The sequence below is a fragment of the Lycorma delicatula genome, chromosome 3 (genome assembly GCF_047948215.1).
Source record: "Lycorma delicatula isolate Av1 chromosome 3, ASM4794821v1, whole genome shotgun sequence".
Taxonomy (NCBI): domain Eukaryota; kingdom Metazoa; phylum Arthropoda; class Insecta; order Hemiptera; family Fulgoridae; genus Lycorma; species Lycorma delicatula.
The window spans coordinates 212,617,009-212,738,904 of NC_134457.1; the positions used below are offsets into that span (position 1 = coordinate 212,617,009).

Here is a 121,896-nt window from a genome sequence, read left to right on the forward strand (position 1 = left end):
TAATCTATCTGATACCTTGCAGTATCGCCTGGCTTTTTCCAAGTATATATTCTTCTATTATGATTTTTAAATTGGGTGTTGGCAATTACTAAATTATACTTCATGCAAAACTCTATAAGTCCGTCCCCTCTTTCATTCCTTTTGCCCAGCCCGTATTCACCCACTATATTTCCTTCCTTGCCTTTTCCAATGCTTGCATTCCAATCTCCAACTATTATTAAATTTTCATCTCCTTTTACGTGTTTAATTGCTTCATCAATCTCTTCGTATACACATTCTACCTCATCATCATCATGGACGCTTGTAGGCATATAGACGTTAACAATCGTTGTCGGTTTATGTTTTGATTTTATCCTTATTACAATGACTATCGATATGCGTCTTGAAATACTCCACTCTCTTCCCTATCTTCTTGTTCATCACGAAACCTACTCCTGCCTGCCCATTATTTGACGCTGAGTTAATTACTCTAAAGTCACCTGCCCACAAGTCGCCTATATTAGTTTATATAATAATAATAATTTAAACTATTACGTTTATGAATACATATTACCTAAAATTTGATTGTAAGAAGTGTATACACACAGATAATTCATGAAGAATGTAACTAACTTTCAGGAAATGTTCTACTGGTGAAAATAAAGAAAGATCAAATAAACAGGTTTGAAAACACTTCATTAGAGTGTCAGCTGATGAAAGATTTCACCCTGGTTCCTGCACCTTTGTTAAACTAGACTTTTGCAATTCTTGGGGCCAAAAATTTGGTGTATTTATATAAAATCTGACCAGAAAAGCTGAAAAAATAAGTCCCAGGACTGAGTTTTTGGTAGTTTTCAATAATCTGGGATAAATAGAAAAGATTTACTTTGACGTAAAATAGCATTGTTAAATGGAAACATGTAAAACTTTTAAATAAATCTTTAGAGAATTTAATTCAGAGTAGAAATGGTATGAGTACAGCACAAAGAAACAAAATATATAAAAAAAGGAATTTTGAAGTTTAGTAAAAATAAAACAAATCAAAATGTGTCAAATTTTATCTATGTATTAAACAAAACAAAATTTTCTCTATTACAAAACAGAAGAATTAAGTATTTTAGAATAAATAGCAAATGCAAACAATAAAACCAACTTGCAAACAATTAAATAAACTGCCACAATTAAATGTCCTCTGCCATAGTGAAACAGCATTCTGTCCCAAAGAAAAATGTCTCTGGTGACTTTCTGTGTAATTCAACAAGATTGTTTTACATAAGTTTTCCACACTGAGAATTCTAATAACTAACACTTTTTGGTATTAATGTAGCAGGCGATCTGCCAATGTAGTTACTTAGTTTTTAATGGCACCACTGAAATTCTACATTGAAATAAGAAAATAAATGGACTAATTTAAGAACCAAATACCATATTATCTACCAAAACTTAACCTATGCTTGCTTTGCTCACTAGTCAAGAAGTCAAGGTTAAGTTTGGCTAGATTATATTTATAATTCATATTTATTTTTTTATATCAATATAGCGGTTCAGTGGTGCCATTTAAGAACTTACTAACTACAGATGTAGATTGCCTACTACATTAATACCTTCTTTTCTTCTATTATGTTTTTATTCATATACTAATGATTTCAAGTGGTTCTACAGGCAGTAATCCAGAGGTGTAAGCCAGGTGACCTTGAAGGCAATTTGATAGGTCTGCCACATCCAATCGACTTATTTAAAAGTTGCATTAAAGTGTTTAAATCCTAGAGAAAAATGTAGAGTTGCTCCATCATGTAAAAAATCATCTGCCTTCTTGTTATCATAGGTACATCTCAATAGACATAGAAAAGTTTTCTGCAAAAAATTAAATTACAAACCACCTGAAACAATCTCATTGAAAATAAATAGTCCCAATATTTTGCTGCCTATAATATTGCAATAAACATTTAAGAGGAACTTGTGTTGGTATCCAATTTCAATGGTACGATGTGGATTTTCTTGAATCCTTATGACTTTTTTTAATTAAAAATCCTTTTTGAGTAAATACAGCTCCATCAATAACAAAATAGAAACTATTGCCCAAAATCCAGCGATAAAAATTTAAACATACAGGAAGATCTCTTAATAGGTGCATTTCATATTTTTTGTACATAAAAAGCTTGGAGTCTTTTAAAAATGTTCACCTTACCTTAGTGTTAAACCAGAACAATAAAAAATTCTTCGGGTACTGTTGCCCAGGTTATGCTCAATGTGCTGAACTATGTTTTCTTTTTCTCAAACAGGATGTTCTACTGTTCAGCATTATATAATATGGAGAGGACTGGTATGTAACCACCGAAATACCAATACAAAGGTTCTATGACCTGGCTCCTATTCAAAAATCTTTTAATTATATTCTTGTTTATAGCTTGTGTGTTTCTAGCAGAACTCAAACAAAAATAATGTCTATGTATTCTTCATTAGAAAATCTATAAGACACTGTTAGATAATGATATGCGCATACGCACATGTACACACACTATTCCATTCACTTATTTAAATATTTATTGATCTTTAAATGCAATAAAAAAAAATAAATTCATAAACAAACATTATTTTTTTTAATTTTATACTTCTTTTGTTTTGCAATATGAAAATTTTGAAATGTGTAATACTTAGTTAAAATCTGCCATGTTTTGATATAATTTTTTTTTTCATCTTTGGAATTCTTACTTTGTGTTTAGTTTCTGTAGACTTTATTCATTCCATTTTACTCAGAATCAATTTTTTTTTAAACTTTTAAATGTTTATTACAAATTTAACAAACACCAAACTGAAAAGTGTTTTTCTATCCCAATCATTTGTTTTTATCTACACTTCTTGAAAACTACTAAACACACAGTACTGGGGACCTACTGTTTCAATTTTTCAGGCCAGATTTCATACAAAACCACTAAATTTATTCCTTAATTTGGGTCCAAAGAATTGCAGTCTGGCTTAATTTTACCAAAGGCACAGAAATCAGACCAAAATCTTTTGCTAGCCGACACTCACTAACAAAGCATTTTCAATCTACATTCATGTAAACTTTCTTCTTCATTTTCACCAGTAGAACAGGTCCTTAAAGTCTGTTACATTCTTTGTGAAATCACCATGTACCTAAAATGCTGATTTTCCCTTTGTTTTCCTACTGTCCACCATTTTGTGTTTGTTAATGAAAAATTTATATCAAAATCAGATTGAGGAATCATATTAATGTTTAATATACACATTTATATGAACATTCTCTAATAAATAAAAGTTACAGTGCAAACACATTCATAAATACTAAAGTGACAGCTATGTCAATTTTTCAATCCTTTTTATCTCTTTAAGCATTTGATTGTGTACAAAATGTCAACTTAAGTTTTGAAAATTGGTTGCTAAATAACTAACACAAGAAAGAACATGTATGACAATTTTCTACAAGATTTCATCTCTTCCTTTATTAAATCAGTACTTTTATTTATTGTGTTATTAATTATTTTGATTTATTAATACTATTTTTTAATGAGTTTCAAAGTAAGCAATAATTTTTTCAAGATACGTATTAAAAAATATTTACCTTGCAACAATCCAACAATCCTTGCAACCACCTTCTTACAATCCAACAATTTTATTTTCAAAACAATAATTAAGATCATTTTAAAATTACTCTTTATTTTTAAAATGACAATAATTATTGATTTTTTTTTAAGTCAATAAAAGGATATGTGCACAGCAACCACCATTAGAAATTACATAAGATTCTACTCTTCTTCCAAGGCTTACACACTCAAAAATTCCTAGAGTATTCTGTATTTTATTAAATCTAGTCAGAATTCTCAGATTTAGGTACTAGAATAAACAATATTTTTTAAATGATGTCAAAGCATAAAGTCAAAAGGATTTAAATCAGGTGATCTGGCAGGCCTGTGACAATATTGACCCACCACAACCTATACACATTTTTCATGTAAAATTTCACACAGAATCTGTTATGTGACTGAAAATTTCACACAGAATCTGTTATGTGACTGAAATGTGCTGGAGAGCACATCATGGTAAAACCACATTTACTCTTACCTTCAGAGACAGGTCTTCCAACAAATCTGGAAGATTTTCTATCATATGGTTGAGGTAATTTTCTCCATTTAGACAGTTTGGTAAAATCACAGGACCCAATAAATAGTCGTTTAAGGTATGCCCATATAGGTAAAATCATTGTTGATGGCTGCTCTGGTAAAAAGTATGAGGATTCTCTTCACTCCAAAAATTCTAGTTGTGAATGTTTACAACACCATTCTACTGAAACAATCTTTATTTGCAAATAGAATGCTAACAGAGAAGAATTCAATAATCTTTCTTCAAAACCAATTCAGAAAGCCAGTCTACAAGGGTAACCATCTACTGTCAACCCTTATTCAAGCTGAAAGTGGCAAGGGTAATGATGGTTACCATTTAAAATTTCTGCTGTTACCAAAGTCATTGTTCTTTCACTGGGTGGGGGGGGGGGGAGATTCTTCAGTACAAATTAGAATACATTCTTCTAAATCAACAGTTTCTGTATTTTTTGGTCTTCCTTGGTCATGATTCACTGGCCTAAATGAACTCCTAAGCTTCTTTAAATTTTAAAGAAGTCGCATTATGAAGTCTTTCAAAGGTTTTTTGTTTACCACATGTCTATGTTAGAGAATCTGTTTTAAGTCTTCTTGCCTCAGTCCTGTTGCAATTAGCTAAACCATGCATTTAATGGTTAATGGTTGCACTTAATGTATGTGCATATCAAATGTTCCCTATAAAGAATACTTTGAATATTTATGTAATAATAAAACTAATTAAAAGCTAAATAATGTTATTTAGATAATGTCAAACAAGCACATACACATAATCTAATCAGTAAGTATGATTTACTTTACAATCATATGACTTTATTTAAAAATACAATACTAGTTTAAAGTTATATTTAAAATACTGTATAGATGAAGTTATCTCGTTTTTAAAAATTTATTTAATTTTTCCATTTTAAGTGCAGCACAGAGGAAAATAAAAAAGTTATTAAAATAATGTAATAATGTAATGAAGATTAATTTTGCAATTTTGTAGAAAAACTGGCCGCATCTTAGTTAATACTGATCATATACTAAACACAGTTATCATTTAGTTTATAATAAAATTGTCTTCAAGAACAGTAATTAATAGTAAATCAAATTTTAGCTTAATAAATCAAGTACCTTTCTTAACAAAGGAGATGAAATCTGGCAGACAATAATTATAAATTTTCTGTCCAGTTGGTTAATTGTCAATTACTGATTTCAAAGTTAAGGTGTTATTTTGTTCATAAAAAAATGCTTAACATTTTTACAAACAAAAATACATGATTAAGATGAGGATTACTGAGAAATAATAGACTGAAAAATTGACATGCATCATTTTTAAATTTGAGCATTTTCAGTAATTTTCTTATTTATTAAAGAAACGTTGTGACGAAAATGTGTTCCAAATATTATTGTAATTCCTCAATCCAATCTTGATATAAAGTTTCCATTAATAAACACAAAATAGTGAACAGGAGGAAACTGACATTTTTCGTAGGATATTTTTGTTCATTTTTTAGACACATAGAATCTGAAATGTATAGTCATCCCACTATTTTAGATATACCTATATACAGAGTGAGCGATATAAAACTGAACCCATAACATAACTGCTGCAGAATCAATATAGGTTGTCGGAATGCCATTTTATGAATGATACGGATAAGTTGGATAAGTTAAATAAGAAAAACAAAAGACGCAATTTAAATGTTGAATTTGCTTACCTTAATGTTACAAAAGATGTTCAAAATGACCACCCTGGACATCGATGCACTTTTACGCTCGACTGAACATATTGAGAGTTGTCTGACGCAAAACATTGTTGTCAATTGCATTGATTTCTCATTGAATGTTCACCTACAGTTCATCAATATTGTGGAGATTAGATTAGATTAGCCCCAAAGGAAAAAATCATAAGTAGACAATTCTATCTGTCCACCAACAATGTTTTCGAGAAGCCAGTTGCAATAATCAAGTCGTTTTGGTTTGTCCGTCTCCTTCAGTTGTTTCACAGTTGTGACACGGCACGGTTTCAATTTCAATTATGAAGAATTTTATGACAAAATGTGTATTTAACACCAGATTTTTGGGATAACTTGCGTAGTGATTTTTTTTAGACTGGCAGTAATTCTTTCAATATCGGCAATGGCCTGTGGAGTCCTAACGGAAGGTTGCCTACTTTGTTTTGCATTTGAAGCTGAACCTGTTGTACGGCCATTTTTTAACTAAATAATGTATGCTACTCTTCGCTGGGATACAGACATTCGGAAATTTTTCTATGACTACTTTACATGATTATTCAAATGATCCAGAATGAATGTAGGCCTCAACTATAGCTATTCTTGTAAGGCATTTTACATAAACACAACTCTGCATTCACAATACTGCACTGCAACAAAACATACACTGCACTGACACATAACCACCTGACAAGCAGCAGCAACAATCCATAGTAACATATACATCCATCCAATAGTCGTGCCAGTTGTACATGTCTTTCATAAATAGTGTTAAGTAGCGGTTTCATTATGGGTTCGGTTTTATGTTGCTCTCCCTGTATATTTCTGCATAAATATATAAATGATGCTGATGGTGAAAGTATTACTGAAATGGAATATCCTAATTAATGGTTGTTGGCATCTCTGGTATTATAATATTAATAAAAATACTTTTTAATATCATTTATTATTTGATAATAGGCTGAAAATGGTCAAAATTTTATTTTTATTCATGTAAAATTTTAGCACATGAATTAGCAGAAAGTGACTAGTACCCATTAAAATAAGACTGAAAAGAAGAAAAAATGTATTACCACATGAAAAAATTAAATTGTCATAAAAAAAAGTTAAAAATGAAAAAAATAAATGAAATAAAAATTGAAATTGAAAGGTAAATTTATCTTTTAAAATAATTTGTTGTAGATAAATGACATCTCATAAGTAAAAATTACATTAAAAAAAAAAAATACTTTAAATATATTTTTATATTATATACATATGAACAATAGTTACAATAAAATAAGGAAATAATTTATAAATTAACAAAATAACAATAACTAAAAGTTCCTGTTTTAATCAATTACAACTAATATGCTCAAAAAAAATAAATAATTATCAGCAACAAGAAAAATAATACAACTGAACTTTTAACTAACAAATTAAATGTGAAATCAAGCAAATAATTTTTCATAAATGACTTGACCAGTAAAAGATAATGAAGCAAATCAAAACAAAATTAAAAAATTTTTTAATTCATGTATTTTTAAATATTTAGTTTTTTAACGAAACTTAAAGCTACATTAATGGAAATTATCAGTATGACAATCCTACACATTATTTTATTTTGAAATGATCTTTTAACTAATTTATTGTTATAAATTTTAATATATAGCTGAAATATAAATATATATATAAAAAAACAATACAAAATTATAACATTTGTTTAGTTACAATAAATAAATATTTTTTTTTTAATTAAAAAATTAGCAGAAAAATTATTAGCAATTTTTATTTTAACAATTACCATTATCATTCATTAAATAAACATTTTCTTACATTAACAGCAATTAGTATTGCTTGCTTTCAGATGAAACTAACAAAAATTAAGAAAACATAAAAATAAACTACAACAGTAAAAAATACATTCAAAAATTAGAAAAACCGTATTTGTTGAAACACACAATTACAAAAAAAAAGTTTACAACAATACAATAGTAACTAATATAAATAAGCACAAAAAATTGCAAATTAAGCTTGTACATAACAATATTACATTTTGTTTCAAATAAAATAATTCATTTAAACATTACAATAATACAGAAGGCTGCCTTCATACATATGCTGATTACTAGAATTACTTTTTTATGGGTCCTATTATTAAAATTTTAAACAAAATAAATGTTTGAAAACAAAGTGTACCATATATTATGCTGCTATAATTTTTTCCATTTTCTTCCGTTTATATAAAACAACTAACTCAAATCTGAAACAAAAGCAATCTGTTAGGTGATGTTAATAATACTTGAATGTTACTCTCTCATGAAGACTTTTAGAATTAAAAATGTTTTAGGAAATCAGTTTTTCCAATCGTAAAAAAACATAAATTGGTTATTCACTAGCTATTACTATTATTTATTCTTCTTCTTATTCTTCTTCAAGACAGAATGCTAATCATATCCTACATTTCATTAATAGTAAATCGCGTCACTTCATAATTACTGTGTGTATACTAAACATGACTTTCCATGGCTTTAATATTTTCACTATTTTATCGACTTATGAAATTACTGGCCGTCCATCAAACCGATAATCCTTTGAAATAAACATTTAGTCACAATGATAAACCGATACACACATTAGATAACTGTCTAATACTCAATAAAATATTCTTCTTTATTTCTTTCTCTTCTACTTAACTTATCCGGTAACTCACACACTTCATAAATGTCTATTATGTTCTAAAAAAAAGAATACATAAGAAAAAATTAACGTTGAAGAAGAGAATAAAACTAAGTAACTCAATTATAAAACTAAGTATTTGACTTACTTGAGTAAAAATTTAAGGGTCAAATCAAGTAAAAAGTTCAATAGTTATGGAATTATTTCTTTATTTAACCATACACTCTTATTTAGAAAATGGGATGCTAAATTATTCAAATACACAAGCGAATAAAATTTTAAAGACTTGTTTTAATGTATTATCTTAAACAGTAATTTTTAAATTACTAAAATTGGTAAAATACTTATTTAACTAGGTACAATTCCAGCTCTTAAAAAATTTATTAATATCAAATTAACATTACCTCCTTACAACCACGCAAAGGTTAATTTATTTTCATAAACAGTCAGCTTATGACTGTTTAATACTGACGACTCCTTAAAGCAAATGATTTCTTTAATAATGCACTAACCTCTGTTTTCTCATGTCAAATTACTAATTCCAAAACAAACAACCATTCTACTCTTAAAAGATCTGAATCAATACCCTCAACAAGACCTGACAAGTTAAGAACATATCCTAACAGATTTAGAAAAAATAATACTTTTAAATTTTCTGTTGAATTTACAAATGGCTATTAATTTCCTCTCTTTATCATTACAGTTGTAGACCATCATCCTGTTCTTTCTTGCACGACACTTATTTCTATTTTTATTTGTAACTGTACATAGATAATATTCCTTGCAATTGCTTAAAACTGTAACATTTGGATTTATCTGATTCAATAAATTTCCTGGAATCTGTTTTAAGCATATTACACCCGGTTTTGTCTTCAACTGTAATACAACCTGACCTCAGTCTATATTAGTCCATTTTTCACTTCAATCTATTCTTTCTTGATGATTGAATGCATCTAATATATTTAAAGATTTATTTCACTTTTAATTTTAAATCAAATTACTGAAAAACAATTGTCCAATTTTTTTTGTGATTTCCACTTATACATTTCAAGATACTTCCCTGAAAATGATAAACAGATATGGCAAATTATGTTACTCCTTTCTCTACCTCATTTCAGAGATAATTGAAAATCATCAATGTTAATTAATCCTTTTACTCCCATCATATTTCTGTCACTGTGGCAATAGAAATATTATGAAGTAAAATGGCTAATTCTTTTTCTTTAATGATAATCTGAATAATATTTATTATTCTCACAACTATGACGATAACGAATGCATCGGGGGTCCAGGGGATGGAGCCACCAGACTAGACAGTCGAACAAGGGAAGCATGTCCTGACCGGTTAGTATACATATAGATAGTATTAATGTTAAAATTATTAGTTTAAGTAGTAAAAAAATAATACATCATGTAAAGAGTATTAAATTAAAAAATTTCAATTAACAGCAAACTCTAATAATAATAATACTTAGCCCTTTGAATAGAGAAATTTAAATGTATTTACTTCTATGATAAAAAGTTTTTTTATTAATTTTTTAAGAGTTACATTAAAATTATTTATAATTTTTAATCTAATATTTCATAATCTTACGAATTCAGTTTCCAAAATGCAAATTTTTATAATTAGAATTTTTCTGTCAGTCTGTGCAAATGGTGAATCGGACACAAATAACTTCTGTACTTTATACATCTTATTTCTAAAATTATTTAGTTTAAGATTGCTAATGAAATCTGTTGAGAATAGATCATAGCATTATTCAGTGTATTAAAATATAAAACAAAAATTGAAATTCTAAGTATAGAGACCGCTTATGCTACTTTATAAATGTGCATAAATTAGTTGAAGAATAATGAGATATTTTCTCATACTGAAACCATTAAACTTTCCTTGCATAAAAACCAATTAACAAAACTGCCTAACTCTGGCCAGATAGTATTTATAAAATTGAGTATAACTTGCCAACAAGAAGTTCATAATATTTTCAAAATAAGTTGATATAATGAAAACAATTTTCTATTACCACATATCTGCTGTAGATAAAAATGATTGTATACAAAGCTCAGTACGATCTGAAACTTACTGCTAAAGTTTACTTAAAATAAAAAATAAATTAAAAATCGTTTAATATGTTATCTTACAGAAGAAAAAATATCACTGATCACAACAATAAACTAATTTAAATAAGATTCCAATATTTCAAATAAAAAAAATTTCCTATTTTATTAAATTGCAATCTATAAAAAACCCTGCTATAATATAACAGAATTTAATTAAAATGTAATACGAACTTACTTAAAAGTTGAAGCCACCCATTGGAACACTCTGATCTGTGTTGAACGCGAACTGATCTCCTTGCTGAGATGGTGCTACCCGTGCGTCTTCATCTTCACTTCCAAAGTAGCGCTCAATTATGTCAAATGCTTTATGATAAATATCCATATTTTCATGAGATTGCAGAAATTCAATTTTATCCAATCCTAATAAATAAAACAAAAACAAATATAAGAAATTAGAGTCAAAACAGGAAATGGAATATCAAAAGTAAAAAAAAAACCCTGATTACAACACAAATGGCTATTTTATTTTGACACATCTTAGGTACTATTACATTACACGCTTAACAGGAAGGATAAACAAAAAGGACACGTTTGAGAAGACCATAGTATGATAAATTACAATGAAATAAATAAAAATTGAGGAAAAACTAATACAAAATTCATACACTGGATCCTGGCCCACATCATTTAAAAAAAATTAAATATAACATTAATGCTCACATATAACATGAGCATTATTACTAGAACTTACCACTTCATTATGAATGTACAACTTAATACAATCATAGTACGTTTAGAAAGATATTTCATGCACTGCAATCTATTACACATTTATCAGCATGTGTAGTGATGAATGAGTCACATGTTCATCATTTTGATAAAGTAATTGTACAGCTTACGTTATGGTGTTAATCTATCATATGCCTTACATTTTCAAATGCTATTGCAGAATAAATTATTGTAGAATTATTAAACAGATTATTTTACCATACTCTAAAGTAAAATTAGATAAACTGAATTCTGCAAATTAATATCTGTCTGCACGCTACATTTTCATATTGTCAACATTCTAGATGTCACATGATGAAACTAGCATATTTTAGGAATGTATTCTAGATCAAAATACATGAAAAATTTAAAAATACATAATCTGCAGCTTTGTGTTTTTCAGTAATAACTTTCAGAAAGTCTCAAATTTAAAAATAGTATCTCAAATCTGTACACAAATATGTCTATGAAATGATACTCAAAAAAGAACTTTTTTTCTGTCCGAAGTAAATATAGTTTATTAAATTACCAATTATCTTAATAAAATCTGAAGAAAATTTAATTTTGAGCAAATTGACAACAATCTAAAATGATCAACAATCAACTTTTATTAAAAGAACCAAAAAATGGCAAAAAAATTATTCAATTGGCTAGTTAGTTATATTCAATTATTGGCAAGTAATGTACTGCTAACAGCTAAACATTTGCCATTTTGTTTGATGTATTAATTTTTTAAATATCAAGAAAATAACAAGATTAAAACATTTAGTTATTTTAGCTGTGGGGCCTAAAATAAATATATTTGGATTATAAAATAATAATTTAGCTTTACGATAATTTAGTGTAACTTATAATTGTCTACGATTGGTAACAAAGAAAAGCTGTTAATTTCATTCTTACCTGTAATCTATTAATTTAACATAACCAACTGTACCCTGAATGCAATATTACACAGGCCATTGAAAAAAGGTGCAGCAATTTAAAAAATTGTATCTCAAACTACTAGAAGTTTTTTTTTAAATTCACCAACTGAAAAAGTTTTTTTGCATACCTTAGACTGTTTCAATAAGAGCTCCTTTGGTTGCTCTACAAACATCCAGCCGATAATAGACTTCTGCCCAAGTTTGCTGGATCATCACATGCGTAACTGCGGCAATAGCAGCGGTCCACTGTCTTATATGTTGTACATCCCTGATTTTTTTTTCAATGTAGTTAATGTTTTTAATGCATCTTCACAGAAAAAAGTTCTATAGGTGTCAAATCTGGGGTACTCAGAGGCCAAAGCACAGGACCGGCCCTACCAATCCAACGATTAGGGAATCTTTCATAAAGAGCATGTAAACACCTAGGTTAAAGTGTGGGGGTGCACCATCTTGTTAAAAAATTACAGCAACATTACTTTCTTGTTCAATATGATCAACTTGTGGGAAAATTTAGTTATAGGGTGTCTAAATAAAAACAATGGACAAATTCATGATTGGACATCAAACTGCACCACAAGTTTATTTTTGGGGAATATCTGACATACTCAATAATTTTATTGGGTTGCTGAGATCCCTATATCCTACAATTATGCTGGTTGACAACCACTGGCATAGAAAAACACTGCATCCAGAAACACAACACGATTTTAAAAATGTTTCGTCATCATCAATGTTATTAATAAGCATTTTACTTGCGAATTCAACACATTTAGAATGATCTGTAGGTTTAAATTGATGTTTAAGCTGAATTTTTTAAGTGTGAAGGTGTAAACGCTTGTATAACACATTTTCAATAGCTGTCTTTGGAATTCTTAACTATAAATTTAGTATAGATTTTTTAGGGCTTCTTAAAGACTTTTAGTGCTAACCTTATTTGTGATTATTTTGCAAAAATTGCCAGGGGTGTTTTTATGTGAAACACATGTTTATATATAATCATATCTTGAGTGAATTTTAAGATTTGGCTTTAAACTTTATATTAATTAATTATATTTTGGTCAGAATAGACCAAAGAACGCAGATATTTTATCAGACATGTAACTTAAAAATCTACAGAAAATGAAAAATACTCTTCTTACAGGAAAATTAGTCATTTATTTCATTTTCAGCCCCTTCAATGGTAGAAAAAAAAACATTTACACAATATCAACTACACCACTAGAAAGAAAAAAAAAATTTTTTTATCTATATATAACATTTCAGTTATAATATGTATTATAAGTAAATTTTTTAAATCATAAATGAAACAATTCTTGCAAAGTACCATCACCTATGGGTGAACAAAATCTAAATTGTCAACTTATTATATAATTCAAAAACATGAACATATTAATTAATGTTAAAATAAAAATCAATAATATGCGTTCAGTTTAAATAAAAAAGAAAAGCAGTTAAAATAAACAGAACACAAATGCAAAAAATTACAGCATGACTGTAAACAAACAAGCAAGGCCAAGACAACTTATGGAACACCCAACATAACACGTTGACCGACATGGGATTTAATTAAATTGCATATATATGCTTTTGAAATTAAACTTATCTTAAAAAAAAAATATTTTTGTACAACATAAGATAATTCTAAACAGTTAGTTTGTAAAGCGCATTTCTGAAACATTCGTACAAGCAGACGCTGGCAACATTCACATAATTTACAGATTTCCGTTGGATGTTGGCACTAAAAGGGTTAAACAGCTTAGGTGTATACGCACAATTGCTTCATCACTTGTTCTGGGCCGTCTGGGGGGGACTTTGCTACTTCCATGTTGCCAGATTCCTTAAACTGCTCGTAACACTACCTAATGCTGTTTGCATGAGAGGGATCATTGTCACAAATACGCCACAAAGTCAGTTGAACAGTTTGTAACGGATTTATACTCTGCTAACCACAAAACACTCTGTGCTTTCTGCTAAACTATCACCATTGCACTGATTTATAGAGGCGCAGTGTGCATCAGCTCAAGGGCACATCTAAAACCACAGCCTTCTCAGCAATGGCTCAAGGTGTTTATAAAAAAAACCTGATATCCCAATTAAAACTTTATCTCAATTACAGAGGGAGGTATGATTTTTTTTATTGCTGCCGCCTTTTGCGATGACCCAGTCTATCTTTTGCACTACATACTTTTAGAATGCCATTCTAATTATCAAATAAAGAGAATGTTATATACATGTATGGTTTGTTTTTATAATGCAAATTCCTGGAATGAACATGGCCAAAGATTTCTGAATAGCAGAGTTCCTAATCACAAGTCCTTACCACTACCTTATTTATGTTCTAGGAAATGATCTCCAATAGTAGCTTGTTCTACTGAAAGCTTTGTAGATCTTATTGCTGAACAGGAATATATTATATTATTCAGATAATCCAATGAAGTAGTCTTCATATCAACGCAAGAAAAATTTCATTTTATATAGGGATAGTGTAATATGGGGAATGCTAAATAATAAAATTGTTTTTCCTTTTCATTTCCAAAACACTGAAAATAGCTTCTTGGTGATTTACTACCATTATACACAAAACATGGTGTTTAACAACCAAACATTATTCTATACGAAACATAATAAAAATGATCAACAAGTTAAAAAGTTACTATTAGGAAAATAAAAAATTTATATGAAATGTATGTATGATTTGTGCTGACATTAAAGGCAAATGTAATACGATTAAAATCATAGAAGCAACTTATTGAGCAAAAAGTTTTATTGCTTATATCAGGATGCTGCTTGATGAAAAACATTGGTCTTGTAAATATATATTTCTACTACTTAAAAATTAAAGTGAATAAAAAAACCACCATATGAATAAATAACAAACAGGCTTAAAATCAGCTCCTTAAGAATTACATACAAATCTGTCCCATCGCATTAAATACTGGAAGAACACCAGTTACAATATCTTTCAAATTACAAGTAACACATTATTATTCACTAAAGTAAGTAATTTAAGCAATAATTGGCTATTAAATTAACTCATTATGAGAAGTGGATGCAACAAGTAATTGATTAGTTTAATGAAAATTCTCAATCAGTCAAGCTTATTTTATGTAAATGTATATTTATTTATTTATTTATTTATTTATTTATTTATTTGTTTGTTTGTTTGTTTGTTTGTTTGTTTGTTTGTTTGTTTGTGTGTGTGTGTGTGTGTGTGTGTGTGTGTGTGTGTGTGTGTGTGTGTGTGTGTGTGTGCATGCACACACATTTTATGTGTATTCTTACACATTTGAGTGTAAGAAGAAAATATATTTGTAAACATTTCTTTTTTGTTTCATTAGCAACTTATTCATTTAGTTTTTAAAAGGTTTTTGTTAACAGATTTTAAATTCTTTTTTATTAATAATTTTCAGACCTCTGCAATGCAAGTCTATTTGGGAGCAGAAAAATCACTTAGAGCACTAATATAAGTTTTTCACAAAAACTACAGCAACTTTTCAAATCTTGAATTCAGATTTTTGTTGTTAAAAGTTCTGCAGTATCTGACCTCATAATTCAATCATTAAGAAAGCTAACAAAAAGATATTTCTCCTAGAAAATAGTAACCGTAAATTTTCTAATATGCCATCAATACTTATTAAAAAAGAATTATCTTCCTTGAAAAAAGACACTGGTCACTTCTGAGAACTCACAAATCTTAAACCTGCCCGTTAATTCTTCATCAGAATAGAACTTGATATTAAAAACAAATCAAGTCCAACATCATAAATTGTGTTATATATTGTAGTATTATCTAATCCACCTGTGTTAAGTGCATTATGTAAAACTCATAAAATGATCATGTACAGCATCAATAGTGTACATTCAACATGTGATTTTATGAACAAATATGAGCCATTTAGATCCTAAGAATCACTCTGAGGTAAATTTAAAAGAAATCTTAAATACTTGTTAGGTAAATTTATCTGGGGATTATATTAAAAATGCTTAACCAATGTTGCATAAAGTTCATAACAGATAAAATCTGGATAGCTGACTGATTTCCTTCCATTCTACATGAAAAGTCAATTTATTATGATACACATGCACATACACATACACATGCCCTTGCACACACACATTCAGATTTTTATTGCAATAAGACCACCAATAATTTTGTTAACATAATATTTTCTCCAACCAGTTTTCCAGCTTCTGCCAGATCAAGGTGATGTGTATGTGATTAGGTAAATGCAATTATTGCTACCAGTAAACATGTAATCTTAAATTCAGATCGATCACTTCTAAGATGAATTGTTAATTGAAACCCAACCAACAAAGAACACTGGTATCCACAGTAGCATTCAAATCCCAATAAAAGAAACTGCCTTTACAAGGACTCAAACCTTAGAACTCTTTTCATAAATCAGCTAAAATTTTGCAACAAGTTTAACCACTACACTAATCAGTCAGGTTAATTCTATTAATATACAACAAAAAAGAAAGAAAGAAACTGACCATAACATTCTTCAATAAGAACAGCATAAGGATTAACAGATCCTTGAGTTTTAGCATCTTGTTCACCTAATCTAAGAATATTTTCCAGTCCATTTAGGGCAACTTGAATAATGTTTGCATCCATTACACTAAGCAAGTCACATAATGGTTGAATACAACCCTGTAAACAGATAATTTCATAAAAATAAACATGAACTTTCTACTAAAAACTAAACTAGCATTTTCCTTACCGTTTAGAAAATTACCAAATTAGAAAAAAATCTGACAAGGTTGATCATTTTGCTTCAAAATTTTAAATTATGAAAAAATATTTTGGTATAATCATGAATTTCAATTAGGATTATGCAAATTATTATTGATATTTTTATTATAATTAATTTATATTATTTATTATTACACTTATTTTGCACACAACTGATAGAAATTCAAGGTTTATAAAAGAAAAAAAAGATTTAGTTTCACCCTTAAGCATACAGAACAACTAAATCACTCATTTCCAAACAAAATACACTGATTTTAAAAATTCTCAAACATCTTATCTGTAAAATCATTCCTCATATATTTAATCAAATTATTATAAATTTTTAACATTCCATTTAACAATATATTCAGAATAGAACATAATAAGAAAATAATTGAGGCCATTGACTTAAATATCTCCACTCAAACTGCTGGAAATCCCTTGGAATAGCTACTCAGTAGTGCAAACGGAGGGGGGGGGGGAGTTTTTTCTTTCAAAAAGTGGTCTTAAATCATCAGTTATACGAGTGTATCATTATGTTACAGGGATGTTTAATAATGAAATACACATTCTGCAATTTTTAACAGATTTGAAAAACAAGTAAACTGAATCCTAAAAATTCCCTTTTTAACCGACAAAAGAGTTTTAAAAAATTACCAAAACCGTATTTTTAATAAATGATTATTTTCTTGCATATTGTGGCTGCAACTCGATCAATGTTACACTGAAATGAAAGAAAAAAAATAGTAGAAAAATATAATTTATGTTTTTTAATATGTTTTCAATTTATTTTTTATTAAATCCTTAGTTTTCAGAATAATTATGTTTTTCAGCATGTTTTTTCAGAAAAGCATGTTTTTCAGAGGGAGGGAAACAAACTTGGAAAATTAAAAACCATCATTTTTTATAGAGTAAAAAAAAATACCAATTTGCAAAGAACTGTTAACGTCTATAACAGCATTAATAAATTTCTTTTATAAAACCAAACACTTGAAAGATATTTGGAAAAAGCCCACTTCTGCTATCCTTTAACTCCCTCACAGTCATTTATTATAAGCCACCCTATTTGGGCAAGCTATTCTGGAATCTTAAAAAAGTGAGCAAGTATAATCAGCAAACAAAACTAAATCAGTGCCACTTATTATTTCCTTCTCCAAATCATTTCTTTTATTATACAGGTGTACAAAAAAGAAAATCAGTGTTTTTTTTAAAGATATTTAATAATTAACTTTGACTTACAGTAATGAATCATAAATAAAATAATAAATAAATCATAAATAAAAAGTGCAACTCTTAAAAGGTTTTCTCTATAAATGTTCAATGTGTGGCACCTTTCATCATACACCATACATCCACCGATAGCTGAGTTTGTCCTATACTATAACCAGCATGTTTAAATCTGGTTATTTTAAATCTGGTTAATTTAAAGCAACAGCTGCTTCAATCCTGTGCTTCAGATTGGTAGAACAGTAGGTAGGTAGCTAGCAAAGGCACAAACACAAGATTTTTTGTGAAACCCTAAATGGAAAAATCACTTGGTCAGATTTGGTAATCTTGGAGGCCACCGCAAACAAGTTCTGTCATAAAGGTCCATGACTACTGATCCAGCATTTGGGAAAACATCATTCAACCAATCCTGGAATTATGCTAGGGAAGAGGTGCAGCATCTTGTTCCCAAATAAAATTCTACAGTCCATCTAGCAACTGAGGAAAATCATGTAGATAGCATATATAAATAAGCATCTCTTTTACTCTCTAGCGAAAAAGAATGATTCGTAAACTTACAGTTGGGATACTGCATAGAAAAAATTTAATTTTGGTTAGTCTCATTCACATTCCCACTTAGAGTTCACAGCAATTTTCTGATTCCTAAATACAGATATTATGCATGTCATTAATTCAAGTTCAATTGGAAGGTTGGCACATACTGCATAGTTTGTAAACTTCAGTCTGTAATAGCAGTACATGGTACAGACATGGTATGTAAGTGATTCTATATAAACACATTCCACAGTCATTACCAGTATTGGTGACTGGCCTTCATAACAGATATTTTTCAACTATGCAGGAAAGACTCCCTGACATGTTCAACATTTTTTCAGACCCCCTTGGTCATCCAACACTCATCCCTTTACACAGATATGTTATTGTCACCCAAGAGGATCATAAATAAACATTCTACAGAACGCATGTTGTACTGCAACTACAGATCCACATTTAGCAAGCTGCAAAACACAGAAGGCTTTTTGTTCAGGTGTGCTAGTGGCACTGTCAAGCAGAAAGATGCAGAATCAATCTACAGTGATACATACAACTATCCCAGGCCACCGTCCCTTTTGCTCTTTGATTCTAGCCTTAAATCAACCCTGTATTCATCATCCAAGAGATATAATAAATTAAAATCCTGATATTATTTTATATGCCTGCAGCACTATATGCATGAAGTGATAATTAAAATCATTTATAATTCAATATTCAATCAAGCACATTTAGATTAGATTAGCAGAATAGTGAAAGTAAAAGAATTTTTATCAGTAACTAATTTTTTTTCAGAAATGCATTACGATATTTCTTTTTTCCCCTTTAATCTTTTTTCTATTCTTTATTACTTATTTATTCACTTCTATCTACATATGTCTATAAACATAAGCATTTAATTTATACAGTACTATTTATCAGTTAATATAAAATTAATATTGTTAGGTATTCAATTATAAACAAACAGTAACTTCGGGTGTATTTTTCCAGATTTCACTGAATTAAGCAATCACAAGTAATTGAATTCCTTAAATAATAACTTCATGCATATTAATGATTTAATTGCCAATAACAACTTTAACAAAAGTCAGATCAAGCCTCCATGAGATGTGCCTGGATATATCCAGAAAAAATTGAGAGATTTGTCTGATGAACTGAATTAAAAAAAAACTTCATCTATAATCAAATCATACCCTATCACCTCACTAGATCACATCCAGAGTTGTAACTTAGGACCTAGTCCCACCACACATAACCACTTGACAGTCAACCATAAAAGTTATTTTAAGGAATATTACATCAACTGAACCAAGCAACACCAGAGCTCAGAGAAGGCAGTTCTCTGATGTGGTGGGCTGCCACTTAGAAACTTACTCATGCAGACTGGTAAATTAAAAATAATACCTGTTCTAATGGACAAACACAGAATTCTCATCATGGGAATACAGGTACTAAACATTAACCAAGACGCCATGGAATCTCAAATATATAGACTCTACAAAGGATACCTGGACACTCTACAAAGTGTCCCACAGTATGGGACAGGATTTTTGGTAACCTCAAAATTCCTATCACAATCTCCAAGAATCTCAACACTCATCCTAAAAGCATCTAATAAAATTTATACCATATTAAATGCCCGCACCCCCACTAATGAAAACGAAACTCCTTAAGATCGTAAAGAAACAGAAAGGTTTTGGGATCTATTCGACCATACCATAAATAATATCACATTAAACTATTCAGAGGGCTCAATGCTCAACCAGACCGAAAAGTTACTGTGACATCATTGGAAAATGGCTACCCAAAAGAAAACAAATGAAAATGAACACAGACTTTTCAATTTTTACAGAAACCACAACCTAAACTCGAAATCTACATATTTCAAGAGGAAGCCTCAAAAATTTAAAACCTGGAACCTGACTATACTAAAATAAAATGGCAGGCAACTATATCATATCTTCATCGACAAACACCACCACAAAGTGATCTACAATGTAAATGTCCTCCAAGGAGTAGGCACAGAATCAGATCACTACATAATCAAAATTGAAATAAGTTCACTCTCCAAAGGAAGCAACAAAACCAAGCCTCTAAAACTAAAACAAAAATAGACCTTACCCAATTAATCAACAATCAAAATTAAAAAAAGCAACTAAAAAAAAAACAGGCATGGAAAAAATGAAAGATCGTCACAGAATTGGCCCTAATAAAACCTCATATAAAATCATCAATTGTGGAAAAGTGAATCCAACAAACTAGCGGAGAAGAGGCATCAAGCATGGCATTCCACAAATCCAAAAAATCAGAACTAAAATCTTGTAAAACAAAGAAAAGAAACCAACTGCACCCCAAGGAACACAAAAAGACAATCCATACATATTGAAATACATTGAAATCAATAGAATTCAACAAAAGTGAGTCGAGAAACTACCACAAAACCTTTGAAAAACCACTCAAAAATATGAACCCCCAACCCTACTAATGAAGGATGATAACCATAATCTGGCCCATAACTATAAGACAAATGTGGAAATCCTAGCTAAATATTTCAACAAACTCATAAATTGTGAAGAATCAACAGAACTCCTAAAGTTCGACACCAGTACCACCACCGGAAAACATCAGTACTCCCACAATAAATGAAATCTACCAAGCACTGGACAAGGTGAAGAATTACATAGCAGCAGGAGAAAATCAGATCTTTGATGAGATCTGGAAACATGCAGGAAGACCAATGCAGCAAAACATCATCCTTCATCTACAGCTTGTCAACATCTGAATCAAAGATCATAAACTACCAGAACACTGGACGACAGCTTTCATTCACCCACTACACAAAAAAGCAGACAAAACAGATCCTAAAAACTGCAGGGAATCTCACTCCTAGACACAACATAAAAAATGCTCTCAAGAATCATTCTCAACAGGATTGGTTTACAACTCTAGAAAGAACTAGGAGAATACTACGTAAAATTGAATTAATATTTAACACCAGTGCCTTTTCTTTTTTTTATATTCACAAAAATCACTTTCTCCCTTTTCCTGAAACTATACAGATTCTTAAAAAATAAATAAAAATAACATTAATACAATTTTCATAGTTACAATACTTTTTATTAAAAAAGAGAAAAAATGTATATATATGTATTATCTATTTTTAAAGCTAAACCATGAATGATCAGAAGCTACAGATATTAAAGCACTTTTTACATTGCTATATCATTTAATTACCTTATTTTAGAAACAAATTATTGCAGTAGGGTCTCGTACACGTGGGGAAAACCTAATTAATTAAAATTATTAACATAAATAATTACATTTTAATAAGTTTTTATCTGTATTTTATTAAAACCTACCTGAGATACAAGATACCTAATTTGCTCAGCCGTTCCTCCAGAAGTTGCATTTGTAATAGCCCAAGCTGCTTCTTTCCTTGTCTTGAATTCAGCACTACCTAAAATTCCCATTAAGGTAGGGAATATGTTTGCTTCTATAACAGACTACAACAAAATATTCAAAATAAATTTGATTTATTATGTGATTAAAAAATGTGTAATAATTAACTATATCGCTGAACGCGCAATCTTGTTAATTCATTTGAATGTTCATTATTTTGAGAAAATGTTCTGTCATGCCTTTCTCTATATCACTGGTTAAAAGAATTAACTTCATAATTCTTTTGAATGTTCATTTTTAGCCATTACTTTGTCATTATTGTTTTTATCATATTTTCATTTACTGTCATTCTCTTCATGTTTTCCTCTTTTGAATATTTTATAAGTCAAATTTTCATCTTCACTTTCATCATCAGATCCTCTTTGCGGCTGTTTATTGAACTAAACATCTACCTTCATTTTCCTCCATAACTGATCCTAATAAAATATTTTTTTTAAATTATAAAACTCTGTCAGAATATATATATATATATATATATATATATATATATACATATACTATAACCTATCATAATATTTTACATGTGCAATTCTACATGAATTAAATATACACAAAGGAAATTTTTATTATATATTCATTTTGTAAATTTAAAAATACGCAGAGTATAAAAGAAAATGTTTGAATCTGATGAATGTTTAAATCTGATGAATTTTAGATTGTACAATATACATAGTGCTGGTCTTTGTTAGTTCTCTTAAAATGCAAGAGATGGCATTGATTGATATGAGATTATTTAATAAGAGTTAAAAATTATTAAGTAGGTATTTATTTAATTAAAATAAATTATTACTGCTAAAAAATAAATATTTTATCAATTCAAATTAAGTTTTAATTGTTAAAAATTATTTCATCTCTAAATTAGCTAAAACCAACAATTTTTAAAAACCCTATATTAAACTATTTTAATGTATGCAGTCTCACATCAATCAGTGCCATCTGTTGTATTTTGTGAGAACTAACCCAATTATATATGCTTAGTGTCTTGCGTTAGGTTACAGATTTTGATTACGAGTCAGCAATTTTTTTCTCATGTTCCCATGTAATTCGTATGTACAAAAAATTCTGTCACAATGTGCCTAAAGACGTTTTCACTTCAAAAACTAAAATAGTACACCAGTTAAATAGTTAATTAGTAAAAAGTTAAGTTAAAGAGCACACACATAAAAAAAAGTTAATGAAATAAACATCAAAACACATAACAGCTGAAAATGAATATGACACTTTCAAAACAAAATATCAAGATAAACCTTACAACCCAATAATAAACAAGATAATACCTTACAACCAATACATATTAAGACACATAAAAGTGAAAAAATAAGTTCTTATACACTAATAATATCATTGAAATCATACTAAAACTTTCAATAAAGAAATATTTAAATCAATTTACTAACCTAATAACCACATAATAAAATATTTAAAAACAAACAATTGTGCGGAATTTATAAAATTAAATGTAATGATTGTTGGTATTTAAATAGGAAAAACATCTTTTAAAACTAAATTTCTTTAATATTATAGAAATTACAGAAATAATAAATTGGGTTTAATATGTCAGGCCATCTAATAAACAATAAACATTCTATTTCTGATATTAAAACAAATTTAGGAATATTAGAATTTAATAAAGATGACAAAAAATTAAATATATTTAAAAAAAACATAAAAAATACAAACAAAATTTCAATTTAACAAACCATCAAAACAGGGCTTGAGGGAGATGGTCTTATAAAAACTGCTTAGCAGCACTCGTGTAAATTAATATGCAATTTTCATTATGCAATATCAAAATTTTTTCAATCATGAGTAAGGACGCAGGATCCTCCAAAAGTACTTTCATGAAATATTAAGGTAAGATATGTCTTATTTCAATATTTTATATATATATATATATATATGTGTGTGTGTGTGTGTGTGTGTGTGTGTGAAATTAAATAGCTGGAATTTTTATATACAAATAAACTAATGTGATCACTGGTTCTAGTACAACTAGAATCGGTGAATGGACTGGGCATCTATTTTATAAACAAGCATAGTTATTTATTTATAAGGAGTAATCTAGTAATATATACTGAAGGTATGATGCAATCCATTCAGAAATTATCTACAATAGAACACAAAAAATAGAATGCATTTATGAGGTCTTTTCAGAAAATAACCGAACATTTTTAATTACGTGCCAACAGAGATATTATTAATGTGTGATTGGCAGCATTGTGTTCTGCATAACCACCTCTGTAACTACATATTCTTGGATTGTTGATATCTCATTCAGTTTTCTTGTAAGTGTTAGTAGCGATTTTTGTAATGAGGAATTTTTTTATGAATGAACTTATATCTCAATGTCGTAACTGTAAACCCAGCTTTCGTCTCCCGTTATGATCCTTTACATGAATGTTTCACCGTCATCGGCTTTTTCAAGAAGTAGTCCGACAAACATTCAATCGATATTTTTTTCTGCTGTTCGGTCATCAAATGAGGAGCAAACTTTGTTGCAACTCTATGCATGTTCCATTTTTCGTCAAAATGTCATGACATGATCCATTTGAGATGCTAACCTCTTTTGCAAATTCTCAGACATTAAATGGCGATTTGCACACACCAGATCATTGATTTTCTGAACGCGGATGAGATCAATTGAAGTCGAAGGCCTTTTGAGGGTCATCTTCAATTGATTGATGACTACTTTTAAATCGTGAAAACCCATTTGTAAAATTGTGTACAAGCCAGAGCATCATCTCTGAAAGCTTGTTTCAAATGTTGGAACATTTCTGCGAATGTCTTCCCCAGTTTCCCGCAAAAATTTATGTTGTATTGTTGCTCCTGAAAATCACTGATTACAAAAACTGCTACTAACACTTAAAACACACTGCACTCAAATAACAACAACACAAAAACTAAATGAGATATCAACAATTCAAGAACATGGGGTTACAGAAGAAGTTATGCAGAACACAAGGCTGCCAATCACACGTCACTAAATATATCCATTGGTGTATAATTAAAAATATTCAGTTATTTTCTGTACAGACGTCTTACATCAAAAAAAGAAAAAAATTATTACTCAATTAAAAAAAGAACTTGCCTGTATCTGTTGCCTGTTGCCTGCAGTTATATTTGAAATAGTCCAACAAGCTTCTTTACGAATTGTTTCTTTAGAAGATAATAGTAAGTCTAATAAACACGGTAATACTGAACAATTAAGCACTACTTGCGTCTGCACATCATCCCCGGTTACAATGTTGCCTACAGCACGTAAAGCTGCTGATACTACATTATTTTGGTTATGCCTAAAAATAAAAGAATGAAGATAATTAATAATACATAAAAAAATATTAAAATAACTGATCACACACACACAAAACTGTAACAAAAAACAATTTGCTCACTAATGCTCACTAATTCATTGTAACAAGACATCCATCATATATTACACAAGAATTTCCAACTATTTACAAGATAAAAGCAACATAAATAATGAGAGTAAGCGCATGGTTTTATATAATTTTAGAAAGAGACAAAAAGAATCCTAAAGCATTCTTGAATAAAAACTGTAATCTGAATTTTTTTGAATAATCATAATTACTTTTAGTGTTAGTAAATATATATATTTATACAATCTTCACTTTATTGCAAATACATTCTTTTTCTAAATGTCAGTTATGACTACATATGTAGAACACAGGAATATACACATGGACAATCTTATTTCAGTGAGTCTTTTCGGCTCAATCTTTGGGCAATGCAAGCTAACATATCAGTTGTTTTGTTGCCTAACCTACCAGGTTAACTTCTTTTTCACTTTTATAATAATAAAATCTTGATCAAAGATTTCAGTCACTAAACATCTGGATTGTGTAGTGTGGTTGTTACACTTTTATATCAACTTTATACCTTCTGTAATTATTAACCCTGGTCAAGTAAATTACAGACATAATTAGGAATCAATTTTTAGTAATATACTGGCAGAAGAAAAGAAAATAAACAAACTCTTCAGAAAATCTAAGTCTTATTGCTTTAATTGCACAGAATTTTAAACAAAGAGAATTACAAATGAAAGAACACAGCTGCAAATTGTAAATTATGACATCAAATTATAATTTTAAAAAAACAAAGGACAATGAGCAAAAAGAAGTACACAACTGCTGTCAAAGATAAGAAGTTTCAAATCTCATGACAGAAAATTTTAAACAATGAATTAATTGTAATTAACAAATGTAATCAGCTCATATTACACCTCTTAGCCAGGCAGTTATTTCTACAATGATCTTCTGATATTTCAAATGTTAGACAAACAGCGAGGTGGAACTAAATAAAAATTTAATTTGTCAAAGTATTAATTAAAAAAAGATGGAGTGAAGGAAAAACTAGTGATAAAACTTTGCATAAGCAACAACCCCAACATCACATGCTGGAAACCCATCAGACACAAACAACATATATACTGTAGAATCAGACATGCCCTTTCAATTTTTCAATCCTCAAAAGAATAAATAGATGATTCAGAAGAAAATTTAAACACCAGTAAGGGATAGTTCATTATTTTAGACAGAGCTGGACTAAATAGCATATAAATGAAACTTTTGGAAGTGCAGATGTTGAAGATGCCAATGATTTTTCTGTTTCAGGGTCATATTTTGCAGAGGATACTGTTACATGCATTCCAATTTTACAGAACAACTTTGCAAATGAGGAAAAATTTGGGCTTTAATTAAAACTAGTAAGAATGCTTTAAAGAAGTTGTTGATTTTTTTCACTTTTGCATTTTCATTTCCACTTTTTATATATAAACAGTATTTTTCATACCCATCAACAACAATTTTTTTTTTTATACTACCTTCTTATGCACACTTACCATTACAATGTCTTGACCAAGATCTAACTATAGATTAAGATGAAGAGTGGCACATTATCTATTGTAAAAAATGTTTACAACAGATAATGTGGTGATAGTTAATACATGGGTAACTAATGGTTACAGCAGCTGAAAGCAGTGACAATAGCTCCAATGAATCTGTCATCAGGCAGTGGCAATACAGATTACATAAAAAGGAATATAGCACCTGGTAAATGAAAAAACCATCATATCCTTCCTTTCTTCCGACAGTTTTTTTTTTTGTTACAGGTGAAAGCATTAACACATAAAAATAATAAATAAAATTACTTAAGCAAATAAAATATAAAAGGGTATTAAAAAAAATAAATATATATATATATATAAATAAAAATAATATTAAGGCAGATTAGAAAAAAAACATACATTTGCCATATAGTGTACACTTGTGTGTACGCATGTTTGTGTTGGATTCCTTATGCTTCCTGTTAGTCCAGGAATACATAATTTACTCCTATCCTGCACATCAGTTGAACTTTCTGCACTTTTATGAGTAATATTTCAAACTTTTCATAAATTAAATACTAACAATTAATAATGTTGCCCAATATAAAGGTTTTAGAAAATTTTAAAAACTTCAGAAAAATGCATTGATGGAAATGAATCAAACAAATATCAAGAGTGGATGAGGAACAAATTTGTTTGCAGTTCTTTTTATATATACGAAATCAATGAAATCTGATCACAAGTGCTATAGAAGTTGTTGGGAGAAATATAAAATCTGCTTTAATTAGCTGTATCCCCTAATGATATGACCAAATTGTAAATAACATGAAGGAACTTTCTAATAAAGACCTTGTCACCTTAAACCAATCAAAACTGAACCTAAAGCTGACCACACAATTTTCAGATATAAAGGCTTTTTAATTTTAAGGGTTTTCTTAATTAATCACTGGCACCTTATATACTTACTATTTATATGACCCAGATTCTGAACACAGTGTAAAGGTAACAGTGGTGTGGCACTGTGCTACAATAAAAATATCACCAAATAAAGACACTAGAATATAGAAGCAAAAGAATTTTTAAGACATCTAAAAAAATGCAGGTAGCAAATAGCACCAAATACAACCCACACCTCCCTACTTCCAAACTAGAATTTTTTCCAATTAAATAGTAGCAACAACCAAAATATACAATTTTTAAGCATTGATATAAGCACTATATATACAATATTAAGAACATTACTTCTTTTTTTTTTCCTTCAGTCATATGACTGGTTTGATGCAGCTCTCAAAGACTCCATATCTACTGCTAGTCATTTCATTTCGGTATACCCCCTACATCCTACATCCCTAACAATTTGTTTTACATATTCCAAATGTGGCCTGCCTACAAATTTTTTCCTTCTACCTGTCCTTCCAATATTAAAGCGATTATTCCAGGATGCCTTAATATGTGGCCTATAAGTCTGTCTCTTCTTTTTACTATATTTTTCCAAATGCTTCTTTCTTCATCTATTTGCCGCAACACCTCTTCATTTGTCACTTTATCCACCCATCTGATTTTTAACATTCTCCTATAGCACCGCATTTCAAACGCTTCTTATCTTTTCTTCTCAGATCGATTGTCCAAGTTTCACTTCCATATAAAGCGACACTCCAAATATATACTTTCAAAAATGTTTTCCTGACATTTAAATTAATTTTTGATGTAACCAAATTATATTTCTGACTGAAGGCTCATTTCGCTTGTGCTATTTGGCATTTTATATCGTTCCTGTTTCGTCCATCTTTAGTAATTCTACTTCCCAAATAACAGAATTCTTCTAACTCTGTAATTTTTTTCTCTTCCAATTTTCACATTCAGTGTTTTCACATTAGTTTTGTTTTGTTCTTGTTTATTTTCATGCAATAGTTCTTGCATAGGACTTCATCTAAGCATAGATGAAGTCCACCCATTAGTTACCCGTGTATTAACTATCACCACATTATCTATTGTAAAGATTCTGTTTAGTCTAAATCCTTTTTACTCTCCGCTAGAATTACTATATCATCAGCAAATCATAGCATCCTTATCTTTTCACCTTCTACTGTTACTCCGAATCTAAATTGTTCTTTAAAATCATTAACTGCTAGTTCCATGTAAAGATTAAAAAGTAACGGAGATAGGGAACATCCTTGTTGGACTCCCTTTCTTATTACGGCTTCTTTCTTATGTTCTTCAATTATTACTGTTGCTGTTTGGTTCCTGTACATGTTAGCAATTTGTTCTTCTATCTCTGTATTTGAACCCTAATTTTTTTTAAAATGCTGAACATTTTATTCCAGTCTACGTTATCGAATGCCTTTTCTAGGTCTATAAATACCAAGTATGTTGGTTTGTTTTTCTTTAATCTTCCTTCTACTATTAATCTGAGGCCTAACATTGCTTCCCTTGTCCCTCTACTTTTCCTGAAACCAAATTGGTCTTCTCCTAACACTTCTTCCATTCTCCTCTCAATTCTTCTGTATAGAATTCTAGGAAAAATTTTTGATGCATGACTAGTTAAAATTGTTCTGTATTCTTCACTTTTATCTGCCCCTGCTTTCTTTGGTATCGTGACTATAACACTTTTTTTGAAGTCTGACGGAATTTCCCCTTTTTCATAAATATTACACACCAGTTTGTATAATCTATCAATCGCTTCCTCACCTGCACTGCACAGGAATTCTACAGGTATTCCGTCTATTCCAGGAGCCTTTCTGCCATTTAAATCTTTTAATGCTCTCTTAAATTCAGATCTCAATATTGCTTCTCCCATTTCATCCTCTTCAACTTCCTCTACAACACAATTTTCTAAGTCATTTCCTCCGTATAACTCTTTAATATATTCCACCCACCTATCGACTTTACCTTTCGTATTATAAATCGGTGTACCATCTTTGTTTAACACATTAGATGTTAATTTATGTACCCTAAAATTTTCCTTAACTTTCCTGTACGCTCCGTCTTATTTTACCAATATTCATTTCTCTTTCCACTTCTGAACACTTTTCTTTAATCCACTCTTCTTTCGCTAGTTTGCACTTCCTGTTTATAGTATTTCTTAATTGTCTATAGTTCCTTTTACATTCTTCATCACTAATTTTTTTTTATATGATAAAAATTTTAATGCAAAAAACCCATATCTAATCTTATTCTACTACCCAATCAATAAACAAATCAAAAATATAAAAACCACTCCCTCATTCCTAAAAATGTTTCTTAATTTTCATAATAAAATATATATATATATATATATATAAAGTAGAAAAATTATTACAGATAATATTTAAGGTGGATAACTCTTTAAATTTTTAAATAAACTTTTACATATCTTATGATAGTACCAGGAACATAAAAATTAATTTGGCAAATATATTCTAAGAGTCTATATAATTCTATATTCTATTCTATATTCTATATAGAATATATATATTCTATATTCTAAGAGTATAATATAAATATTATATCCAAAGAATCATTCAACTCACTAAGCAGCTGAAACCAGATTAGAATCCTTAAACTTAGTAATTCACTGTAATTAAAATTAAAAGCTCTCAAGAGAACTAAAAATTAAGGAAGTTTACTGTAAATAAACACATTGATTGGAGATACAACAGTTTCTAAAATATTACACTGGTGATTCAGATATGATGCCTATACATCTAGAATCATTCTCTACGAAATGGAAAAAAAGAGTTACACAAAGTTTGAAAGATCTTAAATGTTGAATGAAGTCTCTAGTAAAATTAAATTTTTCATATGAGCCTTGATTTTCAAATAGTTTCAAACGAGAACTTAATTCAGAAAAGGTTAACATTATAATTAGAACATAATTGAGAATCAAAATACACTTATTTGTCAAAATATTTTGTTGTGCATGTGTCCCACGAAGAAACTTTCAGGATATGATATACTGGTGAAAATAATGAAAAAAAAAAGGTCTGAAAATGCTTTCACCTCTTCTAATAAAAAGAAGGCCTACTGTAATTTTAGACTGGGAAATAGTATAAAAACATTTCCCAGAACTGTAACAACTCCAGTAGTTTTTAAGATATATGACAAAACAAAAAATTTTATGTCGAAAAAGTTTATTAGGTTTGTAGTGTATAATACCTTTGTTAAATGACTAATAAATGTCGAATATTTAGTAAAAAAAACTTGTAGAGAATTTAATTCTGAAAATGTAAATACAGCCATAAAAAGTAAATAAAAACTTTTAAAAATTGTTTTTTTATTAGACGAGATAAAAAGAAAATCGTATTATTCTGAACTAACATTATTCTTAATATATCCACAACAAAAATTAAATAAAATACATGAAATAATAAATGGTAACATAATAACAAACGTCAGTTACAGTAATAGTTTGAAATTCCCACCTGCCCGACATAAAATATTTCTGGTGGCTTTCTGCATCATCTCAGGATTATTGTTTTGTATAAATTCAATAAAATTTTGTATTTTAAAAAGTAACTCTTCTATAGTATTAACTTTCTGTTGGTATACATATTTTCATAGCCCCATACACTTTTCATATGGCCCCAAATGAAGTAATCTAGTGGCATTAATAAGGCGATCATGGTGGCCAACTGATTGGTCAATCATGTCCAATTAAGAGATACGGTTTTGTAATTAAATTTATGAAATTAGCATTCAAATATTTCTAGCTACTAAAGAAAAATGTCGCATTGCACCATCGTGCTGGAAACCCATTTCCAATCTAGTTTGTAAAGGTCCTCCAAAATAGTAAACAAATTTTTCAAGAAATGAACTTATCCATCTCCTGTAAAATTTTCTTGAAAACAAATGATCCCAGAATGTTGTCATAGATAACGCCACACCAAAAAATCTGAAATCTATGTTGGAAACTAGTTTCCACAGTACCATGTGGATTGTCTTTGCTCCATAATTATTTTTAGAATTGAAGACTTGTCATTCTCGGAAAACTGGCTTCTTCAGTAAACAAAATTGAATTTACCTTATCAGTGTTGTCGAGAAGCCAATGACAGAAGTTTAACTGCTGGGGGTAATCTGTTGGCCATAAATTTTGAACCTTCTGCAGGCAGAAAGGAAAAAGATTTTCTTTCCAAAGGATTCACCGCACTGTTTTTTGACAAACCAGTGCGACATGAAATTTGCCGTACTAGGTGCCTGGGCTACACTGCATTTGCTGAACCACACAATGTTCATTAACACGATTTACTTGGCATTCAACAGAAAACGAACACGTTGGAAATGACCCTTTCATTCATAAAGACTGATACACCGAAGAAAAGGTTTTCATATTTGGAATCTGCCTACCAGGAAATCTCTTTTGTTATTCATTCTGAGCAGCTACACAATTTCCACTACAAGATCCATAAACAAAAATTATATACGCATATTCCTTGTTAAAAATGTGAAACAGCATATTTACACTACGATATGAAAACACTACACTTCCTTTATCTGTATCATAATTTACAACAGACTCAAATGAAGTACACAATTTTCATTGTTGACCAAATGTCTTTATTGTCAACCTGTTCAATCAATTTTTTAAAAATATTTTTAAAGTAACATACATTTCAATACATCATTATTTCGTTTTACCTGTGTAAATTATTGAATATACATAATTAAGATGTTGTTTTATAAATTTTGCATTTATTTTAAATTGTTTTCAGCAATTAGCGATTTTTTTTAAAGACTGTTGCTTAGGCACAGAAAGAATAATATGATTTTCTGACTGTTTTGCTTCAACAAAGAACAGATTTTTCAAAGTAGTAGTTATTTACTTTTTATTGGCAGTATTTACATTAATTTCTCAGAATTAAATACTCTACAAGTTTTGTTACTAAATCTTCCATATTTATAAGTCATGTAACAAAGCTTTTGTATTACAAACCTAAATAAACTTGGGTTTTTTTGAAAAAAAAATTTTGTTTTACATCAAATATCTTAAAAACTAATAATGTTACAGTTCTGGAATGTGTTTCATCCAATTTCCAAACTCAAATTTAAATAAGAAACCGCCAAACTTTACTCCTTAATGTGGGTCACAAAAATTACAGATAGGCTTTTTTTTATTAGAAGAGCTGAAATCCAGGCCAAAATCTTTCGCTAGCCGTGTTTCTAGAGCGATCTTTCGAAAACAAAGTGTTTCCAGACTTACGTTTATATGAACATATGACATGCCTATAGCTAACCCATTCACAGTCACTTCTCAATCTGCCAAAACAATTTTATGCACATTTCTATCATTCCGGCGTAATCACTTCAGAAGGGCGTCCCTATACTATGTGGTTCATCACTAGTGTGTGTTTCACCAATTTTAAACTCTGGGGATCCAGCATTTAACTGTTGTATTTAATGGAGAAGTCCCCCAATATTGTGTTTCAAGCTCTTCTATAATTTCCTTTGTATTTAAGTCTTTAAGAAAAAATTATTTAAGCCCTAATTGTCCACCCTGATGAACTGTAAATATTATATATACTAAGTAATGCAGCAATTTGAAACCCTTCAAACTAATGAAGTATGGAAGAATTATGCCTCACACACCACCTCTGCGTGAGGCCTGGAATTTACATCCCACCTTGTAAACCATTTCAACAAAGAATAAAGAATATCATGACAAATGTGAAAAAGTAAAATTACAAAATAAACTCACTACTCTTTTTAACAAATACTAATTTTTTATTGTCGTGTGACATGTAGAAAATAATATAATAATAAAGACAGTTGATAATGCCTTACTTGGTGAAAATCCATAACCATAAAGAAAAAAAAATTTTTTTTTTTGAAAATATGAATAGTCAACAAACAGGCAGAAATGGCAATAAAAAATACTTTTTTATTAAATTTAAAATAAAATGTTGTACTAAAATATTTAAAGATAAATAAAACACCCTATTAACTATGTTAAAAACAAATTTCAAATTGAGAAATTCAGGACAGTGCTACCTCCCAATCTCCATTGTAAAATGATAGTGCTTCTTGACCTTATGTAAAGGTTGAATCCTGGGCAAGCCTGACATTTTTTACATGCTGTAAAAGACTGCAATTTTTTTAAGTAACTCCTAGTTACTTCTAGAAATAAATACCTATTTTTGTTAAAATGAATATATATCATTTCATTTCTACTATACTACTTCTGGGCTGAAGTATAATGGAAACTGTAAATAATTACGGTGGAAAATTAAACTTAATAAAGTTATTATCAAGAGAGTGCATGTTACTCAACTATTACACTACAGTTTCCAGTTTCTATGTTGTACTAAGTCTATACTAACATTGTTAACAGTGGACAACACAAATGAAAACAATTTCTCTACTGAGAAATCTACACTAGATTCATGTGTGACTCAAGATATATATGTGCATAGATACTTTAAAGATATTAAAATACAAGTGTTAGATGAGAAACTTTCTTTACTCCATCAACTTTCTTTAGTTGATGTTATTTCATTTAAAAAAAAATAAATAACATCAACTAACTAAAGGGTACAAATAAAAAATATTTTCCATTTTTAAAAAAAAAGTACAAACACAAAAATACATAATAGTTCAAACAATATGATCAATCAATACACACCTTTATCTATAGCAATATTACTATACTTATCCAAGAAAGTGGCACTTATACTAACATCAATAGTTCAACTAATCTCCTACAAACACCAGCATCAATCACCGCCTGAATTTTTTCATTAGGACCATCAGAGAGGTATGAAAGCGCCCAACAAGAATCTGCCAATACATCTGGATCCAAGTGAAAGAGAAGTCTAGAAAGAACTGGCAAGCACGGCGCGACTTTTGAAAAATCTGGGGGAGGGTTTTTACCACGACAGATGTTTGATACTGCCCAAACTGCATTTCGAGTCATTGAAAGACGCATCGATTTTGACAAAAGCCTAAAAAAAAATAAAGAACAGTAAATAACTTATAAAACTTAACCGTATCTAAATCAATTATTCTATTGCAATATTTTGGCCAGGAAGATTCAAAGACCAAGCCTATAATAACATTACAGATTTTTATGTCAATAACCTAACAGAAAATGAAAGATGTAAAAAAAGTATAAGAAATACATGATCTAATGAAAAGGAGATAATTTAAATCATATAGGAGACAAGAACAACTATAAAAGAGAAGCATGAGAAAGGGAACCGTAGTTGGAACATGTAAAAAACTACTTATTGAAACACACTTTAAAAAAAGAACACGTGGGTGAAATCAGGAGATATAGGAAGATAAGTAAGGATGTAGGATTAATAAATATGTTGAGGTTAAAGATTAGCACAGAACAAAAGAATGAATATCATCAAACTATATTAGAGACAGAATTACAACCGGAAAATGATCCCCCCCACAGAACTAAATCAATTTACTTTTATAAACAAATATAAAGCAATAAGTCTGCATAAAAAAACAACTATTTTCTTAGATAACTTAAGAACAATTTCTGTTTTGTTATAATGTAGTTCATTTCTACTTTATTTATTTTTATGTAATTTTTCTGAGTTTTAAAATTATCAATGAATAAGTAGCATGATATTTCTCTTAACTTATTCTTGCTAGCAAAATTTTTCTCTGCAAATTTTCTATAAATGTTGTCAATAATGTATATATTTCATAAATATTTACTCATATAAATTATTGAGCAATTAATATGGCATTTACATTTTATAGTTAAAAAATTAAATCTCAAAATCTTAGTAATAATTATTTATTTTACTTTTAGATTCCTCATCTCATCCTTCTCCTCACTCTCTTTTTGTTTACCTTCCAGAATCATTTTAAGGTATTACTTCAGAGGATGATATGTATGAATGATTTTCTTGTACAGTCTCAGGTTGACCATTCCTGAAATGTGTGGTTAATTGAAACCTAATCACCAAAGAACACCGGTATCCATGATCTAGTATTCAAATCCATATAAAAGTAACTGTCAAATCCTGCCTTTACTAGGATTTGAATGTTAGAACTCTTGACTTCAAAATCAGCTGATTTGTAATGAGTGCACCACTACTACACCAGTCCAGTAGGCTATCTCAATCCTTCTAGCCATCCGATTCCTCTATGAAAAATGTACAAACAGGGAGCTGGTAGGGGAAAGCAAGCTACATATAACAAGTGAAGCACGTAAATGATAAACTTCAATATACTGCACTATAACTAAATTTAACTAACATAATCAGTATTTAAAAACAAATCCGCCTCACACAATTTGCAGGCATCATAAACAGTATATGCATAGTACCTAGTATAAATTAAACATAAAATCAAAAAACAAATAAAAGTACTTAGTCTAACCTAATCATAAAATACCTATTTCCTAAAATAAATTATATTATAGAAAATAACTTAAAATAAAAAATTTATTAATTACATTACATAAATTAAATTCTTAAAAATTAAATCATTTTAAATCAATGTAAGCAGAAATTGAAAGACAATTGAGAAAAATTTACCAATCAACAGTCATCACCAAAAAATATGTTTCTTATTTTCCTTTTAGAAGAAATTATATTACACATGTACTCCGCTATAATTATTCAAGTTAAAGCTTTCAATAAAATCTAGTCATTGATTATAAAAGATACTTCAGTTTAAAAATTTACATAACTTGTTCCTCCTATTATTGATGAACAGAATCCTGATCCCAATACTCGATATCAATATCAATAAATCTCAATAAAGATCGCATTATAAATGTATAAAATATCTTGCACTTTCCTCTAACTCCAAGGATGCAAAACACCTAGTCAACTATGACTAACGAAAAAGGTTGATGGGTACTCAGTACTAGCTGCCGTACATTCCAAAATAATTTCCTTTGCATGCATTAATCTTCAAATTAATGCACTCTAATCCTACACTGTGCAAATTAATTGAAACAAGCTATTTTTTTTATCTAAATTGTTATGCAATTGCCAGTTGTTTAAAACCATGTGAAACCACCTTAAACCAGTTTTATTTGCCTTGAGGTGATGTGACTGTTCAGCCTTGACAATAAAAAAGCAGTTTGACTAGTTTTAAGAGGAAGTATTCACCTTAGCTTCAGCTGTGAGCCTTTGAGTGTGCCAGGTGGATGTTAGTTTTTGAGCTCTGTGTAACACGTGTTGCTTTCAGGTGTTTAAAAATGTGTATTACTTAGAGGAAGTAGGTCAAGATTTTTTTCACTTTGATATTATGTTGTCTACATGATACACAAACAAGAGCTTAGATCTGAAGGTAATGCCTGTCACAAATTGTTTCAACAAGAAATATTTCTTGGGTACATTTATAATACATTACTAGTCTTTATACTACAGGTCACAATAACTGTTTTTATCAGGATTCAGAGACACTGCATTATCAATGATCATTTATCAATTTTATTTGCATTCTATAAAGCACAAAAAATCATTATAAGAGATCAAACTTCTGTGGAGTTTGACATTGTTAACGAATTTGGTAACACTGATTTTATATCATACCCAATCATTTATAAAAATAATAAATAGAAGCAGATCCAACACTGATCTTACGGAATGCCAGATATTGCAACAAATTTGCTAGAATTTCACAATTTCACTACAAGAATATTAGTAATGAGATACATATTAACAAACAAATATGAATGGATCCATCTCAGCATAGAACCATCCATCACTGACACGCTGCACTTTTAACTTAAATCAGGAGCTGTGATGAACTATGTCTAAAAGCCTGCCTAAAATCAAAGTAGAAGATCAACTTGTCTTAGATTTTCAACCTTCAGCAAAGTGAAGGGAACATTTAGGTTCGCCACTGTAGATGATCTCTTGACCACAAAACCATGCTGCCACTGATCAATAAATTTAATCAATGAATGATAGAGGTGGTCAACTCCTTCAAAACTAATGAAACATAGATAATGATAGAATATCAAAGTTGTCTCTGTCATATGGGAAGAGGTAATGCCAATGTTGCACATCAACCCTGTGTTTTATAATGAGAAATTATTGGATCAAAATCATTACACTGTGAATGGATTGTTTCAAATTATGTCACTAAAGGGATAAATTCCATCAAAGGAAAAACACTGCGAATTCCTACTATAAGCGAAATTTGTAGACATGAACCTGTTATAAGAAGATTTACTTAAATACACAGAAGTAAAGTGGGCTTTCAAGGAGTATCATGATGAAAAATGTTTTCCAGCTAAATGCTGAAATTTTAAAATCTACAAAATGGAACCGGTATATGTATACCTATTTTCCAACTCTCTAAGGCTTCTTATACTGGCCTCCCTTACTATTATTTTAGAAACCTTTCAAATAGTAGTTTGCAACGCGTAGATGTTAGCGCATAACAGTCAGGCTAATAAACATACATAAACTTAATTTTGGTCAACCATACTTGAAAAAAATTATTCACTTCAGTCTAATGAAAACTTGTTAATAATTTAGTCACATTAAGATGCAGCAAATTTTTATTCTTCTTTTGTAAATACAGCAATAAAATCTGCACAATTTTAAACAAGAGGTTTTAGAATATTTTCCAGAAAAAGCTCAAAACTAAAGTCATTGAAATATGTACTGCTAGAATGTTGAAACTACACATTTTTCTTCTGAGCATAAATGAGTTTTGATAAAAAAAGTACGAGAACATCCTATGCATGCAAACAAAGCTCAGTTTTTTAATATAATTTGCAAATTCATATCATGTAAAATGAGTTCCTCATCTACAACTACCACCAAAACAAATGCAAGAAATCACCTTATTAACTTGAAAATGATATTGTATATGTATTGAATACCAAACTCAAGATTTTAGAACCTAGTTTCTGAATAACAGCTACAATTATTAATAAACAAGCAGACCTGTGTGAAATTTCCCCAACTGCCTAGATTTAATTCATGCAACTTTGAATATGATGGAACAGATGGGTTAAAAATTTTATAAAAATAAAACAAGCAGTAAATAAACGCAGGTGTACAATGATTGAAATCAGTATGTGCCGTACGGTGGCACGTCAGTGGAGACTGAATGCATCAATGGGCCAATGAAACAAATTTGAATTTTAATTAATTTGTTTGCACTTTCAACACTTTTTCACTATCATTTTCATATAAAATCTGATTTGATGCACATCTGGGAGGTATAATTTCCTATCTATCACTACCACATTTATGGAGGGTTTGAGTTGATGGCATATAATAATGGTGCCAGTCGTCTTTCCGTAGCATATTACATACAGGGAGGTTTTTTTCTTTCTTTTGAACTACTGAAATTTTTTTTTATTTTATGTTCAATTATTAATGTTCCTCAGTATATAAATAATTTACTTCACATTCCATTATACAAAATAACTTTAAGTTGATAGGCTTACTATTTTTCATTTTTTTGGAAACCCTCTTATTACCCTCCTCCCTTTGTGGCATCCAATGAATTGTGAACACACAATGCAACCATTAGTATAGAACAACATAAGGCCATGTATAGCAAAACATGACTACATAAATTCATTCTGAAAATTAACAACATATTACTAACAGTAAATAAGAAAACTTAATCCCAATAAAGCGTATTAAACAACAAATATCATTTTATGAACAAGTATTCATAAAACTCACCATAATTAAGCTATAAAAAAATGGTTTTCAACTGAACACAAAAAATTAGATATGCTAAGTGGTTACTGAAATTAAATTTTAAGAGGATATGCACTATTTTCATTGTTAAAATAATCATCAGATATAACATAATTAGTTAAAATAAACAAAAAACTGGTAACCTCATTAAAATTTTCATAATCATAATTTTTATACTAAGTAAACTTATCTATCTTTCTTACCTTTGTCATAACTAAATTGTATATTGGCACGCTTCACATATATTCAATTTTCAAAATTCTATCTACTGGCACTTCTCCTTTGTAAGGCTTTATATCTAAATGCCTTTGTAACGCATTTAAGTCATGCTCCTTACCCCAATCCAATCATACACATTATGTGACTAGTCTTTCTTCCTGTTCTTTGTTATCTATCAGTTACAGTCCATCTATTTATTTTATAATAATTATTTCTATTATGAGCAAATTAAGATTCTTAAATAAAAAATTTGCTTAATTATTAATCTGTTCATTTATAATAGTTTTTCATTATTTTTTTAAATTTTATATTATTCTAAATATTCAATCTTTTTCCTTTTATACAACTGCATGATCTGCTGCTAAAGAAACTAGCATACAAAAAATGATTTAACACTTTTTTTAATATAGCAGAAAATAACGGATATAAAAAGTAATGACTAGAGAAGTATTATCAAAAATACTCGTAAAAGAACCAGAACTAAAAAAAAAAATGAAATAAACGGGTTAAATTAATATTTACAGGAAAAGAGATTTACCCAATCAAACAAATTTTCAATAAGTAAAATATAAAAATGGCTGTAAATAGAAATAATACACTTAAGGGGATCTTAAATAATAACAAAGAGGTCAGTCAGTACATTCAAAATTATCCAGCAAAAAAATTAAAATGACCCATGGTCTCAGAATGTCTGAAAATTTTTTTATTTGTTCTATTTGCCACCATTATTAACCATGTAAAATTTTATTTTGATATCTTAAATAATTTTAAGTTATTCATTTTTTTAATTTGTTAAAAAATACATTAGTGTTGTTTCTGAGGCTTTTAGTGATGTGATTTTAATAAACAAAACTCATAATTTTGTCAATTTTCATCATATCACAATGGTTTTTTTTTCACTAAAATTTTCAGAAAAATATACAGATCAAGGTAAAACTGCATTTAGCAACTATTTAGCAACTTATCTCTTAATTTCTGCAGTAAATTACCTCAAACCTGGATTTAAAATTTTTTTTAAAGAAAAAACATAAAATTTAGAAATGCGATTTAAGATAAAAAGCTCTATAATAACCAAAGAATTTTTTATATAATCCTAAAACTATGAGCAAGTAGGTTCTGGAAGAAAATCTGTGGTTTTTTGACTACCAGTACATTTAATACATTATGAAACAACTGACAAATAATTCACATTAATATGATGCAACTCAAGATAGTATCAAGATCCTATAAATCAATTTGTGGCTCATTACCTACTGTAATTAATTTAGCACATAAATTTGTATACAAAGTACCATTTTTTAAACATTACTTGAAAGTATATAATTTAATTTTGACAAAAATTTGTAAACATACAACAAATTGAATAAAATCAGTGAATGAAAGAAGAACTTGCAAAGTCTTCTAAAAGTCTTGACATAAGTTCATTTGATATTTACACCTGTTATTATGTTAGTGGAATTACAGAAATGTTTGTTGCAATAAAACTGTTTTGAATATAACACCAACACCTAGTTATTAATGGACCTGTGATACATTCTCCTGGATGCTTTTGTTACTGGGGAATTGACCCATGAAATTATGTTGCTCACAGGAATCCAGCAAATATATTCTTTTGAGGAGCGGTTAAAAGACCGGAGCAGACCTGGGGGATGCAGAAATTTAACTTTAATGTCACTTCATCTTCATGTTTTGATAAAACTAATCCAAAAAAGCAATGGTCATCAACAGTGCAGGCAACATAGTTGTGCACACCAACATCAGACATCTTCACTGATGGGTTTTCTCCAGAAAAATTGAAGTCTGTGCAGAAGTTCACATCAAAACTTACATGTTTTGTTGTGATTCAGTCTTCAGATTTGGGTTCAAAGTGGTGAAAACTACGTGTCCCAAGAACTCTTAGCTTTGGAGAAACGAGCCTCTAGTTTCTGGCATGCCTCTATCATTATTTCTTTTTTAATCATTGTGAATTTCATGTTTTCTATTTTTGTCTTGCAAAAATCAAAGAATTTTTGGGCATTATCAATAGCATTACCAGGACTACGTTGGAGACTTGCTTTTGTCATAATGCGCTTGACAGTGCCACCAAACTGATACACAAGGTAAACTTTCCATGGCTGGAAGAAAAAAAAAACCATGTAGCTTTTCATGGAGCATATAAATATGCAAGATATTTATAACAGTAATGGTATATACAAAATAAAATGTTAACGCAAAGTGACTATTATATATTGGGCAAACAGGAAAAAGTAATTTACAAACAAATGTAATTTTTAAATACAGAAAATAAATTCTAACTATGCAAAACATTTCATAAAAGGAAATATCCCATTGAAAATGAAAAACTTTATGAAATTGATCCACAACTGCATAAAAGAAAAAAGATTTAACATTTTAAAAAATTTGTATATTTTTAAATTACAAAATATTGGGAAAACGATTATAAATAAACAGATTAATAATCAAGCATATGTTTTGAGAACTTTAATTTGCTCTGAACAGGAAATAGTTAATTATAGAATAGAGTGCAACCCACAGATAGCGATGAATATAAAAAAAGACTGGCCAGATAATGTATGTGATTTGAGTGAAGTAAGGAGTATGACCTAATGCTATATTAAGCCTTACAAAGCTGAAGTGCCAGTACAGCAAGTTTTGAAAATGGAATATATCCAAAACACATTAACTTGTGGATAAATATAAATGTACTCATTACAAAAATACAAAAACACAAAAAGGATTATTAAATAAGTATTAATAAAATAAAAATATACTTATAAATAAAATAAATAGCTGATATGTCTTTTTAAAATGTTTAAAAAATAATTTTCTAGTTCATATACATAATTCCTAATTCCTTTACATATAGTAATGCTACAACAATAAATAATAATCAATTTACAATGGTGATTTGATTAGGTATCATTTGGTAACAATGATGAACACTTTAAATTAAAGCCTTTTAATGTTTGTTAATGGTTCTTAAGAAGTTCTTTATATTAATTAAAGTACAAGGAAAATTAATCTGCAGAAAAAATATTTTAGCACAGGATTAACAAAACCACTTTTCTTTATCCATATCATGTCACTTCCAAAAACCATGCAAAAATTAAATAATTTTCACAATTTTTGTATTTAGTACAAAATGTTTAGTAGGCAAGCAATAAAACATGAAATGCAACAACTCACTGAAGAAGAGGAACCAAAATCCCAGAATCAAGAACATGATCTCTACATTCTGGTGAATCTCCAGCAATATTTCCTAAAGCCCAAACGGCCTGTTCCTGGACATCCTGAAACAACGAAAATTTAAAAATGAGTTTTGCAACTTCAAATTTAAGAAAACAAAATATTAATAATGTACAATCTGATATTGCTAACATCTAAAAAAAAAACAATTGATATTTAGAAAAACTAACAATAATTACAATTTAAACTAAACAATACATATGTCACAAATAGACAGCAAAATTATAACTTAAAAATGTATCATATTTTTATTAAATGAAAGATAAAATACTTTGCTATAATGTTGTAATTTGATAAAACATTTATACAGAATTCACAACACCACAGTCAGTGCAATTACATTAGACACTGGTAATTATAAAAGACATGTTATGACCACCAATTATATTTTCTACTTCTATATAAATTCTTATTATTCCTTTATGTTTTTACACATTTATCACATTTTTTATTTTTTTTTTTAATAAAAAAAAAGTAAGTACTTCAAACTAATAAGAGGTAATCAGTAAGTAAGCTGAGTTAAACTATGTAGATAAATTATTGAGAAATCTCAAATTCTGAAGTGGAGGCAAATAACAATATGATACACAATGCACAACCAATAAGAAAGAGCTTTCTCTTAGTGTGCCAAACTCAATTCCAACTTAATCTAAAAGACGTTCCCATATTGAACTCAGTAACCAAATGGAAAGCCGGATAATCAATTCCAGCAGGAAATTTGAGGACTGTGAACAAATTTATATCAGAAGCCTAGGGAGAATTAATCTTTAATTAATTTTTTGTAACCTGAAGCTCATATATTTCTGTTGTAAAAAAAAAAGGCAATATTTTCTTTATTTTACCATCATCTATATTATTTTTCTTGTAAATACAGATTTACCAATTAATAACAACCTACCACAATCTGAATAATAGATATAACAAAAAAATGCCAAAAGCTTGTGGCTCCTAACAGAAATATTAGAAAATTTCTTAAAATGAATGACATTTATACATGTAATATGCTTAAATTCTTGATATAAAAATGAAAATGTTGAAATTTTACATTAAATATTATGTATCTAACAAAATCACAATCTGCAATTCATGTAGTATATTAATTAAATATACTTAGATAAAAATATACATTTAATTCACATAAATCAGATATACATTTCCAAGTTACAGGCATTTCAATAAGAAGTTATGTTATAAAATCGCTTAAGTTTAATATTTTAATGTAATTAAGATATATAAAAATATTCTAATACTGGTACTTCATTTTATTCACATTCTATAATGGTAACATTTCTCTGTCACATCCAACTAAGGTTGTAAACCTTAGTTGGATGTGACAGAGAAATGACCAGAAGAAAACAATAGAAAACAGAGGAATCAAAAATACAACATAATTTTTTTTTTTTTAAATGCCAAGAGTTTAAATTAAAGGATAATAATTTTCTAGTTTAATATATTAATACATAAATTATAATATAAAAAATTTATAATTTTATTATTTTAGATATAAATTTATTTTTCACTATTACTAGAAAATAATTTGTTTCTTAATATCACTAAGTTTTCTGACTCTAGAGGATTATTTCTAACCCATTTTACTGAATAAAGATGAATAGCAAAAATATGTAATACATGCATGTACGTTAGTTTTTATGAATTCAATAAATACCAAAAGATAAATATATAAATCAATCAATTACAAAATGCCACTATGAACACAAATTATTTACTTCACACAGTAAATAAGATTGTGATTCAATATAATACTATAAAAACAGCTTTACCTTTTATTTACAATAATATTAATTTACTTTTCTCAACAATATTAAATTCAATAAAGAAATAATTTTTATATTTTTATTTATATGAGCAGCCCGTCTACTAATTTTTGCTAATGATTTTTTTCCCCTTAATATTAACCATTATTTTATTTGTGTTTAATATTTAGATAAATGGTGCGTAAATGAGATCTATAATACATTCAGAAAAATTTGAATTGTACTCACAGCAAAGTGTAAAAAAAAAAAATAATACTTTTTTAATTTTTTACATTTTGACTTTTAGAAGGAAAGAAGGTACTTATGTATTAACGCCACCGCAGCTACAGCTGCTGTTTAGGTTATGTTGACTTCGTACGTATATGTTAACTAAATATAAACTACGCTCGCTTCGCTCGCTAACTTCTTATAATTAACATTAAATATGCATAATATATACAACTTATTAATAATATAACCTTAATGTTATAGCACCAAAATCCAATTAATGTTAATCAACCGAAATCCGATTGACTACTTTGTTTTTAAATAAAGCTGTAGATACGGTGGCGTTAATATGTAAGTACTGGAAAGAATTTTTTCTAGTCTGATTTTGTTAAATTAAAAAAAAAACCATTAAAAATGTTAAAACACTAAGAATTCAGCACAGACTTCAGAATTTTAGTATTATTTTTAGTTTTTAAGTACATTTTTTATGTCAGTTTCATTCTTTTATTAATTTGTTAATAAAAATTATAATTTATTTAATTCACCAATCAATATACATCAGTTAATACACATCAGAGTACACTTGCAGAAGTAATAGTGATTACCTGTTTACAGGATTGGAATTTACATACTAAAACAAAATGAACTTAATAATTAAAACACAACAGATGCATAAATATTAACAAAAGTAATAACCATACACCATCCTTTTAACCATAGATTCAAAAAATTCAACTAGGGCACTCTTAACAAGTTAAAGCATCCTGTTGAGTATTTAAACAAAATATAAAATTTATATTTTCATTCTAATCCATCCTTAAGTTTTCTGCTTATGGTACACTTATTTCCTACTAATCTTTTGGGATCATTTGGCAGTAGATTTAAACATCTTTATAGCTTTGATATAACTGCTTTTGAAACTAATACTCTTATTCATTCATTGGAATATATTTATTCTTGTTGTGCTATTGGAATGGATGATTTTATTTTATAATTCAATGTAGTTGTAATTTAATGATTGGTAAGAAAATATCTGTTCAATGTTCATAGGTAATTTCTCACTAAAAGTATTTTTTTATTTACTATTCTCAAATTCTTTTCTGGAGGAACTGTATCAAGTTTGTGCATGTTTTGTATGCACCACTCCATGCAATAATTCCGTAATTAATTATTAATTTCAATTAAAATTTAGGATATTAATTTGTAGGATACACCTACAAAAAATGTTTGTATGAAAAAATTCCTCAGAAATAACATAAGCCAAGAGATTCAAGTCTTAATAAAAATAAGAAAAAATACAGAGAAATTATATCAAAAGGTTATTTACCACTCATGAACAAAGTTCTAAGTTCTCAGGGTTGTGGAAATATGCTTTACTACACTTCGATAAAAAAAAAAAAAAAGAGAACAAAAAAATAACTAACAGCATGAGCCACGGTTCTACAATACGTGTTATGCGAATGAACGCTGCACGAATATATATATATATATATTACTCTTTAGTATAGGTTGCAAAACTAATTTTCTTTAAGGAAACTTAACTCGCACTCTAAACTTAAGTAACCTTAGATAACTAAGGTGATTTAGATTTAATTAATAAACTTAACCAAATTATTTAGTCTAAAAATAATGTACGTTGCACTTTTAAAGTGCTGAACTATGAAATTTTAGGTGACTGTAGTGTGTAACTTATGAGCAATATAACTCAAAAGAATGGAGTTTCCAACAAAGAATTTCAATGAATAACTTAGGACATAAGTAAGGTATATTCCAAATTTCATCATAATCAGAAGCAAGTCCCTAATTGTACATATAGTAATTACCACGATGGCCAAATGCTGATGGACACAATACTAACAAAAGCATGAGCTACTTTTGGAATTATTTAATTAAGGCAGAATTAAAAGGATTCATTAATTATGTTCATATGCGTACATTAGATATTTTACTTTCTTTTTTGAAATGTGAGAAAAGCTATATGGCCAAACATTAAAAAAATTCACAAGTTAATTTTTAAGCAAATATAAATAGTGGTATTATTGTTATTAATGAAACTATTAATATGAGTGCAATGAAGGGTTAAGCCGCCGGCTTACCTACTAGTAGATTAGTATTACTTTAAAAAAATTAATATCATATTAAACGTAAGTTTGAGGTAATGACAAGGAAAGCTATTCTAAAACAGAGTTACTGTCCAAATCTACTATAGACTATTAAACTTGCTATCTAACAGGAGTACCTTCTAGATATAATGTTACCTTCATCTACTGTTTCTTATATTAAAAAATGGTCAAATGAAACTACCTATATCCACCTTCTTATTTATTGATTTGTAAATGAATTCACTTGTCTGTATCCCTCTGTACTTCTCTCCATGAAACACGAAACTTTTTAAAAATAAACAGATAACATACATACACAAAAAACTATGTAAAAAAACTTAATGTGCAACAACTTAGTAAGTAAGTCATTTCATTAATTATAAAATAAAATTTTTATAACTGCATACCTCATATTCTGAACTTAGAAGGTGTACAAATACAGGAACAGCTCCAGCTTCAATCACCATACGAGTCTGTTGAGATGTTCCGGAAGCAATATTTGTCAAAGCCCATGCAGCTTCAAACTGAAAACAAATTAAAAAATAATTTCAGTAAAAATGAATGAAAATTACGTTTAAGTTTGCCCAACAATCAACCTAATTCATGAGGGGATGCATTTTTATTTTCTTTGATTTTTGTAAAAATGTATCCTTTCATAACTTCTTTATAAAACTTATAAATATTTTTGATAATTCAGAGCTATAGTTTTTAATTCTACAACAATCACTGATGTAATTTTAGATAACTTTTAACATCCACAACTTCTTGTGAAACTATCTCACTAACATTCTCATCTTTGTGAGATAAAAAAAAATCCTCATCATGATTTGTAAAAACTGCATTATGCACTGAATTTTTTCTTTTTTTTTTAAAGAAAAGAATGTTCCCCAATTTAATTTCACTTAGCTACGTAAGGTGATATTCAATTTTTTTTTAAATTTGTATCCTCAATTTATCAGAACCAAGATTTAATAGCTTTGCTATTCCTAATTCAGAGATAGGATCATGGTTCTAATGAAAATACCACATCCACATCTTCCTAATCAGAACCAATTGGATTTGTTTGTACATTTATCAAACTGCCAATTTTTAATAAAATTTCTTCCAAAACTCACTTTTTTAAATAGTTACATTTTATTCAATAAATCCACGTAGCATTAAGCCTAAAACCACCTTGGCATTACTGTTTACTAAAAACTCATACACTCCACTACAACAATATTGCTCTAATATTCAATATACATTGTTTTGTTGCTAACCTAACATTAATATATATATATGTTTTGCTATTAACTTGCATATTTTAGTTTTTAACATCTTATAATCAAAAATCATTCTTTAGTTAGGCTGAATTAAGTTAAAAACTTAACTTATTAAAATAAGATTTAAAATTGTTAAAAAAAACACCACCAATACAAGATAAATACTTCTAGCAATAACAGATATAACCACAAATAAGTTTTATAGAAATAACTAAAAGAAAGTTAGTTCATTTTATTTAGTTTATACACAAGGGTGGGGTGAAAAGTTCCAGGCCTCAACCAGAGATGGTCTTAGTATGCTTAATTTCTCGACAATGTAACTTGATTCCATTCATTAGCTAACTATAAGAGTTTAAGTTGCTGCACTCAATTAGTGTAGCACTTAGTCTGTCGAAGTAGAGACTAGGATTTTTTTTTTTTTTTAATGGAAAAACTGGAAATTCTGATAGCAATTAAATACATCTTTCTAAAAGGCTTACATTCAAAGGAAATTAATGAACTTTATATAACATCGGGATAATCTTTTCCATCAAATACAACAGTTAAACACTGGGTTGCAGAGTTTAAAGCGGATTGAACACGCATTATCGATGAATCATGGAGTAGATGCCTTTTTGAACTGACTACGCCAGAAATTATAGAAAAAAAAGCATAATGTTTTGGCAAATTGACAAGTGACAGTGAACGAGTTACCAAAGTCTGTAGGCGTGTCAACGGAACACGTGTACAACATTTTGCACAAACATTTAGGCATGAACAAGCTGTGCACTAGATGGGTACCACATTTTCTCACGCCTGACCCAAAATAATGCCAAAAAAAACATTTCAAATTATTGTCTTTGAGCCCTTTATGCACAATCCAGAGGAATTTTAACATCGTTTTGTGACAGCTGATGAGACTGATCTGGCTTCCCTAACTATCACTTGTCCTAATCTTAAAAATGCCTTGGAGGGAAGTTACTGGCCAACTGTAACCCAATAATGAAGTTACTGCCACCAAAGATGATTATATTAAGGAACTGGATAAATTGACATACTGGTGTAAGTGCTCTTGTGGAATACTGGGCTAAGTGTAGACCTTAATGGTAACTATATTGAAAAATAATTCAAGATATACCCAGAAAGATGTTTTCCTGTCCAGGCCTATAACTTTTCACCCCAGTCTTGTGTATGTGTTTTTGTTTTTTCCACACATTTTCAGTGCAAAAACACTTTAAGAGCTAATTGGTTTAATGAAATTCCTGGTTTTATTTTGTTCATCACAGTACAATATTAAAAAAAAATTGTTTGGTATTTTTGGTCTTAATTATTTTAAATGAACAACCAACCACTTACAAAGAAGATAAAAATGATTTATTTACACCTTCTAAATTTAGACTCGAAGAAAGACTAGTTAGGGAAAGGTCCATTAATTCAGCCCAGAAAGCGGCCAATACAAGAATATATCAGGCTGATCCTGACAGACAAAGGAAATAATGAAAAATGTCTAACAAGGAAGTACAGAAAATTTATTAGAAAAAAAATCTAATTTAAATAAATTACTTATAATTTGTAACACATTATACAATGCTTTCTGACAATATTTCTTAAAAATTAAATTTGGATTTATCAGTGATGAAAAAATAATGAAAAAACATACTATTTTATGACATTTACTTTGAGATCTGAGTAAACCATGCAACCACAGAAGCACAAGAAAATTTATTTTTATTTTTTTTATAAATTTAATTTTAATGTAAAAAAAATCTTATACCATGAAAATAAAACTTTGTCATATTCTCATGATATTTTTTGCAACAATATAAAATTAAAACAAAAATTTGTTTTAATAATTTTTTTTTGTCACTTTATGCAGCTTCTAACATGATAAAAAGCATAAATTGGTGTGTGTTTCTAAAATGGTAGGCTGGCTATACTTTTAAAACTAAACAAAAAATATCCTTAGGAAAAATGGCAATTTCGCCTTCATTATCCCCTTATCCGCCATTTTGTTATTATATAAAAATTTATATCTCAAGTTCGAATAGAGGAATCACATTAATATCTATCTGGTAAGCATCTTGATAATAAAGTTTTAAAATTAACATCAAAATCAGGAGACTTAAATACCTTCGCAAATTACAAAATGGTAGCTATGTTTATTTTTCAATCCATAAATAGTTGTCTCCATAAATATAAGTTTTATTAAAATGTATGTTATTTTGTGAAATATTAAAGCCTTTAATTTTAAACAAAATGATATTTTATTTTTTAAATAACAAATAGCCGAGTTACAGCAGAAAATTGATTTTTGTGTCTGTTTTCATGTCCTCCAATTTACGTTTAATTCGATTAAATATTAACTGCTTTTATTTTTGTTAATTCTAGTATTGTATTATCTCCTGTCTTTTTCTTAGAGATTGTCTTAACCATTCAAAAATTCCAGGAGTATTCTTAATTTCTTGAAATCCATTTTGGATTCTTTGTTGAAGATCCTCAATGTTGAGTATTGGAGTTGAATAAACAGTATGTTTCAAATGGCCCCACAGGAAGAAGTCAAGAGGGAACAGGTGATCGGACATGCCAGGAGACTAGCCCTCTGCAACTTATCCATTTTTCACAGAAAGTTTGATGCAGGAAATCTGATAACTGGCTGAAATTTGCTAGTGCTCCATCATGGGGAAACCACATATTTCCTCTTATGTAGAGGACATCTAAAAAATAGGTAGTCTTCTAAAAAATAGGTAGATTTTCGGTCAAATGAGGAAGATAGTTTTCTCCATTTAAATGATTTGGTAGAATGACAGTATCCAAAAGATAGCCATTAAAAATACCTGCCCATGTTCAGGAAAAATCTTTGTTGACGACTACTTTCTAAGGTACCAGGAGGATTCTCATCATTTCAGATATGCTGGTTATGATAGTTTTGAACACAATTCCTGTTGAAAGAAGCTTCATTTTTATTTAATTGAATCGACCATAAAGTGGAGGACATGAAAACAGACATAATTACATCAACTTTCTACTCTTTTTTTGTTAATTTTAAAACTTTATTACAAACATGCTTACCAGATATTAATGTGATTCCTCTATCTGAACTTGAGATATAAAAATAACAACATGGTGGACAGGGGGAGAATGAAGGAGAAATTGTCACTTTTCTTAAGGATATTTTTTGTTTAGTTTTACAAGCAAAATTTGAAAAAGTATAGCCAGCCCACCATTTTACAAACACCTGTATATATATTATATACATTTTACAAGTTTAAAGGCATGCAATGATCAGTCTAACGTGATATATGATACATTCACTTCCACACTATTACTACTATCCAATTCTATCACTAATAGTTCTTGAGTAAAAAAATTTTACGACATAAAATCAAGCATAGTGACTGACATGCAACTCTACAGCAAGTTAAAAATTTCTACCTTGAAAATAAATTGCATGTAGTGGTAATCAGTAAGACTGTTTATAAATTGTAAAAATTACTGAAAATGAGAAAAATTAAAATAAATCATTCCACAATCTCAAACTCTTAGAAATCTTGTTGCAACACAGACATGATTCTTTCAGAAAGCTCCACTAAATGAGGTATTATTTGACCCTTATTTTCACTGGAAAATTCTACGAAATAATAATCCCTTCACACTTTTAGGAACTACCTGTCCAAATTTCTAATATGATAGAAAATAATTTCATTGGACTCTTTAAACATTTGATTCTAAGTGAAAGTATTATATAACATAATTCTATGATAACCCTTTTGCCACATATAGATAGGTATCATGAATTATAATATACAAATGATAAACTATTATTAGACTAATAGAATGCCTAAGGATTCTTGTAAGACAAGATAAGAAAACATAACACTGTGTGATACACAATGCAATAAATAAGTAAATAACTCATTGCAGATATTCAGTAATCCTGAAGAAAAAACAGACCCCATCTAAATTACAAAAACAATTTAATCACCGATATGCGCTGTACAACATTTATAACTGACAAATTAATAAAAACCAATATAAACTAATTAATAAAAATCATTTACAAAAACTGGGAAAATGTTTATCAAAATTCTTCTTACACTGAATATTATAAAACATACTTCATATTCTTTTATGTAATAAGCCCACATGACAAAATAAATAAGAAATCATTACCTGCAATGTGGAATTTGAATTGTTCTGAAGAAATTCAACAAATTTTGGCACAATTCCCGTCTGTATAACTTCATCAATCGGTGGATTTGGTTCTCTTGAAAGAAGTTTACGAAACAATTGTGTTGCTTCCAGCTGTTTATCTTCATTGCTGCTATAAAGACCCTTCACCATGTCAGGTGTAATCGCAGTACTACTATAAGATAAAATCTCCTCCTGCAAAAAATTAATATTGAATTATTATCCACTTCTTCATGGTATTCTGAAATGAGCCATATAAAACTGATACAATAAATCTAACAACTAAAACAGCAAGCAATTCAAAGACACGTGGATCTTAGTCAGTTACTTCTTTTCGATCTAATAAGTTGTTAAATTTTCTTTCAATTTAATAATTATACTTATTTTTTGTTACTTATCAACTCAAATGCATTTAAAGATTTTGAAGCAATTTCTTCATTAATAAACTTCGACAGTTGTGTATAGGAAGAAAAATACAAATTTCAAGGGGATTGTTTTAAATTTTCTATAATTGAAAATGTATTAATGAAAATATCAAAACAAATATTTTACCACTGTATGGCCTTTTCAATTTACACAGCAGTCTTCAGTAGTTTTTTAAATTACAATTCAAGCGGTACACACTCACTATCTTGTAAAGAAATCTCCTCAGTCAAAACAAATTCTTATGATAAGACAACCAGAATTGTGCTCAATTTCAAACTTTGAATGGTTTCAATGGAAGTTGTACCATTTATTTTCCTAGTGAAATAAGAAACAGCCAAACATCATGGCACACCACAATATGTCACCGCACACTTAGACTGACTTGTAATATTAGTACGAATAGAAAGTTATGAGAAAAGTATACTGCAATCTTCAAAACAGACCATCTAATCTGTTATTTTTAATACTTTTTTGCTTTTTATTTAAAAAAATCTGATTTACTAACCAGATTCAAATTTGAGCATACTGTAATTCATATAATATTACCTTTGCTGGTCCTCCCTCATTAGAAGAACTCCTAGCTGGGATTGTTACATTTCTACGTTTAAAAAGCTGCTGTTCTCGTTTCTGTTTTCTAAGCTGGACACCTTCTTCTTCACGGCGTCTTCGCAGCTCTGTAGAATCTAACCCAGCATTTTTATACCGGTATTTATGAGTAGCACCAGACATCTGTAAAAAAATAAACACATGCTGTAAAATTTCCATAGCTAGTATTCTTAAAAGACACAATATTATTATTATTATTATTATTATCATTAATCGGAAGAGGAACAAGATCCTGGCAGATCTAAATTCAGCTACAGGTTATGAAAGTTGAAAAAAAATAAACAAAATGGAGAATGGAATGGCCTTATATGTTTGAAGCATGTACAATCAACAGTAGTCAGTCAGTCTGAATAGAATGTAATAAAATACTAAATGGTCTCCATCCATCATTCTACACAAACATTTAGGAAATGAAGTAATCAGTGTCTGGATTAACCTGTGAATGGGGATCTAATTCTCCTCCCAAAATATCATAAGCACAGATCATAGATTTCTGCATTGACACATAGTATTAAACATGTTTTAACCCTTCCCACACACTATATCAGATAATAAGCATTTCCCAGTTTGTCAAGTTAATCAAACATAAAGTTAGTCAATTTTTTTTATAGTTACTTGCACCCATCAAAGAATGGGTTGATCTTATCAGAAAGTCATGAAATATTACATTAACATTAATTATTTTATAGTTATGAAAAATTTTTAAGAAGTAGTAGTTTCTACTCTAAACATGAGCATTTTATTTATTCCGCCAAACACAATTTCTGTTGCAATACTAAATTACACCTTTCAAAGAATATCTGTGTTGGGCTACAGAAGATAAAAAAGGAAAAAATGTAATCGTTATTCAACGCTGAAAAAATTACAATATAACAATTTGCATTAGTCAACATAAATAGCTTTTAAAGAAATAACATCATTCTACACAAAAAGCTTGCTGTAAAAACTTTTGGAACCACCAATTCACATCTATATAATAGTGGAACCGATAGCTAAAGTTACGACAATAAAAATTATCACGCAAACACACAAGAATTAAGACCCTCTGATATTATTCAAGCTCTCTTTCTCTTTTTCTGTTTAGCCCCTGGAACCACTGTAAGGTATTACTTCAGAGAATGATATACGAATGTGAATGTAGTCTTGTACAGTCTCAGGTTGACCACTCCTGAGAAGTGTGGTTAATTGAAACCAACCACAAATGACACCAGTATCTACAAGCTAGATAAACCTGCATTATTACAAAAAAAAAAATTTATTACACAGGCCAGATTCGGTCCGCAGGCCATATGCCTCTTCTAGGGGAAAATACATCCATTTACATTAGCAGTTAAATTTTATACCTTCATACATATGGTATAAAATTAGACATTATCAACATAAAGATAACTTATTATTCTTCATGCAACAATTAAATAGTTAAATAAAATAATACATATTACGAATTTTAAAAATACATATTCTTTAATCAATTCGTAATATAAAAAATAAACAATTGGCAACAATCAGAAGACCAAATTGCTTTTTCCATACTTTCATAGCCCAATTATTCGCAATAATAAATCAGCCTGATTTTCAGAGAACAAATAGCAAAGATACTATGTTTATTAACAGAATTATAATGCTAAAAATTTCAAAATACCTATTTTATTGTTTTTACCAGCTTTTTAAAATATATTTTATTTAATATATTTACATTCTTAGATTGCTAAGGAACATATAACTCATTCAAGCATTTTTTACTAATTGCAAAAACTTACATGATGTATAATTTTGCAAAAAAAGACAACTTGCAACATTCAACACAAATTAAAACCCAACATTAACACTATACTAAAAACAAAATATAAAATTAAAATTAGACAACAGTAACACAATACACATAGCCAATTAGAATAGAAAATGGATGATTTAAGCATTTAGTTTTTTATATAATACAAAAAAGAAATTGTGACCATAGAAATTACCCCAAAAAACACAATAAATCACAATTACAATGCATAGTTAAAAAATCCTAATACAGAAAAAGTGTCCTTAAATCCACCTCAAATCTAAACCTGCCAACACATACCTACAAACATAATAAAATCATCACGCATTCTATAACCTACTAAAAGTCACCACAATGCTGCTCCTCATAAATTGGCCAAATTTGTGAACAAGATTATAAGAAAACACAACCTTCAACATATCTTCTAACTCAGAATTACTATTTGACATATAATTCTTTAATATATGTAACACATATAATAATTCTTTCAATATATGCATATTAAACAACCTGTTCACTTTTAAAAAAATTATACAAATTCCTTCCCCTCCTCTTTTTTCTTACAGGCTTTTATTTTTGGCATACTATCAGATTTTTTACAAGACAGAATATAAGTGTGTAAACTCACAAGCAAACCTGTTGGTTAAAATTAACTGCAAAAAGACTATCATGAACACACCCACAAGTAATTTCTACAAAAAGCACTTTTTGAATATTTTTTAGATTCAGCAATGGGTTATTAAAATATTACATTCAGCAATATGTTACCTTCAATCTGATGGCTGTCATGATCAACTGAATTAATATAGCTTACAATTATCTATAATATATAATAAAAATACAATAAAAAAAGAATTCATGACTATAGTAGTGAAAACAAAATATATATATAGATATATATATATATATCGTTTAACAGTTAATTTAACTAATACTTGGTTAATAATTATAGTTAATAATTTAACATTAACTAATATTTAAATCATAGTAAAATTACATCAGAAGATTATCACCAATGACAATAAGATTAATTGTAATAATTGTAGAGAAATATAGATTGATAAAAATTATAGGGCCTTTAAACAGAGATTTTTAGAACATTTATTAAGAGCATAGAGATAACAGTAAGAATTTTTCAAATGTTGCTGATAATCAATAAATAAAAATAAAAAAAATAGTTAAAACATTAGAAATAAATAATAAGCCTGAATATTTAAAAATATATATTTACAAACGTAACATGAATACACACAAATGAACAAGAAAATTCTGAAATGATTATTTAAATTGAAACACCTGACTTGATTGGCTAACAATTAGTTGTAACTAGTATTTAATTAATCTGATCATGACAACTGTTAGTTATAACACGTAACAAAGATAATGCTTTCATGGATAATGAATTCATAGATTCAAAAAGCAATCCATCCCAATTTATATAAAAAGTAAGTTTTTACATTTAGCTTTCAATTAATCTGCGGTGTATTTGTAGACGGTTTTGTTTATAGTTATCTAGAAAATAATTCACTGGTTCATACAAAAACATCAATGACAACCTCATTGAACAAAGTTAACAACATTTTGTGTTAACTTTGTTCAATGAAGTTGGAATATCCTAAATATACATAAATGGAATACATCATAAATTAAACGGCACACTTGAATTTAAGCACAATAAACAAATTAATTTCTTGATTTAACACAAAAGCAACAGAAATTAACTTTCATAATTTCAAATGTTCTGTTATGTCAGGTTTTGACAATTTTCTACCTACTATTATCAGCTTCTCCACCTTTTACAACCATCATTAATCTATCATATTATTATCTACAAATATGTCACCACTATATCTGTAGAGCATTATGATTTAAGTGTCCCAATCTAATATTTCATCTCCTAGTTTCCATTTTTTGATACCCTGTTCTCAATCTTAATGATCTTTATTATAATAATACAGTTCTTCCTTTCTTCATGGTATTTCAAATAACAGTGGCACTTTTAAGCGGTTAGGAAACCCATTTAACCAATGATTTAATATATGATCTGTACAGTATTGTGGGAATCACTATTTTTTTGTTAAATTTTGGCAAAAGTTTATAATTAGATTTGATAAATATAAAAAACTAAATGAACAAGACGAAAGAAACACATAACATATACTGTTCCAATTACCTACTAAACAAAATTTGTTACCGTTTTTGTTACAAACCAAATCACCATGAAGGGAAGAATTACATTAAAAAGACGTTTGAAAAGACCTATTACCAAACAGGTATTTAGATGGAAAATCATAATTTCTTATTTTATACAAAAATATAACATTTTTAATCATGCTGATCTACATAGGCACTGAACTTAATACTTTTTTAATAAATTTTCATTTTGTCCTAAATTATTACAAATAAAACAGAAACATGAATAAAAAATATAAACTACTTAACAGAGATCACTAGTGAGACAAAAAAGCAACCTTAAGCAAGCTAGATCCAGTTTCAATTATCATAAATGTGAACAAGCATCAACTTTACGCTAATAATCCATACCATGTAAAACAGAAGCTTACAAAAAAAAAGGCATAAAATATTAATTCCATAAAAATTAAGTGAAGAATTCTTTCAATACTAGTAAATAATTTATCAGCTTGCACATCAACAGATATCATTACATATTACAACATAAAATGTTCTCATTTTTACAGGCTTAGCTAATGACTAAAAAATGATAAAATTTTCCTTCTTATGAATTTATATGGTTTAAGCCAATAAAAATTTAGTGACTGCTATTATAAAAATTTAGTGACTGCTAAGCCAATAAAGTGACTGCTATTTCTGTATAACATTTATCACTGAATTTTAAAAATAAAAAATCTGCAATTCCTAACTGGCCACTAACATTTAAACTAGAGCAAAAATGCAATAAATCCAGATGTACAATAATTGATTTACCATTTTCAGATCAGTGACTCAAGTACATTTAAATCAGCATTTGTCATCTTGCTACAAAAAAAGAAAAAAATACATATTTATTGAGTAAAAAATCCAAAGATTTCAGCCCCGACAATACTCTTCACTTACTCATAATTTTTTAACTTCATAAAGAATAACATTAAACCTTACGTATACAGTCATTCATAAATTTCAACCCTTCAGAATATTTGAATGCAAAAAGGATCAACTAATCCCTGTTCGCTCTCACATGTAGCAGTTAAGTAGCACACACTGCTGTATTGTATTTTCGGTTTTAATAAACAACATAATTAATAAACACTAGAAACATGCCAAATAATACAATAGAAGCAACTTGTCTTATCAATCAAGCATAGAACTTTGTGTTTTCAGTCACCACATACAACTGTTTTATTAAAAAAAAAAAAGCTCAGGTCATCTTGACATGGGTCAAAACATTTTATTATGTTAGTGGTTAGTAGGTAGAAGTATTAATGCTATTGATAAATAAACTAACTGTAGTCACAGTTGTTTTATAAATGCACAGAGAATTTAAGGTAACTTGGTACAAAACAGTAATTCAGAGAATGAAATACTGCTTATTTACTGGTGATACAAAAAACCAGTTTGATATAAGATAAAGCAGGAAAGCAATGAACTGCTTACCACATTTTTAATCACAAGAGAAGATGGTGACATATTTTAATTGCTCAATGAATTGAAAAACTTTTATATGCATTAATTTTAAATTGATTAATTTAATATGCATTAAATAAAAAAGATTATTAACAGTGATGACTAAGTATGTGGCAATTAATATATGCAACTTAACTGTTACCAATACTTCAGTCAAGTTATTCTGAACGCTTAATAAAATAAGATAATATTACATTGAATTTTTTTATAAAACTATAATTTATGTATTTTAGTAATACAGGTAACAAAAGGCTACACCTAAATTAGTAAAATTAATTACACAGTTTGAATTTAGAATGGACACTCATTACAATGAACAGATTTATCTAGTTCTACGTACTTTGTTAAAAACAATTTCATTACAACAGGCAAGAAAAGGATAGCATGTGGCATAATGGTTGTACTGTTAAAATAATTATTTGCACTAAATTTAAACATCTATAATACAACTTTGATTTTAAGGGCATTAAATTTTATATAGCATTTTAATAGATTACACAAAGGAAATTAATTTGAAATTTAGTAAATTGTTTCATCAGCAAGAGAATTGTGTCTACCAGTTAACTATGAAAATACTAATACCACTGAAATGTATTAACAATCATTTTCCACCATTCATAAGTGGTGGCATATGTAAAAAAAAAAAAAAAAAACATGTATAATATATACATACAAAAATATATTCAGATATGGCATCAAAACATTTGTTTCACTAACTAATCAGAATTGCTCAGTTTATTACAACGACAGAGATAATGACATGTCAATGAAAGATAATAACTGTTATACTGACAATGACTGGCATGCATCTTTAAATTTTAATATTTTTCTTTTTAAATAAAAACTTCTATCTGAAGCACCATCTCTATGCAAGTATTAAATGGAAATGACAATTTTGAATATGTTAAATTTAGGTTTGAATATATTAGATTTCACAAGCAACTGTAAAATTTATTTTTTAACAATATTTTCATAATTCTTAAAAATGAGAAAGTGAATTGATAACTTGAATATTTTTTTTTAAATTTCTTTTCATTTGAAATCAAAATTGTGACATATTTATACTTTGTATTTTGACATATTTTATTTATAAATTTTCTTCATACCTGTACTCAGCTGTGTTTATCTTTTATATTAACTTGTTTTCATCATTTCTATATCTGTGATCTCTACATAATATAATATGCAATATGTTAATTTTAGGAGAACATTGGTGGTTTAAATTATTTAATACAATATTACTTTTATTTACAAGTAAGTTTATTTTATTTATATTTTTAATTATTTGAATATCTAAAAAATTAATAGTTCAATAGTTGTTTTTTGGATTCACAGGTGAACAGTAATTTGTTATGAGATAATTAATATTTGAACGTATCATGTTCATTACATTACAGAGTCAGAGGTAATTCTGAGCAATTACATGATCAACTTCAATTTTTTTCATATTTTAACACACTACACTAACCATGAAACCACAAGATCTAAATGTTGGATAGCAAGGTGTGACCCACGCAAGGTCAAAGTCTATGCTGCATTATTAGCACTCTAGTCAAATAGCTATCAGTTGTGCGAATTATCAAAACCAGTTCAGATGCTAATCCATTCTGCTGATAGAGGTTTGAGTTAAGGTTAGATTTTTGTGGAAAGGTAAAGGATAAATAACAAAAAAATTTTTTTTGAAGAGGTGGAGGAACCCTATTTACAGGGCCGAAGCAGTATCAGACTCGCTAACAGGTTCCGCAAGATGTTGCATATGTATTCCTGCACACCACCGACTAAACTTCCACCCCTTACGGAAAGTGCTAATATAGCATTATTTCAGGAGAGGGATAAAAACACCCACACACACAATTGGTCATCACAAGCAAACATCAAAATCCAACCACCATGCATGCATCACACAAAACACATCAGAATATCAACACAATACCATTCCAAGAACAAACATATGGGATATTCCATTTTAATTCAACAAATTTTCAAAAATTTTATTGCCTCACTATTTTTGATTTTGATGATATTTGATATATACCCACCCTTGTACTAGCCAGAAAATATTTTCTTAGTAACTTCAAATTTACTCAATATGACAATGGTTGCATGTGAAAAAACGTTTTACCTGTTTAGCATATGACAGGCCCCATCTTCTTACAATTCCAACATGTTGAATCATCCCTTGCCATAAAAATTGTTTCAGACAAAAGTTTTAAGTAATGTTTAGAGGACTAATGCAACCACTTTAAACAGTTTCAATTTTTTGCCTATTAAGGAATTTTTATTTTTGTCTTTGAACCCCAATTTTTTCCACCCCCTAGGCCAACGGTTGATGATATCAAAAAACTTACTCAGATTTAAAAGCTTTAAACAAATTCAATATTTTACTTAATAAGAAAGTTATGTGACATTTTGTTTTTTCAAAAAGCCCTCCCTTTCTAACCCCACAGTCCGATTTTGCCCATTAACAAACTCAACCTAGATTTTAGATAGTTATATTTTATGTATCAATTTGAAAGTGACTGGTGCAAAATTACAGCAGTTATTGTGTGTGTGTGTACACGTGTGAGTATATATAAATATATATATATATATATAAACTTTTGAACTGATGGTGGTTTTAGTGTCTGGGGGGGGATGTGAAACGCGAAGATATGTTGAAATTTTCCAGAAGTCGAATCATGGTACCAGTTACAATGAAATTTACCTAATACTGATGTTACATATTTTTCAGATTATAAAAATTACAACTAAACTCATTAGAATGAATAAAATGATAATTAATAAATAGTCAGTTAAAAAATGATAAATTATCAATTAAAGAATGCTAAACAATAATTACAAAATGATAAACAATTCAAATACATTAACATGTTGTTCAATCCACTTTTACCTTATTTTACTCCTGCTAACAAACTTAACATAAATTAGTGCTCCTGCTATTTTTTTATTGAATAGAATCAATAAGTTCTCATTTATATTTGGTGTAATGTGCCCTCTTCCAATAATTGATAGATAAAGCAATGAAGGCGTAAGAATCTTTAAAATATTTTCTGGTTGAACCCATGTTTGATTATCCCTCAATGATTTCTTGAATGAAGTACCTGGACCCTGCAGATAAAAAAAGTGTATTTGATATTCCTGTTCATTTTCATGTATTTTGACTTCAATGATTTCGCCTACCCACCACTTGCCATAGTATATGCAGCAGACGTAATTTTTACATTTTGGATTTGGTAAACCCATAAAGCAATCAGAAACACTAATGTCCTTGTGTACCAACACTAACATAAATGTTTCTGATTCCGAGGTGGCCCGAACTTTCAGAATACATTTCTGACTTGTTGGATCACAGTTCTTGGTTTCTGGGACTGTTGTGATTACCTGATAACGAGAACTGAGGTATTCTTCAGTCTCTTTAACATCTTTATTAGAGCAGAAAATAAATGTTATATTTTTAACATTGTCTCGCAATAATTGTACATTTCAGAAGGTGTAACAATGTGATTGTTAACTGTCCTTCGAAGGCTTGCTTTAGTCGCAATCCTTTTTACAGTTCCAACAATACCATCACATAGTCCTTTTCCATGGTACGAGGCAAAAAAATTCCATTCCAGCTGTGATTTCAAAATCTTCTTGATGGTAGCACAAATTTATGCATTTTAATTTGTTTTTTTACTGGTTTTTTCTGAGGAGCCATCAGAAAAATAAAAAAATTGTTTAAATTGTGGTAACAGTGTTTTTATTTTACTTATAACTTGCTTTTGGAAGCAGAACAATGTAGTATTGTGCTCCAAGTACTCATTAATCAACAGCAGCTTTGGCTTTGTAATTTTTCTTCTTTTTTAAAATATATGAGAAATGGATTTACTGTGGCATAAGTTTTTGACCAGTGATATGACTGAACTTCATCCTGTACCATAAAAGGAAAATTTTCAGAAGTCTCCCACTACAACACAACAAAAATTTTCCTTTTTTATGTTAAGGAAATGTTTCTTTGCAACAAAATGATGCCTTTTTAGATATTTAAATTTTCAGTACGTAAGTACTCTTGAAATGAAAGAATTTGAATAGTTAGTTCACAACAGTCACAGAAACCCACTGTTTGAAGATAATTTTAGAATCAAAATCATCCCAGTTCTCCTGGACATTTTTCACACTGTGGCAGCATGCACATTCATTTTCTATATAACAACCACAGTTGAAAGGAGAATTTCATAATCAAATTTCATTTTTAGAGCAGATAACATGAGTTTTACATTTTGGTGGATGACACGCACGCGCGCACACACAGACACAGACACAGACAGACACACACACACACACACACAGTGAGTACCTGACCCACCAGCTGAACACAAAATTTAGGTCTTAAATCAGCAAATTAAAAAAAAACAATTTGTATGTTTTTCTTTAAAGGCTGTGTACAATTCTTTAAAGTTACATTAAGATAAGCTTTTTTTTGAAAACTAATTTTCTTCCATAATCTTGTCTTACAGAGACACAATCCTTCTTGCCTGGAATCATTAATCTGTACTCATCATTCTGGTAAAAATCTTGGACACATTTAATAACATTTTCATCAATTACATGACTGGGTTTCTTTTTGCTGATTTGTGGCAAAATTCCACTTGTTTTAAATAATTGTTTGGATTGACAGGCTAAATACTGACTAACACTAAACTCACTTTGAATTTTTTGAATCCTCTAGCTGCTTGGTAATAATTTAAAATATTAATTTTTTCCTGGGTTGATGTAACTGTTTATTTTACCCACCTAAATCAGCATAATTTTGTGGTACTAAACTGGTTTCTTCTGTATAAATATTTAAATCAAAGGAATTGTTTAATTTACTGGTAACTGATTCAGCTATTTTTGTAACTTGTTTTTAAAACTGGTTTCTTTGCACAGATTGATAATTTTTCAACCGTAACAGGGGAAATGCCAAGAGCTGAACAAGCTTTATTCACAGACTCGACTATAACACACTGAGGCTCAAACAAATGTTGATGTTGACATTCAAGTTCGCTTTCAGTTATCATCTTGTGGCCTCTGGACGCTAACGCCAAGTCTTCCGCCTGGGGTTCACCACTCACTGACTCCAGAGGCACTGGTCTTACACAGTTCATTGAAGCCAGGAACCTCTACTTGCTTAACAAGGCAGAACAACCGCAGACTTTCTCTTCCGAACTGGGGGAAAGTTACATCAACATCACTTTGGTGACAGACGATTTGCTTAGGTGTACAAGTAGTTGGAACTGTCTGGCCTGAAGCCAGTGTGAGTAATCATAGGGTTATAAACTATGAGATCGCTTACGGTGGCGGTCCAAGAGCTCCAGATTCAGGTTGCTATAACCAAAGGGGCCTGGATCAGCACAGGCTGCGGCGCATGGAGCACAGAGAGAAGGTGGAATTGACGAACAATTCAGCTGGTCTATCAAGACTGGCTGCGATAGGGTCCTACAGCGGCCTCGGCCAATGGACGAACCCTTAGGTAGTGGCTAGTCTGCTGATCAGAGAGTGCCTGGATCCATCATAACCGCTGCTTCCAGGGAGCCGTCTCGGAAACCCGGGAAAAGTGGTGGTCCTCTGACCTTAGAGTGCTGCGAACCTTGCTGTGGAACCTGGTATTCGACGGATTTTTGGAACTGACATTCCCGGAAGGGGTCAGGCCCACGCTTTCGCTGATGACTGTCTCCTGTTAGTTCGTGGTAATTCACGACCGCAAGTAGAAGATCGAGCGCAGGCGGCTTTGTCAACCGCAGAGGGCTGGATGGACATTCAAAATTTAAGGATTTCTGTGCCCAAGACGAAGTTTATGCTTCTCAAGGGTGCAGACAAATGATCATAGAGTCGTAACCCCCGTATTAAGTGTAAAGGCTGTGTAATTAGTCGAGTTCGAGTTCAGAAGTTCATAGGTGTTTTGTTTGATGAGAAGCTGCTGTTTTGCAACCACATTAGGCAAGTAACTGCGGATGCCGTCTCTGTGATGCACAAGCTTAGAATTGCTCGAAAGGATTACGGACCGTCGGGCCTTCATTTGTACATGATGTACCAAGGTGTCTTCGAAATTATTACCTCTTACGCGGCGTCCGTATGGGCGCATAGGTTGGAAAGGAATCGAGCACTTATTCAAAATTTAAGGAGTGCTCACCGCAGGGCCTTAATTGTATGCACTGGTGGTTTTAAAATATCCTCCTACGAGGCTGTATTGGGAAAGACTTTCCCAATCGATTCAGTGCTGAAAGTTCGGGAGGCCATGTGGAAATTGCGAAAAGGCTGGGAGGGCGAGGTATTTGTGATGCGGTTTCGAGCCGGGCCAGTAACGGAGCGGAACGGTGATCCCAATGCACCGGTTCTAAATTTCGAACAGTTCCCCATCTCCCGCCTTCGAAGAAGGCTTTACAGCGTCGCGATGGAAGCATGGCGGCAAGAATGGCACGCCACGACTAAGGGAAGGTCCTTGTATAGATTTATAAAGGATCTGGGGGGAAGGTATGCTTTGTTTTTAAGTGCAACGGGAACCCTAGTGCTATCCAACCATGTAAATTTAAAACAATATTTGTTTCGGTTCCGCCTGGCAGCTCATGAGCTGTGCGTCGGAGGTCCAGTCAAATGAGCATATGATGTTTGACTGCCCTGCTCTTGGGGGACCAGAGACCGGGCCACCCTGGAACTTAGAGGTCAAGGGGAAAATTGGACGCTCATAAACGGCGAGTTAGAATGGCGAGAGCCGCATTGTCGGACCGTGTGGGAGTTCCTCGATGAGGTTGCATTGTTTAACCGACATCGGTAGATTAGTTAAGGGTAAAGTATAATGACTCCTACAATGCTGCTGTGGGAAGCTAATCCAGAGATAATGGCTGGCCACTAGCCAGATACGGTTCCAAGCGCTTTAAATGGTGGACAGGTACTAGCTGCCATTCAGCGATCGAGGCGTGACAGGAAATTACTGTCTTTTTAATAATAACAAGGGGTGTTCCTTCACCGTTTTAGTTTTATTGTAGAAACAAGTAAGCAGTTGGGACACATAAACAGGTGGTGTATGGCACTTCGCTTAGTCCGCTCACACTGTTAGGTAAGCTCACTAGGAGCTATTAGATTATTGGTCGCTAAACTGTTTTTGAGGCACAGTAGCCGTTTTTGGTACAGATATTTTGTCAAATGCTTTAGGACGAACGAATGAAGTGGTGGCGGGAGAAATGCCAGTTAACCAATACAGTAAATCATCTTGTGGTTTTTGTATTTTGTTTAAGCATTTTGTACACAGTGCTCTATCTGGAATTAATTTTAAATTTGGATTGCTTGTTGAAAGTGTCAAAGAGATTTCTTAACTGGTTTAGTGCGACAGCTTAATGGGTCAGAGCAACTTTTCCCATTAATATGAAAATATTTGGTTTTATGAAAAGTAAGGATATTTTTTGTTTCAGTACATCCACTTCTTAAAAGATACCAATATTATTTGCTGTTCAGTAAACCTAAAATATCATGTAATACTAAAGATCTATTGTAAGTCAATTTGTTACACTCTTTCAGTGTGAATGCCAATCGAATACTCCATAATCCATTTTTATAAAATAAAAGGGTTCTTACAATAATAATACAGTTAGTATAAATTATAAAACTACAAACTGCACCTCACTTTGTCTTATCCCAGTTTCTCTGCAGCTAAAATAAAAATTTCTCTAATTAATCAAATTAAAAGATATTGCATAAAAGAGAAATTCACTGCTAATAAAATTATTTTATAAACCAGTGTACATTACCTAACCACAATATTAGCAATAGCAACGGTACAACATATCACATTAAACATATCACATCTCATTATAGACATATCAAAATATTTTGTACAGTAAGCCTACATTATTATCTGAAAAATACATGCTGTGAATTTTTTGGAAACATTGTTCATGGTTAGAAGGAACGATGTTTTTAGAGGTTTTGATGGCTTCATTACTCGTCAACCCCTTTGAGTAACAAAATAAATTTTATATTGTTTTAAGTACATAAAAAGTACTTACTGCTGTAAACATTTAAGATTTTTGCCACCTGTCCCACATGTGGTCTTTGGGCCCCAAAATTGAGACATTTTCAAAATCTTACCATTTGGCGGCCATTTTTTTTAATGAAGGACACTCAATAACAACCCAATTTTTTGGAGCCCTTCATTATTTATTTTGGGCCCAAAATTTGAAAAACAATTTGTAAATGTAACTTCAGTAAACAAGATTTCATTATGTAACAAAATTTTTAGTACTAAGATGAAGTTGCACCTTTACTCTTTCCAAAAAGCCCTTTTTGACTTCTGTACAATGCAAAATAAGAAACAGCTCATAGAAAAAGTAACAAAAACCTGTTAGTGAGTTAGAAAACAGTCCATTACTCAAGAAAAATTCTTTTAAAAAATATAAAGATATTTTTTGGCCGCTACAAGGTGGGTAGTTATCATATACCAAATATCATCAAAATCATAAATAGTGAAGTAATAAAATTTTTGACAATTTGTTGAATTAAAATGGAATACCCCATGCCAGAGAAGCACATAGATACCTCACACACACACATACCACATGCACTTACACACTCAAGAACAAACCATGCCAACACACAGACACAGCAGCACATCGCATAAACACCAAAAGAGATAACAGACCAAGCCCAAAAGGCACTCTCAGGCATACTTAATAACCACAGACACACACACACACACACACACACCTCACGTACTCACCCAGCAGACATGCACACAACCCAAATACTTATCCAAAGCAGCCATCCGTTGTTGCTTCAAAGAAGAAAGAACACCCTCAGACACCGGGAACTCATAGGAACCCTGGCCAAATTTATATTTTAACAAAAATATAGTCACCACAGAGAGAAACTACACATGTTCCATGCTATTAGTCATATATACAATGAACAATCACCTTACAAAGGGTGCCATCAGTCATTTTCAATGGCCGACTCTGAGTCAGGCTCAGACAATTATTCCTCTCTCTACAAAATTGTAATCTTAACCTTAACAATACCTTCTCTCCACAGAACAAATTACATCTGAACAGATTGCCATAACTCACAAAACTGACTGCTAATTAACTAGAGTAACAATATGGACTCTTGACCTTGCACAGGTCACCCGCTTTGCAACACTCCAACACCTGTTTTCCACCATTTAAATCTTGTGTTTTCCTGATCCTACACATATTTATGATATATTAAAGTATGAAAAAATTAAGTAGATCAAACAACCGCTCAGAATTACAATGTCAGAAATCACCAATATATATTAACATACCAAAGCCACTATAATAGTTTACAGCAATATTTTTTATTAAAAAAAGAAAATATCCTTAAAATCACCTTATAGGTATTCTAAATATTCTGGCTGATAAGACTTTTATTAAATTTGTGAGTAAATATTTTCACAAATTTCTTATAAAACTAGCATTATCAATATTCTGTAGCAACTTTCTTATTGTCTTAATGATAGAATCTTAAAATTGTATTTTATAATAAATACAATATCTTAAAATTTTCATCTAATGGTAATCTATACATTTGTAGATATGTTCAAAACTTTTATTCTTTTACAGACTCCATTTTTTATAATATTGTACCTTTAGATTTAATTAATTTCTGTAATAAGATTTTTTTCCTGGATGCACAAAAAGGCATCATTATCGGCCCTGAACACAATATTTATACAGTAAACAAATAAATATTAAAAAAAGTACAATTAAAAATTAATTTAAAACTAAACAATAGCAATATAAAAACACATCATACATGGAAAAAGCCTGTAACATATGTTAAAAGTGAAATAAACCTGCAATGAGAACATTAAAAATCTAAATTCAAAGAATAAAATCACCATCTGGCATACACCAAATGTATAAAAAGACTTATAAAAATTATATGAATAATCAGGTTTATGAATCCACCTGCATGACCTTAAGAAATCATTAGATATTTAACAATATTGTTACATTGTTTCCTAACGTATTTAGGATATTAGCACCTAGTTTAAACTTCCGATGCAATGCTGCATAATAGAGACAGTCCATAAGGATGCAGTGCAAAGTTAGCTGGCAGTCGCAACGAACACAAACAGGTGCATCGGTTTGATTCATTAAGTATCCATGAGTAAATTTAGCATGACCTACTTACAACTCAACAACCTTCTCATGATGATTACTCCTGCAGGAGGAGCTCCACGGAGACACACTCTTCTTAAATGTAAGAAGTTTATTGTTGATGGTAGCATTCCATTCACTTTGCCACTCATCATGGACCACTCTCTTAAGAAACAATGCAATTAGTGAAAGAGGACTGCAAACAAGCCGCTTTTGCCGCACATCTGAATGCTCTTTGCCTGAAATTGCAATATGACAGGGGTCCAGCGGAAGCTCTCACTTGTGTATGCAGTCATTTCAAAAATGATTGTCTGCGAGAGAATCTCACAGAGTGTCTGTAGTGCATGTCACTAATCGCCTGCAAAGCACTCATGGAATCTGAACAGACAAGTTGTATATAACAATATGTTGGGCTAATTTTATTTAAAGCTTTATTAATAGTTAAGCACACAATTCTGTGAGGAAAACACTTAGCATGTTGGAAAGGCCAAAATGTACATTCTATTGCCAACCACAAAAGTATAACCAACAGAATTATCATGGTTAGACCAATCTGTATAAACTATAGCAATCTGTCTGAACTATAGATTCATGCTAATAATAATATTAAAACATTTTTCTTGCAAGATAACCGGATTCGTGCAGTTTTTGATATCTACAAAGACTAAAGTAATCATGTACTAGAGAAGGAAGCCACGGGGTTAATAACATTAAGTAACAGTAAGAACTGGAAGTGATTGTATACTTAGAGCTAAGAAAAGGCAATGAGCTCTGATACCACAGCAGTAGATCTCGACTGTTTCTGACATGGATTAAGATGTGGGTTAGAGAATACCAGATCAAAGGTCGGATCATTTGGTTGCTCTTTAAAGCAAACTACATTAAGAGCAGATCATTTGGTTTCATCTATTCTAAAGGGATGGTTCACCACTGTCCATCAGTAGACTTACAAAGGAGCTTAAACAAAACCCACCCGTAGCAGGACCAGATGAACGGATGATGGATTGCATTGAGCATTCTAAGAGGTGATCCATGCAAGATCAAAGTTTGCGCTGTGTTATCAGTACTCTAGTCAATTAGCAGTTTTATGAGTTATGGTAATCTGTTCAGATCCTAATCCATCATGTGGAGAGAGGTTAGGGTAAAAGAATTACAACTGAATTAGAGTAAAATTTGAGTTTTGTGGAATGAGGTTGGAACCAAGTACAAAGATATGATAATACTAACAATTATCTTATAAGACACTTGGTTGAATTTATATTTAAATGGAACTTTACTAACTCCAAGGCCTACACACATGTTCCATGCAATTAAGTCATGTATATGAAAGAAAATCACCTAATGAAGAGAGCCATCAGTCATCTTCAACAGCAGACTCAGAATTCAACTGCTGATTATTTCAGTTGGTTTATGGTTTATTTTGAATTTCCAACACTAATTTATATTTATCTTAACTTTTTCTGTCATTAATATAACCACACATCAGTATGAAAAAATTTACTCAGTGTTACTGTTTTTCTTGTATCGTTTAATAACCATAAAACTACAACAAAAAATGAAAATTCTAAACAAAAGTAAGTAACAAAGAAAACATAATTTAAGGATAGAATTACTAAACCACCAAACAATACTAGATTAGGTACTTATGTATTAACGCCACCGCAGCTACAGCTGCTGTTTAGGTTATGTTGACTTCGTACGTATATGTCGACTTCGTGTGCTGACAAATCATACGTATATCAAAATAACCTAACTAAATATAACCTACGCTCGCTAACCTCTTATAATTAACATTAAATATGCATAATATATACAACTTATTAATAATATAACCTTCTTAATGTTATAGCACCGAAATCGGTGCTTAATGTTAATCCACCGAAATCCGATTGACTACTTTGTTTTTAAATAAAGCTGTAGCTGTAGGTGGCGTTAATACGCAAGAGGTTAGCGAGCGAAGCGAGCGTAGGTTATATTTAGTTAAGTTATTTTGATACGTACGATTTGTCAGCACAAATGTATACAAAGTCAACATAACCTAAACAGCAGCTGTAGCTGTGGTGGCGTTAATACGCAAGTACCCTAGATTACATTCTGTATCAGCTAGCTGAGAAAATACATGAGGGGAGAAATAATAAAAGTGGATCTCAAAGCTTTAATTTTTCATGTTTTCACAAATAACAGTTGCTCAAGATGTGCTAGCACATAAGCAGATCAGCTCAGCAGTGCTAGTTTTGAAAGTGAACAGTGAGCAACAGTGCGAGTAATCTTTTGAAAATGTTACGACAAAGCTCATACTACAGAGGAATACTATTTTCTTCTACTTTAATACTATTTTCTATTTGACTTTGCATGGAAAATTCTTAGTAAATGTATAAAAGATGTTTCAACAGTAAAACAATACTGAGATTTCTTGAAAAGTACATACATTGTTAAACTATAATCACTCAATTTACAGCTCTCTAACAAACTTTATAAAGCAGATCTAGAACTGACATTCAGCACAACATAGAGTTAAAGTAAATCAACAGCAAAAAAAACTTCACAAATTTCTATTAATCTTAGCTTAAAAGAAATATCAAAGAAACAGAGAAAGTTGAAAAATTTGTTAACTTAGAGCATAAACATGCTCCAAGCAGTATAAGCATGCTCTAAGCAGCATGCTCTGGAGCAGTAATTTAAGAAAATGGCCGAGGGTTTATATCCAGATCCGATGGAAGGATATTGAGGAAACAGTAAGTTCTGGTTTGAACATTTGGTTTATAAATGACCATGCTTTCCTTAACATAAAACTGTCTAGCAAAGTAGCAACTGCAGACCACACTTCTGCTGATGAGCTTAAATCATTTTAAAAATGTTACTGCAGAAAGGGTGTTAACAAAACAAGTTGTTTTGGAAGTAAATAGTAGAATGTTTACTTTCATTTAAGAAAAAATAGCTTTGAAGGCAACTAAGGTCAATGCACACTTGAATTAAAAATAATTCTGCTACAGAAAACAGAATCACTTATGATCTACCACAGAAAATTCAAGAACATTAGCAGATTATGTTAAAACCCAACTTCCTGTTATCTATAAATCCAGAAAGACATCCACAATTTTCAGAGTACGTCGGAGGGTTGCAAAGTTAGCTAAAGACTTAGAATGAGAATGAAAATGTTCCTTTTCAGATATTATCATTGAAAATGTCTAAATTTCTTTTTACTATAATCCTTAAATGTTTACACCAAATGAGAGAAGTCCTCTAAATTTCTGCTAAATTAAAAACATTTACTTTATTTTTTCCTACTGAGTTTTTTGCTGGACGAAAAATGATCTAGCCTTATAATCGCCCAAACATGAAATATAAAAACAAAAACAATGACAAAAAATATTTTCATGTTACCATCATCCGAAAAAAAATATGGAATATTAAAATAAAATGTTAAATCTAATAAGACAACAACAAAATTAAAATAAAATAAAAATGTAAAGTAGAAATCTAAAAACAAAATAACTCCTAAAATACTAAAAATAAATAACTTAAACTAAAATATTAAACACAAAAACATAAATTTTTTGCTAATGTACAAAAACATTTAAGAACACTACTAAAAAGGTGTGCAAAATACTAACGGCTCGAAGAAATAAAAATTGTCCAAAACTGCTTTATTATTGCCCAGGATTTGAAAAAAATTACTGGGCAATTTAAATTTACGACAAGGCCGCATAACGTATGCAATTTACAAGGATGTGGCGCAGTCAAGCAGCACTTGCACCATACACATATTAGTGCATTTTCTGCTGACATCAGGTACCCATGAGTAGTTCTCGTATGTCTTATCCGCAATCGGCAGAGGACCACTTCCTCTTGCTGAAATTTCCTGTGGGAGAAATCCCATGGCAACACAGTATCTTTGACATGTCAAAGTTTGTTATCTACCGTGGCAATCTAGTCATCTTGCCACCTCGCACGAAGTGCACATTTGACATGGTTAATAAAGTCAGATGTAGTAACACGGATAGTGAAGGATGGCTGACTACTTGCATCTTTTGCAGTGGAATCTGCACATTCAGTTCCTACGGATCCAGCAGAAACTCATTCATGTGTTGCAATGGTTCAACTCTGCGATTACATTGTAAATGTTGGTGATGACAGGATGCCTGAAATAAAAATTTTCTAAAGCTTTGAGAGCACTACACGAGTCGCTACAAATAAGGATATGACGATACTTATCTATAGCCTATAGTTCAGCAGTAAACAAACTCAAAAGACTGGGTAGACCATACATTTTCCTACTAATACCAATTAGTCAATGGACTCTATCAATGACTAAGAAACTACGGTTATAGTTATGTTAATTTGACAATTTATGTTGTTTTAACTTTTTCCTATTATTATGAGCATGGCAAAAAACAACAACCATCACAAAGTTTCAGCACAAATTCAATATTAAGGTGGCAATCAAGATCATTTACAAAACCTAGAACAGAAAACACCTCGGTACATGAATGTACATAAAATATGTTGAGGCTAGTGGCCATAGCAACTTATTCTAATAATTCCATTAAAATGATAATGGGATTAAATCCCATTTTTAATCTGGGATTAGATAAAATGATGTCAACGTGAATTTTTTTTAATAATCAGGTTATGTGAAAAATACAAGAAAATAGAATTGCACTTCATTAAACTATAAACCTATCAATTACATTTTGAAGAAAAACTATGAGACACATATAAGAAAAATATCCAAAATATAATATATAAAATAACATAAATTTGAAATATATAAATAATAATGATTCAGGTACAACAATGTTCATATTTTTTACAAGTTACGTACCCATAACATTATATATAATTAAGATGGGAATTGAAAAACCCATGAAAAAATTTTGAAAGCTAAGCAAACATGAAATCCACCTCTAAGAACATTACATATCATAGTGCTAAGCAAACATGAAATCCACCTCTAAGAACATTACATATCATAGTCATAACACACATCTATAAAGATATATATTTATACATACATTTCATATATATTAACTGCCAATGAGTATAAACATTTCTATAAAAAATGAAACAAAAAATAAATCTTAACTCAAAAAAGTGTTAATTTATGTTAATTTAAAGAACTAGAGTTTATTAATTCTGGTCATGATATAAACTAAAACAATACGAATTACAAGAACTAGAATAAACAACCTATTTAATGCCATGTAATCTACAATACATAGAACTGATTTGGGCTCATAAGCCGAAAATACAGATTACAAAAGATAACTTGACTTGATGACTACCTCGCATAAGAACTGTCAAAGGCAGAGCAGTAGATTTAATGCTGCTAGCTGTCTGGAATGGTGTTCTACCTTTCTCTGCGAAACTGCCTTTAGTCAACATTTGACAAAGTATATAAACATTTTTCATAAAAACTGACTAAGTACTACATTCTTCAGCAGCTCATCTACAAATTCACTGACTGGAATTTGGCTATAATTACTAGCAAAGACATGCAAATGTTCACAATTATTGAATATGTAATGATGATCGATGAACACTAACAGAAAGTGAACAAAGATAGGAGGGATGAACATAGATTGGATTCACTTAGTTAACAATAAAAAAAGACAAAAGAACTTCTATCCCCTCTCACAAGGAGGATTTATTGGGGGTTTTGAAGTAAAAAATGTTAAACAAAACGCAAGACTGGACATCAGAAAAACTGAGCTTTGATATCAACATCATATGTAAACTTACTTACGAGGCTTTCAAAATGATGCTATGAGCTTCTTTTAAGAACACAACTCAGATTTAACAAAAGGTTTTATAAATGATAGAACAGTATAAGGGCCTCCAGTCAAAATTTAACAGACTCAAACTTGTTCATTAAAACATCTTTTATTACTTTTTTTTGTCTTCAGTCATTTGACTGGTCTGATGCAGTTCTCCAAGAATCCCTATGGAGTGCCATTTGCTTCATTTCGGAATACCCCCTACGTCCTACATCCCTAAAAATTTTACATACTCCAAACATTGCCTGCCTGCACAATTTTTTCCATCTACATGTCCCTCCAATATTAAGGTGACTTCCAGGATGCCTTAATATATGGGCCTACTTTTTACTATATTTTTCCAAATGCTTCTTTCTTCATTAATTTGCCGCAAAAAAGAACCTCTTTGTTACTTTATCCACCCACCTGATTTTTAACATTTTCCTATAGCACCACGTTTCAAAAGCTTCTAATCTTTCCTTCTCAGGTACTCCGATCATCAAAGTTTCACTTCCACATAAAGCTACACTCCAAATATATACTTTCAAAAATATTTTCCTGACATTTAAATTAATTTTTGATGTAAGCAAATTATACTTCTGACTGAAAGCTAGTTTTCGCTGGTGGTATTTGATATTTTATATCGCTCCTGCTTTATCCATCTTTAGTAATTCTACTTCCCAAATAACAAAATTCTTCTACTTCCATAATCTTTTCTCTTCCTATTTTTGTATTCAATGGTCCACCTACATTATTTCTACTACATTTCATTACTTTTGTTTTATTATTGTTTATTTTCATGCAGTAGTTTTTGTGTAGGACTTCATCCATGGCATTCATTGTTTCTTCTAAATCTTTTTTACTCTCAGCTAGAATTATTTTATCATCAGCAAATCGTAGCACATCATTTCACCTTGTACTGTTACTCCAGATCTAAATTGTTCTTTAACATCATTAACTGCTTGTTCTATGTAAAGATTAAAAAGTAATGGGGATAGGAAAGATCCTTATTGGACTCCCTGTTTTATTAAGACTTCTTTCTTATGTTCTTCAATTATTACTGTTGCAGTTTGGTTCCTATAAATGTTACCAATTTTTTTTAAAATGCTGAACATTTTATTCCAGACTACATTATCAAACGCCTTTTCTAAGCCTATAAATTCCAGGTATGTTGATTTGTTTTTATTTAACCTTCCTTCTACTATTAATCTGAGCACTAAAATTGTTTACCTTGTCCCTATACTTTTCCTGAAACCAAATTGTTCCACTTTCCTCTAAATTCTTCTGTAAAGAATAAGAGTTAAGATTTTTGATGCACGAGTAGTTAAGCTAATTGTTCAGTATTCTTCACATTTATTTGTTCCTGCTTTCTTTGGTATCATGACGATAACATTCTTTTTGAAGTCTGACTGAACTTCCCCTATTTTGTAAATATTACACACCACTTTGTATAATCTATCGCTTCCTCACCTGAACTGCACAGTAATTATGAAGGTATCCCATCTATTCCAGGAGCCTTTCTACCATTAAAATCTTTTAATGCTCTCTTAAATTCAGATCTCAGTATTGTATTTTCCTTTTCATCCTCTTACACTTCCTCTTCTTCCTCTATAACACCATTTTCTAATTCATTTCCTCCATATAACTCTTCAATATATTCCACCCACCTATCCTTTTCTTTCGTATTATAAATCGGATACAATCATTTGTTTAACACATTATTAGATTTTAATTTATGTAGCACAAAATTCTCAATAACTTTCCAGTATCCTCAGTCTATTTTACCAATGATCATTTCTCTCTTCTACTTCTGAACACTTTTTTTTAATTCACTCTTCTTTCACTAATTTGCACTTCCTGTTTATAGTATTCTTAATTGTTGATAGTTCCTTTTACCTTTTTCATCACTATCATTCTTATACTTTCTACGTTCATCCATCAGCTGCAATATATCCTATGATATCCAAAGTTTTCTATCAGTTTTCTTTGTTCTGCCTAAGTTTGCTTCCGTTGATTTAAGAATTTCCTTTTTAAATTCTCCCATTCTCTTGCATACCTTCTACCTTATCTTTTTTTACTCAGACCTTTTGCAATGTCCTCCACCAAAATCTTCTTTCCTCCTCTTTTCTTTTTTTTTCACCTTTTCTTCAGGTTTTTAAACCCCAATCTACATTCCATTATCACTAAATTATGGTCACTATCAATGTCTGCTTTGCAGTCAATGAGTTGATTTCTAAAGCTTTGCTTAACCTCGACCAGCAAGTGCAAGTATGTACTCGGCATCTTTTTGGACATATCCAGGGCCTTCAATAACTTGTGGTGGCCTTCTGCCTTGTTTCAGTTGCAGCTGTATGGCTACACGCAAAATGAGATTACGACTTTCTCAAATTACTTCAGTGACAGAACAGTCTTCCTTTGGTTCGGAAGTAGGAAAGACCCTCTTAAACGGTTGTCCACAGGGTAGTGTTCTATGTCCACTCATGTGGATCATTGAGTTCAACTCTCTAATGCGGTTGCAGATACGCAGTGGCTGCGGCATCGTGGCTTATGCCAACGATGGGTTGCTGCTGATCGAGGGTAACTCACATGCTGAGATAGAACTCAGAGTGACAAAGGCATGTAAGGTACTAAGGTTGTGGAGTCTTCAGCACAAGATTGTTTTCAGTGCAAAGAAAACCACTATGATGCTTCTTAAAGGTTGTCTAGCCGCAACCAGTTACCCGCAGGTCATGATGGACGGCCTTCCGATTAGGTATGTCACCATTTAGAAATATCTGGGCATCATCCTTAATAAGGGCCTTTAATTCAGGGGGCACCTTCAGTTTGTCATAAGGAAAGCCTAGATGCCTTCTTTGGTGTTCGTAGTCATCCATCCCGATTGGGGGTTGAATTACTGTACCATGCATATTCTTTACAAAGGTGTCTGTGAGGCCATAATGCTATATGCTGCACCCATCTGGGCTCATCATTTAAAATTCCAATGTTATAGGGGCATTTTATTGCGAGCCCAGCATCTTCTATTGCTAGCTGTTGTCAAAGGCTACAGAACTGTTTTGAGAGAGGCATTCTCTGTGAATGCCTGCATAAAATCCATTGACATTTTAGCACGTTATATATCAAGCAGTATGTTTCTAAGAAGGGAGGCCTTCTTACTTCTGGGTGTATGTGAGAAATTGAAGACCAAGGTTTTGACTCTTGGCAAGTTAGGTAGAACTATTCTTCTACTGGTCGATATACACATGGTATATTTCCAAATGTCAGGGAGCTGCAAGCTATTAGGTGGGTTTCCCCTAATCCATACAAAACTCAATTCCTTTCAGGACATGGTGCTTCCAAGAATAGTTTGGCTAGGTTTGGTTTGACAGATTCGGGCTTGTGCCCGGACTGCAGGGTTGATGACACTGTGGACCATGTCCTTTATGTTTGTCCATGGTATGAGGCTGAATGTACCAGAGTTGTTAGGGGGCTCAAGAGAGTAAATTCCTTTCTTGATCTGCAAGTCACTGGAAAACTCACAGAGAATGGACTATTCATGACTGGCTTCCTCAGTTTCCTCACCCAGAGGAAACTCATCCAAACTTCAAAACATAGAACTTTTAAATAGAATTTTTTTTTTTTAAATCATTAGAAACTGTAAAACAAGTTATATATTTTAATTTTTATCTCAGATATTGAATAAAAGTATTATTTTTAAACTCAATAACAGAATACTTAATGTTATTTTTATATAAAAGAGATAATTTCAAAGAAGCAAGTTCTTGCAAAGACACTAAACATAAATAAAAGCAACAAATAACAATTAAAAAATGATCTTAGAACTACATTACTTTAGACTCAAAAGAGCATACACCTTGTGTACTGTATACATCACACATGTATATGCGCACCTTTTCAGTCAACTGATTGAAAAAATAAAAACATTTGTTATTTATTTTATTTTCCTAATGTATCATTGCAATAAATTTAACTAGTTAACAATAAGCAACCCCCCGTCAGCCCAATGAGATGATGTTATGTATTACAATTAAATGCAATGTAATCTTGTACAAACTCACCAGGGTAATCCATTGATGAAGTGTCCCAAAAAACATATGCTGGTTGCTTGGCAAATTAAAAAAAATATAAACTTATCCACTTGTTTTCTACATGTTTCAGGACCTTAAAACTACTTTTTTTTATTTAAGCAGTTTACCTGTGACAGCCATTTTTGTTACAGTGCGCACACCTACTTTTGAGATAAGGATTTACAGAAAAAATCAACTAAAAAACTATTGGTCCTGGAAGGATGAAACAAAGACCAATTAAATCACATTTTCTCAAGGTAAAAGATTGGTCCAGTGGTTTATTTACCTATCTCTCTTCTTTCTATGAGAAAATTACCAATAAAGTTCAACATGAAAAATAGTGAAATTTCACTTTTGTAATTTTTTTTAAGAGGCAGGGGATGGCATACACAGTTTGAATTATTTTTTTACATGTAGATGTAGAAGTTAGTAGTTTCACCATAAATAATATTAATGGTGATATACTTACCCCTAAATTTATGAATTTTTGAAAACCAATTTTTTTTTTAAATTCTAATTTTGGCTTCAAATAACTCTGATGGGGCTGGAAATAAAAATCTCAAATTTGCATAACTTGCAGTATTTTTGTGGATGTTTATAGCAAATAAAAAAGTTTCTTGTGTATTGTACTAATAAAAAAGTAACAACCTCTCAAAAATCATGAAAAACCTATTAAAAATCAAACCATTTTTACTCCAAGTGGTCCAACGGGGTTTCTTGTTTTCTTTGTACATTACATTTTTTATATTTAGCCTCTATGTTGAAGTTTTCATATTTTCAAAATAGTTTTTTTTTTAATTATTAATACCAGTAAACTAATATAAATTTGGTTCAAAAATCCTTGTAAACTTACCCAAATTGAGATTTCAATGAGTAACCTGGATATTTTCTCAAGAATTAATTTTTATATTGGTTTACTTTTGTAAAAACTATCAAAGAAAAAACTAATTGTAGCAAAAGTTTAGTTATTCTTCAATGAAATGGCCTGTGTTTGTAGCAATAAAAGTTTATTATTTACTGTGGTTAACGAACAACTGTGATATTTCTTCTGATAATTCTCTTGAAATTGTGCGAGAACGACCAGTCATAATATTTAGTTCAAGTGATGTCAAGTTTCTCAGGACTTTGCAGATCAGTTCTCGCACTTGGTCTTGTTGAGACTTTTAAAATTCGTATTGTGTACATTATGACCAGTGTACATGATCCAACAGGGTGGAGAAATGAACCTGCACATCATCATTTTCAAGGCTAATATACCACTTCTCCTACCCACCACTGATTTGTCATACACACAAGCAACATCTTTTTCCTTAAATGATGGTAGTGGTACAATACTTGACACAGGATGGTCTTCACAGACCTAGAGTCTGAAGTAAAGTAACGTCTTACAATGCTTTCTGATATAAGAACATACTTGTGGTAGTTTCTAGTACCAATAACTTTCTCAGCAGTCAAAATGTTTTTTTAGAGTTTCAGAAATCTTAGCTATCTCATCTGATTTAATCAAAAAATACTTGATATTTTTCAGCTTGGGATAACAAAATGAACACATTTCATCAACATTTAGTATCCGATTGTTTAATGGCCTTTGCTACCTCACATTTTGATGTTCCTCCCAAACCATCACAGGCATTTTTCCTCATGGGATGATCCAGAGAAGTGCCACTCAGCTTCAAGGACAAAGTATTTTTTGTGACTGCACAAATTAGCAAAATTCTTTTCATTTTTATACTGACTTGAAGCATCATCAGTAAAATAAATGACTTTTTTAATGTTCTGATGTATTTTCTTGAAGTCTGTTAAAAAAGTTTTTGAAAGCAATAAAATGTTGCTGTATTGTGCTTCAAGAGATCACTTAAAATACAGACACTTTTGTGTTATAATACATCATTTTCCTTGAAATAGAACAGAAAAGGGTGAACTGTGGCTTGGCTGCTGACCCAATAGAAGCTTTGTATCTCATCTTGAACAAGAAATGAAAAGTTTTCTGCAAAGTCTTTCAACACTAAACATTCTTCTTCACCTAATTCTGATTTTTTCTTCTTGTAAAACTGAGCTTGAGATTTTGACATGAAATGGTGAGTTTTCAGCTTTTCAAATTTTTCCACTAATGATTCTAAAAACTCATCTTTGGTCTGAAGAACAGTAATCATCTCTGCCCTATCAGCTGTTACCCACTATTTGTACATCTATTGTATCTGGCAACACATCATAATCATCAGAAAAGTTGAGCATGTAAAACAATGCCTGCTTACCTAGACATCTAGTAAACACATACTACTAGTTCCTTATAATCAACATTAAGTATGGGACCATCAATCATGAGTTTGATGTTCTGCTGGTAGGGACAGCCACAAATGCACGAGTCCCAGATGCATCAGTCAAGATACACCATTTTGGATGGAGTTTGCAGAACTTTTCATCTTCCAATTTTTTCCTAAAGGTTTTCACTTTTAAAGGAAACATACAATTCATTTAAGTCTATCAGAACAAGGCACTTCAGCTTATGCACTTTGACACAAACACCCGTGCTGACACAATCCTTTTTACATTGAACCAGTCTTTTACCTTGAGAAAATATGAATAAATTGCTTTTTGTTTCATCCTTCCAGGACTAATAGTTTTTTAGTTATGATTTTTTCCATACACTTACAATCACAAAAATAGGTGTGCACACTGCAACAAAAATGGCCGCTACAAATAAACTGCTTAAATAAAGAAATTAAAAATATAGTTTTAAGGTCCTGAGACATGTAGGTAGGAAACAAGTGGGCAAGTTTCAATTGTTTTTGAATTTCCTGGATCACTTCAAATGGATTGACCCACCAACAATTCCTGAGACGTATGGTTAATTAAACCCCAACCTCCAAATTACACCAGTATCCACTGTCTAGTATACAGATCCATACAAAAGTAATTAACTTTAACTAGGATTTGAACTTCACAACTTTACACTTCAAAAATCAGTTGTTGAAACAACTGATATGTGACAAATAAGCCACTAGATCAGCCAGGGTTATTTGCATTATTGTATTAATTAATTTCATCTATATAGTTATAATAAAATATTATAAGTCTGATAAATAAAAATAACACTAACATATTGACTTAAGTGGTACAATAAAAATCACGTGTAACAGTCATTCCCTACCAACTAAAAAGATAACTAAAGATAAACTGTACATAATACAATTACAAATAACTACTTATGTACAATTTGTAATAAAATTTTTCAAATATTTTCTTCCATTATAAAGCGAATTTTCACACATACTATATTTATCCTGTTATATGCACTTAAAAATGATTGTCATTTGCAAGTAAAAAAAAAAAAAAAAACATTTCTGTCTCTAGAAGTTCTGTTCATGGAAAATGTTGTCAAACCCATTAATACAACTACTATCTACAGCAGGAAATACAAATATCAAAAATAGATTTAAAAAAAAAGGTTGTGTAAGAAATAAACAGAACATGCTTTACAGTAAGATGCAGCTGAAATCCAGGTAACACATACTGACTATTGATGAAATTAATGTTATCACAAAGGGCAAAAATATTTTGATATCTGGAAAGAATCTTAGTACTACTTCAATTAAAAATAAAACAAGTTGTTTAACTGTTAGTATTAACTCTCGATTCCTTCACTAAAGATGTATTGTTAAGTTTAAAGATTCTCAACAGAACTTGAGATCAGAAAGTTTATTTGGATGACACAATACAAACTTTAAATACTAATGTTAAAAACTCTTAAATAAGCTATTAATTAATACAGAGTTTCGAAACATCTTTATTTCAACCGAACACACAAGTATAACACAATCTAAAACTCTAGCAAAACTGAACTATTTCAAATATTTAAAATCAACAGATCAGTTATTTTAAAATAATAGTATTCTCAAAACAATTTTTCTCTTATCTAGTCATTACATTTACGAAATGGCGTACAATTTGTGCAATAGTGTAACCCGGCTACCACAAATACTGCCGACAACTAAAGAATCTGTCATTTTCTAAAAATTTACAACTGGATACCGAACGCTCCTACAAATATTCGTAGTATTTATCTGTAATGCTAATATACCAAAACTAGAGAAAATAAAGATCTAATACCAAGGAAGCACAATTATTGATAAACTTCATCATTTAGTTAAAAAAAAAACTCAACAAAATCATACGCATTTTATGAAAAAGATATTCATTCAGCAATTTCTTAACGAAGTGAAAGGGTCAGGTGAATGAAAAGTTGTATAATTTAAGCACCAAACTTTACAAATAAAATAAACCATTATGCAAAGTTATTAATATAAGGAAAGAATCTTTAAATATTACCTTAATTCAGTAACGACGCCAACTACAGATTACAAAAAAATCAAACTCATGCGAAATGGACTAACGTAAGACTACAAAAATCACAATACATTGCAGGAAGCCACAGCCTCCGTAAGGCTAGGAAATTCTTACGTCATTTTCTGAAAAGTGAAATTAAAGAGCCGAAGTAGTAAGCTTCTGCAAATAATGATGTCTAAAAATATAGTAGCTTGATTCACAATCATTTTACATCTTTTGAGGATTTATTACATAAGTATATTGTGTAACATAAGATGCCATCTAAAAATTAATATGCATCAAATAGATCCACCTGGAAATTTTATGAATTAATAAAAAAAATCATTATTTTAAATTAAAATATTTAGATTTTACAATAAAAAAATAGTTTAATATTAATTAATATAAATGTACTTAGTTTTATAATGCTCCTAGACACTTAAATTAAATTGTCCAAGACACTTAAATAGCAACTAGTAATGTTGGCATATTGCTACCATTAATACGCTGCTGTTTCAAATCGAGAATTTTGTTACTTATACGAACAAAAATTGTTAACATACTTTGCTAGAAATGCAACTGGTGTACAATGCGTTTGCCATTCTTTCTGTGTATGAAATAATGTTCTCATATCTTTTATTCCATAGAACAGTAAATGGATTTTGATAAGTTTTCAAATTGTTTCCCATAATTTTAAGAGTATATAGCAACTAATTCACAATCATAATGCCCCATCTAAACAAAGTTAAAACTAGCTCATGTTTAAAACAGATTTTTTACTATAAACATACAGGATTTCACACTTACAAGAACTAACTAATTGAAAAGTAGTTATTGATTTGTTCAGAGTCTAACTAATTATTCATTTTATTTGTTTTCATTTTATGTTCCTATCACCAAACCCTGCTTCTTTATTTTATTCTCGTACCTATTTTTGTATCCTGTTAATCGCCTGAGACCTTGATCCATTTTTTGAGCCTAGGTTATTTTGTTGTAGTGATTACTAATTTTATCTTTTTCCTTTACTTTTACTAAATAAACAATTTTAAGTACTTAATATACAACTTACATAGTTCTTCTAATAAAAAATTTGGCAAGACTTAATTTTTCTCCAACTTCTACAAATGAAAAGTTGAATCTCTTTATAATTTTGTCAACTCAATTTTCAAAATTCTTCTGTAACAGTATGCTTCAAATTCTCTAATCTACAGTGAACTCCTAAATTTATATTTGAAAGATTTATTTGTTTTATTTATTAATTTGACAACATTATATAAAATTGATCATTAATATACAACTTATAAAGAAAAAAAAAAAAGAAAAAATAAAGGAACAAAATTTAAAGGATTAATAAAAATTAGACAGCTCAAAAACCAAAAATCAAAGAAATTATGCTAGTTTGCAGGAGTTACATTCCAGTAGATCAACAAAACAATTCATATCCACTTACATAAATTCAAAATATAAAAAAAATATAAAGCAAAATAAATTACAATATGTAGAAATAATATAATTAAAAATTTGAAGTTAAAAATTAGTCAAATAAATATCATTCAATTTACTTATTACTTAAGCAATGAAAAGAAACTTAATCTGTAGGTCTCAATACTAATTAATATGTGTGAAAACAAAAATAAATTACAGCACAATATTTATTTATAAGATCTGTATAAAAATTGCCAAGATTTGTATATAAACAGGACATATCAATTAATTTTTCTTAGAAGAATACAATAAATTTAAAATAAAATATTTAATTATTATTATTAATTATTGATGACTTTCCATTATCATCATCAAATAACATTATTCCTTATTAATCAATCTTAAGTTAAAAACAGGTAACCCTAGTCCTTATAATTTAATAGATTATTGAAGAACACTTTACACATGTTCAGAAAAATAAACACCCATTTATTTATATCAATATTATACTTAAAAATAGCCTTACACCAGCAATATATAATGAAATCAAATGGGAAATCCAACACAGATATTCAGAATCATGGAATGTGATCATTACTTTTTTAAATTTCCTACTTCCAAACCTATGTGAAATAAAAAAAAAATAAAAAGTTAAAATTTTTATAGGTAAATATCAAAGGGATTTTTCATGAAAGAAACATATATTAAGTATATCAAATTATAACTTCATCGAATAATCTGTAAGTTTATTGTATATACCTTTAGTAAGTATGTTTAATGAGGTTTGTAACATTTTCAAATAACAATAATAATATTAGACCATATGGCACACAGTAAAAAAAAAAACAACAAATTGTACTGATGGATAGTAGATAGAATGTAATGATCATGTATTTAAGACACCTGTTTAAATATCTAAGAATAATGCCTAATAAATTACATTGATAAGAAAAATTCAATAGGGTTTTGTTCAACCAGAACACACTTGAATTTTGAATTTTAACTTTCTTTTCAATTATATATTTTGAATTATTAAAATGAATAACTTAGTTTTATCACAATTAAGTGCCAGAAAATTACTTCTAATGAGTTTTTTATCACAGTGACACCTTCACAGGCCCTAAGTACTGATATATTAACTAATTTACTATCAAAAATAACTGCAATATCATCTGTGAAACAGTAAAGTTTTCCTCTAATGTTAAGAGATTCATTAAGTTTACATAAGTTATAAAGAACAATATCCTAACAATATCTAAGGAATACTACATTAAATCCTTGATGAATTGCTTGTAATACCACTCATTCAAACTATCTGAAACAAATCAAAAATAGAAGGGAATATCAGATTCAACTCCACCAGATATTTCAACTTTCTTCACTAAGAAGAAATGATCTACATATCAAAAGCTTTCCAAATGTTGAGAAATACTGCAGCTGTTATGTCCCTTTGGTTTGAAATGTGCGACTTGTGTATGACAAATGTAGAACACTTGAGACCACCAAATTGACAGGATGTTTACGTTGTCATAATTTTATAACAAATGACAACCAACGTTATGTTTTAAACAAATATCAAGATTTTTTTATAATTTACTTGTGAAGTTTTAATTAATATTACAAGTAGGATGAGTACGAGAGTTCCTGAAGATGGAATTTAATTCCAAAAGCGCATGAATGCCTCAAATTTAATTGTTGGTAAGTGGTTTTTTGTATATTAACTTTAATTTTATTATTATACCAATGGGCTAAGCTTAACAAAATTATTATAAATAATTTGTGCATCTAAACTCAAGTACAAGTTTATCACATCCATTAATTTTAATTTCCCCTATCAATATCTTAGATTTCTTACTAGAACCTTTAAAAGTAGCCCCTTTAACAATATTTAAAATTAATTTATTATCACTATTAGCCTGAGATATTTTAAAGCTGTAAGAATTAATTTTAGCAACTTTATTTAATAAATTCCTGCAATTTATATAATTATTTTTCAAAACCACATTAAATGGATGAAATTTATATTTTCTGTATAACTTTTTCCCACATCTTATAGAATTAATTATACTCTTACTCATCCATGGTTTGAGTTTACAGAATTTTGATATTTAAAAAAAATAATTTGTTTAATAAAATTATGCAACACATAATAATTAAGTTTATTCAGGAAATGCTAAATAGCCTAATATAAAATTTTCCATACACAGCACATCTCCCCAGTCTTCCATTTGACATCTTTGAGAAGCAAATCATACCAATACATAAAATGTATTTATACACTTGGCCACCAGATATTCTACCCAAACAAAAATCAAAAGATGCCAAAATCAAATCTGATCAGTTAATTCAACATTCATGCCACAAAAATGTACACTACCAATCACAGGACGTAACAAAAATATGATCAACACTCAACCTTTTTTGAATTTTACCTATATTAATTGTATTAGAAGTTCTAGTAGGGGAATTAATGAGGGGAAAATATCCAATTTGATAGAAAACACCCAATATAGTTATGGGTTGTCACCGATTTCTCAAGCAAATCAATATTAATACTCTTAAAAAAAAACGTGTTTTTTATATCAGATAATTACAAGTGCAAGTTTACATCTTCAATGAAATCAGGTATATCACGTATTGAAGATCTGTATATAAGGTCATTTTTACATTATTAGTACATAATTTCAAATTAACAGATCTAAAATTACTTATAGGATCTAAACCAACAAAATTAACTCTGAACACTTTAACATAATCTGTCACTCCATCTGCTTCATTAAAATTGTTGTCAGTAGTAAATTCATCAAAGTTTTCAAACAGGAAAAAAGCAAATTTGAATCAGTTCCATGTTTCAAGTAATATATCTGGCTCAAAATATACATGTCATTTCATAAAGACATAAAATGATTAACATTTTTCTAAATACTTACAATATTAAAACATTATAACTTTGAATTACTGCTTTTAAAATCAAAAAGCCTCAAACAATTCTTATTAAGAACAGACTTGTTAATACTTAATTTATTATCACTAATTACCTCATCAAATGACATTCCAGAAACATAAAAATAAAAAGAGGATTTAACGTTAATTAATCTATAAAACACTATCAAATAGTTTTTTCAGCACTTCAGGTTATTTACTTACATTACTTTTCCATATCATCCTTTTTAATTAAAGAACAGGGTGATTCAAAGAAACGGGAAATTAAAAAAATTAAATAACGTTAATGAAAAATTTTTTTAGAAAATTAATTTTATTTCATGTAATTGTACAAATGTTGCCATTTTAGGATACATACATTTTAGTTTATTTTTTAAAGATGACATCTTCCAGGTGACCTCCTCTTCTACGTAAACACTCACAAAGTCTCTTCGTTAAATTGCTCATGGTTTGACGTAACATCTCAACTGGAATTTCCGCAATTGCTTCTCGGATCTTTGCCTTCAGTTCTTCCGTTGTAGCAGGTCTACTGTGGAACACTTTGCTTTTAAGGTGACCCCAAAAAAGTAATCGCAAGCTGAGAGATCAGATCTGGGAGGCCATCTAATGTCACCATTTCATGAAATGACACGTTGTCCAAACAATCGGCGTACAGCTGCCATCGATATTCGTGCAGTATGTGACGTTGCTCCGTCTTGTTGAAACCAGGCTGTGTTAAGAATTGGTGGAAATCTCTTTTGTTGTTCCACAACAAAGGTTTCAAGCACGGCTATGTAACGACCCGACATCACTGTAATCATAAGACCGTTATCATCCTCAAAAAAATAAGGGCCTATAACACCGTAAGATGACATAGCACACCACATGGTCACTTTCTGGCTGTGCAACGGACGCTGGTGTAACTGCGTAGGATTTTCTTGTGCCCAGTATCTGAAATTTTGTATGTTAACAAATCCACTTAGGTGGAAATGCGCTTCGTCTGACATCCACAGTTCGTGAACAAACTCTTCATTATCATTTTTCTTCTGAAACATTACATTACAGAATTGTGCTCGCACAACTGCATTGTTCGGACGATCTGCAACTTGTATGGATGGTATTACAACTCCTTCACTAACATTCTTCGAACACTTGAACTATGCAATTGTAAAGATTCTGAGAGACGACAGATTGACTGATGTGGACTTCGTGTGACAGCATCTTGTAAAGTTTGAACATTCTGTGGTGTACGGACGGTTCGCTCACGGCCTGGAAGTTTCTTTTTCATTGCCGAACCAGTTCCCTCAAAATGAGATATCCATGTTTTAATTGCATGTGCTGATGGAACACGGTCGTGCCATCCCAGATTAAAATGACGGCAAAATTCTCTACACACTCCCTCCACACTGTCATTGTTTTTGTAAAACACTTTGATAGCAAATGCACGTTGCGCACCACTCCAAGGATCCATGACAACTAAATGGCAGGTTAGGTTAGAGAGGCTGGCGCCACTTATAAAGTGGTACCAATCACCCACGGCTACCAACACAACTTTCAAAATTTCCCATTTCTTTGAATCATCCTGTATTAAAATGCTTGAACTGTGCATGTATATGACCATATAATTTGGTTGGATATTCTTTTTTTGCCGTTGGTGAGGGGAGATATTCTTGCCGTTGGTGAGGGGGCCTGAGTGCTCAGGGATACAGAGTAGCTGGACCGAAGGTGCAACCATATCGGAGAGGTATCTGTTGAGAGCCAGACTAAGGAATGATTCCTGAAAGAGGGCAGCAGCTCTTTCGGTAGTTGTTAGGGGCGTGAGTCACAATGACTTAAACGGCCGTATCAACATCACTCAGTCCTCTGAGTACTGCGCAGCTGAAAGCAATGGAAAACTACAGCTGCTTTTTTTCCAAGAAAATGTGGCTCTCTGCATTTTCACATAGCAACAATGGAGGCGCCTTCCTTGGTAAAATATTCCGGAGGTAAAATAGTCCCCCGTTCGGATCTCCGGGTGGGGACTACTAAGGAAGGGGTCACCAGAAAATTAAAAAATAACATTCTACGAGTCGGAGCGTGGAATGTTAGAAGCTTAAAAAAGGTTGGTAGGCTAGAAAATTTAAAAAGGGAAATGGATAGGGTGAATGTGGATATAGTAGGAATTAGTGAGGTTCGGTGGGAAGAGGAAGGCGACTTTTGGTCAGGTGATTTTAGAGTAATTAACTCAGCGTCAAATAATGGGCAGGCAGGAGTAGGTTTCGTGATGAACAAGAAGATAGGGAGGAGAGTGGAGTATTTCAAAACGCATAGCGATAGAATCATTGTAATAAGGATAAAATCAAAACCTAAACCGACAACGATTGTTAACGTTTATATGCCTACAAGCGCCCATGATGATGATGAGGTAGAGTGTGTATACGAAGAGATTGATGAAGCAATTAAACACGTAAAAGGAGATGAAAATTTAATAATAGTTGGAGATTGGAATGCAAGCATTGGAAAAGGCAAGGAAGGAAATATAGTGGGTGAATACGGGCTGGGCAAAAGGAATGAAAGAGGGGACCGACTTATAGAGTTTTGCACGAAGTATAATTTAGTAATTGCCAACACCCAATTTAAAAATCATAATAGAAGAATATACACTTGGAAAAAGCCAGGCGATACTGGAAGGTATCAGATAGATTATATCATGGTTAAGCAAAGATTTAGAAATCAACTCGTTGACTGCAAAACTTACCCTGGAGCAGACATTGATAGCGACCATAATTTGGTGATAATGAAATGTAGATTGGGGTTTAAAAACCTGAAGAAAAGTTGTCAGATGAATCGGTGGAATTTAGAGAAGCTTGAGGAAGAGGAGGTAAAGAAGATTTTTGAGGAGGACATCGCAAGAGGTCTGAGTAAAAAAGATATGGTAGAAAATGTAGAAGAAGAATGGGAGAATGTTAAAAAGGAAATTCTTAAATCAGCAGAAGCAAACTTAGGCGGAATAAAGAGAACTGGTAGAAAACCTTGGGTTTCAGACGATATATTGCAGCTGATGGATGAACGTAGAAAATATAAGAATGCTAATGATGAAGAAAGTAAAAAGAACTATCGGCAATTAAGAAATGCTATAAATAGGAAATGCAAACTGGCGAAAGAAGAGTGGATTAAAGAAAAGTGTTCAGAAGTGGAAAGAGAAATGAACATTGGTAAAATTGACGGAGCATACAGGAAAGTTAAGGAAAATTTTGGGGTACATAAATTAAAATCTAATAATGTGTTAAACAAAGATGGTATACCAATATATAATACGAAAGGTAAAGTCGATAGATGGGTGGAATATATTGAAGAGTTATACGGAGGAAATGAATTAGAAAATGGTGTTATAGAGGAAGAAGAAGAAGTTGAGGAGGATGAAATGGGAGAAACAATACTGAGATCTGAATTTAAGAGAGCATTAAAAGATTTAAATGGCAGAAAGGCTCCTGGAATAGACGGAATACCTGTAGAATTACTGCGCAGTGCAGGTGAGGAAGCGATTGATAGATTATACAAACTGGTGTGTAATATTTATGAAAAAGGGGAATTTCCGTCAGACTTCAAAAAAAGTGTTATAGTTATGATACCAAAGAAAGCAGGGGCAGATAAATGTGAAGAATACAGAACAATTAGTTTAACTAGTCATGCATCAAAAATCTTAACTAGAATTTTATACAGAAGAATTGAGAGGAGAGTGGAAGAAGTGTTAGGAGAAGACCAATTTGGTTTCAGGAAAAGTATAGGGACAAGGGAAGCAATTTTAGGCCTCAGATTAATAGTAGAAGGAAGATTAAAGAAAAACAAACCAACATACTTGGCGTTTATAGACCTAGAAAAGGCTTTCGATAACGTAGATTGGAATAAAATGTTCAGCATTTTAAAAAAATTAGGGTTCAAATACAGAGATAGAAGAACAATTGCTAACATGTACAGGAACCAAACAGCAACAATAACAATTGAAGAACATAAGAAAGAAGCCCTAATAAGAAAGGGAGTCCGACAAGGATGTTCCCTATCTCCGTTACTTTTTAATCTTTACATGGAACTAGCAGTTAATGATGTTAAAGAACAATTTAGATTCGGAGTAACAGTACAAGGTGAAAAGATAAAGATGCTACGATTTGCTGATGATATAGTAATTCTAGCCGAGAGTAAAAAGGATTTAGAAGAAACAATGAACGGCATAGATGAAGTCCTACGCAAGAACTATCGCATGAAAATAAACAAGAACAAAACAAAAGTAATGAAATGTAGTAGAAATAACAAAGATGGACCACTGAATGTGAAAATAGGAGGAGAAAAGATTATGGAGGTAGAAGAATTTTGTTATTTGGGAAGTAAAATTACTAAAGATGGACGAAGCAGGAGCGATATAAAATGCCGAATAGCACAAGCTAAACGAGCCTTCAGTAAGAAATATAATTTGTTTACATCAAAAATTAATTTAAATCTCAGGAAAAGATTTTTGAAAGTGTATGTTTGGAGTGTCACTTTATATGGAAGTGAAACTTGGACAATCGGAGTATCTGAGAAGAAAAGATTAGAAGCTTTTGAAATGTGGTGCTATAGGAGAATGTTAAAAATCAGATGGGTGGATAAAGTGACAAATGAAGAGGTATTGCGGCAAATAGATGAAGAAAGAAGCATTTGGAAGAATATAGTTAAAAGAAGAGACAGACTTATAGGCCACATACTAAGGCATCCTGGAATAGTCGCTTTAATATTGGAAGGACAGGTAGAAGGGAAAAATTGTGTAGGCAGGCCACGTTTGGAGTATGTAAAACAAATTGTTGGGGATGTAGGATGTAGAGGGTATACTGAAATGAAACGACTAGCACTAGATAGGGAATCTTGGAGAGCTGCATCAAACCAGTCAAATGACTGAAGACAAAAAAAAAAAATTCTTTTTTAATTAAGATAAAAGTGGAAATTTTCATATGAAATGTTGATGATGAAATAATTAAATAGTGGTATTTTTTTTTTTTATTTTAGCACCTCAACAATATCTTTGGCTTCCAGATTTATAAAAAAGATTCAAATTGGTCTAAAATTTTTTTTTCAACTTTTAAATTTTATATTATAAATCAACTTCTTTTATGAAGTCTCTGTATAGTTGTACTAAGCAGCTTTAAATAACTTCCTTTGATTAGCAATCCATTGTAACAATACTGTCAAAAACAATAACATTCTCTGACATGTTTTATAATATACACCTCTCTTGAAATTTAATGCATCAGTTTTTTCTGTCATTTTTATTTTATTTCTATCTATTTTCAAATCATATTTCATACAATGATCAATTTGGCTAAAGGATGGCCATTTCCTTCTTTCATCTTAACAGCCAATCAAAAGAATATCCACTTTTTATGGTATATGTTTAATTTCAATTTTTTAAGTTTTGTTTAAATTGTTACAATTTCATACATTGATTTTGTACTACTTTTTCTCAGTTAAGAAAAACTAAGTCCTTTTTTGAGAGTGTTCTACCGCATCTCTGCTCCTTTGCTTGTGATATGGTCTTATGTTATTGTGTCAATAATAGTCAGGGATATCTCAATACAGGAAGATGTTAGAATGCCAATAAAGGAAGAAATTAATTAAAAGTGTTAAAGGATCCAATTCTCAAATTCATTTTTTTTTTCATCTTTTATGACCGCACAGGATCACTTTAGTCAGTTCAATAACCAAGTCTCTTTGAAGAACTGATAAGGCCTTGCAGTCCTCCGAGTACCTTTCATACGTTCTGATCTCCATACCTTTTTTAGTGTTGAAAATGTTCGTGTTGTGAGTTGCTTTCTTGTGAGTGTAAAGCGAGTGTTTTTGTCCTTGATTTTTTAGTTTAATTTTATCTTGTCTGTGGTGTCTTCTGGTGTAAGGCCAATTTCCTTCTTTTATTTCTCTGATCGATCTGCATTCCATCTTGGTTTTTCAAGTTGAAATTGTACTGTAGTTTTGTTTTTTCTGTTTAGCCTCTGGAACCACCGTAAGGTATTACTTGAGAGTATGAATGAGGATGATATGTGTGAGTGTAAATAAAATGTAGTCTTGTACAGTCTCAGGTTGACCATTCCTGAGATGTGTGGTTAATTGAAACCCAACCACCAAAGAACACCACTATTTACAATCTAGTATTCAAATCCATATAAATGTTACTAGGATTTGAACCTTAGAATTTTCTACTTTGAAATCAGCTGACTTGCGATGATGAATTAACCATTAAACCACCCCGATGGGCGAGATTGTACTGTACCAGCTGTTTCAGAAGCCTCAAATCTTGCACCCTCATGATGTATCCAAAGAATCCTAGTATCTCCTTTTACATATGGTATCAATGATGGTTCTAACTCTTTGTACATGACCTTTTTTGGGCACAATCCACCACGGCTCATCTTTCTGGGACTTTTTGTTGATGCAGGTTCTTCCAATTCTTTTTTCAATTTTCTGGAGTCTGTCAGTCTTTGATTGTTGAGGTGGAAGAGTGTTTCTGCTGCATATGTAGTTTCCGCTTTTATAAATGTGATGTAGTGTCTTATTATTGCATTTATGGATAAACATTTCTACTATAGGTGTACAAGGTTAATTTTTGTGATTTAGCTAGTTTGTCTGAATTGATGTTTCTTCGTTTAGGTTATTTGTTATTATTTCTCAGAGATATTTAAATTGGGTCACTATGTTGACTTTATTACCATTTGTGTTTGTGTTTACATCTTTTACTTGTGTTTATTTCTGGTGTATAATTTCTGTCTTTTTGAATGATATTTTAAGACAAATTTTATTTGCAATGCTTTGAGGTTCTAATATCTGTATTCTAGCTTCATCGCTGTCATTTGCTAGCAGTGCCAAATTGTTAACAAAACCAAGGCAGTTTATTTTGATTTTTTGGTCTACTTTTATTTTTGGGGGCATTTTTTTGAGCCATTCCCTCATTACCAATTCCAGGACATATTGAATATTAGAGGTGAGAGTCATCACTTTGGCACAGTCCTGTTTTGATCTCAAGTGGTTCAGAGATTTTGATTCTGAATTTCACTTTTGACTTAGAGTTTGTGAGGGTCAGTTTTATCATGTTTATTAATTTGGGATGCAGTGCGAGGTTAGAATTTTTAGTAGGGATTCTCTGTGGATGCAATCATGCTTTATTGAAGTCTACAAATGTTATCTCCATGTCTCTGTTTCTTTTTCTGTTGTAATCCATTATTAGCTTGAGACTCATGATCTGGTCTGGACAGCTCCTCCAGGTTCTGAAACCTACCTGGTATTTTTCTAGTTCTTTATTAATTTGTAAACCGAGGCTGTTGAGAACGATTATTGAGAGAATTTTGTATGTTTTTGTCTATGAGTGAGATTCCCCTGCAGTTGTTAGGATCTGTTTTGTCTGCTTTTTTGTATAGCGGGTGGATAAGGGCTGTTGTTCAATGTTCTGGAAGTTGATCTTTGATTCAGATGTTGACAAGCTGTTGATGAAGAATGATTTTTGCTGGTCTTCCTGTTTGTTTTCAAATCTCTACAAAGATATGATTTTTTCCCACTGATTTTGTAATTCTTCACCTCACCCAGTGCTTGGTAGACTTCACTTATTGTGGGAGGGTTGATGTTTTTTGGTGGTGTAGTTACTGGGGTACTGGTGTCGAAGTTTAGGAGTTCTGTTAGTTCTTCACAATTTAGGAGTTTGATAAAATATTTAGCTAGGATTTCCACGTTGTCATTATTTTTATGGTCCAGATTTGGTTTTCATCCTTCATTGGTAGGGTTGTGGTTTCATATTTTTTAAGTGATTTTTCAAAGGTTTTGTGGTAGTTTCTCAACCCCATTTTGTTGAATTCTACTTCTATTGATTTCAATGTGTCTTTATGGGTTGTCTTTTTGTTTTCCTTGGGGTTTGGGTGGTTTCTTTTCTTTGTTTTACTAGATTTTGGAAGGATTTTTCTGATTTTTGGGATTGGTGGAATGCCAAGCTAAATGCACTTCACTGGTTTATCACATTTGCTTCTCCACAATAGATGCTTTTTATGGGCTTTTATTAGGTTCAATTCTTCTGTGATTTGTTTAAGGTTGTTGACTAGGTCTTTGATTTTTTCTGTGATTGTTATTTTTTCAGTTGCTTTTTGTAATTTTGATTTTTGATTAATTGTGTAAGATTTAATTTTATTTTAGTTTTAGAAGCTTGGTTTTGTTGCTTCCTTTGGAGAGTGACCTTAATTTCAATTTTGACTATGTAGTGATCTGATCCTGTGCCTATTCCTTGGAGGATATTTACACTGTAGATCACTTTGCAGTGGTGTTTTTCCACCATGACATGATCTGACATGATCTAGGCATGATCTAGTTGCCATTCTTCTTTAGTGTAATCAGGTTCCAGGTTTTACATTTTTGAGGTTTCCTCTTGAAATATGTAGATTTTGAGTTTAGGTTGTAGTTTCTGTAGTGATTGATGAGTTTATGTCCATTTTCATTTGTTTTCTTTAGGGGGGGCCATTTTCCGATGATGTCACAATATTTTCTTTATTTGCCTTGTTGAGCATTGAAGTCTCCAAATAGTTGTTCAATTTGATGTTTAGTAATGTTATTTATGGTCTGGTTGAGTAAGTCTCAGAAATTTTCAGTTTCTTTACAGTCTTTTTGAGATTTGTTTTTATTAGTGGGGGCATGGACATTTATTATGGTGTAGATTTTATTAGATGCTTTTAGGGTGAGTGTTGAGATTCCTGGGAAATGTGACTTGAATTCTTGTTTGGAGTTTATTATTTTGAGGCTGACCAAAGAGCATGTTCCAAACTTTGGGACACTTTACATCACCCTTTTCCCAGGTATACCTTTGTAGGGGCTATATCCTTGAGATACCATGGTATCCCGGTTGGTGTTTCTTATTTCTTGCAGTCCTTCTGATGAGAATTTTGTGTTGATCCATTAGGTAGATTATTATTTTCAATTTACCAGTCTGCATAAGTGAGTTTTCATTATGTGTGGAAATGTAGATGATTTGCTCCAGTTTTATTTTAGATTCTGTATTGTTCTTATTTTTATATGGTGCTCACCATATTCAAGTGCTGCCTTCTCTGAACTTAGTGTTGCTTGATTCAGCTGGTGGACTGTTCCTTAAACGTCCTTTCATAGTTGACTGTCAAGGAGATACCTGTGGTGGGACTAGGTCCCGACTTACAACTCTAGATTTGATCTAGTGAGGTGATAGTGGGGTATCACTAGATGATGGATGAAGTTGTGAAGTTTGTTTAGATTCAGTTCACCAAACAAATTCTCCTATTGGTTCAGGTGCACCTTGTGGCCCTTGTGCCCTCAACCTGGTGTTTGTTAAAGTTGATATTTTGGAGAAAAGTTGAAAATTTTGATCCTAAACATTATGGCCAAAGTAATTTTTAATAAGATTAAATAAAATATGAATTTTGCCAAGCATTATAACTGATCAAAATTCAAAAGCATATCAGAGACCTTTTTTGACAAAATATGTATGAGCATAAATAAAACTGTCAGGATCAAGGGAAGGATTAATAGAAGAATATTTGGTCGACAAAGAAAGACACAGATTATTTTGACACCAAAGTTTTTTTAATGCCAATGTAAGTACAGTAGAACATGTCTTGAGAAGGAGCAGTTTGAGCTCTGTAAACTTAAATTCAAAAGAGGTGAGATGGAATGGTTATCTGATAGAAAGCTGAAAGCAACAAATGACACTTCTTCAAAATTATTTATTTTTTTAATTTATTCCTTGAAGGAGAACAGTTTTGAAAAAAAAAGATTAAATATTTTGTTTATTGAATGTAGAATTTGTTTTGAAAAAGATTGATTTAATTTTTGCTGTATTTTAATTTTTACTATCTGGCTTACACCACACTGCTCTTAACTAAACTTAGTGATGATTCCTTCCTGGAAATAGAAAATCAGATTTTGAACTGTGGTGGACCTTCAATAAGTGAATTTCTCACAAAAGATTCTTATTAATTTATGAAATAGCTTACACTTCCATGTTCAAGTATGTGTCATTTCAAGAGAACAGAAATTTATTTTTGCTTCAAGAAATGTCTAAATGTCTAATACATTAATGTCATACGTATAATTTTGTGGAATGACAGCATGTGTATTAACATTCAATTGATAGCACTTTGGTCTTTTAGGGCAAAGACAATTGACAACAGATTTTCAGTTTCATTCAATTATTTATTTTATTTCTGGCAATTACAGGCTGGAGCTTAATTTACAGTCACCATACTTTCTTATTTTTTTAAAATAAGAAATGAGTTTTATAGTTTGTGAAAAATTCCAAGGCTGACTGAAATTTTAACCTAGAATCTATCTTCCAGATGAAAGCAAAAACTTCCTCACTCTGTCATGGAGGTTAGCAGAGTTATTTTATTGCCCTGTTTTAATGTTCTTTGGCATGCTGCTTATGTCTAGTTTTGTTTCTCTATAGTGTCTCTAAAAAATATCAGTTGGGTTGAATTGAAGAATCTGGAATCAGAACTTTTCACACTGACTGTTTTTGCTGTTCAAAAAGTTGGTTTTGTAATAACAAAAAGAATATTTACAAGTATACTGTTTGATATTATGGTATCCTGTACACATTACAAAACAAATTAGCTATTTATACTATGCAGAGAATGTGTTGAGTTTATATGTTTCTTCTTTTCAATGAATATAAGTAAGTGGTGAAGTAGGTAGGTAATTAAGGTTTAAGTAAAAAAGAGAACTAATTGAAGATCTTCTGTTATTACAGATTAATTAAGTATAGAACTATATAAAGATTTGTTTCATAAGTGCTGGTGGGATATCTGTGTATACATTTCACTAGCAGATGTTTTGTTTTTAGCAGATGTGTTGCATTAGAAGAAATTTTTAACATTATACTTGCTATTATAAAACTTGATTCAGTTACAATTAAATCAGCTTTTTAAACTATTGACCCCTACTTTCTTATTTCCTCTTCAAATAAGTGTGGTAGTCATTGGTTTATGAAATATATTTAGGTTTATGGCTGATGAGTTTTGTATGAATTAGATCTGTTGGAAAATGGTGCAGAGTTAGGGGTGGCTTGTTTGTTTTGTTGGATGTTGTATACAACCAGTCATATACATTTTATGTTTATTTAAAATTAAAAAAATATCCATGATAGTGAACCTTTTGATTGTTTCTGTCTCAGTGATAAAAAAAAAGCAGGTCGAAATGTTTTGTGTTAATGACATTTAGAAAATTTATTTATGGTGAACATAATCCCTTAATATTATTATTTTTTCATCTTTCAAAAAACAAGTGATAATATAAATTAAATGTGTAAGTAATGTTTTTTCAGCAGTGGGTGGTTGGTATAACAAAATAATGATTCAAATTTTTTTATGAGTATGGTGTTCAGCAAATTTACTCTGGTATAATAACACATCGATTCAATTTATTCCTTCTGCACTATACAACAGTAATTCCAGCTTACATAGAGATAAAAAATAAGGCTCATGATATACGACATAATAAATAAAATCAGTATTCAAGTCACATTGTTTTATTGCTTTGCAATATAACATCAATTAGTTTTAATTAAATTAACTTGATGTTATGGGAATTACGCAAAATAATAATTATTCGATGATGTATATAAATGCGAAATAATGTTCATATGTGGATAAACTTATATAATTATAATTTTTATATTATAGCTGACCATTACACCATTTTATACCAATGCGTTTTTGTGATATACAGAAAGCATTTTTTTTTGCATCTAACGTTCATGACTTAATCCTCTATTCAATATAGAAGTTACGTATTTTCAAAATTCTCAGATTATTTAATTGGGTGATATTAATTTTGCGTTGATATGTTATGTTGTAGTTATCTACAAAAAAGTCATTTATTATCATTTTGAGAAGGTATTCGTATTTTTTTATTTTGAGTGTTTTTAACATTTTAGTAGCGACTTTTTTTTAGACTTAACCTAAGTAGAAATGTATACGTACTGTGCTGTTGAATTATTATTATTATTTCCTAATTTGTAAGTTTTATACATTTTAAATTTCTATAAATGATTTAATTTGATCTGACAAGCCGCTAATGGTATTATAGTTATTTTTTCCCGAGTTTGTTTGATTTGTGTTTATTTGTACATTGTATTGTGATTTAGGTTAGAAGTAAAATTCAGCAAAATTTATCAAATAGTGTAGTAAATATATTCAATTAATCTATAAATCCAGTTGTAATAGAGATAAAGTGAAAAGTGTAACTTTTACATTTCTGTGTTTTATCATAGTTGTGTTCAAGTTAGTCATAATCATGTATAGAGCAATCTGAAAGGTCCCTTACTATTTCTTAATTTTAATTATTCTTTGTATTATATCTATAAATCTAAATTTGCCCCTATAAACTGTGAAGTAAAACTGATTTTGTACTTTTATTTAGTTTGAATTTGTATGTAATTATCTTGTAAATTTTATGCAACACATCTTTGTAAAAAAATATCATTGTGCATAATATTATTTTACTTACTACACGAGCAAATGTACATTTAGACCTATAATTTTTTATGATATATTTATATATACCTATTTATCTATTATTTTTATATACTGTTTGTGTTTTTATGTGTTATGTTTTAGTAGATGATTAGTTTACCGCATTAAGCTTTTTTTTAAGTTTGTTTATGGAAATATGGAAGTAATGTATAAAAAATTATTGTACTGTATATAAAATGTTGTGTCCGGTAAAGATTTGAATTTGGGACCTTATAGATTTGTATGAGGCGTAACTCTTCCATAGTCAGCATTATTAGTTAATGAATAACTAAAAGGGAAAGAATGTAGATTCTTTTTTGAAGTATGCCGTAGCTATTTATACGTTCCAGAATGATTCTTGCTATCTTTTTTTTTATTAGAATTATTTAATTTCTGGCATTCCTTTTAGTATTGAATAAATGGATATCTGTTTATAATTACACATAATTTAAAATATTTTTCTACATCAAAGTTCCAAACTTATTAATATAAGATTAGTTTTCAAGGATATTGTGTCAAAGAGGTGCTACATAAGTGCAAATGTAAACCCTTCTCAGGACTAATTGGGCATCCAAGAGTTCTGGATTTTTCTTTTTTTGTTTAGCCTGAAAACCATAAGGTTTTACTCCAGAGGATGATTGAGGATAATATGTATGAATGAAAATGAAGTGTGTAGTCTTGTAGAGTCTCAGTCGACCGTTCCTGAGATGTATGGTTAATTTGAAACCCAACCACCAAAGAACAGCGGTATCCATGATCTAGTATTAAGACCCGTGTAAAAGTAACTGCCTTTACTAAGATTTGAACCTTAGAACTCTCGACTTTGAAATCAGCTGATTTGTGATGACCAGTTCACCACCAAGTCAACCCATTGGATCATGAGTCCTGGTTTGATAACTTTTTTCTTCCAGAAGCATAAACAACTAGGTGATTAATACATTAATTTCTTAAAATTATATATGTATAATTTATCTCAGTTAGATAGTACTAGCATAATCAACACTGCATAATCCAAATAAAATTATCAGATTATTTTTTTATTACTTTTGATAGCTCACTGTTATAAATTTAAAATAAACCTGGAGATTTTGTTTTGAACTATTTTTAGTCAATTAAGTTGGTCTAGTGGGCTCAGGAGGTCCTTGTCTGGAACTTCTTAAATGGGATCTTCTTAGATGGGAAATGGATAGGTGTGTAAATATTAATAATGTTTTTAAAGTTAAGAGACATCTTTTCAGCTCTACTGGGATAGGGCCTGATTCTGTATTCCAGAATTTGCCTATCAGATAGGCAAATCTGCCTATCAGAACTTGTGAAAAGTGCTTGATCAGGTAGCTGATTGACAAGATCCATGATTACTAAAATAATAAGAAAAGTTTTTTTAATAAATTATGCATTTATTAGTCATTTAACAAAGTTATTGTATTGCATATCTAAAAAAACTGTTTTCATATACATTTTTCAGTTTTACTTTGGATACCATGAAAACTACTGGAGACAGAGTTCTGAAACCTCTTATTCATTTTTTCAGGTCAAAAACCACAGGAAATTATTAATTTCACACATTAATTAATGTCTCAAACATTTCAGTATGATCTCATTTTAACCAGGAGAGCTGAATTCCTGGCAACATCATCACTTGCCATAACTTGCTAACAAAGTGTTTTCCAGACCTATATTTATGTGAACGTTTTTCATTATTTTGATGAGAAGAATACACCTGTGAGGATTGTCGGTTTCCTTGTGGGATATATATAGTGCTGGATGGTGGAGGGAAGATGTTTTTAACATTGGGTTCTCTGTTGTGTGCTGAAGAACTCTTTTTGACGTGATATCTGATAAAACATTTGAATTGTTTTGGCTTTATCCATTCTTTGAGATGAAGCACTTCCCAAATTTGGAACCATCCTTTCAAATGTAAATGTTCTTGACTTAGTTGTCAAAGTTATGAAACTCAATAGAGATTCAGAGTTGGACATATATAAATTACTTTTTTTTTTTGGAGTACACAAGTTTTTTGGCTGAAGTGCCTTGGGGGTTAGCCTCAGCCCCCCCTCTTATAGTAATAATCATATTGGACTGTGATATTTCAGCTAATATTGCAAGGCAAATTGTGATATAATTATTCACTCATATTATTTACATATTATTCATTCCTGATAGATTGATTTAAACCATGATGAGTCTTGTTTATTTTACATATTTTCTATAATTTTATAATACTTAATGAAAAAAGATTAATACTATTGTTTATAACTAAATTCAATGCATCTGCCAATTTTTCTGCGTAAGTTGTCAATGAACCTATTATCTTATATAAATTCATATCGTTCCATTGTTTGTATACTGATTTCATTTAGATTAGATTCATAGACATTTATTAGATTCTGTTGGTTATCAACGTGCAAATATTTTTTGTGAAGACTGGAAGCAAACTTGCATGACGGTAATTTTCTGAGTGCAGTAATTATATCATTCTGTTTACATAAAGGATTAATTTTAAGTAAGACATATTTTGTAAAAGCAAGCGTTTTATTTTGTAAAATTAAGTATGTTATGAAATTATCTAAGTTAAAAAGTGGAATTAATGTTAATGGTATAGGTTTAATTAAGATTCTCTATCATATGCTTAGTGCATTATCGATTTTTATAATTTATTTATTAGTAAACAGATTTTTTATTCAAGTTTATTTTGAAAATTAAGTTTGATCTAATTGTGGTATACAAAACTATATTCAAGAGAAGTATTTTATTCATAATGTTTTTTTTAATATAATAATGTTAAATGTAACTAAATTTGCATGAAGAGCCTTTGATTGTGTACTCTCTTGTGTTTTAGGTTGTAAGCAGTATGGCATATGTAAACTTACTTGCTAAATTAAGAGAAATTATTGCTGTCAAACCATTAGATTTGGATAAGTTAAGCGAAACATTACGTAAATTACGTAACATTTGTGCCACTGATGAAAAATCTCATAAAGATTTAGGTAGTGATATAGGTGTACTTAGAGAACTATGCTCATTGATAGAATCTCTGCAAGAATTACCACAATCAGAAGATAAGGTGGCATGTATTAGATTATCTGCACAGTTTATTGGTAATCTTGCTGTTGGTAATAAACAAAATCAGCATAACATACATACTCAGTGTTTTAAAAATGTCAAGTGAGTATATTATCACATAAGTTGTTAACAGTTGCATGTAAATAACTTGCATTAATATGAACCTCTTCTATTATTATTATTCTCAGATTTCAGTAAATATATAACAATTTACTCCAAAGAAGACAGGATCAAATAAACAGAATCTCATTGTTACATTGAATTTTCATGCATTAAACTACTAGCTAGGGCAATTTACTTAAAGAAAAATAGAAAAATAAACCATCTAATGATAACTCTTTATTTAGTGTAGGGTGTTAAAGTTATACATAAACCTATAATTGTTTGAACTTACTGTAATTCAGGAAGGACAGTTCTATCGAATTAAAATTTATTCTAGAAATACTAAAAACATTTCTGTGTTCCGAATGTCAATGTCACAGTATAATTTCATCATGAACTGTAATGAATATAGCTATTTAATAATTATTTTATTTGAAAATGCAGCTATATTATAAAATATTGTATAAATAGACTGAAGCATTATGCTTGTGAGCCTTAGACAAGTAAACATACAAAAAAGAATACAATATAGTATCAAACAAAGAAAAAAAAACAAAATGTCAATATGCCCATGAGTAAATAAAAATAACACTAGTCACACTACAGTTGATCAGTTGGAATAGTAATCACCTATGACATCCTCTAATATCTTATCCATTTGATTCTTAAAAACACCAACAGATGAAGCACTAAACATCTTCAGGCAGTAGGTTCGAAAGCTTAACCACTCTTATAAAGAGAGGAAATGCTGCTTTATAGTTTTATAAAATGTTTCCTTAGTAAGCTCAAACGTGTAACCATGAGTCCAATAGTCAAAATTCCTTCTAAAGAATGGAATTAAAGTTGAATAGTTGTTGTTTAAAATCTTGAAAGTTTCAATGAGATATCCATGACAATGTCGATATGCTAGTGTGGGAAGATCCAGGGAATGAAGGTGAACTTCTTAGACATTTGTTTTAAACTGGGAATATGTTTAATTGCGTCCCTTTGGACATTTTTTCAAAGTGGTCAATATTTCCCAAAAAAAACTGCAAAGCAAACTGGAAGCAAAAGGAACAAACTGCAACAGCAAATTCCAATTTGGGACGGATGAAACTAGTAGAAAGTCTATAAAATAAATTCTTTGTCACTGGTTGAAAAGCCTTTAGATCAGGTAAAAAAGTTGATTAGCTTGCTTAATAAGTTGGCAAATGTGATATGATCATTTTAGTTCACCAGAAACAGTAACACCAAGATCTTTACCTAGACTGTCAGAGGCATTTATAAAATAATCTGATTTCATCAGTATTAGAAAGATTTTGTGATTGATAGTCTTTGAACAACGTGATTAATTGTTGTTTCCATAATTCGTATATGTTTTCACTAACACTAACACTTCAATCGCTAACTTTATAGAATGCAATACCATGTCTTTTGTGGAATCTTTTTAACCATCTGTTGCTCACTTTAAATTCTTTATGACCCAATGTCTCTTCAAACATCTGTGCTTTTTCTTTGATGATTGAACCCCCTAAACTGACAGTATATCTCTACATTGTTTGTTCCACTGTTGTGTGGGTGTTCCTTGATGCTGTTGCTTTGTTCAACTGGCATCAGTAATTTATTTAAGGGAAAGACCTTGCTGCTGTGGGAAGCTACCTGAGAGTCATGGCTGGCCATTAGCCAATTAAAGCTGTAAGCACTTTAATATTGGTGGAGAGATACTTGCTGGCATTTAGCGACCTAGGCGTGGCAGCGAATTACTGTCTTGACAAGATAAATTTAATTTATTTAATGTCATATATATTTTATAATTGACAGGATGTGCCTACCTATTTTAGAATATATAACAAGTGAGTGGTGGGACACGAAGCAAGTGGTGTGTGGCACCATGCTTAGTTCGCTCACGCAATTATGTTAGCTCTAGGAGCTAGTTAGGAGAGTGGTTGCTAAACTGATTTGAGGCTCAGTAGCCATTTGTGGCACAGACATTTGTTCTTATGCTTTAGGGCGACTGAATGGCGTGGTGGCAGGAGAAATGCCATGCAAATCAATCATTCAATCTATATTGTTTGAACCATTTTATCAATATTGGCAAATTTTACCTCTCTTTTGTGGTCCACATTCAAAGAATATTGTTGTGAAATGAACAAATTTTTTAAAATTTTCGATAAAGTGCTTGATGGAATTCCAAATTTGTGAGGAGTCTTTCTTTTGTTTTTTTTTTATTCTTTTTTACCTCTTTTATAATCTTTATTTTATCTCTGATAGATAATGCTTTATGTTTCTGTTGTACACTCATTACAAAATGTGGCTATTAAAATTGTACAGGAGGCCCACATATCAAAGTTTAAACATAAAGGAGTGAGATCATAAATTTTAAAGTGAAATAAAACTTGAATTCTGTGAGAAAAACTAGTGCATTGTGTAAATTCAAATTGTAAAACAATTAATAATGACAATTTTAATGTTAACTGCATAAAATCAAAACGCATACTGTAGTAAAATCTGACTCGTTATGTTATACATAGCCTTTGTAAGGAATAAGACCAGATATTACTCATCATACAGTGGCATCTGGTATGTAGTTTTGTTATCAACTATTCTGGCGACTGGTGATGGAAATAAATAAGGAAGTTGATTACTTCACTCAATCAACACTAACAATCGCGTACACTATTAAACTGAATTTACTGCTATCTATGCTTCTTTGGAAATCGTGTACAGTATATAAATTCTTTATTGAAAATGTTTACAAAAACGTTTTCATCAAAGAAATAATATGTATATGAAGTCTGAAATTTTTGAATAAAGGAAGTGATTTAATTTGATTTAAAGACGATTTTTCAACGGGACAAAGTAAATATTCAATTTAGGAAGTTTTTCAAATTAAGGAGCTTTGACTATACATGCAGTGTCATATGATTTTGAAAATGAATGCCATGGATATATAGTCACTGTTTTTCAAGCCAATCATGTTGTTAAACTCTAGTTGAGGTCTCAGGATCATCCTCCATCTTATGTTGTGATGCTTTGGAGATTGCTGAAATTTGTGCCTAAGTCTAAACCTAAGCCACAATTAGTAATTTTTTTGATTACGTTTTGTCAGTGTTTTGAACATAAGGTAACACTGATTATAATTCTTACCTTGTTACTCTTCCCTCCAGAACTAGAAAAATGAAATATTTTTCCATATGCATTTTTCAGTACGCACTAACCCCCAAAAAGGTGTTCAAATTGCCGATGGTTTAAATGTATGAAAACAGCATGTCTGTACTCAAGAATATTCCAAGTGTTGCTTTTGGTCATAAGGATGCAAGATATGTCTAGAAACAAATAATTATGCTACTTCTCATGATTGATTGGACTAGTTAGTGAACAGCTAAAGGTTGTCAAAAACCATATTAAAGGTCTGAAAAACAGCAAATACCTTTAACAATAGCTCAAAGAGAATAAAAAAGAATTAAAATTCTTGAAATTTGGTTAGCCTGATGATGTCTTTGCCGTGGCAGTCTTGAACGAATCTTGAAAAGTGATGCTCATCATGTGAGAAGTCGAAAGACATTATAAAGTATCTCGTTCAAGAATATTTGACCCTGTCAAAGTAGTTGATAAGCTGTGATACTAGTGGAAACAAGTCAGTTACTGCTATATTCAAGACTTCTATTTCTCTATTGGAAAGTATCAACAGAAGTTTCCATCTAAGGAAACAGTTTTAGTGTAGCTTAAGGGGCGGCGGCTTACTTTGGGATGATCAAATTTTAGTTTTTCGATTGAAGGAAACACTTCTCTGAAGATGAGACAACTTTTCTATTAAAAATTATTTTTTTTTTTAGATATGATTCTCAGGATGTAGTTAAAGGCTATGCAAAAGTGTTTATCTACTTTATGCATCTATTTAAGTAAGGCAGACCCACCCATGTCTCTAATACCTTTTTTGTTATTTCTTTGTAATTTATATCTCCCTCCAAATTCTGATCTTTTCTGAATTAGACCGTGATCATTTGTTGCCCCAATTTCTATTCCATCTTTAATAGTGAGTTACTTTAATAATCATATGTTTCCTGGAGATGCAGTTACTGTTCTGTTTCTGGTCATATTGTTGACAAAGATCAGGAAAATTGCTTTCTTCTGTTTCATTCACACCTTTCTTATCTGATGGTGTATGGACAAACATCAATGTTTATTTTTTCAGCCCTGTTGTATATTCAAGGTTTCACTGATTTGAAGAATGTGATAACAAATTTCTGCTGATCATATTCATTCATACTGTCATTTTAGCAATCATTAAGTTAATTTTTTCTGGAAAAACTGAACTTTGATCTTATAACAAAATTTTAGACCAGGAGAATGGTAGGTAATATGGTGAGATTAGTATGACTGTAATTAACTTCCAATTATTACTGCTAGTTAATAGTTCCTACTGGCACCCAAGAAATTAATGTATTCAATTTTTCCTTGTTGGAATGATGAACTTAAGAAGGTCAAACTTGTTTGGATATGTACACATGTATTATATACAAGGGTCATTAGAGACAAATATGTGTGAAGGGGGAACATTTTGACTGGTTGAATGCATTAAGGGCAAAATATTACTGTTAACGTATACTACACAGTGATTATTAATTGCAATCCTCATACATTCTGCATTTTGTTTATTCTCAATGTATAAACATGGATGTATAGTTAATCAGATTGCATATTACAATAGCAGTGCACAGGTTATCTGTTTCTTGTTATCTTAAGACATAAAGCCAACTTTTATTTTTCACCAAATTAATGGTCAGCATAATGTAAAGTGCATGAATAAGGCAAGTTTTTATTTATGGGTTGACAAATTTAAAGCTGGTCAAAAAAAGTGTTGCTGATTAATCATATTCTGATTTGTCATCTTCAGACTTATCTAAAATATGCTTTATATGTAATAAGGAAGAAGTGAAAACTGCGATGAAAATTTTGTTCTCAGATTAACCTAAAGTATTCTTTGCTGATGGAATACAAAAGCTCTCGATGAGAGAGATTGTCTCTCATAGAAATGGGACAAATGCTTAGAAAAAGAGGGAGATTATGTTGAAAAATAATGTAATGTAGATATCAGCATCTGTAAGTACTTTGTAATAAATCTATAAATGTTTGCCTATTTATTTGTTGAATGACCTTCATATGTTAAGTAATAAGGTTATTGCTTTGAATTATTTCAATTATTCTTTTATCATTTTTATTCAGGAAACTTATTACTATGGGTGATGGAAAGCTGTCATTATATTGTTTCATGTTATTGTACAATGTTTTATTAGGACATCCTGAAGTAGCTTATGATTTATTGGCAGAACCAGATATAGTGAAAGAGATATTGAAAGAAGATTCAGAATTTGCGTGAGTACAGTTTTTCTCTTTAACTTTGTTAGTTATTCAAATTAATTAGTGGTAATTTATGTGAAACTAATTCAGCTTTACGTGGTTATTGCTATCTATCATATTCCACAGAAAAGTATTGGTTTAAAGAGCAAACCATTTCTGAACAGAGAAGTCTCTTTTGGTTTATCATCCTTTCCATTAATCCTGTCCCTTCTTCTTTGGGTAGGTACCTTGGGAGTTAATCCACTATCACCCTGGCTTCTTCTGTCGCATTTTTTAGGCAACTGTTTGTTTCGTGGAGTCAAGGCTAAGACAGTGTTGCCTGTGGAAATAGGAACTATTCCTTAGGCTTAGGTTTCCTGCTCATTGATGGAAAAAATTGTCAATCTATTGTTTGGTTAATGATTCAATTAAGCAAACCAGTTTGTCTTTTATTTTCTTAAAGCCGTGTATCTGTATTCGAATATTTGATTATTATTGTGAAGCTTCATTTATTTTTGCAGTTTGGTATATGCCAGATTGTAATTTTATTGTTTTAATTTAGATTTTTACTCTTGTTATCTCATTATGAGTTTATTTTCCTTTAACATACAGCATACCACTTTACATCTATACTGTACTGTGTGAGCAATATTTTTCATTGTAATAGTGCTTGTTTTAATTGTTGATTTTGTTTTATATTACTGTTATTTAATTTTAAAGTTTTAGTGTTTGTATTGTTAACTTAAATTGTCTATTGTAATAATATTGCTTGCAGGCACTAATAACTTTTCTTTGTGTGCCCAAGAATAAAAAAAAATAAATGAATGTCAGTCAGTTTCAGTTTATTCCATTAAATAATTTGCTTACTGTTGCCATTTGTCTCTAATTATTGTATATATATTCTTGCTGAAAAAGAATTGTGTAATTTTAGTTAATTCCCTAAGTTTATGTATCTTAAGTTAGTTTATATTTTGAAATTTTATTTTTAAGAGTTTTATCTGAAAATTTATATCTGTAATAGCATTTTGAAATTTTCAAATACTATTCATTTATATAAAAATTAATCCTTCATCTTTATTGGATTTGATTATTTTATAATGCATACATGTTTAAGTAGATTATTTATTTATCAATTTTAAAATTTTATTTTGTCAACTTATCAACAAAATTAATTCATAATCCCAGTAATCTAAAATACATCTGTTTGGATTATCTAATAATTTGGATTACTTACAGACTGTATGCAAGGATTCAAAAGTTAAAAATTACAGTGGAAATAAGTCTTCTTGTCGTACAAAAAAATGTAAATCTATTGTTTATTATTAATTGCAAGATGTAGAATGATTATACATTTTTTATTAAGGCTGAACAGAGTTAAATAAATAGAATAAATAATTTGAGCAAAATAAATTTCATTATTTAGCCACAATGAAACATCATTTGTTAGCATCAACTTAGAAAAAAAAACAATTTTGTTTGTAAAAATCTTTTATCTTTTGATACTATTGTTGATAAAAATAAGGTTTAAACTTTATAAAAAATGGTTTACATTCTAAACATATGAAAAGATGCTTTTGTAACTGCTATGGAGCACCTGCATCAACTGCAGATTTGTAGCAGCTTATAAAGGAGCTGCACAATAGCTCAGAAGAGTTTTTGAAAGCATATTGAAAGTCCATGCATTTTGAAAACGAGTTGTACTAATATCTTTTATGAATTGATATTTTTCCGTAATATATTGACGTTTTTTCTGTTGTTGCATGTTATTGTTAGTAAAAATCCATATGTTAATTAAAAATAATTTTTTCAGATCATTTATATATGAAGAATTGTTGTTAAAGCATGGTGAAATGGAAAAATTATATCATTATGCAACTAATGATCAACGTTTAATGTTATTGTCTACTGTTAAAGAAAATAAACTTAGAGAAAATGTTCCAGATAACTGTATAAAATATATGATTGATTTATTTAAGAAACAGTCAGATAATATATTAAAAATAGTGGGGGATTACGTTGAAAAGATTGAACCACTTGAAATCTGTTTACTGCTTGAAACGTTAGCTTCACTTTCTGGTGAAAGTAAATATTTAGAGATTTTGCAATGTGATAAATCACTTTTCATAAATTGTGCATGTAAGTTTTTTTAAAATTAATTGTCTATATAATTGGTAATGTCTATCTGGTTCAGAAAGCATCTAACCTCATTTTCTTTTTGAAAAGAACTCAAAGTCGTAGAGCATAACACAGTGCGATGTTTGATGCTTGATGTGTATATGATTTACTTTTTTGGGGCTTGTCAGTAAAGACAAGCCCAAAAAACTGATCTGCAATTTTTGTGTCATTTTAAACATTTTTTTAATTTTCTCCATTTCATACATTATGGTAGAACATGACCAAAACCGATTACAATACTTTCCCTTCTAGAACTATAACTCTGCTATAGCGCTACCTAATCAGGAAAGTAATATTGCTGTTAATTTAAACTGAGAGTTAAGATTCTTAAATATAATGATGGTTCAATATGTTTATGATATAACTATGAATATTTTAAATTATAACAAGTTCAAAGATGTTAAAAAAATGCTAGTTTTAAGACAGAAAACTAAATGTTGTTTAATCTGCTATTGGGAAGGTAGTTATGTATAGACAGTTTAAAAGTGCAGTACTACCATAGGTGGGAGAAAGTTCTTTCAAAGTCTTACCTAGCAGGTTAAGAGTAAGGCTGACTGGCTCCTTTGCTGAAGTGGTTGAAAACAGACATGGTTAGAACTTTGAGCGTTGGTTTAATCCTTCTTTATAGTTGACCCCAATGACTCAAACCAGTAGGATAGTAAAACTCATTTGGAATATAATATAATTAGTAAGTTTTGACAACAGTATTATTAAGTTTGTTGACTTCATTAATACGGCTAATGATATTGCTTTAACATTGACATTGATGTAAATATTAATTTTAAGACTTCTAGATTTAATGTAGTTTTTTGTAATAATATTAACCAAATTAATTTATATTACCAAAATTTTCAGAATATTTCTTCAAAAACAATTATATTGTGGGTATTGTCATTAAACATGGTATTCAAGTAGAGAGCATTGTACATCAATTCCCTAAGAGGAAGTTGGGATATTTTTCTTAATCAGTTTGATTAACTTTTGAAAAGTTTACCCTATAAATATTTTATTGTTGATAAGTAGTGGAAAGATGGTCTTTCCACTACTCCGGACACAGAGGTCTCTATTTTATCAGAATATATGAAGGGCGACTGAAATATAATGCATATTGATGAACAGGTGAACAAAATGATGCACAAAGTGACAAGTATCTTACAGTTTTATTCCACTACTGCTAATATTCCAAAACTCATTGACCCATCCCTTCTCATTTTCTGTCTTGCCACATTATTATAGAGTGAAGTATGCCTGCTATGTCAGTGCATCTAAAATAACATGCAATTATTCAATTTTTAACTTCAGAAAAAGTAAACATGAGTGACATCTATCATCTTCTAAAAGTCTTTTGTAGTGGTGAAACTGTTGATTGAAGTAATGTGAATAGGTGAGCAGTAAAATTTTGTGAATTGGAAACTGGTAAAGAGAGTAGTACACTGAGGATAAATCTTGCAGTGAACAAGCAGTTTCTGTGATTGGTGGATGAGAAGCACCAAAAGCAAGTGGTTGATTGATTCAAAGTGACTCGACGCATCACACAAATGGGCTATTGTAAAATCAGTTTGCTGATGGTGTGCCCTACTGACTCATAGAAAGTTGAAATATGAACCTGTTCCACACCCAATATATCCACCAGATTAGGTGTCATACGATTTTTATATTTTTCCCCAAAGGTTATTCATTTCACTTTGGATGATGAAGTGAAAAACACAGTCAGATCGTGGATCAAGTAAAGACTGCCAGTATTCTTCACTGATGGAATGAGAAAACTGGTTCACAGTTGGTAGTGGTGTCTATCATTTACACCAAATCAAATGTACTTTTATGCCGTATTTGTTCAATTTTACTTTTCATTTGTGAGTTATGATGACTGTGCATTTTATTTCTGCCACATCTTGTAAGAAAATGTAAGTGTATGACTTAAAAAAAAATAAATAAGTTAAAATAAAGAGAATTGTGTTTATTACTTCAGTCACTGATACAACATGAATTATGCTCTGCCGTTACAATATATCATTCTACTGCTATAATAACAGCAGAATAGTTAATTTTATATCAGTTACTGAGATGCTAAATATAATTCTCTTATATTTTAATTTTATAACAATGTTTTTAATCCATTATCTATATTCTCATATCTTCTGTCAAAACAGAGATCTCTGCTAAAGTGCTAACATAAAGCACTATCCAAGTCAGTGATATGTTACCTAAATGAAAAATAAGTAATAAATGAATTGTGGTTGCAGATCATTAACAAAATGCAGCAGTGTTGAATGTTATTCATAGCATATTTATTATATTACATTTTGGTACTGCTGATGATAAATTTTTTTTAAATGTAGTATATGTTGATTAATTTTTTTGTTTATTTGATTTCAGTTTTATTAAAAAGTATCCATGACACTGGTAAAGCTGGTGATAACTGTTTTACTAGTATCCAAAGAATTACATGTGGATTCCCTAATAAAGAACTTCAGAATAATCCAGCATTTGCCTTTAAAGTTGATTTAATTCGCTTACTTAGTAATCTATGCTGGAAAAATAAGGAACTACAAGATATGGTTTGTAAAAGTATTTGATAAAGTAAATAATTTTATGTAACTAACTTTTTTAAATACTGTACGCTTCCGTTTAATTATAACATGCAGAATCATATTTTTCTTGTTAAACGTGTAGATCATAAATTTTGTATGACACTTTCTAAATACTTCAAAGCATATTGCAACTATTGTTTATCTAAATACCCGGACTCATTTTTTACAAGTTATATAAAACTTATTCATTATTAAAAGTGGTAAATCTCAAACTGACTAACATAAATATATTCCTTTTTTACTTAGAGAATTTAATTTCGTACAGAGAATTTTCTAATTGTTTAAGATGTTTGTCTGTTACATTCTACAAGGGTGGGCTGAAAAGTTTCTGGACTGACAAAGAAAACAATATATTTTTTGGTTTTTTTTACTTTTATTTTTTAATATAATCTCCACAAAAATATACTTTTAGTAGTGGTGCTCTAATGCAGTTGCACCAACTTCATAATGCAATTCATTGAGCCCCTCAGAATATCTATTTACATCATCAATGACTCCCTTGTTCTCAAATCATGTCCACCAAGCAATTTTTTGAAGTTAGGAAATAGGTGATAGTCGCTGGGTGCTAAATCTGGCGAATAAGGTGGTTGGGAAAGCAATTGGAATTTCAGTTCGTTGATTTTAGCCATTGCAGTGATTAACAAATATACTAATGTATTGTCATGGTGAAACAAAATTTTTTTGCTAGATGTGGTTATTTTCTTTTTATTTCATTGCTCAAACGTTGCAATTAGTTTGTGTAGTACTTACCATTGATTTGTTTTGCCCTTTTCAAGGCAATCAATAAATATAATTCCTTTTGCATCCCAGAAAACAGTAACCATAACTTTATTGGCTGACAAAGTTGTTTTTGCCTTCTTTGGGGTTGATATACCTGGTCCTGTCCATTGTTTGACAGTTGTTTACGTTCAGGCATGAAGTGGTGGACCCAAATCTCGTTCACAATTATGAATCAATGCAAAAATTCACCGGTGGTTCAGCTTGTACAGTACCAAATTCTTAGTTGAAACACTTTTCCATTGCAACTTTTGCTCAAGCATTAGCATATGCGGGGCACACAATCTCATGCAGACCTTCTCCATGGCTAAATAATTATGTAAAATATTACCTACAAGCTCATTTGATATTTTAACAGTCTCAGCTATCTGACATGCTTTTAATCTGCAGTCCCCCAGCACCGCATGATTATATGGATTTTCTTTATCATTTCAGGAGTTGCAGCGCTACAATGGGGAGTCCAGAACACAGTTTGTCATCAGTGCTTTTGTGATCTTGTTTGAATTCAGAAACCCACTGTTTTATTGTTGAATATGATGGAGAAGAGTGTTCTAGTGTTGATACTAATTGTTGTTTGATCTCAAACGGGATTAAACCTTTTAAATAGAAGTATTTTATAACTCTATGTTTTTCCAATTTCTCCATTTTCATGAAAACAACAAAGGTGTCTTTTTGAATAGGTTGTCAAACCTGGACTAGCTATTAACTTGAAATTTGGTATTCAAGCTAATGAAAGTATAGTACTCCAGAATGTTAGTAAGCAATTACGCTTTCTGTGCTATCTATGTATGTCAGGCCGAAAACTTTTCAGCCCTTCCATGTAATATTTATTGTATGTCTACATGCATAAATTATATTATTTATGTGCCTGAGTGAAATGCATTCTTGCAACTTGTAATGCCTACAAATCTCTGGTCTCCTGGTATCTCTCAGTCCATTAGTTGTGGCGTACCACTTCATTGTTTGTAGCGATTCGTGTAGTGGACTCCAAGCTTTAGAAGATTTGTATTCTAGACAGCTACTATCACTGAAATTCATGATGCAATTGCAATTTCATGATGAAATTCATGAACCACCGCAACACCCAAGTATGTTTTAGTTGGATCTCTAACCATATAGGAATCCCAGGTAATGAACGTGCAGATTCCACTGCTAAAGATGCATGTAGTCAACATCTTTCACTTTTGTGTCGCTACTACCAATTTTATTAATTACGTTAAACACACTCTTCGAGAAAAGCAGGAAGGTGACTGGACTGTAACAGTAAACTCTGGTACATCAAGGATACTGTGCTGCCATGGAGCTCTTCAATCTGGACTAACATTCGAGAGGAGGTTATTATTTGCTGTTTACAAATAGGGCATACTCATCTTACACATGGACACTTAATGAATCAAGACTGATCCATCTGTTTTTGTTTGCTGCGACTGCTAACAATACACCACATCCTTGTGAACTGTGTTTGTTATGTGGATTGCATTGAAATTTAAATTAGGAGCTAACATCAGACATATTCTAGGAAACAATCTGAGGATGTTATTAAATGCCAGACATCTCTATTTGATTATTTAATAAGTGTATTATTTTTTTTTACCATTTTATATTTTGTTCTCCTTTTCCTATTTTTCCTGGGTTGTGTGGTTTGTTTGTTCATTTTATTTTTTGTTATTTAGTGTATTTATCATTATATATAATGGGTGCATGTTATATATAATTATATAATAGGCGCATGTTATATATAATTATATAATAGGCGCATGTTGTTATAAAATTAATGTATATGTTGTAGAATCATTGCTTTCTGACACTATTAATGAACCTTCATTGTACGCCGCCCAAAAAGAAAAAAATTATGTAACAGGCAACAGGAAAAAATTGTGTTAGGTTGAATGATTTTGTTGATAGATGTCTGAAGAGTTTCAGTGAAGAAATTTGATATTTCTTGTTCACATGAATGCTTTACTTTACATTTTAAAAGTTATTTAGGAGTTTAATTTAATCCGATTATTTTTATTGTTATTGGTTGCATTTCTGTCTAATTTTTTTGCACTGTTGCAAACTCACAATAATGAAAAATTTACAGCACCACATCAAACATTGTTACAACTTTGATTTTTTGTTAACTATTAAAGTATGACTCGAAGCTTTAAAAATTATAATCTTCAATGTGAGCACCTTTCATCACGCACCAACATCCAACTAATTGGAAAATTTGCCCCATACCTTTAAATAGCATACTTTACTAATGGAAGCACAAGCTGACAGTCTTAATACCTCGAATTGGGTAGGTAGCAGAGGCACACAAAATTCTTCATAAAACCCCAAAGAAAAAAATCATATGAGATCAGATCAAATGACCTTAGAGGCTATTACAAACAAGCTTTGTCATCAGGTCCACGTAGTCTAATGAGCAACTGGGGAAACCATTATTCAAAGGACCCGATACAGAGTTATGACACAGTTGCCAAATAAAATTTTTTTGAACATCTTATGATTGAAGAAAGAGCCCTGTATGCAGTATATCCAAATAAGAAACTCCTGTTATGTATGCTTCAGGGAAAGAGAACTACTCGTAAACTTGTGTCAAGATATTGCAAAGAAAATTAAATCTTGGGGTGCCTTTCGGATTGTGAGATCATGAAAATTTTCTGACCCCAGATACAGACATATGTATTAATTTTTCTACTAAAATGAAATGTAAGCTCATCAGTAAGCATAAAAAATAAAAAAGTGGTCATCTTCATGGTGTAATATTTTGATAGTGAAATTGGGCATGCATAGATTAGTGGATAGGCTTCAGTCCTGCAATGATTGTAATTGATATGGATGAATTATAAGCATTTCTTTAAAACATTCCACTTTGTCATCTCCAGCACTGCTACTTTATGGCTGACCTTCCTAATAGATTTTTTAGAACTATGCAGGAAAGATTCCTTGATACGTTCAATATTTTCTACAGACACCCTTGGTCGTCCTGTATTCTTCCCTTTACACGGACATCCAGTTGTTTTAAATTGATTATCCTGAACATATTGTCACTCAGAGTATCACAAATAAACTTTCCATAGAATACACATTGAACTATAACTATGGATTCACATTTAATAACTGCAAAATATGATGGAAGGGTTTTTGTTCCCTTGTCACTATCTTTGTTAGTGGAGGTGCCAGTGGAAAGACAGGGATTCAATCTACGACCAAATATGCAACTAAAATTTTTCTTTTTGCTCTGTCACTGTAAAATATAAAATTTTATGCACTGTGCATCGACTGCATCAGGTGTGGGGATGTTTTTTCTCATCACATAAATTATTTTTTCAAGAAATCTGTATAATGTTATTTATTTAAAAATTATGTGTGTCTCAGGTCCCTGCTGTGTTCATTATAGCTCTGATTTGTTGCAGGATAGCCTATCAGTAGGAAAATAGCCTGCAGCCATATCATGCTGACAGCTGGTGCTGAATAAGTCTATAGTGGGTTAAGTCTATAGTGGGTCTGTGGGAGTTGCTTTCAAAATAAAACTTGTTAGCATGATTGTGACATCTAGATCATTGGTCTAGGGTTTAATTCCTAACAATCTGACATTTTTTTTTTACTATTATTCTAACAGTCTCATCTTCTGCTCATTAGAATACAAATTAACAACAGGGGAAAATGTTCAGCAAGGATATCTCTAGATGTTTTTCCTTCAGTGTTATTTACAGATTATACTATTATTTAAATAGAAAGAATGATGCTGTTATAATTAAATAAAATCTAATTTCATTATTTTTTCCTCTTTTAGATCCGTGAAGTAGAATGTATATCAGTTCTTCTAGAGTGCTGTAATATTGATGAAAAAAATCCATGTATCCTTTCTACTATTACTAGATTATTTTGTTTATTAAAGATTACTTTTTTATTGATACAGGGCAAAATTGAAATTAAGTGTGTTGCTTTAGGAAGTTTTTGATCAAAAAACCAGGCAGCAACATTACTAAATTTTACTAGCATTTTCATGTAGATTTAAACTAATAACTCCCTTCTCCCAGTGAAGATAGATAAATTTAGTTAATAAAAATTAATTAGATGAATTTTTTAAACAGGTAAAGTTTAGAAAAATTCATATTAATTCAGCCTTTATTGTGGGGTTTTTGCCGTAGATTATGTTTAAATGATGTAATTTAAAATTATTTAAACAAAAATTTACTTTAGAAAAGGTTTAATTTGATAAATTGAAAAAACTTTAATTACTGTTTATTTAAAAAAATAAAGTTTTTCACTTAGCAGGAAAGAAAGATATGGTTGGAAAAGAAGAATTTCTTTCCTACTGTTTCTGTCATTACATTTTTTATTTATTTTTTGCTTTTTTTATAAGGGGTTCTGGCTGTTCCAATGGGCAGTTCAGCCATTAGGATTATTTTTATTATCCAACCACCAACAGATCCTTCAGTTGGTCCATAGGTGACCCCCTCCCATATCAAACACAAGGATGGACTAGCTGTTCATTTCCTGTCATCCTCAGTGTGGAAAATCTAGCAGAATTACATCTCCACCTGTAGAATCAATAATGAGGAAGAAGGGAACAAGAAAGAAAAGGTGTTTGTGTGTGTGTGAGGGTGCTTCAGAGTTAGTAGAGTGTAATCGTGGATAAGAAAAGTAATGCAGACAGACCTCAGTTAAACAGAATTTTTGTAATTCAAATATACTTATCTTTGAGTCATAAAAAGATAACATGATCGATCAGAAGCAGCAGCATCATTTTTTATGTACAACAAAATTGTTTATGTAATATATTGTTTATGTAGTATATTAAAATATTCTCCATACTCTTCAGTATTCACTTCTTAATCACTGCTAATTAAGGTAATATTAGTTAATGTCCTAAATTTCCCAACTTAAAATATTATGATCTCTTGACTGAAATTTTGATACTTTAGGAAATCAAACTTCAAAGAAACTCAAAATTACTGTTTACTACAGGAATCAGGATGATCCTGATATTTTTTTTTATAAGATGGTGGATGGACTGTGGTAATTTTTTCATTAAGATGGAGTGATGATGTCATTGCTGTAATGAATTAGCTGCGATTTAAATTTTATAAATGGAAAAGTTTCAGTGTACTAATGTTGTTACACTTCACACTTCAATCAATCAGGTAAACTTGTGTACCTATTCAGTCAGTTTATGTTTACAACAGATGTAAGGTATAGAAGTACTTTGCATAGTTAGTTTACTTTAGTTATTCCTAGTTGCTGACTATTTATTTACCTATAAAAAATCATTTAATAACTTGTCAATTTTGGAACAAGTTATCTGATAACGTGAAGTACATTCATGGTAGGGTGCAGTTCAAACCCACTGGGTTGGTCTAGTGGTGATCGCATCTTCACAAATCAGGTGATTAGGAAATTGAGAATTCCAGCGTTCATGTCCTAGTAAAGTCAGTTATTTTTACACGAATTTGAATACTAGATCATGGATACCGGTGTTCTTTGGTGGTTGGGTTTCAATTGACTACACATCTCAGGAATGATTGAACTGAGACTGTACAAGACTACACTTCATTTACACTTATACATATCATCCTCATTCATCCTCTTAAGTATTTTCTGAACAATAATTACTGGAGGCTAAACAGGAAAAAGAAAAGGGTGTAGTTCAATGAATTCTTTAAATTTTTTTTCCTGGATGTGGTTCAGATCTCATAGATAACTTGATTTATAGTGCTGTTGATTATATGTGAGTTTTCCATATTTATTTTTAGATATAAATATTCTCAATTGTTCTTCCAGTCATTAATTTAGTTTTCTTCATGCATGAATAGGATTTGTTTGATGTTTTAATTAATTTTAAGTACATGTATTTTAATGATCTTATGTGGAAATTGCATTTTATTTTTAAGATCATTTCTTTTATTTTTTGTAATTATAGTTAATTTATATTTATTGAAAATAGTTTGTGTAAGAAAGGGACTTATGGTCATAAATTTGCCTTTTTCTTAATTTTATTTCTTTATATTAGAAAAGACAACATTCAGTTCAGCTATGTTCAAACTTTTTATGAAAATTGTTTACAGATCACAGAGACAAGATAAAAATTACGATTATTATTAAATTAATTTTATAATTAAAATTACAGTACATATAAATTATTCACCTCATTTTACATGAAGAAATTACTTAAAAATTATTAAGAAATTATTAATTTAAAAAAATTATTCTACTTTAGTAAGTAATAAGAAAAAAATCTTAAGATAAGAAATAACTTTTCATGAATACGATATAGAGACATAATTTACCCACAATATACCTAGGCTGTGATGCAACCAGAAAGAAATTTTCTTAAAAAACAGTTTTCTTTTCAGTGAAACATTCTTAGTCCAGTTAAACAATGTATTATTATTGCTTGCAGAGCCTCTGCTTCAATAACATGCTAATAACAAAAATGTGCTATTTCTTATTACTTAACTATTAATACAGTTATTACTCAATGGTCAATAATGGCAATAAGAAATTTGTGTGACAACAATCCAGAAAATCAAGCTGTCATTGCTGGTTTATCACAAAAAGGTGTCGTGTCATCTCCTGTCCTCACAGAATTAGGATTTACTTTACATTCTGAAGATGGAAAGGAGATAAAATTGGCCGCTCTCTGAACAATGAAATTAAAATGTAAATTAATTGTAATAATTAAAAAATTATATTTTCAAGTATGTCATTTTGTTTAATAAATGTATTTTAAATCAAGAGTTCTCATTTTTACAAATTGCAGTATATTGTTTTCAGCAGATTATAATACTTTTACCTACTCTTACATTAAATGAATGGTATCATGTCATTTCCATCCTAAGACAATTGTTAAAGTTCTATATGTACAAAAAAAAAATAATGGTGTATCAAAAATCCACATGATACTGTAGATGTAGTAAGCTGGTTTTGCATCTTTTTTAATATCATTCTCTGATGTGACTCAGTATTGTATACAGTGTAATTCAAAAGTTTAAACTTAAATCGAATTCTAAATTTACAATTATCTAAGCTATTTTTGGCTGGGGGAGGAAAAAAGGACTTCTTAAATTGAAGTAAAAAATATTTTCAATCAAAAACTGCCTTAATCCTTTTTGTAAACATATTCCTATTGTAGGTACTATTGCTATATGGTAATTCTTCATGAATTTTGGTATTACATAAGGTGGTTTACATTAAAGTACATTTTTTACAGATTTTCACAAACCAGTGGTTTCATTAAAGTCATTATTAATTGTTAATATTAAAAAATTATCTGTTGGTTTCAGTGAAATCAGTTAATTACTCTTTTTATAAAGAGTTAAAAGATCAAGTATGGAATCTGACCAACCAAGTAAAGACACTTGACACATTTATGCTAGAATTATCAGTTAGTCAAATATAATTAGATAGTGATGAATGTTGACAAAAAAATCATTAATTTCCTTAACAAAAACCTTTGCCTTTATCTGCAACAAACATCTTAAATTTCTGCAATTGGAAGAAAACAATTGTATTGCCTAAGGTGAATTTAGCTTAACTTGTACAGCAGTTATGATCACTTTCTAGGAATCTGCTCCACTTTGGTCCTGTAGTGGTTATAACTGTTAATGAATCACTGGTGACATCTTCAGTTATTTAGGTGGCGGAAGATAACATTATATTATAGAATTAAATAAT

At 30.4% G+C, this 121,896-nt stretch overlaps 2 protein-coding genes across 6 annotated transcripts; one reads left to right on the forward strand and one right to left on the reverse strand.

The window, feature by feature from the left end:
• Positions 1 to 7,029: 7,029 nt before the first annotated feature.
• Positions 7,030 to 83,483, reverse strand: Kap-alpha1 (karyopherin alpha1). 3 transcript variants are annotated; one of them, XM_075361458.1, is made up of 12 exons: positions 83,343 to 83,430; positions 58,365 to 58,415; positions 53,588 to 53,770; positions 52,598 to 52,810; positions 47,594 to 47,710; positions 43,043 to 43,146; positions 34,667 to 34,930; positions 25,263 to 25,467; positions 22,075 to 22,218; positions 16,717 to 16,876; positions 10,767 to 10,951; positions 7,030 to 8,529 (listed from the first exon to the last, which is right to left on the reverse strand). In XM_075361458.1, the coding sequence occupies exons 2-11, from the start codon at positions 58,365 to 58,367 to the stop codon at positions 10,767 to 10,769; spliced, it is 1,578 nt and encodes a 525-aa protein (XP_075217573.1). In that variant the 5' UTR covers positions 58,368 to 58,415; positions 83,343 to 83,430; the 3' UTR covers positions 7,030 to 8,529. The 3 variants fall into 3 exon arrangements, with proteins under 3 accessions (XP_075217573.1, XP_075217574.1, XP_075217575.1); XM_075361459.1 differs by lacking the exon at positions 58,365 to 58,415 and having other exon boundaries at positions 83,343 to 83,483; XM_075361460.1 differs by lacking the exons at positions 58,365 to 58,415; positions 83,343 to 83,430 and adding an exon at positions 70,532 to 70,697.
• A 15,942-nt stretch (positions 83,484 to 99,425) lies between these two features.
• Positions 99,426 to 120,957, forward strand: LOC142322410 (ataxin-10). Of its 3 annotated transcripts, none has more exons than XM_075361461.1 (7): positions 99,426 to 99,583; positions 103,041 to 103,366; positions 108,572 to 108,721; positions 110,496 to 110,821; positions 113,237 to 113,418; positions 118,013 to 118,076; positions 120,691 to 120,957. In XM_075361461.1, exons 2-7 carry the CDS (start codon positions 103,053 to 103,055, stop codon positions 120,864 to 120,866), a joined length of 1,212 nt encoding a protein of 403 aa, XP_075217576.1. In that variant the 5' UTR covers positions 99,426 to 99,583; positions 103,041 to 103,052; the 3' UTR covers positions 120,867 to 120,957. The 3 variants fall into 3 exon arrangements, with proteins under 3 accessions (XP_075217576.1, XP_075217579.1, XP_075217577.1); XM_075361462.1 differs by having other exon boundaries at positions 99,572 to 99,705; XM_075361464.1 differs by lacking the exons at positions 118,013 to 118,076; positions 120,691 to 120,957 and adding an exon at positions 114,664 to 115,839.
• Positions 120,958 to 121,896: the final 939 nt, after the last annotated feature.

What these genes read in the sequence shown, in the direction of transcription:
- LOC142322410 (XM_075361461.1), top strand. Translation starts at nt 103,053, where the DNA reads ATGGCATATGTAAACTTACTTGCTAAATTAAGAGAAATTATTGCTGTC. An exon ending in ACTTTTCATAAATTGTGCAT is followed by an intron (nt 110,822 to 113,236) that starts GTAAGTTTTTTT and finishes ATTTGATTTCAG; the next exon opens with TTTTATTAAAAAGTATCCAT. An exon ending in TATTGATGAAAAAAATCCAT is followed by an intron (nt 118,077 to 120,690) that starts GTATCCTTTCTA and finishes CTATTAATACAG; the next exon opens with TTATTACTCAATGGTCAATA.
- Kap-alpha1 (XM_075361458.1), bottom strand. An exon ending in TTCTAAGTTCAGAATATGAG is followed by an intron (nt 43,147 to 47,593) that starts GTATGCAGTTAT and finishes TCGTTGTTTCAG; the next exon opens with GATGTCCAGGAACAGGCCGT. An exon ending in TCTTATTGAAGAATGTTATG is followed by an intron (nt 10,952 to 16,716) that starts GTCAGTTTCTTT and finishes TTTATTTATTAG; the next exon opens with GATTGGATAAAATTGAATTT.